Genomic DNA, 138,070 nt, shown 5'->3' with positions numbered 1-138,070 from the left:
GAAAAATCATCCACTGAGCCTACTGTAAAGATTCTTGTCCCAATCCCAGTTTGTCTGGTTCTCCAGGTTTGGTCCTGGTGGCGAAGATAAAATCTCTGATCCTGACTCGTGAGGGTTTGACGAACATGCCAGATCTGGGCTCAAACAAATGACACAGACATGCGAGGAGTCCAGGAGGACACTCGAGGACACGGCTCTTGTGTATGTGTAAACAGGAACTTGACCTTCATCCTACTGAGGATCTGCACCCGAGCGGTGATGTCATCCATAACTTCAAAAACAAAGAAAAAGGAGCGAGGGCGGCGGAGGCGGCGCCATTTATCAACACCGTTCGGAGCCAGATTGGTTCCTCTGGTCCAGGAATGCAGCCCAACCCCGTCTAACTGTTCCCATGCTGCAGGTGGGAGACTCCTTTATAGATGAAATAAGGAGAAAAGGAGTAAAAGGTAAAGAAGGTAAATGAGAACACAGAAAAGTCAGACGGGAACTACAAAAGTCGGTGATTTGATTGTTGTCTTTGGGTGTGAGAACCGAACTAACGGCCTCCTGCCCCTCTACAACGACCCCTTACCCCCAGCTCATGGGCGGCTGGACATCATGGTGTTACAGTCACTGTTGACCGGGGTTTCACTGGCGAGTGACTGAGCATAAAACAATATTTTTGCAAGACTCGAATCACTTTGCGGCTCCAGAAGTCGAGCTAAAGTAGAAAAATCAACAATCAGTCACGCAGAAAGACTTATTAGATACTGAGGGTTGAATATGCAGCGGCTCCTTCGTGTGTATGTGCACGTGTGTCAGACAAGAGGTGTGAAATAAAACCCTGGAAATGTGAATAAAACAATCACAGCATTTTTCACTGTGTTTGAACAGCTGGAAAACTGCAATAACAATGTCAGTGATTTCTCTTTTACACACACACACACACACACACGCACACACACACACCAGAGGGTTAGTCCTGGTATTATCTGCCATTATTTAACTCTACAGAGGCAGTTTTCTCTCCCTCTGATGAGATTCGCTCCCCGTGGGCTGGTAATGACCCGCTTCACCTGGTCAGAACCTTGATTGGGGCTTGACAGCAGGTTGTTGCTAATATGGACCAATCAGGCGTTAGACCACGCCTCCCTGAACGCTTAAATAGAGGCGGCGGCGGGCACCAGCTGAAATCTCTGGTGTGGTTAAACTGGTTTGGGATTTGTTTTTGTTCCTCATGAGCTTGTTGGGTTGGGTGGTGATGTGAAACGTTGCTAAAAAATATCAAAGTAACGCACAAGAACCCAAACTTTGGGCTGGTCGTGGACGTTTGGACCCTCCCTCCAAACCAAATGGCAGATTTGTTCTGGTTTGAATCAGGCTAAACTGCGAATGCCAACCCGCTCCAAATCTGCACTTTCACCCCTCGTTTGGTTCCATCTGATCAGAAACAGATAACTGCCGTTTTAAAAAGCCCCTTGAATCGAATCCTTCCGATTTATATCGAGCTGTATTGATGAAATCCAGCTGGCAAACGTGGAACCACATCATTACTTCTGTCAAAACACGTGCCTGTTCATGAGGTGCCCTTCCTCTTTCCCGGTCAGCTATAAATACTCAGAGACAAAAGTTCTCACAGCCTTTTATGAGGGTCGGACGCACTAAAACCTTTACAGCAGCTCTTCCCTCTCTAATTCTGTTTGCCCGGCTCGTATAACCCAGATTTCATTTGTTGTCGGACCACACGCAGGTGGGAATCGCCTCACAGCCTCTGCTTCAGGTGTCTCTCTTTGCTGATGCTGGTTTATGGTCCCCTTCAGGAAATCTGCAGGTGTTCTGGCCTGAAATGGGAACTAGTAAAAGTTTAAAACATCATATTCCTCCAGTAGCGGCAGGGATTACACACCTTGGGATGGTTTTTCTACAGTTTCACTAAGTTCAATAAACAGTTTCGGGTTGTTTTTTAATCCTAAAGTCCCTTATGAATTCTGTAATCTGGAGGCCCGATTTGATGTTTCTTTGGAATACGGAGAGATTGGAGGCTGATCTGTCTCTGAACTCCTGCTGAACTTTAAAGAATCCTCCACCAGTCCCCTCCAACCATCCACACCAGCTAAATATTTAACAGATGCAGCATTCAGAGGCTTATCTTACGGCACCACGATGGAAGATTTACTTGTGATGTGCATGTCGGGAATATTTTAGGGAACTGAGGGCTGCCATGATGTGCGTGTGAGTGAAACCCCCCGCCAGGCGATCCATCGCACTCCGAAGCGCTAACCACAAACAGATGCCCCCCTTTCCTCCCTCTCCATCCCTCTCTTTCTCTCTGCCCCCCTCCTTTAATCAACCTTCTCACACTTTCACTCATCGCCTCTTCGTCATGGTAACCTGCGAAGTTCGTCTGCAGCCGGGATTTGTTGAGAAGGTGTGTGGAAACACACACATCATGGTGTGGTGGTGCGTAATGAGAGGATTTTGTCAGCCCGTGTGTGTGTGTGTGTGCGTGTGTGTGTGTGTGATGTTTGTGTGTGGTGTTGGAGTGTTTACAGTGGGCACCCACATGATGATCATGACTAATCCAGTTAATTTTCCTTCCATTTCAAAGACTCATTTATGCCCACGTGCCCAACTGACACGATTCTGTGTATTTTCCCTTTTTTTCCATCTTTTCTCACTCCGTCCCACAACACACACTCCGTCACCTGCATAAACCAGACCCAGGCTGCCGTTTGGAGGACATTCACACCCCAACCCTCCCCTTCATGAGGGGAACCGCTTAGCTTTGTTAATCAGCGGCTCAGTAACTAGTTTCCATAGAAATTTTATCGCCACCAATCAGGCTCGATGCGTGTTGAGCTTCCCGAGATTCCAGACAGGGTCAAGTTCTTGTCATAGTTCCTGCATGGCTGCAGGCTGCAGGGTTTAATGAATTTGTACTGGTGTTCACGCTAAAACACATGACGTGCGCGCGTGTGTGTGTGAAGTGGTTTTATAATTGAGGTTAGTTAGGAGGGTTCGGGTTCTGAAGAATACACTAAACATCCAGAAAGACCCGTGTCGGAGAGGAACAAGGGACTGTGCTGGGACTGTGCTGACCTCTGACCCACTGTGTCACCCATTAAAGGTTTATTAAAACACTCTGAGAGTAACGACACGATTGAGATTGGGAATGTTCTCTGGAAAGCTGCATCCTTTTTAGCCTGTTTTCCTGCTCTGTGCAATCATTTTGGTGCAACTCCAGGCTGGATTCTGTGTTTGAGGGTCAGAGACGATCTTGTTCAGGACAGATGTGGCCACAGTGAATCATTGAGGACGTCCAGGCTTCATTTCCCTCCGAGCTGCTAAAAATACCTGTTTGCTTGAGAACGGGCGGGCGGGCGGAGGTGGGTGGTCTGTTGCTGATACCAGAGCAACTTTCTCATCAGTGTTGTCTTTCAGAGCTGCGGAGAAGATCAACAGCTCCGGTTGCTGAGTCAGAAGACTCGCAGAGGACATCCACCTCCATTAAACAGGAAGAACCGATCCACTTCCTGTTGACAGCAGAATGTATCGTTGTTCTGATCACTTTTCCCCACCTGTTCCTTGTCTGCAGCAGAATAATGCAGATCAGGTAGAGAAATCAGTTCAGAAAACCATCTGAAGCAGGCTCACAGTGTCTGGAACTCTTTGTTCCTGGCCTTTTTCTACTCCAACAAAAATAAGACCGAGCTTTGACTTACTGCGTCCAACTTTCTGTTCTCTTCATCTCCACCTTTCGGGACTTTCCCTCGTCCTCGTCTCTGCTTCCAGATTTTGTCCTGGTTTGTGAAAAATCTCCCCTCTGGATTTAAATGCCTCTTTCCACCCACACAACCTTCTCCACCCATTTGCTGGTTTCATTATTTTCCTTTCATGGGTCGTTTCATATCTGCGGGTTTAGGGGAACGGGTGGAAGCCAATGTCTCGATACGTCACATTTCAACGGTTGAGTCAGAGAAGTACAGTAAAGTGTCCATTTCCTCCTTCAGAAGCAGCAGGTTTTAGGAGATTTAGCCATTTTCCAGTGGTTTTGGGCCTCTGCCCTCTTAGTCCCAGTTCAGCTACCGGACAAAAAGAAGCACTGAACCTGTCTGTCTCAGTAAATATTCCAGTGTCTCCTCACTGGACTTTAGAACAACATGGAGCTGGAATATCCTCAAATCTCAATTAGCTTGACAGGAGTGATGGATTGACCTCCAGCGGACACATCTGGATGCAACGACAGAAACATGGGTCAATATCCATTGATTTTTTTAATCCAAATGTTAAAAGTGATAGTTGTGTAAAAGACATATCAATAAAAAGTGTTAATTTATCGTGAAACACTTATTTATCATGTGGCAGCAAATTTAGAACCTTCATTTGTAGAAAGTGTTGGGCGGCCTGTTCACCGGGTAGGCGTTTGAAATGTTTTTCAAGTTGTTCTGTCATTATTCTTCCGTATTTTTTTATAATATGACTCCGAATTCCAGTCAAGACGTCCTTAGTCAGACTGTGGATGCGGTGATGTGGATTTGGAGGACTTGACTCAGAGATGAATGTGTGAAGCCACTGGCTTCCTGTCAGTGTCAGGGGGATTTACAAGCATTGGTCTTTTACTGTTTACTGTGTGCGTGCGTGCGTGTGTGCGTGCGTGTATCTGTGTGTATGTGTGTGTGTGTGTGTGTGTGTGTGTGTGTGTTGGGGGGGTGAAAGGTGATGGGTGACACTTGTGCTCCCTCAATCGTCCTCCTACTGGCTCCATCACAGGGAGATCGTGGGAAGATACCCCCACAAGCAAATCCAAACACATAAATAAAATATGATAGAAGAACAAATAAACTCAAAATTTTGACAATTACAATGTAATCTGAGCGTCTCTAGTCCAATACAAACCCCGCCTCTGCTGATGGAGCCAGGATACGTTACATTAGACAGTGAACATTGTCTGGCGGGCTGTTTAGCAGCTTTAAACCCCCTGGTAGCAGAACAAAGTGGCATCTGAGGGATGAGATCGCTGTTTCCTCATGTCACAGGCCGCATTTACATGGAGCTGGTTTTATTCTCTACTTTATGTACGTGCCAGCAGGTCAGGGTTAGTCCTGGTCCTGGTGGAGGAGCCGGAATCACCTAAAGAGCCGCGTATCAGCAGGATGGCTGGACTGAAGCACAGTTTTAGGGTCATTCAGAGGTCTGACTGCAGCATTGTCCCTGCCTCTGTGTGTGTGTGTGTGTGTGTGTGTGTGTGTGTGTGTGTGTGTGTGTGTGTGTGTGTGTGTGTGTGTGTGCCGCACGAGCAACTAGAGTCCACCTTTAAATAAAGAGAGGTCAGTTTAAAGGACACGGCCTGGGATAGTCCAAGATTGTGGATTTAGGACAAATCCGTTCTCAGGAAAAGGTTCACAAGATGGAGCCGCGATGCCGAAAGCGTCACACTAGCAGTTTTCTGTGAGCGTGCAGCAGGGAAGGCGTGGGCATCCCACCTCGAGGGGAGTGGGATGTTTTCTCTGCAAAGTTTTTACAGGGAGAAGAAAATGAGGGCAAAAGTGAGAGGCTGGGAGGAAGGAATGAAGCTGGGAGAGGGGCCGAGGAGCGAAGGAGAGGGGCCGAGTGTAAACACTGAGGCCCGAACGTGTGCGGGGGTGTCAGGGTGAAGCCTCCGAAAGATAAGAGTGATGGAGGAAAAGAAGAAGACAGTTTTCAACAAATACATCCTCATCCCTAGAGATCCTAACTCTAATTTTGGTTGTTGTGCTGTTATCTTTTCTCCTCCTCGGTGTTCCAGATCCCTCTCATGGTCATAAATTTGAAAGTAGACGACTCGCAACTCTGCATTTGAGCTGCACCTGGCCGCTTGTCAGTTGCTACTTTCGCCTTCGATCTGACATGTAATTAACCTGCTCGGACCGTCGGGCCACAATGAGAGGCTAAAGACAAAAACTGCCATCAGAGATGGGAGAGAATGGAATAAAAGATGGCAAATGCAAAATGGGGGTTGAAGGACTGAGTGCAAAGGGACCTTAAACTGTAAAAAAAGTCACTCACCCACATAAAATGATGACAACCACCGGGAGAAAAGGAGCCACCGGAAGATCTGAAGGTTGGCCGGGGCTTCTGCCGCGCTCGCCAATGATTCCTACCGTTTCACAAAAGCCAGTATTTTCTCTTTATTGACCTGGGAACGTTTGCAGGGGAGGCGCTGAGATGTTTGTGAAGGGCAGGGAGATAAGTGGACGCTGGGATGAAGACTTCCAGCAGCGTCAGATCCAGGTGCTCCGGACATGTGGGAGGAAAAGTTGGAGAGGAGGACTCGGAGCCGCGTCCAGGAACACTTCCACGGTCCAATGTGTTCCGCTCACAGGGAGTAATGCGCTGATGTTCCCAGTCTTACTGACCTGAAGGCATTTCGTCACCATCGCCACCATTCTTCCGGATCTGGATCCGGATCTGCTTCTGATCGTGTGCAGTTTGTTTTTCCAGTTCCTCCTCTTCTTGGTGAGGTCACAGCTCTGTCAGGTTGGCGGCGCGCTGGTTGCCGTCCCGCAGCTGTGGAGCATCAGGCTGGAAATCCCCTGGTCCTCGGCGCAGGGCCTCAGAGAGAGAGAGAGAGAGAGAGAGAGAGAGAGAGTATGTGTGTGTGTGTGTGTGTGTGTGTGTGTGTGTGTGTGTGTGTGTGTGTGTGTGTGTGTGTGTGTGTGTGTGTGTGTGTTGAGCTTGGCCGGCGGTGTGTGTGTTTAGGTGCCGGCTTGTGTGATGGAGATATTTGAGTATCTGCCGTGTTTGTGTGCGTTTTTGTGTGTTTCAGCTCTGGATCCTCTCAGCCCGGCATGCGGTTGCATGTGTGGCCTGCGGCGAGGTGGCGTGTGGCGTGAAATGTGTGCGTTGGCCGGGGAGAGGACACCGAAGACTACAGAGATATCATTCTAGGTGGCGTGTGTCTGAATGCTCTGCGGAGCCAGTGCTCTTGAAAAAGGTTGATAAATTAGCAAAGATACAGTTGTGCAACATCCTGTGAAGACCTGTGTGCGTGTGTGTGTGTGTGTGTGCAATGACATCACGATGTGCCGGTTAGGGTCCAGTCAGAGACGACCCCGAGCCATCAGCAGATGTCAAACACAGGCACTTTTCTCTTCTGTCCCCATTTGAACTGTCAGCATCCTGTTAGCAAACGACCCGCAATTGTGGCCAAATCCTCCGAGATGTGAAAAACAAACCTGGTGTTTTTGCTGCAGCAGAAACCACCAAGAATGTCCTGAACGGAGGTTTTGCCGCGCCGGGAGGAAGCAGGCTGAGCTGATCAGCGTTGGTGGTCCTGTACAAGCACCTGCGCGGGGATGATGAAGCAGAACTTGTCACCCTGGTGGCCTCACGCTGCCACTTATTTCCACTTTTTATCCTTCTTTTAGCTCTGTCTATTGTCCACCAGTTCCATTTTCCAGTATAGTTTTGGGCCGTCTGACTGGTGGCAGCTGTGGTGAGAGCCTTGGAAAAGCCAGAGTGATGCATGAAAAATGAATTTGCAGGATTTTCAGTCATTTTTTGGCTGGCTGATTATTTGCCACCATTTTGTCCAGTAAATGTGTTAAACGTGTTTTCCTGACATACACACACACACACACACACACACACACACACACACACCACACACACACACACACACAGGACGTCCTGGTCGGTTTAGATCTTTTTATCCGACACATGTTTTCCAGGCTGGACTATTGTAATTCTTTATTATCAGGGTGTCCAAACAACTCTTTAAGAAGCCTCCAGCTGATCCAAAATGCTGCAGCCAGAGTTCTGACAGGTACTGACAAAAGAGATCACATAACTCCTGTACTGGCATCTCTTCATTGGCTTTTAAAACCCTTCTTTTGACCTACAAGGTCCTCAGAGGCCTAGCTCCATCCTACCTGGAGGAGCTAGTGACACCTTACCAGCCCAATAGACCGCTATATAAATAAAGATTGATTTTATTTGATCTGATTTTGAGCATTCCAGGACATCTTATCTGGAGTTGATCAACATTTATCACCTTTTTCTGATGTTAACTCAATGCAATGAACAAGATTTCAGTCCTGATCGGGACGACTGCCGGATGGATTCTTCACATTGAAATTCAACTTCCCCCCCGAGAATCGCTTCATCTTCTGCTCATCACTCCCACGGTCTTCTCTTTCATCCTCCCTGTCAGTAAATATGATCACTCGCTTCTTCCAGCACATTAAAAGTCAATAAAACCCTTTGTCATCACATTGATAATCAGTCACACAATGAGCTTCAAACAAACCAGAACAAGAATTATTTTTCTCTCTTGGTTAATTCCATTCTGATTTAACCCCCCTCCCCCATTGAAAGCTCGACCACAGTTCACCACAAAATTTCCTTGATTTTGACTCACATGAGTCGCTGCAGCTGAAGGAAATGCATGAAAACCGACTCCTGTGGGCCAAAATTTGCCCAAAATGACCCTTATTTGGCACCATAACATCCTGGAGACAGTGGATGACTCTTAGTTTTTCACCCTTCATAGCAGGAAACCCTGTTACTGTTTATCAGCGACGCTCTAAAATCTAAAAAATTCAATCATCTTATGTCTAGACCATGATCTCAGAGCTTGACTATTAATGAAAAAAGCCAGATTCCTATTAGCCGGAATCATGTGCTGCTCATGATTGCTGCGGAGAGCATGGAACAATGTCGGCGCCACTTGTGCGTCGTCGGAACGGCTCGTAAAAAAGTCTGCAGGCATTTTTGTGCCGCCTGAATACTTTCTGAAATTAACTTTAGTTTCTGTCAGACAAAAAGACATTTTGATGAAAGATCTGTTGTATGTATGGAAATAGTGGCACTGTGTGTGTGTGTGTGTGTGTGTGTGTGTGGTGTGTGTGTGTGTGTTGTGTGTGTGTGTGTGTGTGTGTGTGTGTGTGTGTGTGTGTGTTATACATTATGGGCTGCATATGAGGCATGACAGGACTGACAGCAGAGGGACTCTTTTGCTCCTAACAACAACCAATAAAAGCAGCGGTTTATTATTTTCCCCCACAGACGTTTTCACTCACCTTCTTCGTCTGATTGATAAGGGGCCTCCGGCTGACCCACGGCGATATCCCCACTTTCGTCAGGAATTCAATCACCATGGCGGCGTCACCAATGTGTCCGCGTAGGAACTGGGCTCCGATTGGCAGGAGACGGCAGTTAGGCAATGGCGAGCGAGTCTTCGGGGAGCGTTAAGACGCTATAAAGATGTTTTCTTAATGTTAATCACAGTCCAGCGAGCTGTTTCCCACCTCCTCCAGACAGCGAGGCTGCTTTTGGAGAGCAGCCTTGAGAGTTCCTGACTTGGGTGAATGCAAAAAGCCAACCTTAATATGATTTACAAAGAATAACACCAAAGAAATTAAATACAGGGGGGAAAAAAACAGGGGAAAGTAGAACTAGAAGGAAAAACAGGCTGCCTACGCTACTTATTTTTCATGCTCATGTTTCAGATGTTCATTCTGTGCGTTTATGTCTGACTCCTAAAGGAAAAGGTGTTGTTTCTGAAGTGGGTGCCCCCCCCCCCCCCCCCCCCCCCCGCAGGGGCCCTCAAAGGAAACGGGCAGGGGTGAAACCAGTTGACTGTTGCTCACATTCTGATCGGGGTTGTCGGGGTCGGGTGACGGTGCGACTTGACTGTCTGGGATTTGCGTTGGGCTCCCAGCTGAAAAAGTGACTTAGAAAACAGGAATAGACGACCCTGACACCCCCGGCCCTGAACTGAAGCCTGTGTTAGCCCCAATGAGCATTCCTTATGTCTAGCACAATTGTCACATTTAGCATAAAGCTAATGTTTTCTTGTAGTAGGTGAAAGTCTGAAATCTAAAGTCTAAATCTGCATTTCTCAGCAGAATTCCTCATTGCTTCATGAAAATCCCCTTCAATTAAGACCTTTCTCAACTCCTGCCACCCACGCATTGACAGCCGACCCTCTCCCGGAGAGCTGGACCAGTCCCCGGGCCCCGGAGCCGCGAAAGAGAAACGGAGAATTACAATTTTCCAAAAGGGAGCTTGATTTCATCCTGCAGGTATTTGGGAAAAGCGAACGCTCTGGGGATCTCTTGTGTAAACTTTCCACCGAAAGAAAAAATATTGGGCAGGAAAGACAACTCTCGGCTCTGTTTGAGAACACTGGAGCTCTGCTGTGGAAACATGGAGGCGAGTGCCAGCTGTGGTTTTTATTAAAGGTTATGAGCTAGCAAAGGAAATGGGCTGCCAGAGCATTTGCACATGCTTAACTCCAGCCATCAGCCAACGCTTCAGCCTGCTGAGAAGCTCCACATTAGAAAACCAGATGGACGGAGAACGTTTACCTCAGTGGTCACTTCAGACTGCCGCCGGAACCCGCATCACCTCTGCTGGTCACAATTAATGGCTAACGCTGGTCCAAAGGGGCATAAAGGCAGAGGCAGCAGCACCAGAGCCAAAGGGTTATTTCAAATTGAACAAATTTCAAACAGCGACCCACCCGCGATATGCTAACATTGACAAAAATGTACTTTAGCAACACGGCTAACAGATATTTATAGACGAGTGTAACGTCCCCAATAGGTGACAGATCCGTTTGTTTCCATGCACATCGTGAGGTTGCGTCCGGAGCGCCGCTGCTGTGGTTTTGATTACGAGTACTTGTGCAACGGCGGCTCATGATCCTTGCTGCTTTTTGATCCCTCCAAATTACAATGTAATATACTTCTTAAAGCGTTATTCAACCCACTGCGCTGCTGTCACGCAGCAGTTTATCATCTGAAGATTTCGGGCTTTGTGTTTTTACGTTATTGTCATCGTGAGACCATTTAACCACTGAAGACTTTTGCGATGGTTCCACGGTTTGAATGTTTGGACCCACAATCTCTCTGCTGCATCTGTTTTGCAGTTCTCTGTCGTGTTCAAACATTTCCTCGCAGATTTTAGGACCAAACACAGCCCTTGGCAGCAGTGGGGGCGGCCAGGCGGGCCCGCTTATCACCCAGCAGGACCACACTCTCATATCGCCTCTCTGTGGGCTCCACACGGCCGCTGCAGAGTTTTAATATCCAAACTCCACCTGGGAGCTTTGCAGCTTTCACATGGGGAACTGCTGATCCCACACAATCCTAATCTGTGTGTGTGTGTGTGTGTGTGTGTGTGTGTGTGTGTGTGTGTGTGTGTGTGGTGTGTGTGTGTGTGTGTGTGTGTGTGTGTGTGTGTGTGTGATGCAAGGTGAATTTTTGTTCAGCTTAATGAGAACAGGCAGGAACAGAAGAAGAACTGAGGGCTTGTTGGTAAAGTTGGAGCACTTCTGGATTGATGGGAAATTGAAAACCTCACCTTGGAGGGTAAATCAATCAATCAATCAATCACTCAATCTTTATTTATATAGCATCCGTTACAATCGAAATGGTCTCTAGGTGCTTTACATAATCCCAGGTTCTGACCTCCAACAAGCAACAGTGGCAAGGAAAAACTCCCCTTTAACAGGAATAAACCTTGAGCAGGACCAGGCTCATGTAAGGGGACCCTCCTGCTGATGGCCGGCTGGGTAGAGAGAGAGGAGAGGAGAGGAGAGGAGAGGAGAGGAGAGGAGAGGAGAGGAGAGGAGAGGAGAGGAGAGGAGAGGAGAGGAGAGGAGAGGAGAGGAGGAGAGGAGAGGAGAGGGAGAGGACAGAATAGGTAGGAGAGGAGAGGAGAGGAGAGGAGAGGAGAGGAGAGGAGAGGAGAGGAGAGGAGAGGAGAGAGAGGAGAGGAGAGGAGAGGAAAGGAGAGGTAGAGCATAGAAATACATACAGAAAGACATTAAAGTAAGCTGCCGGTAGAGTGCCCCATGTGGGCGACAGCGTAGCGGCAAACTCCTCCCCTTGAGCAACACCGAGGTGCAAAACAACCTCAAAACTGCCAAAATAAAATAATGTACTGACTAATTGTGAAACCACTACACAACACCATGTTAGCTCATTAGTAACATCTCCTGAACTCTAAAATCCTGAGGTGGGGGGGACGCCATATTTCCTAGAATATTCATCAGGAGCCACACAAGGGTCTCAGAATACGTGACTTTGTGAGCGTGATTGTGTTTTCGACGATCTGTTGACAATGGCGGCATTGCTGACCTCGTCCGTCTGGTCTCCAGGGTGAAGCCTCCGCCGGCCCGCACCTGCTGGCCGAGCCTGGCCTGTGAGACGCTTCAACGCGCTCAGAGCCTCCAAAAAGACACAATATCTTTTGTTTGAAGAGGGAAAACTCATAACGGAGAGCGGAGGTCGCTCATTCTTTCCGAGGCTCCTGGGTGCTCGTCTCCACCAAAGGAAATGAGCAGCTGTACGTCTGTCAACACACCCTCAAACCAGCCAAGAGAGGAGAAAATACACACGTTAAGATCAAAAGCACACACATACATCATGAAACTGCATTTAGATCTCATTATTGTCCACAATCACTCAGATATTTGAGCTTTTCCCTCCCTGTTGAGTTTAATTTAAAAAACGCAGGGAAAAACCAGCGACGTGGAACCCTGGCATCTCCCACTGAAACAGAGCAACGGGTCGCGTTCTTCCGGTACCTGGAACATTTTTTTAACTCACTGTTAATATCTATGCTAAGCTAATGTAGCGCAACTGCAGAATCAGCACATTTTCTGGTAGAATTCAAAACATCGTGCGTTAACATTCCACACAGCTGCATCTTCGCTGTCCGGCCTCACTGTAAAGAATCACCTAAAAATAAACACGGGCCTGGTTTTCCCTTCTTCGTGTTCCCTTCCTGCCTGGTTGTGTTGAAGCCTGTTCCACATCTGGCCTGACAAACAGGGCCCTTTGTCAGGGGGGCACCTCAATAACTCAATTGGTATCAATTTGATGATTGGAGAGGAAGAGCCCAGAGGGGTGGCAGATGTTTCCTGAAGAGGGAAAAAATACGTAAGTGAGGAGGTGGAGAAGGAATTACAGAAACCTGAGAAGAACGGCAGCTTGAGGTGTAAAAGTCGGGACAAACAGACTGAAACAACAATCGGGAGTCGGAGGACTTTCAGGAAAATGTAGAAAAACAAGGACACAACGCAGCTAATTAAAGCTGACAAGGGGATAGAAGGAGTGACTGGAAATAGCCAAACACTCCAGAAACACTCCTCTTTTGTGCTGCTATAAGTGGCCATAAAGACGCGCCGTGTGAACCTTTCCTTCCAAAGGTTAAGGGTCACGTGTCGGGAGGTGTAAGGTCAAGGGGAACAAGCCCGGCAACAATTCGCTTTGAAGTGCGGAGCTCCTGGCGGGCCTTCGGGGACAGTTCTGACCATCTGAGATGAAGTGGTGGGTTCCAAACCCTAATAATCAGATCAGCCCACATGTGCAGATCACCCTGAACACACCGCTTCTGCCCCGCGTACCCGATGTTCAGACCACCGGGACTGCCGGCTCAGCTGAAATGAAGACGTCCCCCGGATGACTCCCCCAGGTTTACGGTTTACCACAGGTTGGTTATGACTTACAGCTGGAATATCTCTCACTCGCCAAAACCAGAAAATTGTCAACTCTACTACACGCTAATATGTTACCCAGATGCTAATTTCTGCCTGTGGTGAGTGATTGGATAATATCGCTTTCCGCGAAATCCCACAGGGTCCAAAATTATACCGGCTCCATGGCCAAAACCAGGACGGAAAATGAGAGTGTGGGTCTAAAAACTGGACTAGATGTCCATGCGGTGGGTCGGTTTACTTCTTATTACAGATCTGCCCTTGTTTAAACCTTCATTTAACCCTGTTTTATGATTCATCACCACGTTAAAAAGCCACCAAATAACTGGGTTAGCAACACGTTAGCCGCTTCAGCAGCTGCTGAGATCTATTGGGCAGTTTTCCTTTGATGTTGCAGCCACCGCCAAGGCTAATTGATGCTAACGGCACTAGCATGATAAATGATAATGCATTGAGTCACAAGTGTGGGACTGGATACAAACAAATCAGATTTGACTCTTCCCTTCACACCTCCGCCTGATGTTTCATTATTACAGCCTTTTTTTAAAAAATGATTTGTAAACATTTTCAACTGACTAATGAGGAACATCGTTGGTGCACTGTGGAATTTGCAAAGTTAAAAGTAATCTGACATCAGGGGATAATTGTAGCGGAGTATCATGATCATGCTGCCTGCAGCATGAATTAAAAAACGTTAAATCCTCCAACAACATCTCAGCAGAAGCTTCGATCCAGCATCCAGAAGAATGAAAGATGGCAGCCGTAAACCTCTCAAACCACATGTGGATTTCATGTCATAGAGCTCACGTGCTTTGGCAAGACACCGCTGAGGCTGTTAGCAGAGCTGCACACGTGGATCCGCAACCCCCCCGCCCCCCATACGCCCTCATGCATGACTTGTCTGCATGCTTAAAGCATGTGGTTTACAGGCATGTCTGCAGAGTTTAGCCGCGGCTGCTAATCCCTGCTCTCTGCCGCCAAGTCATCTGCTATCACAACACGACCCCGCCTGGTCCCCAGGGTCCGTCGGCGCGCTGCAAATCTAGCAGGGTCCAATAAACCCTCTGATGCTTTTAGGGCAATAAAACAGCTTCCCCCACCTTATACCTGAGATCTCCTCCCAGCTGAGGTCCTAGATTGGTCCGACTTTCCAGCTTCTTTGTTACATTTGATTCCCCGTTAGCTTCAGCAAATGATGAGTTAAAGGTAGAGTTAAAGGTACTTCAGGCCATTAAAGACTCCTTCCTTTCAATTTCCCGGTGAACATGGAAGTCATTAAGGTTCCTGTGTAAAAGGGGACCTTTAGCTTCCACCAGTAAGCAAACAGCAATTAAAGCTAATTAAATTAAAGCTCGTATTACATTTCAGGGAGAAAGCGCGCCATCCACCACCGGGTGTTTTTCTCGTGAGATTGAACAACAGCACTAAAATCCAGACAGTGTGGGAAGTCATTTTGGAGAGAACCACAGAGTAAGCCTGCACTTTGTCTTGATTCAGTTTACCTCACTCCCTAAAAGCAGTGATGTAAACATATGTGGCCAGTCAGCTGCCCCTTCATGCTCAGCTCCTTTAAATTTAAATAAGAAATGCTCAAGAAGGAAAGGGGGGAGGGAACATCAGCTTAAACTGATTAAAAAAAAACATCATTTTTGTGCCTAGGTGATCTCACTCCCACATATATCAAGTGTGCAACCGACCCAGCACCACCGAGGACCAGCTTTTTATGCACAAACGAGAGTTTCATCGTTTTTAGCTGCATATTTGGTTGTTTTATTTGGAGGTTTTAGTGACACAGATGTGAGATAAGAGACATAAAAGTCCAGAATAAAGACCACAAAGTCCAGATGAGAACTAGATCTGCATTCTGAGTTAGCACCAAAGGTTTTAGTGCATCTGTAAATTACTTCAGACGTTCTTCCAGCCGGGATATCTGAGCTCTCGGGGCCAGAATTTGGGTTTTCTCCGTGTAAAAGACATAAACCAGCCTCGGTGGGTCTGAACCTGAACTTTCTCTCAGAGGTTACACATCCATCATGCAGGTATGGCCGTTTACACAGTCCTAAGGGGAGGTGGGGGGGGGGGGGGGGGTTAACAGGCTTGTAAGCTCCATTTCAAACATTATCAGGTCCAACAATCTGTCTGCAGTTGGATTTCACCCCATTCACCCGTCCCTCTCCGCTCACTCTGTCCTTCCACCTCCAACGAGCCCAGGCTGCTTTCATTACAACCAGATTGTTCAAATAAATCACCCCCTTCCCCCCCACCCCCAACTCTCCTGTCTCCTTCTCTCCCCAGCCCCCAACCCCCCTCCCTGCAGACAAAGGCTTTTAAATGAGAACCATATTTTGGGGCTAATGAGGGTGATGGGCTGTGAAGTTGGGCAAATCTGACCAGAAGTTCCAGAACTCTGAGCCCCACCCCACCCAAATCCACCCGCCATGTTTGCTGGTACCAACAGTTCTGTGACATAACTGCTGTAACAAATCAGAGGGGAAAAACTTCATCTTTATGGTTGGATAATTAATGGTGCTAATCAGATAATGAGCGTGAAGGAGGGTGTCATCAAATATGGCGACTATTCCGAATTAGCACAAAGCAACGCGACAAGCGTGGTGAATCAGCGGCGAGCAGTCAAAGCCAGCAGCCAGGATGGGATTTACGAACAAACAGAGGCACTTGAATGCAGCAAATGACTTTATTATCCCGAGAGTGTGCAGGACATCGTCCTCCATCAGCAACCCACTATCTTCTAGTTGTCTTTTGGATGTTTTCATATATATTTACTTCATTTTTATGTTATGTATGTGTCCGCTGCGTTTGTGGTCCCCGCGGGTATGTAATGAGGTATTTACTGATGCATTAACGGAAGCTTCATACTCTGGAACGCTGCCCAGATTCCTAAAATCTACTGTCTACTGAGCGAAGAAGTATTTCTAAAATCAGAAAAGTCGGTGATCAATGAGACACAACCAGGTGTTTTACATCAGTTCTTTATAATACTGTTCCTTTTCTCAGCATCGATCGCCTTTTGGGCGAACAGGAACTCACTGACAAACATACAAAAACATTAGAAAACAGACAAAAATGTCCCTAAAAACAGGGAAAGTTCTACAATAAGCATTTTTTTTAACAAACATTTCATCTGGGGTGATACAGAAAGTGTTCTGACTGTTAGAGAGATGATATACGAGCATCTGTGTCTGTGACTAAACCAGATTAATGGCAGAAAGGAAGGAAAAGAGAGGGGAGGGAAGCGGAAAAAGTGGATCCTAGCATCCACCGGACTGAATTATGAGCTGCGATATGGCAGGAGGAACTGAGACAAATGTGGGGATGAGAACACTTTGGTTCTACTTCACGCTAAATATGACGTCGGGAGGAGTCCACTTGAAAGCACAGCAACTACAGAGTTCTTAATTTTAGTGGTGCGTTCAGTCAGTAAATTTCATACTGGTTCCCCACAATCTAGCAAAACAATCGGCGGCGCGCTAGGCAAAGCACGGAACTGGGTTTTGGGGGGTTCCCTGTATCCCTTTGATATACCGGAGAGAAGTGCAGGTGGAGGTGACAGCCAGCCAACCATTTTCTGTTATTTATTGCTGTTTATGTGCAAGAAGGCGGTGCTGGAGCCCACTGCCGACTGTTGTGGTCCAGGAAGAACCTTCCCTGGAATCAAACCCAGAAACTTGTTGCCAAGCGGCCTTGCGAACGCCAAAGATCCAACCATTCAAGCTGATCTATCAGAATTTCCAGAAAAGTAATTTCTTTGTCCTCGCCGGCTGGTTTTGAGCGTGTAACTGAGTAACGCCGCGGCAGCACTAGCGTAAAGCTTGCGGATCGTATCTGAGAAGCTAACGGCTAAAACTCAATGAACTTCACAGCAAATTCCCTTCACGCTTCCTGAACTGTTCTGGCCACGTGCGCGCGGCTCTACAGGAGCGAGCTTTGTAGTGAAAACACTTTGAAGGCAGTTTCGGGAAGGTTGGCAGTGAAAATAGCCTGTGGCTTATCCTGGCAGACCTGGCACGGAGAATAAAGGCCCTGACAGTCCGCTTCTGCACTGGCTCGGTGAGTTCCTCACATACTTTCCTGAACCTCAAACAAAAGCACTGTGTAATGACAGCCGTCACATTTCACAATCATCCTCTTAGAGCCGATATTTAAAAAGAGAAGCCGGTGTTCACTTCGGATCTACCGGTAAGCAACATTTTGTCAATGCGAAGTTTCAAAGTCGCGGTTTATTTGAGCAATACTGAGCAAACACGGCTGGTATGAAAATATCAAAATGACACGACAGACTTTCAGCTTAACAACAAGAATGTTCCGCTCTAAATGGCTCTCCGTTCAGTCCATTTATCTCTCACAGCAAATTTAGCTACCACCGAGCGAAGAAGCTCCAGGACCTATGAGAAGGATTAGTGACGAACTGTTGACACCGAAGAATTCAAATCCCCCCATGGTGGTGAGAAGTCGGCGTCGCCGCGCCGCCGTCCTTAGTGCAACCATCGGTTCTGTGGTGGCTCGTGACTGAGACGCTGCAAAAGGGTCAGAAATGTTTCTTTTCAGTGCAAAAGATTTCTGTCGATAATCTCCACCGGGAGCGGGCTGGTTTGACGGCCGCTGTCTCTTTCTCCAGTTATGAAGACGCATCTCCACGAGGTTTCTCCAAAATCCAGCAAAAGGATTACAGCTTGGTGAACGTTTCTTTCACGCAGTCATAGAAATTCAAGCGGATGAGCCACTGGGCACATGCGACGATGCAAAAAGGCACTTTCTACCCTTCTAGTTGCACCTGGTTTACTTCAGCGTAGCCAGACTCTGCTACCAAGTTGTGGCCTTCTCGTCGTCCCGCGGAGGCCGGCCATGTTTCGAGTTAATTCTGTTATTAGTCGCGGATGTTTTAGGAATAGGAATGAAACCAGAATGCCAGATGCAAAGCCAGGCGTAGCAGGAGTTCAAGAGTCTGGATGGGGAGGCTCGTGGTTTCCCAAGACGACTGCATTGAATCACATCTCAGAAGTAAGATGGCTTTAGGGAAGCCAGGTTGTTATTCGATGGGCAGTGTCCAGGCATCAGCGGCACTTCGTAATCCAAGCCCCCGTTTTGTTGTAGCGACGGAGGCGTGTGACAGCGGTCGATCTCAGCCTGTTTGTGAGGCAGGGTGCCGTTGCCGCCATTCTCTAGACCGACCTTTATCCCATCCAGCTCCATGGGATCGGAATCAGCGGGACCCATCTCCAGCTCCATTCCCGCCTTGGCCTCTCGCCTCTTACGCACGCAGATGATTGTCCCGGCCAAGAAGGATACTACTAGCACCAGCGCCAGAGCAGCCATGGCCAGGATGAGGTTAAAGGTCATCGGGCTCGGCGTGGGTGCAGTCGTCCCTGACAATGGCATCAAGACCCCTTCAGTGTGAGCCTCTGTGCAGGACCCGGTTTCTACAGAACTGTTGGTCCTTAAACTAAACCGTTCACCCAGGGGGCTGGCGCAGACCGAGTAGGTACAGTTGGGCTTCAAACCCCGTAAAGTGTACTCAGGGTAGGACGCCGGGATGCTGAGGATGATGGGACGGCGGTCGGGACCTGAGAGGTTGCGGTAAATCAGCCTAATGCCACGGATGTGCGGCCGCGCCTCAATGAAGCGGTGGAGGTCAAGGAGGATGGACGTGGACGTCACCTGCCGCGAGCTGATGGCAGCGTTAGCGGCAGGCAGGACGGAGACAGCTACAGCAGCTTCTGTGACTGAATGCTTGGGCTGGTCAGGAACGTTGTCTACATTTTCACAGTAGAGGCCAGAAATCCCTGAAGGACAGAGGCAGCCAAGTTGGCCCATTGGGTCCAAATTACACATGCCACCGTTGAGGCAGATGTTTGCTGGACAAACATTCTCCCCCAGTTCCCCACTGGTGGAACTGGGGGAGAATGTTGGTTCTGGGGGAAGAGGGTAAGGAGTTTTGGAGGGGATAATTTCCTCACTGGGTGGCGGAGGTGGAGGTGGAATGGCGTTGGTGTATGTCATTTCCGGAGGTGTGGTGGAAACCAGGGGAGAGGGGGTACTTCCGATAGGGGATCTGATCAGCACCGTTGTCGTAAGTGGACATCCGAAATCTTTAGCTTCCAAAGCTGAAAGTTTCTTCCCGGCGTTAACTAAAGGAAAGTGACATCTGGTTTCCTCTGGCCTTTTGAAATTGACTTCCTTCTCTTTGAGCCAGGCAGGAAACCAGGCTAGCGGACACAAACAGTTAAAGGGGTTCTCCGCCGCTGTCAGCTGTGACAACCGAGGGAACCTCTGCAAGAAACCCGGTGGAAAGCCCTGGAGATTAAGCCCACTCAGATCAAGTTCTTGGAGTCCGGTCAGCTTCTCGAAGTCCTCCACCCTGAGCTCACCCAGGGGGTTACCAGCCAGACTGAGCTTGATTAGCCCCTTCAGGGAGTCCTGCTTCAAGGCCGGAGGGACCTCGGTTAACTGGTTCATGGAGATATCCAGCTCATGAAGGCTCTGCATGGAAGCTATGAGCTCATCATCCAAAGAAGTAAGCCCCAGAGAAGCTACTTTAAGGGCCTCCAAGTGAGGAGTCTGAAAGTCTGAAGGTCCCAGTGATGGAATGTTGTTGTTACTGAGGTCCAACAACAGAAGGCTGGGGAAACGCAGGGATGGCAGAGAGCTGAGCAGGTTCTCCTGGAGCTTGAGCTCCAGAAGCATCTCCAAACCCTCAAAGGCTTCCGATTGGATGCTCTGAATCCGGTTCCCATGGAGATACAACCTCTCCAGCTGGACCAATCCAGAAAAACTGTCCTTCTGAATGTGGGTAATGAGATTAGAGGATAGATCCAGGTTCTTCAGCTTCGACAGCATCCCAAAAACTCCGTCGGGAATCTCCGTCAGCTTGTTCTGACTCAGATCTAACAGCGCCAAGTCACCGTGGCCTTTAAAGTCGTCCTGCGACAGCGTATCGATGCCATTTTCGAAGATATAGAGATTCTGAGTGGCGGTGGGGACTCGGGGCACGGTGCTGGCACGCCGACTGATGCAGAAGATGGACACTGGGTCATGGCAGGAGCAGTCCGCAGGGCACTCGGAGGCTAACAGCAACTCAGAGGAGAGGAGGAGGAGGAGGAGGCGGTGCAACATCTTGGCGCCGGGATCTGAAAGACAGAAGAGTGACAACGTTTGAGGTCACTGCGGATTCACTTCCCAGTAAACCTAAAACAACAATAAACAAACACGAAATACGAGTCAGGACAGGAAAAAAAAGCCTTGACATCATTTGTAACGTCAATGCTATTTGCTTTTTTTCTTTATCCTTCGCCAACGTGCTAACGCGCATTAGCAACACTGATGTTTCCTGTGACATAAACACGTCAAAATGGTTCTTCAGCATGGCACATTAGCCCAGATATGGTACGGGGGGCGGCTGAGGTGATGGGCTAACACGGCCCACCCAGGACGACCCTTTCTGTGGTCACTTTTCAGGCCCTCCTCCATGTTTACGCCACAGCCTTTAGCCCGTGAAACCCAGTCTGCGGCGCTACGGCTGGGCGGTACCCACTCTGCGCACACGTAACCTGGTAAAACGCGCACGACTCCGTGCGCGCGCTGGTTTTCCTTATGCCAGAAATGTCTCGAAATGAAAGAAAACACTCAGTGCAAACATTCGATGGGAAATAAACGCTCAAAATAAAAATGCTTTCAGGTCAAGACTTGAGATTCGCGTCTAACCGTCTGCAGCTCAACCGCAGGTTTTTGTTTTGGTGTGTTACATCATCGCAGCTCCAATCCTTCTCTTTATCATTAATTTATACGCTTGCACGGGATGATCAGCCCACGGTTTAAACAAAGCACTCTGCAGGAAGACATTTATATCACAACGGCTCCATGAACACCTCCTTTATCCTGGGATAGGCTCAGCTTCTCACAGGAAAGACGGGACGGCTCCTGGAGGAACCAAGTACGGGGAGATGAAGTGAGCAGCTCTGTGTAAACATCCCGTCTCTCCTCTTCCAGGCAGAAAAGTGCCCACGTTATCCCCACCTGTCAAAATATTTCTTCCCGTCTTGTGCTGAGTTCCCAGAAGTTTCGGAACTCGCTGTTGTTCCGTGAATCTCGGCTGAGACCTCGGAACGCTTCAAGTCGGCAAAAAAAAGAGCAACGCCGCCGTCAAACTGATACAGAGCAGGTCGAGCGTGCGCCCAGGGCCCGCAGAGAGGCGCAGCGCGCATGAGCATTCCTGCGCACGCTGACCCACAAACACACCATCCACGACGCAGCTGGATTCTGTTACCCACAATCCAGTGCGGCCATCCCTCACTGTGAGACAGAAAGGCCGCATAAACCTTTGCTGCCCCCCTTAAAAGGGTGATAGAAAGCAGTGAAAAGATGGGTCGGGTAATGATTGAGAGAATAGGACGGGAAACTTGGCATCTTATTAGCTGGTAGCCAACCAGCACCTGAAACATCTGTTTGTATGTCTGAAACATCTGTTCCCAGGAAGGCTGCTGCTGTTAACACTGTTAGCTCGCACCAGTAGCTGGATGCCAGTGCAACACAACAACATGCCGGGTCCCTTTTTACGTCTGTGCCAACAGGGACCATCGTGAAATGTTTCCAAGGAAAACTGGAATCACTGATGACAAAGCAACCATTATAATAGGGGGGGGGGGGTGTTATGATGATGACAATAACAGATGAAGCCCTCACAGATGGAGAAAAACACCTGCGTGCTGACAACTGTCGTCTAGACTAGGCAGCAACAACTGCGTTGGTGCGCTATTTTAGAAGACAGACAAGACACGCATGCACCCTGAACATTAAACGGGTCCTTTAGCCGCCATGCTAACTTCCACTGTAGCTACTAGTAAAAAGCCAAAGGAAGAATTTAACCTCTTGCAGTATCGTGTATGTTTGGATAATATTTTGCTTCTCTCGCAATTCAGAAATGTAATGGATTATTTTCCCGTTAAACAAATATAATCTGTATTTGAAGGGGAAAATAATTAGCCTGGTGCCTGTCTTCCTCAGATCACGGCACATTCCTGACAGCTCCACCCACGGTATTGGCCTGGCTGACACCTGGGTGTTACTAACTCAGGTATGCTACTGCAGCTATAATCGACATGCATACAGGTGCATCGCTGATACTGGTCAAACAGCAATTTTTCGGGCCAAGCATTGCTCCGAGAGGCTACCTCAGCCCGAAATGTAGCGGCTGAATTAGCTTGAAGAAACAGCAGAAAGAAGCTGGCTCGCTGCAGTAAAAAGAATGTGATACTACAGCACAATGTGTGTCGGTAGGTCCTGTTCTGGTACTACATGGAAAAATGACCATGGATCCACGCTGTTTTAGAGTGTTGTTCTGCTTTGGCAGCGTGTCTGCTGGCCTAGCGTCAACCCTAAGTAGACATCGTTAAAGTTATTTGTTGCACATGGGAAGCTACATCGACATTCCTTATAATAAATGACAGAACAAATGAATTAGTGGTGTATAGAAGAAAATTCCTACTCAGCTTGTACGTACTTGCTTTAGCGTTCTCGAACAATTAGGCTATAACCTAAATATTAGCATTCAGCCAACTGTTATTTTGTTGGCTGATTTCATCGCAGCCTCGTTTTCTGCTGCATTTGCAACCGTTTAAATCGCCAATTATGCCATTTAAATGTCTCCGATGTTTCACTGTATCTCATGTGTGTGGAAAAGGGTAAGCATTTGTGTGTGTGGTGGTGGTGGGGGGGGGGTTCTCACCTCTGCAGCTAATGGTTAGCAGCCTGATGGCAGCAAATGAATCATAACTAACGTCTTTATCAAGGGAGGTTTTAGATTTGGAGGCACGTCTGAACACACTCCACCAGTTTCTTGAGTTTGAGCCACAACACTCCATGTGAAAGGACCTTACAATGTTTACTCAAGAGCACGACAACTAAGGTGCACACGTTTGACACGCTAAGGCTCATGCTAAGCTAAGGTCAACTTGAGTATACCAAATCATCGCGTCAGTCTGACGCCTCTTTTTCTGGAGGCACCAGTTCGGCCTTTCCTGGTTTGATATCTGCCTGTGGTGCAGTTGGACTGGACACACACACACACACACACACCCTGTTACTGAAACTGATACCAGTTTTTCCACTAAGAGATGCCAACAATTATGCATCACAAGTGCAATTGCAATTGTGTTAGTGTTTCAAAACACAAACAGAAGAGCGTGTGTGTCCGTGTAACCTGTAATCACGCTGGCACAGGTGTGGCGGCGAGCATTCTTCCCTCCATTCCTGTCTTTTCTCCCCGTTCATCTCTTAATCCTCTCGGGGAAAACCACACATCCTGCAGGTGTTTCAACATCCTTGAGTAAACTTCAAGGTTCCAATGTCCAGACCGAGCCGCTCTTTTACCTCCTGTTATAGAAGACACTCGTCTGTCTCCTCCCAGACTGATTACTTGCTAATGATCCGTGGGACTGTTGACCAGCCGAGGTCCCATCCCACCTGTCAGTCAAGGATCGCCATGGTTACGTCTGTCAGCGAGGGTAGGACGTGCGCCTCAGGTCTGTGCAGATTCAGACTCAGGTCACATGATCTGTTCTAATGGCAAATGTGTGTTTGAGATGTTTTCAGAAAAATAAGATTACACTTCCAGCTCTGCTCCAGGTGAGGCTCGAACTCACAACCTCGGCATCACTCTGCTGGCTACTGTCTTATAAGCACCGCGCGCTGACCGATTACGCCACTGGAGCTTGACAGGCACATAGGCTGCACAGACACACCCAAACACACCCGCCAGGTATGACTGCTGCCCCCTCACACACACTTACACACATCACAAATGAGAATTTATACATTCAATGCATATATGAATTAAAAGCAAATGCAATTAGTGCGTGTGTGTGTGTGTGTGTGTGTGTGTGTGTGTGTGTGTGTGTGTGTGTGTGAGAGAGACAGAGCGTGAGGGAGAGAGGGACTAGAGGGATGGATGTTTACTTTGTCACTTATCTATTTACTTAAACGTCTGCTAATCTTTCAAAGTAAACACACTGGACAGACAAGCAATTAGTGCAAACTAACCAGTGTGTGTGTGTGTGTGTGTGTGTGTGTGTGTGTGTGTGGTGTGTGTGTGTGTGTGTGTGTGTGTGTGTGGTGTGTGTGTGTGTGTGTGTGTGTGTGTGTTTGGCTCTGTTAACATCAGTGGCCTCGGCTGGTTCCTGACCCAGAAACAAAGGCTGCATTTTTACACAAAAACAGGAAAAAATGTCGTATTTTTAACTCCTCGCAGCGACGCTCACAGGCGTCTGCAGCTTCACGTCCAAAAGACCAGAACCTACGAGACCAGTATGTGAGAGCAGTGATGGCTCTTATCAGCCCAATACAGCAGTAATCTCTCTCTCTCTCTCTCTCTCGCTCTCTCACACACACACACCACAGAAGCGCTATTGTGAGTTTAACTTTACAGAAACTTCGGTTACTAACACGTAACTGAAAAAAAAAATAAACGGGCTAAAGGTCATCGACGCCATCTTCATCCCCTGTTTGTTTGTTCTTCAGCGTGTTTCTGGCTCTTGAGTCACAGTTTATTTTCCTCTTGTTTTGCTTTTCCTTTGTTTCAGATCAGAGCCTGAAACAGGACACGATCTGACGCGAGTGCGACAAAACTCAGGTCCTCAAATTCAGCAACAGTGATTCCAGACAAAAGCTAGATGTTCCTGGATGTGGGAAACGTGCACGACGCGGTTTCCAAGGGCGACGGTAGACTGTTGCACCCCTGAGATGGTCGCGTCAGTAATCAGACCAACGTTTCAGAGGGTTCGTTTGGGTGTTCTATCCAATGCAGCTCAACCATCAGAACAACCGGGTGGGGTCAGAACCCCTGAAGCCACCAGTCAAACGTGCCCTCCTCTAAAGTGACGCCTGCTTTGGTTAGCAAACGTCTCCCTGGCTTCATTCCACCTCCCGTTACTCAGCTCTGACGGAGACAAATGCAGGAGCTGCGGCGACACGCTCCGTAGCAGACCCTGAAATGTGCCCCCCACCCCCCCACCCTCTGAGCCTTCTGGGAGACAAACGATGTTGTGTTTTGCGTGGATGGATGGAGACCATATACACACAGATCCACATGCATGTCCAGACTCCCACAGGCCCCCGCTGACCCCGCCGGGGTGCACCGATAAGCATTAACAATAGAAATATCATTGCAAACAGCACGCACCCTTAAAAAGTCAGAAGGCCTCGCGTGCACAAACTTTTCCTTCCCCGAATAAGGTTCAATTTTGACACAAAGTTAGAAACAAATACATTAGCTTAATTTCTCCGTCTGGTGTGTTTTGGCCCCGGCGGAGGAGCAGAGCAGCACCGAGCCAGCGTCTCGCTGCTTTTCTTGGAGTTCTGCTGTGTTTACGGAGAGTCCTTCAGCAATCAGACATGGACGGGTGCGTTACACATAAGGTCAGACAGAAATAAACACCGGCTCCTATTTAGGGAACTTTGGAACCCTCGGTTTGGTTCAAGCTAACCAAATTTTAGTTACATCGGTGGAGATCCTGCCCTTTCTTTCCATCCGTGTTTGGATTTGTCTCCAGGAAGGAAGATTTCCCCTTCAACAGTCCCAGTGAGTGAGGACGCAGTGAGGACGTGCCGTGGCCTCGTAGGGTCGTTCCGATCACGGATCACATTCCGCTAAGCTTCAGAAAATTTCATTTTTTGATGCCTTGCTGTCGTTTGCAGCGTAACGTTTCCATGTTATCGCTCAGGCCTGATTTCAGGTGCCTCTGAACAAAGAGGGATTCGTGCCTTCTTCGTTATCAGCTAAAAGAAGGGGAAAATGATATCAAGGCGAAAACAAATGGGAGAACCTTTTCATCCATCTCTTTAAAGTGGTTTCTGGTTCCCCTCCGTGAGCGTGTTCGCCCACGGCTCGCTCTGTTCTGCAGCCAAAGCGGGTGTCAGCGCCATCGCAAAGCAGTTTAGAAGGCTATAAAAAAAGACACTAAAGAAGTCTGTTCACCTCTTTTTTTAGCTCAGAAAAACAAGCTAGCCCTTTGTAATTAACAGCTACGAGTCAGTTTTAGCAACAAACAACAAAGTGCAAGGTGGATCTTTCACAAATGTCATTTGTAGCCATCCTGACGCTGTTGCCGATCAGACAATAACCTGCTGGAACCCTGATAAACATCCCCAACATGCCAGGACTTGCTGCTTTCATCGGCTTGTCAGGCGGCGCAGGACGCGTGACGATCCACAGGACCGGCTCGCTTGTGTGGCGCAGATTGCTGCTAATTTGCTTAATCTGGACAGTAAAAGCGACTCGTCCTGAACGCCTCTTTCTCTCAGCCTGCGTTTCTTCTGCTCCGTCAGTTCCTTGTGGAGATCTGAGGGTTGACCGGTCCGCCCTCCTTTGACTCCTGACCTCTTAATCCCCCGCCAGCTGCAGAGAGGCCTCCTAGGAAGACTCTACAAGTGTGTGCACATGTGAAGGCGTGTGTGTGAGGCACAGAGGAGAGAGAGCGTGTCCGTGCTGCAGGCACATCCCACCCCAAACATGTCAGAATAGGGATGTGGAGGCAGTTTAAGACCTGAGCTGCAGCCGACCACCAGGGGGCGTCGGTTTTATCCCCCTGTGCAGCTACATCTGGTTGTTACGTGACCTATTTTCGCGGCTTTGCACAAAGACGCTCCGTGCACAGGGAAAAGCAACATGATACGACACGCGCGGCCAAACGCAGGCGCACAAGGACACCAAACACTCCCCTCGACTCGCACCTGTGGCGGGATAATCTTTCGCACGTCCTCGCACACACCGGCGACACGCGAGCGTGGGCTCCGGCGAGCGCTACCCAACACTGGTTGCCTGTGCACGCGGAGCGGCCTCTATCATCGCGGAACATCACGGATCCCAACCTCCGACCCCTGGCTCTTTGAAGTGCTTTGTGGGGCCCTCATGCCCGCCCCCGCCCCAAGCTACTGTCTTCTTTCAGCGTGTGCGTACGTGTCTGCCCAAGGAAGCCGGTGGATGGGGTTCCCTTATCATCAATCCACAACACACACGCACAGCGACACCTCGGCTACCCTCAGGTGATGCTGTCAGTGGACGGAGGCTGAGGGACGTGTTATCTTAAAGACTTCAGACAGATTAGGTGTCAAGTCAGAACATAAAAGCCTCCTTTATTCAGCCCTGCTCACAGCGCCAAGACAAACAGGCCTAAATCGCCGCCTGGCAGTTTTGTTACATTTGCATGTTTCAGGTTATGGATGCTTCAACAACTATAATTAGGAAATGTGACGGGTTTTATGACCTTCAGCTAAGAAACTGAAGAGGTGTTTGCAGATGTTGAGCTCTAAAGTTTGACATGGACACCAAAAACAAGCAAGAAGGCTTTCAGTTAAAAGTCCATCTGGCTTGTCATGAAACAATCTTTTGGCTATTTGGTGTCAACCTTTCAGCATTTTGAGGTTTTCTAATTGGCCACAAGGGGGCGTTTTCACGTTTTACTTTTAAAAAGCCACCAAGTTAGTTCCCAACTGGTTTTCCGGCCCTGTTGGCTCCCTGAAACTGTCGGAAATCCGAGCAAAGCTGTCAATTTTCTGACTGACAAAGAATCCAAACGCAGGATAAACGTTGCCAACTGCATAATAACCTGTGTTTCAACAACCGATGCCACAGTCAACCTGGTTTTGTTCTTTTTCCCTTTTATTATGATGAGAAACCACGGCTGACATTTAAAATTAGGGCGTGCGCCGCGCGTTCTTCGCGGTGCATTTAAGGTGAACAGGCTCAGATAAACAATTCAGAAACCTGTTATTTTACCCTGAAAACGGACGTTAATCTGTGCTGTCGACACCACAGCCTGTGTTTAACCTGCGTATTAAACAGTCTCGTTGTGTAATCTGTGGCAGTTTGATGTCTTTATAAAGGGGCATAAAATGGGGGGGAAGCTGCAGACAGCAGGTTATGAAAGGGTTAATTGTTCTCTTAATCTCAGCCTGGTATTTTCACGCCGGTTAACTGTTACCGCAGACCTGCGGCGGGAGACGTCCTCCTGTCCCGGTGCCTCCTGGTACTGCACAGGAATGTTACGAGTCTGTCCGGGTCTCTACCTTCACGCTGAACCACCATGTTTACACAAGGCTGGGGAAGGGGGGGTGCTTCGAGACACGCTTCACGCAACCCCCTAAATCCCGCCCGAGGGTGGAGGCGCGGTGGCGGGGGCTGGGGTCAGCATAAGGGGGGGTGAGTGTCCCCAGGTTAAGTCTCAGCCTGTTCCAGGTTGGAGTCTAGAATTCCAGAGGTGTCAGGGAACCTTGTAACGATGTAATCCGAGCCTACTTTGGCACTGGAAACGGAAACCCAATTTAGCAAAACCTCAGCGATAAATGCCGTCCCTGACGCCAGCGTAGAGGTTCAGACGTGGACGAACGCGTGCAGTAGAGGGCGGGGCATAGTCAGGAAATGATCGATCGCGGTTGCCTGCCGCTAACACTGGAAAGGTCGAGTCGGAATGAGCAGTTAGCCGGTTAATTCCAGTGTTGCACTCAGGATGTGTGTGGAGTGAAATCAGCGTCTCTTTATGGAAACTGGCAACAGCTTCAAGTCTGATAAGAGATTCTGCTCGTATTTAATCGCATTACTGAGACAGCCAAGCATCTTGGAGAGGTTGGACGGGTGTTTTTAGCTTCTTTCTCATCCGAACATTGAGGTTTGGAGGGAAATTCTGGTCACACAAGGAAATAAACAGTGTCGTGAAATGTGATCCGCACTCCAATGGGAACGTTGTGCATCACAAGGGTTTCAGTATGACGCCGGGAAAGAAAAAAGGCAGGAAAATATTCGGCTAACACAGCAGAACGCTGGAAAACAGATCGGACAAAAACCAGAACCGGAGGGGAGGAGGGACTAGAAACGAGCCTCAGTGTGGTGGTAAAAATGTGACGTCTGTGCACGTCAAACACGGCGGACGAGGTGGCCGCTGTCGCCCGGGACAACGACGGGAGCGCTGCAGAAAAGGGACCGGCGGAGTTTTGAAAGTTTAAAAAAGCATCAGGTAGCAGAAATAAGTGCCGGCCAATCACATCATAGCTTTATGGCCCATAAACACAGAGTGGAGCAGGCAGTGGTACAGTGACCGAAATGTGACCTGAAGGGCCGTGTGTGTGTGTGTGTGTGTGTGTGTGTGTGTGTGTGTGTGTGTGTGTGTGTGTGTGTGTGTGTGTGTGTGTGTGTGTGTGTGTGTGGCACCACAGGGTGCACTTCAACCCCAATAAGAGGAGGGGTTGTAAGATGGTGAAGGTGCTAACAACTGAGATGTCATCCAAACATACACACCCATGCATGCGCACACACACTTCGCCATGTACGGTTTAACTTCCTTCATGGGGTTATTAACTCCTTTATTGTAAACCTTTACCTTTATTTAGTTGTCATGGTGGCATGACCCCAACATTTATTAGCCGACCTCTGGGATTAACGCAAACGGGGTCGGTGGGCGGGGTTTAACCTTCATGGCGCAGCATCTCACCAAAACCTTAATTAAATTGCTGAGACACCAGTCAGGAATGTTTGCTTTGCTCTCCATGCCGTCGCTGCTTCAACCTCTCTTTGCTTTTCCCATACACGTCCCGGGATTGTTTGCTTGATAGCAGATTTGTCCGAAACTCCGCCTGTTCATTGAAGGCAGCACGGGTCAGCGTGCACGCACAGGTCATCTGCAGCTTCCAGTAATTCTGCGTTTGCATGGAATATTCGTAAGCACAGAACCAGCCCACGCCAACATTCCGGAGCGGAATTTTACTATTTTGCGAACCTTAATTAATTCGATTTAATTTAAAATGATAAAAAGACAAATTCCTGAAGCTTAAACGTTCCAAGAAATCAAATTGATTAACTTTTGACTTTTCATTTAATAGATTTTATTCATTTGGATGTAGATTTGGGGCGGAATTAACGGATTATTGGTTTAAAATGAAACCTGAAAGCGCTCCTTTGGTTAAAGGGGACATCAGGAAACTATAATTATGTCAGATTCAACACATAAACACAGAATCTAGAGCACAGTGGGGAAAGTGCGGATCAACAGCCTATCAAACTGATTCAAACAAGCAGCAGACTTGATTGAAAGCATGCAGAGGCGGATAAAAAACCCTAATCCTACACATTAGGCACAAACGCGTTCTGGAGCGTCGACAAAGATAAGAACTGATCCTGTTTCCGCGCATCTCCGCGGGGGGAACACTCCCCTCTGTGTGTCTCCTGGCTCCGCGCGCACCTCCGAGCGCGTCCGGCCGGCTGATCCTGACCCGAGATAGAGACCCGGGCGCCGGGGGAGGAATGCAAGGCAACGCGGGCCAAAAGGAAAAGCTCTCGGGCACGGAGCGCGCTGAGCCTGATCGAGCTGGGTCGATTACTGCGGCTCAAAGTAACCAAATGTGTGTTTTTTTAGCGGAGTTTAAGAGAAGAAAATGGATTTCAGTTATGGACAAACTGCAGGAAGCTCACCTGAGGAGTTATACGGTGCTCGTGTGCTGTATTATTTTTAAAAATAAATAAATAAAAAAAGTCGTGCCGTGCAGGAAAAACTCACCTTGCTATTGAAATCCACAGTCCGACGTTCGACTTTTTATCCACTTTGTCAGTTCGAAACCCTCCACCGAAGTGTCTCCATGCGAGGCAGCAGAGTGAAAGTGGGATCAGTGCAGCGCGCTCGCTCCGCTCCGCCTGTGGAGCTTCGCCAGAGTTCAGGGGCGCACGGCCGCTCCAACAATAGTGCTCATTGAGGAGGAGGACTGACTTTAAAACAAGAAGTGGGAGGGGAGCGCGCAGTGCGGCGCGTTCCCGCTGCACACTGCACCTGCACAACAGCAGATAGGGCGCTTCTGCAGGTAAACCTGAAGCTGGAAGTCAGCTTTTTACATTTTCACTCATATGTTGGTCTTGCTACTCAATCAGAATGAATTATATTGAACATCGCTGTCGTTAAGCAGCATATCGGCATCATAGCGTTCGTCTAATAAATAGTTTTTCTTAGTAACATTGGCTTTAAAGTCTAACAGTTGCGCACAGATGCGCGTATAATGTCTAGAAGTCTAAATAACTGTGGGTTTAATACGTTTATTCACGCTTTAATTATTAACTGATCTGAAAAGGTGAGTTTCCATAGTTACCCAGTTTATGCTGATGGACAACTTTTTAAATTGCAGTGATTTGAGTTCTGGAGGACTTCCAGAAAACGACGTTTTTTGTCCACAAGGGGGTGGTAGTATTGCCATTAGAGCGCTTCTATGAAAACGTGATTCATGTGGATGTAAATGTAACATCTACTGACGTCATTATGCAGGTTAAAATTAGTTTTTAAAAAGGATACAATTAATAATCAAGATCATCCCCTAAGGAGAAAATGTGATTCTACATCTATTTTAAAAAAAACAACAACTCATTTATCAACGATAATAATTACATTTTCAGGAAATTTTGACAAACGGCAGAGGAACAGATGATTAACTTTTGGATCCACCATCTGGATCCAGAAATAATAACAATATGAATCTATTTCATTTGGCGGCACCTTTCTGGTCACCTCACAGCAATAATGAACAATATGTAAAAAAAATAAATAGACACAGTAAAAGCACAAAACTAAAAAATAGATGTTACAAAACAAGCAGTCGTGAATGAGGTGATAAATAAAGTGAAGTGACAAACAAATGTTATAAGCTTGGTTGAAAATTAGTTATTTGGGGCTCTACAAGTGTTTTTCTCGTGAACTCATAAAACAGATTCAGCTTCGTACATGGTCACTATTAATGGTTGCTTCAGTCTGCATGTCTCCGTGTATTTATACCGCCTGATGGCGGATGACGGCCACTAAGCTCACGCTTCCGTCCGACACCTCAGGCTGCAAATGAGCTGTGTACAAACAAATGAGCTTCCCCCCTGCAGAAAGCTGCAACTGTTGTCTCACAGAGATATTAGTGACCCAATAATCCCATCATCACAGCGCCGAAAGCCTAAAATAAGCGTGTCAGGACTGGCGCGCCCTTGTGGTGAAAGGCGGAGGTAAATTCAGACACCTCTCACACAAAAAGATTGTCAATTTGTATTTTAAACGTGTTGCTTTGAAAATCTTTGCCAGGTTTCCGTCATTATTCCATGAGCACCCAGGCACAGAAATGCTTAAAGTGCACGAAATTGGTGCAAGAACAACACAACACAAAAACTAACACTTAAATTGCAGCTTTTTATGACTTGTGTCACCCTAAACTAATCATATTTGCATGTGTGTAGAAGATAACTGACCAGTTGGGGGGGAATTCATCAATATTTGCCCAATAAATCTGGGCTCTACAGTATCTACTGTAGCCATTAAAGAGCTGCTGTGTGTTTGTGCTCATGCGCGCTTGTGTTTGCGAGGCTGAGAAAGAGGAAGCGACTCTGACGGGAGCGCGTGAAAACAAACAGGGCAGCGACGCTCGTGTTTGACCTGCTGCTCCCTGGTGGAAGGCCGAGGTGGGATTTTCTCATGGGAAGAAATCAATACGGCAAACCGACGGTCAGATCAGGTTAGGTTGTTTAATTGATGGAAAAAACAAGAGATGGGGAGAATTCAAGGCACGTTTGCTACTGATGCTTGCATCACCAGAGTATAACAAGCACTCTTTAGGCCTTTCGTCAATTGAGAATCTGCAAATGTCCTCAGTTTTACGCTAGCATGTTAGCTCATTGTTAGCATCCCTTCTGGCTCTCAGTTCAGGTTTTTGAGAGGCAATGTGGCACCAAAGTCAGCAGCAGTTTACCTTTAATTTTTAAACTTTAAACCTAAAGCATCAGAGTCAGCAGGGAGTCTATATTTGGATCTTTGTTGCCTAAAATAATGTCCCCTCCTCTGCCTTCCTACAAGTGCCATTAGCAGTCCTTCACACACTCTTAGCGGGGCTCAAATGGTTGTGCTGGCCTTGACAAGGTCATGTGTGTTATATGAGGTCATGGAAATGATCTGAGGTTTTGGGCTGAGTTTTTACTGCATGTGTCATTTCCCAAGTGTTCATTTCCTTCATTTTCTGGCAGAAATCATGAGGCAATGAAAGCCCTGGTGTAACGTGGACTGGTGTAACGTGAGCAGCAACCGCGGCGGAGTGTTTCGGAGTGTTTATGTGATTTGTGCAGGCAGTGCTGGAGAAGGCTCAACCTCCCCAACACGACGGAAACGACCCTGTGTTTCCTCATCTGTGCCTCTCGGACTTCACAACTCCCCAACAGAAGCGTCCAGAGAGTCGAGGGATGCCATCCCCGCCTGTCCCGACGCACATTTCTGTCTGCGCGCCACCTTTTCCAGCAGTCATCAGGGCCGCGACGCAGAGAAAACATGAAATAACAGAGAGGAATTCGAGCCTGGAGTGGCTCTCCTGGGGGGAGAGGCGGTCTGAATGGCTGTCTGGGCCTGAGCCAGAGACACTAAATTAAGACCAGAACAGACTCCAGCTTTTCATTCTATTATTCCTCTTTTCCTGAATTTCTGTGCTACAGCTACGTTTTAAGGAAAATTCCAGGTCTCGTTGCAAAGACACACTTTAGTTCCCCTCCGTGTGTGTGTGTGTGTGTGTGTGTGTGTGTGTGTGTGTGTGCCTGTTGCTTTCACATAAGCAAGCTCTTGCAAGAATAGACACAAATTTAGACACATGCATAAAGGCATACAATATGTTCTTGTGCACGATACCAGTCCTCCTTAATGGTTTCTGCATGTGTGACACGTGTATTTACATTTACACATGTGGGAAATATGAAACGTTTTGAGTTCCATCCAGATCAGAGAAGCCGTGTTTGATTAATCACACGCGTGGGCGTTGTTGTTTTGTTCCGCGCGGCCTTCGGGATCGCAAACAGACCTTCTCACTATCGGCTCTCACTGTATTTCAAACCAGATACAGATTAATCCCAGGCCACAACCACAGCAGAAACCACATGAGAAGACGCAGAACAGGTGGGGAACACTGACGAAACAACGCAGAGAACACGAATGCGGTTACGTTCCCCCACTCTCAGCTCCGCACCCACATAAACGGATTTTTACACAACAAACCCCAAGAATTCCCGTTTGGTTTGAAAGTAGACGATCGCGATTGTCTCTTAATTAATGACAAAACTATTCTCTCTCATGGCGGTAAAAAGGTTTCTGCGGCACAGTGCGCGGGAAGAGTTCAAGTTCCAGGTTATAAATCAGATAAAGTTCTACAGACCCGAGATTTGGAATAATGCGGGAGTAATTCAAAAACATCCAAATCAAGGTCTAAAAGGATAAAACCGCGCCGTTTCCCTGCACTATCATTAAGATTGCACAAGTGGTACATGCGGTCGCTGCAGCCTCAGCAGCTGTGTTTGTCTTCAGAGGAGGAGTTGCAGCTGGACGCCGTGCACGCCATCGCGTCTGATTATGTGTGTATACAATCTACGGCGACTTGTGACATGTTTATCTTGATTTTTTTTTATGCGTTGAGGGAGAGGGCCGCGGCAGGAGGCCACTGGTGGTTCTCACAGCCCACACCGCGGCTTCATGGCGGGGACCGTGAGAACTGGAGCGGCAGGGGTCCTCCTGGTGGAGCAGGACTCAACAGGATGTAAACAAATGGAGAGGACGCGGGGAAAACATCTGACGAGGCCGCTCAGGATCTTTTATTCACAAACAATTTACACCTGAAACGTGCCTGTTTCCATCTATCACACGGACACATATTTAAAGTTTAGCCCGGGAAGAGTCAACCAAGCTCAAATAGGCCCAAAACACAAAATGAGCTAACAGTAGATAGCGCATGATGCTAAAGAATCAACATGTGGCACTTGATTTTTGGCTTTGACCCCAGACGACCTGCGCTCAAGCCATTCCCACACCCTTCGTCTCGTCCTCATTCCTCACTGATCATCGGATGACACCGTCACCTCTCCCTCATCCGTCCTCCGTCTCTGACTGCACCTTCCCTCATGCCACAGCAGGATTATTTATGTGCTGACGAATGGAGGGAGATAGAACGAGACCCAGCGCTCGACCTCTGCCCTCTCACTGTCTGCGATCCTGAAATAACAGCTGCATCTGGCTTCCATTCGCATCAACCGCGCGTTTTTCCGCTTGTGTGTGTGCGTGTGGGGAGGAAAACTCCATGGAGACGTGTTGAAAGCTGTGCCAATGACAACTTAATACCGCCACCATGATTTGGTTTATACAAATTGTCTTTCTCCCGCAGACTTTCACATAAAAGCTAAACTCGTTTTAGCATCATTTTACTGTAAACAAAGCTCCTGAGCTGCATCTGTGGGGGGGTGGAGTTGCAGGGAACAAGGAAGCCCTCCTTCATGCACATCTTGGATGTAATCAACAACTAATCAACATGTGATCGCGGACTGGAAAAACTAGTTCTTATTGGTCGTTCGAGGCTGCAGTAGATGCTGATTTATTTTTTCTCTCTGACAGATGAGACTGTTTCGTGTTAATGTCAGGCAGCCTTGTGCACCAGATCATTGAGGGGCAAAAAGAGCATAAATCACACACGCAGTATAACAATAAATAATGCAGAAACCAGCTCAATCCCATCTAAGAGCATAAAAGAAGAAGACGTTAAACAATTTCCTCTGTCTGTCCGCATGTGTGCCCCGATTAATTGTGAGCAGAGACAGGAAGTAGAAGAATTCATCTTTGAAAATGAAGCGCAAAGTGCTTTAGGCCATTAAATTGAGCTAATTTAGCCAAAGTCGTACATTTATGAGGCTGACAGAAATTTGCATCAAATGCTGTTAATTCAGTCCTAGTCAAAATGACTAAGTGCTGTCGTACAATAACATTAATTAAAACATTCTTGAGGATAAAAGATAAAGCATTATTAAATTTGTCACAGTTGAGCTTTACAAATAGACTGAAAAAGGCACAAATGACTAAATTCTCATCATTTATGCCCTGTGAGAATATGGTCAGATTGCCCCCTGCTGGTGAAAGAGTGCAAATTTCATCCCTGACGCATTCAGAACCGCAAATTTAGTGTTTTAGTATTCAATGTTTGCCTATAAATAATAAAGTTCAGTCTAATAAAAAGGCCAGAGTGATTGCTCCTCATGGCTGCAGTAGTTCTCAGTAGTTACAGCCTATAAATAACACATGTAGCAAAAGAAAATCTAAAACAATGAACACATAATCTTTAAACATCCTTTAAAATAAATAATTTTTCTCTTAGTTACCCTCTTCGTATAACATAACACACAAGTGTTTTTAAAATCCCTCTCCTGAGCTACAGGGTCACCAGAGGCCTCGCTCCAAAGGGGAGTTCTTCGTTGCCCCTTGGGCTTGTTGCAGCTCAGGAACTCGGATTCTGTAAAGCACCTAGAGAGGATTTTGATTCTACCAGACGCTATATAAATAAAGATTGGATGATCGATGGATCGCGTGATTCAGAGACCCGGGAGCTCCGCAACGGCTCCAGGGCCCCAAGTTGTCTGGGACCAGCACGACACCTAGTGGATCAAAGAGAAACTGCACACACGTTATCAAGTCTTCACCTGCGAGGAACAGAAGTCGGGCAGAGGTCAGAATGCAGTCACCTGCACCACAGGAGATTTCAGACACATATTTCCCGATTTGGTTTGGGCCTCTCTGATCCTCTGCCAGTAATCTACCATCTGCAGGATGCTCTTCGTGGTGGTGGTGATCAGTTTGGACAGGCTGCAGTCGCTCAGAGGATGCCGGGGGTCCACCAGAAATAAGGTGTCCTTGGGAGGGTCCGTGGGGTGGATGCCCAGGCGTTTCAGACACATCCCCAGGTAAACGTCTTCGATGAACACAGCTTTGAGCTGAGGGGACACCCCCAGGATCTTGGCAGGTAGGTCCATGGACATGACGTAAGACATGCCCAGAGGGTAGGGGGGGTACTCGGGCTCGGGTACCACGTGTCTGGGCATGTAGAATTTGTTGAATGGGTCTCTGAGAACTTTGCTGTGCCACCACACCAGCCCTGTCATGTAGTTGTGTTTGGCCGTGCTGGAATCCAGCAGCAGCCTCACCAGATTCTTCACGTGGAGAAACACGTCCGAGTCCGCCTTCATGACATAGGAGGTGCGGGGGCAGTTGGTGGCGAGCCATTCCAGAGTCATCATGGTCTTGATGGTCAGATTGCGGTAGCTGTCCAGGAAGTCGCTCTGGACCAGGTCACGGTACTGCCGGCTCTCCCGTCTCAGCTCCTCCTGCTGCTTTGAGGCATCAGCGCCCCCAGACAGGCCCAGCATGAAAAGGGTCTCCACCAGCTGACCCAGAACCAGCTTTTTGCTTCCCCACGTCTTTCGGATGGCGTCACGAGCCGCCCTGCCGCTGGGCGCGACCGGAACCACCAGGAGCAGGAAAGGAGTTGAGTTTTTGCAGGCTGGTGTGTCGCTGATGACAAAAGTGTAGTTACCTGGGTAGGCCACATAATACGAGCCAGGACTCTGAAGCTCTGGTGCACAGTACAGCAGGAGTAAGGATGCCGCGCCCAGCACGCCAACAACGGCTTTTCTGTGGTTTCTCCTCCAGCGTTTTATTAAAGCTGAAAGCACAAACACCGCAGTAAGGTTGGGTTCTAAACACCATGATAATCCACAACTTTGCATTATCAAACATTGGATGAGATGCAGTTTCGAGGTCCGAGCTGACCAATCACAGGGCAGAATGTTTAGCGATCGCCTCCCCTGTTGGGAGTTGGATTAATATATCCCCTTTGTTGCCTCTGTAGGGTTAATTTATGGCTTAATGGATGATTCTGCTGCAGGCAGGACAGCATGGAATAAATTTGCCACTGTTGCTTGTTGCGGGTGAGGCCCTGGGATTCTGTAAAGCGCCTCAAAACAATCTTGAATGTAATAGACACTATATAAATAAAGATTGATTTGATTTGACCTTTGGCCCTCGTATCTGGCTGCCAGGGTACTGTGGGTCACCCTGCGGAGCAAACATCCATCTCCATCCCTAGATGGGGGGGGGGCAGGAGAGCCATAATTTATGTTCAGTAGTAAGGCTCCTGATGGCCACTAGAGGGCAGCCAATCGTTGTTTTGGACTTTAGCTGCGAGTTGTTACCACAACAACTTGAACAGGTTAGGGCAATAACTACAAATCTACAGTCATTGTTGATTCTCCAGAAAAGAGCAAGATTTTTTTAAAAGAGAAAAATGTTAGAATTCTACCACTAGATAACAATATTAAAAGTAATGACAGCGTTAAACTGTTAATGATACAGTATTTCAACATAGTACACAGGGAATGAAATTTAAACTTCAACTGAAATTAAAATTTAAACTGTGAATTAACATGTGTAAACATCACACAACCCCTTTCAACCACAGCTGTTGATGGAATGTCACAGTTTGTATTCTTTTTTCTTCATCTCTTTTTTCTTTTTAGAATTTGAATTTGTTTATGTCTGAAAGAACCACCGATATAAATTTACATACTGGCACCTTCAACAGCATCAGGTGCTCCACCGAGAGACCTGTGTTTGTTATTTAAATAACAACAAAGGCTTTCCAAAACTGGAAAAACGACATTTTCTGTCCACCACCGGCCACCATAGGATCACTATCACCTCAGAGCAGTGGAGGTTTTTACACGACAGGTGATGATGAAACCTTCACACTCGATTTTTTACTAAAAAATGCAGGTGGAATTCCTCCAAAACAATATTTATTAGAGCCGATCCGTCTGTTTTCATTGACAAATGAAATGACGCACGAAAGAGTTGTGGTCCTGATGGATGGTTGAGCAAAGAGTGAAGAAGAGGAGGCAAACATGTAGAGAACTGTCTGATGGGTGTTAAAACAAGAGGCCAGAACTATTGTTATCTGACACTCTGAAGGCCATAAAATCTCTATTATCCATCATATCCACCCCTACAACATGAATAAGTTCTGCTTGTAGCTTGTGCTGCCTATACATTTTTTAAACATCACTACAGCTTTTGTTTTGTAAAAAATTCACATTTAAACGCAGCAGAGATGTTTTTAAAAATGTATGTCACCTGCCACCTCCTTGGCTCGACTGAAACTAATTTATGGTGGAGAAAGATGGAACTGAACACAGGGGAAAACCTGCTCTAACGGCTCAACAACCCCCATTTCAACCCCGTCCTCCTCCGCTCAACTCCTACCCTGTGCGCAATGCAGGACACCATTGGATCTTGGGTTTTGAAGATCAAATTTAAATCCCCCTGTGGCGATGTCTTGCGGGTTTGTTCGCTGCTGCGTAACCATTTAAAACACTCACCTTGAAACATCCCCGACCCCATGGAGGCGGCGCACCCAGTCCCAGGTGCACCAAACAAGTTTGAAGTGCCTTAATCCAGTGGAAAAATCGTTTCCTTCTTTCCCACCCGCTGGACTCTGGCCCCTGAAAATAAAGACACGCGTACTGCTTTTAAAAGAGCTGCTCGACGACCCGGAGACAAGCTGCCGGATATTTTTGGGAGGGGACCCATTAGCGCTGCACACCTCCACCACTGAGGGGCGCTTCATTTTTTTGTTTTTCCTTTTTGCCATTCGTTAACAGTTTGATGGTCTCACAAAACAAACACTATTAATTATTCTATTTTTTACTGTCAGCACACGTAGCAAGAAAAACGAGTTCTCCTTCCATGTTTTAATAAACTTGAAGGCGATTGAAATTTAATAAATGTACATTTTATAACTATATTAAATACCCCATCATCATTGTATAATGCTTTACCGTCGAAGGAGAATTACAGGGCCAGATCACCAGCCAGTCACAAACTAGGAGGCCTAAGGAAAATGTGCTAAAACATGTAAATAAAAATGATTACGTTAAAAATGAAGGACATTAATTTCCTCTGGTGTCAATTCTACTTGCAGGATCAGTTCAACGGCAGTAGACGACGACAATGATGATGATGATGATGATGATGATGATGATGATGATGATGATGATGATGATGACAATAATAATAATAATATACGATTATATACTAACAAAGTACTGGTCATACGAATAAAACAAAACAATTATATTAAAACAACAATAATAACAATAGGTTTTATTCTGATTATTATTATTATAACAACATTATCTTTATGAATAATAATAACAATAAGAAGAAGAAGAATGTTATTGTTTTTAACCATAACATTGTTATCATTGTTGTTGTTATTGTTGTATTAATTATTATTGTTATTATAGTCATAAAGTCTTGGATGACCTCACATTTCCTTCTTCAGACAAAAGTGACGTCATTACGTGCGTTTACATGCGCGCAGCACCACGAAGGTCGTGCGCGATCCGCGCCACTCTCGTTCACGCCACACGCGTATTGCTCCGCGCCGGTCGACAAGCGATCTGCTGCTCAGCTGTTGTCTACTCATGCCAGTGTTGTGTAGTTGTGGTCTGTAGATATTGAACTGAATTACTGAAATCTTAAACAAAGTTTTATCTAATCTTCATTTTTATTATTTAATTAATTTATCTTTCCGTTTCCCAATGCAGTCCCGCGTTCGTGTGTGTGCGTGTGTGTGTGTGTGTGGGGGGGGGGGGGGCATTCATAGGACATGAAAGGTCACCTTCTAGTTATGTAGTGCTACTGAATTATCAATGCATGATGTTTGGTAACGCTATGGTAACCTTTGTTTCTCTTTCTTTGTCTCTCTGAGTCCAAGTGGAGTGTGTGCACTGAAGCCCTGCGAGCACACAGCCTCCAGTGCACAAGCCTTCTATCAGGTTACAATAGAGAGACCAACACCACTAACCTTTCATCTGGCTGTGCCTTATTGTATATTTATTATAATAGCATTATATGTATGTTAAAGTGGAACCTGCCAGTCAAGATCCGCAGTTGCCTATTCTGAATACAGCAGGAAGATACGTTGGTTAAGGGGAAAATGACAAAATTTTCACAGATATAGCAACACATCGGTGTTTGATCCAGAACACTTTACAGCTAATAAGAGCCGCTTATGGACAACTTTAGGAGCAATGTATCCGACTGTGTAAATTCTCAGTCATCCAGGTCATTGTATCCAAGGTAGTTTTCTCTGTCAACTGGACTGGGTTTCTTCTCTTGAAGACGTTTCGCCTTCTATCCAGAAGGCTTCTTCAGTTCTGAAATCGCTGGGGAGAGAGCTTGAAAATATATAGCCCCTATACAGCATGCAGATAGTCCACAGAGGCTATATATTTTCAAGCTCTCTCCCCAGCGATTTCAGAACTGAAGAAGCCTTCTGGATAGAAGGCGAAACGTCTTCAAGAGAAGAAACCCAGTCCAGTTGACAGAGAAAACTACCTTGGATACAATGTATCCGACATTCCAACAGTCATCCTGATGGTAAAATAACTGAACCACATGGAAAGAAAGAAAATGCGAAAGCTTGTGTAGAGCTCGACAGCAAGGGAGAAATGTCACCAGAAGGAACCCAGGAATGAGCGAGCTGGATTGATCTATTTTGCAACGGAAGATCCAGGAGCATTACCCTCAGAGGTGCGGCGCAAGCTAGCAGAGATGGCTGCACTTAAGAGCATGCCTAAGAAGGTTTATACTGACAACACTGCCTATCAGGTAGAGTTGTAACAACAAAAAAGGAATCTGCTGTGAAGGAGCAGGATCACGAAATGTTGCATAAACATAATCAGGACCAAATACCAGAAGGTTTAAGGTGGCAGATAAACACAAGGCATTCTAACCATTTGGAATATTAGTTTTGGGTGTAAGACACAAAAAGTGGGTGCATGAGCAGCTTGGCAGACATCTTTGTTTCTAGTTCATAATTATTTATTGTTATTCTGTGAGTGGGGAAAACAATATAAAATCCGATTTTTAATCACTTAAAAAAACCATTTCAGGTCATAGCCACAATCCACCACTAGAGGGCGAAATGCCATCAACCCAGATTTGAGGATAGAACGTAATAGAAAGGTCAGAATAAAAATAGGTATTCATTCAGACTTTATCAGATTTTATTTAAACATTTTCACAATCCAGTGTCTGATGTAAATGTGGCAGGGCGTGGCCTGCCCTCCGAACAGGTGCCATATGGAGGTAGTGCCTTAATTGGTGGTGGGGAGAAAAAGGTTCATATAAGGCACTGCCTCCAGCTGGCTTTAGTTGACTTCCCCCTTCGACGAAGGTGTAGCGTGGTTGCAGCTTATCTGGGCTGTTTGACCAACTGAACCTGTCCCAGAATGAGCATGCTGTCTGGCAGCGCCAAGTAAAAGCACGGCATGCTAACGCATATTTTATCTGGTTACGACGTAAAGTGCAACAGTGCTGGAACGTGTGCTTGCTACTTGTTGCAGAAGGTTGGTGCTTCCTCCCGCCATCCTTCCGTCCAGAGCGCTTTGCCGTAAGGGCGTGCGCGCTAGTTGGCACTGGGCAGGTAAGGCGCAGCAATGCGCGTCACTGACTCCACCACTCATTTAGTTGATAAATGGTAATGGGGCTGTTCTCGCTGCAGTTGGCTGCCGGCTGGTGTCAGTGGGTCGCGATGCCTCAGCGGGAACCCCTCATGGAGTAGACTACCTCGCGTACTGGACCCACTGCTGCTTTGGCTCCGTCCCGCTTTCGGGACTCTCCTGTTCGCTCTCGCGCTCTCTCTCTCGCCCCCCTTCGCTCGGGGGACGGCGCTGAGACGTAGTGGTGCCGCCGAGGCGACCACGGAGCTATTGCTTTCATTTTTAGACTCTGTTGGATCGCAATACCTCCCGTATGTAGCTGCCGATCCGCGTGTTCGTTGAATGAAGACTCCGAGAAGAAAAGTACCAATTTCGAAATGTATTTGACAATAGAACCAATTCCAGATACAAATATTACAGAGCTCCGGGCCAGTTCATAACCCTAGCAACAACAGTGTCAATTGCCAGGGCACGAAGTCTGACCACCTAACTATCCCTTGGCCCAGTCCTTTATAGTCACACACATGCAAATTCACAATGTCCATGCAATCCAATCCAGTTCCTCTGCTGGGGACCTCGTCCTCTTCTTCCAGCCTCCTTTGGTGTTGATACAGTCCTTCTTTTCCATTGCTTTCCCAGGTGGCCAGATCCCATTCTTCATGCAAATGTGATCATCATCAACCCCCCTGATATCCTGTTTACAATGAGTGTTTGGCACCCCCTGCCTGACTGGCTCCTGCCTGACTGGCTTCTAAGATAACAGTAGAACAAACAACAATCCTGCAAATGTCTCTGTTCTTTATTTCATTTGCTAATGAGTCTACCTTGCCTAACTTCTAAGAGAAGACAGAAACATATGGTGAAACACATAACAAGATAAAGACAATTCTCAACAATCCCCCTTTTGGCCTAGCCTAAGCTAGGCCAATACAAACAATTCATTGACAACTCCTCTTGATGTAATGAAGAATAATAGACGTTTAATCATGGTGCCATCGTCTTTAGATGTTCCTCGATCCGTCCAAGCGTTCTCTGTGAATTGCCTGCTGGGGTACATTGATTCCAGTAATACCAATGTTAGGGTTAAGGTGTTAGGGTGTTAGTAGGTTAGGGTTAACAAGTAATGTTCGCTCTGCAACTTCAAAGTGGCCCGTCCACCTGTGCTCTGACCACTTTTACTTGATGACTCTCAGAAGAACCCACTCAGCTGTGTGTGGAATTCCTGGATCCTTACTGACTGGTTACAGAGGTTGCCTGTTGGGAGAGAACTTAGAGATTCGTTTTTAGTTGAACAAAATAAAATCTACATTTCATAAAAGTGCTGGGCTGGCCTATGGATTGTAAATCTCTATTCTTAAAATGAGTTCCATTGTCAAATCTAATTTGTTTGGGGAAACCATGTGTCGGATTAATCAAAAATGTAATAACGCTTTTTGCCTCTTCTACTTTTACGGGAACCGCCTCTGGCCAGCCAGTGTATGCATCCACTGCGACCAAGAGGTATCGGAACCTATTGACCCTATCTAACATATCAGTGAAATCTATAATTTTCTTGCCCTGCCATGGGGCAACTGGAAACTTTCCCTCATGTGGTCGAATTGTTAATTTTACGTTAAAGCGTGTACATATTTAACCTTCTCTGATATAATTCATGGTTTCCCGCCGTGTGTCAGGCCGTGGGCCTCTTCCAGAACGGCATCTAACAGACCGGGCGGGAGAACAGGTCTGCCGTCTGGGATCCGCCAAATTCCTTCAACTTTCACAGCCCCCCTTTTCCTTCCAAACTGTGTTTTTTCATGTGGAGAAGCTTCTTCTTGATCACAACCTATTCTTTCCCTGTCGTATTGGAAGAATTTCCTGAACCGTTTTCTCTGCCATCAACAAACTGAAACTTGGTTTATAACCTGCTGCCTTCCTTGCTGCCTGATCTGCCGCCTCATTACCTTTTCCCTCTAAAGAGTTCTCCTTGCCGTGACCTTTGCATTTTATGACTGTGACCTCCGCTGGTTCCACGAGTGCCTGTGTCAGTTGCCTCATCTCTGCTTCATGTTTTATAGGTGTGTGTGTGTTATGTGTGGTGCAGTTAAAATCCTGTCCATCCTGGTCTGTCTAAGTGAGGTCATGGTGAATGCTGCTGAGCTGACCAGTGATACCACACTATGTGTTGTAAGTACCGTCAGAGCGTGACCCATCACTAAATGTGCTGTTTCTTGTAAAAAAATTTCTACCCCTGCCACATGCCTTACACATGGTGGCTGCCTGTTTTCAATGGGGTCCAGTATTATACTTGCATCCATTAATACTTTCCTGTCACCCCCTTTTTTCTGAAAGAGAACACCATTTGCTGTATGTTCTCCTTCAGAAACATCCAAAAAGAAAGTATCTTTATAATCTGGAACTGCCAAATGTGCAGCTGTGCTGAATGCCTGTTTAAGTACAATGAATGCTTTCTCTCCCTCAGTTGTCCATGTTAACCGGGCCGTCAAATTACGCATTCCCTGTTCATTCACCATTGCACGTAGGGGTGTAGACTTTTCTGAAAATGCAGGAATAAAATGTCTATTATAGCTTGCGAGACCCAGAAATGACAACATTTCCTTTACAGTCTCTTATACCAATCATTCTGTTCAGCAGTAAGGTCAACCTGTGCAGCCACACCTTCAGGCCCAACACACAAACACGTTGATGTAATCAACCAGAAATTTCCCTGTAACTTTTCTCTAAACGCATCCTGATAGACCTCATTATTTTCACGGTCGTAAAATAGGGTGACATGATAGGGATCAACTGGGGGGGCAAAAGGACTTAGCATCGACAACCAGGTGAGGTCTCTGCTCAAGTTCTCCCCCATAAATGTCGGCCCACACCCCCTGTTCTGGAGAGGGTGTCGGACTCATCAGCATTTGTCCCTTCACACCTTGGTGTGAAATACAGCAGTTCAGTTTCCGTCCATTAGGAAATTGCACCACAAGACCTTTGTCTCCACACAGAATTGCTGCTCCTGTCCTCACAAGGAGATCTCGTCCCAACAGGTTGATATGGCAATGCGGTGAAATCAAAAAAGGGTGCAACACAGTCTGTCGCAAAAGAGTCACTAATGGCACAGAAAACGGCAGTCTCTCCGGTCTCCCTGAGAACCCCACAAGCTCGATGGTGTCAGATGAGATCGGCTCCGGTGATAAATTCCATGAGATGGTGGAACACTGCCTGGTACCTCCGGGTAGTTGTGATATGGACAGTCCCTTTGCCAATGACCATACCCTTTGCAGGCATGACACTGATCTCGGCCTAAGTACCGCCTATCAAGCCGTATCCCTGCCCGCCGTGTCCACACATGCCTCCCCTTGGACTGACCCAATACGGGTTTATCGGAGCAAAATCTTGTTGCGGACATAACTGATCTGGCTGCACCTGCCGAGGAAACCGCTGAACCATCTGTTTCTCTTCCTTTTGTTTATCATTAAGCTTTTTCAGTGCTTCATCTAACTGTATTTTTAGGAGCTGTTCCTGCGCTGTCATCACCCCCTCTTTCTTTCCCTGTTGTTTAGCTTTATATATGTTAATGTGGTGAGAGAAATGTCTCTCCCAGACTTCCGCTGTGCTACCTGGGAGGTCAGGATTTCCTTCCATAGCTTATTTTACTGATATGGAAGTCCTAAAGTTATGGCCTGACGGAATAAAGTGGTGTGCAAATTATCTGAGCCAGGATGGCACCTTGTGGCACACATCCATTCCTCTAAAGTCTCCTAATGCCAGCTGCATGCACAATGCTCTGTGTTAAACTAAAAAGGCTGGACATCCACTTGCCGCCTCCCTCTGCGGGTGGGGGCATCTTATCCACTAAACAATTGATGTCTGTAATTGCAAATGGAACATATACCGGTTCCTGTCCTCCTCTTTTCTGTATCAGAGGGGCCTGGAACTGAAACGGGCCCCTTACTCCGCGTGTGTATTCGTATTTGACCCGCCTCCTGTCAATGGTTCACCTCTATACTCACACTCACTCTCTTCTTTATCACTGCCATAAATCAATTTTACCTTCTCCTCCCTGCAGTCAGCCCTGGCAAATCCTCCTGAGGGATCAACTCTTTTTACTTGTTTTATTTGATTGCTAGAAGTTTTAAAAATATCTAATGTAGATTTTTGACTATCCTGTTTTTTAAATGTAGTTTGTTGGGAGAGTTTAGAGCGAACCACCTGAGCTTCCTCTCTAAATTCATTGTTTCCTAACTTATCTCCAACCTCTTTCTGTCTCTGTTTGATCCTTCTAACCTGTCTCCAAAGTTCACACACTGTCTCACGTAAGTCCTGCAGTTCTTCATCTCTGTCCACATCTAACTGACCACTATTAATAGTCAAAACTGGCAATTGATATGGGGGTGGGGAAGAGGTAGTAGATAATGATGGGTAAAGAGTGGTGTTAAGCGTCAGTGCCTGGTTTGGATCTTTTAATAAAGGCTTCTCTACATTGGGCACTCGTGTGACCCCCCCAGATCTGCAATAGTGCACCGCTGCACATGCCACAGCCACAACATGTATCCTTCGACGCCTATCTTCTAACTCCTTACCCTGTTTTTGCCATGATTTTCCTGCTATAAACCCTAATTTTGGATTATCCAAATGATCTTGTAATCTAGTGTGAATTTCTGACTCCCACTTACACAATGCTTCAGCTAAATTAACCTTCACCTCTGGAGGGGGAAGTATCTTTTGCTTCTGAGCTTCCTTCCACAACTTTTTTATTGCATTCAATTCTCTTTTCCTGTCCTGTTCTTTCATGCCACTCACCACCTGATCAAGAGTCCACTTCCACTGTTCTTCCACAGACCGAGGATAGGGAGAACATTCTCCCTGATCCCAACACGCTTTACCACATTCCAGTTCCATCTTTAACTATGCTCCCAAGTGAGATTGAATGTGAATGACTCCAACGGTCAACTCAATGCCTCAGTGAAACAAGCTTCTAGATCAAACGTCTTTGATCCGGTTCCACTCTGGGGTTAATTCCCAAGGACAAAGAGCCTTTTAATTCACGTTCACTCTGTCACTTTTCCACCCACACAAAACACAAATCTCGGGGGTCGGGAGTGTCCGTCCCGTCGACTGCGCTCCGAGTCCCAACCCAAATCTTTTTAATATACAGTGCACTGTATACAGCAATACAGCACTGTACTAGCTCCGGTTTACTCTAACCGTCTATTCCCTGTTTTTCAACAGTACTTCCCTGTGTTTTACAACAACAGTACTTCCCTGCTTTTTCAACAGTACTTCCCTGTGTATTTCAACAGTACTTCCCTGTGTTTTTCAACAGTACTTCCCTGTATATTTCAACAGTACTTCCCTGTGTATTTCAACAGTACTTCCGGACTCTAACCGTAATTCCTGCAGTCAATATTTTTATATTTGTATCTGGAATTTATAACTAGGACACTTCAATTGACAGTGACGACAAATTTTTGGAATTGCCAATATGCAGAGCTTGATTAAACGGTGTCTGCTTACCTTTTTATAAGGGATCCCTTTGTCGTCAGTTGTCCTCCGAAGTGACCGTTGTTGAATTCTTTGCCTCAGATGACTTCTCTCTTCATCACGTCGGGGTCACCAAATTGTTGGATCGCAATACCTCCCGTATGTAGCTGCCGATCCGCGTGTTCGTTGAATGAAGACTTCGAGAAGAAAAGTACCAATTTCGAAATGTATTTGACAATAGAACCAATTCCAGATACAAATATTACAGAGCTCCGGGTTTTAATTGTTCTCTTTTCTTTGTGGACAGGTGCTGCGGGCCACGGCGGGGACCCAACCCCTGGTGGAGGGCGTTTTCCTCACCGCTCGTGTGTAGTTTTGCTTGCAGTAGCACGGGTGTTTTTAGTTTGGTTATCTCCCCTAATTGCGTTTTACCTGCCGGTGGGGCCCCAGCCCTGTCCACCCCCCTTTTGTTTGACTTTTGTACAGCCGAGTTATTTTGGTGTTGAGTTGGATTTAATAAAATTGTACTGCCTGACCCTCAATCCTGTCTCTGCCTCTGGAACCGAACCGTATCGGCGCGTGCCTGTTTCCGGTTAATTCCTGGGGTGAAATTCCCCAGGTGGCGTTGTCGTTGACCGTTCCACCTCTCTCCACCCCGCCACATAAAGTTATATCATCAGAATCATCCTTTGAGGTTCACAAGTGTCAGATGGTGAGTGGTCCACTCCCTGATCCTTGTGTCCTGTGTGTTGAAGTGCTCTTGAGCAAGAGCATGTTAGCACAATTCTACTTAGATGTTCCAAGAGCACCTTGTTTTATTTGTGTTTAATTCTCAATTATCCAGAATTGTTCTACTGTCCTAACCAAACCAGATTAAGACTTCTAATGTCCTAAAGTCCTTGCAGGCAACCTGATATCATGTCAGCGGTCGCCTCAGGCAAATCAAACATGAACAAAAGGCAAAGATGTTAACTCAAAGTAAATAAAGGCAAAACTTTTTAATTGTCTGCTCAGTGTGAAGATGTTCTATTGCTGCCTTTATGTTTGATCTTCACTCTTGTCGCCCTTTTGGTGATGACGACTGTCCGTGGAGACCTTGTAGATGTTCCAGACTGTTCTGACGCAAGAAACTGATTATACGTGATAAGAAAAAAAATCCAAATGCAACAGTGATTCCATGGAAAGAACACTTCCCAGTGAAGTGCAACACTTCAGATGAGGCAGAAAGTGTTAGTGCTAGTCTGCTAGTTCGCTTCAGGTTGGAAGTGATTTTGTTTAGATTTGTTGTTCACGTGCAGGTGCTCCACCCATCTACTTCCTGTTTTTGCTTTTTCCCTCCATTTTGTTGACGCATGAGACTCATTGGGTCTTGATTAGTTTGGTATTTAAACCAGTCTGCCTTTCTGCCTGATTGTGCCAGTAACTTACATGTGGGTCACCTAAGTCTTTGTAAGTGTGCAACCTCTGTTTTTTCCCTTGGGATTTTTGAGCGCTGTTTTTTGGAAAGTTATAATTGGAAAGATTTGTCTGCACATGTGTTTTTCTTCTACACCTGGTGTTTGCTGATTGATTGATGTCGATGACTTGTTGAAACCTTTAAGTTCTCGAGCTTTACTGCGTTGCCTGCTTATGGTAGCATCTAGTAGCATCCTGGGCCTCCAGGTTGTGCGGCACCACCGGAACCATCACAGCCAGGAAAGGAGTCCTGGTGCTGCACGTCTCCATGATGTTGTAGGCAGAACACCAGAGTCTTCTGTAGTTTCAGTGGTTTTATTTGGTGCTGAATTCTGGTTTTGAAGATCAAGTGACAGATGTTTGTTTTGATAGACAATTTTGTGATCGTACCCAGGAAAAAGGAACGTTGTTCTGTAAAAACATGACCAGCAGCAGCAAGAAATGGAGTAGCCTCTTCTTGCTACAACCCAGGTTATTGGTAGATATTCTGAAAGGAATCGAAGAGGCCAGATTTGTTGGGATTTCTGGTTTGTGTCTGTCTTTGGCCTGCAGGGTGTGGTGTTGAGCACAATTGGGTGCAGCTGGCACTGCAGGCAGGCGCACCTGTAGGCAATTTACATCTTGCTGCCTATTTAAGCAAGTTGTGCCTGCCTGTCAGTGCCGGGGTGTCTGTTTGTGTAGGGAGTGTGTTTGTTGGTCTAGTGTGGGAGCTTGGTTGGGCTCCTGTGCTCCCAGTTTTCCTGGAGGGCCGCTCCTGTTCTGTGTCTCCTGGAGGGCCGCTCCTGCTCCCCTTGCAGTCTAGGAGGACTGCCTCTGCCCTCAGTGTCTCGGGGCACTTTCGTGAGGCGAGCGTGTTGCGCCGGACTCCCGAGTCCTCGCCGGTCCAGGAGGACTGCAGCGTGTTGAGGACTCACCGGTGTTCCGAGTTCCTGGCAGTCCAGGGGGACTGCGTCTGGTTTGGGAACTCGCCGATGGACCTGGGACAGGCGGACGCTGCCTCCCGATCCCCCTGCGGTCCAGGAGGACTGTTTCTGTTAATGTGTGCTCCCCTTCCCTGTAAATAAAGCCTTTGACCTCCTCACCACTGTGTCCTGGTCTGCGTTCAGGTCCGCTACCACCATGTATCGTAACAAGATTAGACCCGGTGCTGAACCTGTATAAACAATCCCTTCATCTGATTTGGTAGCTCAAATCCAACCCATTTGTTGCTTCCATTCTGATCTTTAAAGCAACTTTCCACCCCCTGGTCCATGTGGATATGGGTTTTATTGAGAGAAACCAGTGGCTTCTACCTGATGTGGCTGCAAAGGAAACTATGTAAATGATTATTCAAATCCTCAACAGAAACTCTGGAGGATCTACAGACAAGCTGCAGGCATGTTGACATGAAGAAAGATGTGCATTGATCACAACTTTATCCCCTTTCAATAACTGTAATCTCAAAACTTTTACATTGGAACAGGCAGAAATCTTTAAATAAGATAACCTCCCATCCCCAGAACCCAGAATGGACTCCCTAACAGGCCTATTAATGAAACCACACACAGATTTTAAAATGACAATGTCTTAAAAATCAATAAAAATATAAATAAAGTGAAGATGTTCAAAGGTCAGTATTGTGCGCATGAAAGAACCTTTGCGCTTGTGGAGAATAAACTAGCGGGCAGTGAAGATGGTGAGTGGAGTGCAATTTTCTACCCCAAAAACATGGCAAAAAGAAGACAGTAAATTTATCATTTTCAAAGTGAATGGGAGGAAGAGTAATTTTTTACTACTGTGAAAGGAAGGTGCGTATGTTGCATTTGTGGGGCGACTGTGATGACAGCGAAGCAGCACAATGTGGAGCGACGCTTCACTACGCGTCATGAAAGCTACAATGCTACAATGCTAACTACCCACAGGCTCGTTTGGTACAGTTAGCATGCACAGGAGAAGCTGGTGTTGGTGACGTTTTGTGTTAATGGGCAAGATGTCCTTTAGTTTGACATATTTGATGCACAATTCTTTAATTAATTGAACTATGAAACAGTATGAGGGACAAAGGATTATGTTTGGACTACATTTCTTGCATGAAATCCATTTTTTTTTAATGCAAAAATTACTCGTTGGTTCACCATCGGACACTTTTATTGGCCAAAAAAAAAAGCATGTAGGTGTGCACGTGCAGTAATGGCACACTTACAGGCGTATTAATGAAACCCCACACATACACTTCTGTCAAAAATGTGAAGTCATATATTCAGAAGATAACTCACCATTTCTACAAGGCAGTTTTATCACTTATGAGAAAAACAATCCCAGGTTTATTTATTCATGAACATTTACCGGAACATCAGAAAAGCGTGAATACCCTCCACCCCCAAATTAATGATTTTGGCATTGTGCTAATACAACAGCTGAGGCTTCTTTATTTCCCATCCAGTGATGCCCATCACTACACTGTGGAGCAGCCAGTCCAGGATCACCATGGTTTTGATGGTCAGTAAGAGTAGGAAGTCCAGGTTGCTGTGCTTCACATCCTCCCGTTTAATCTCCTTCTGGACCTGTTCAACTTCATTCTCTCTGGTGATGCCTAGCATAAAGAAAGGAGGCACCTCCTCCCTTTATGCTTGTTTTAGTTGCGCTATGTCTAAGCCTCTAAGATTTGCAGAGCAACTTGAACAATGAAACCCGGAAAAGGAGTCCTAGACTTGGATACCTCCGCATAATCCATGATAAAACAGTAGTTGTTTGGTTTTCTCATCCAGTTCACAGTAAACTGGGTGATGCTGCAGGCCAAACACCAGAGTCTTCTGTAGTTTCACTGGTTTTATTTGGTGCTGAATTCTGGTTGTAACAATCAGGCGACAGATGTTTGTTTTGGTGGACCATTTTGTGATTAGACCCAGAAAAAATGTTCTGCAGTGACCACAGGGAGACTGCGATCCCAAACGTGATCAGCAGCACAAAAAGAAACAGCCTCTTCTTGTTCAAACTCAGGATACTGTCACATATTTTGAAAGGAATCAGAGAGGTCAGATTAGACCCGGTGCTGAACCTGCAAAAATTTTTTTTTTAATTTTTTACATGAAATGATGTTTATTTTATGGTGAATTCATCAATTCCAGTAAAAAAAAAAAAAAAAAAAAAAGAGAGGAGAGGAGAGGCAGCACACTTACAGGCCTCTTTGTTAAACTCTGTGTCTACAGTATAGTGCAGTTTTAGAATTTCTGAACAATCCCAGATTTCATTGATCTCTTCTATAAATTAAATAAATAATTTCCTGATGATGCTAACAAGGTGGTTCAGGCTTCTTTAGGTCCGTCCAGTATTTGATCAACTCCTCTGAAGTCCCAAGAATGTAGGTGATGATTCTGGAGTATTCACAGCGGTCATAGCGGGTGTTGTAGGCCCGGAACTGGGAGGGATCCGGAGGCGATGTGAGCGCAATTCCCAGCTTTCTCATGCACATTCCAATGTAAGCATCTTCGATGTTAAAGGGCTTGATTGATTTAGATGTTTCCACCAATCTTCCTGGAAGATCATTCGAGAAGACGTATCCCATTCCCAGAGTGTAGGGCGGGTATGTGGACTCAGGGAACAGCTCCTCTGGGACGTACCATTTAGAACCATGGGAACGCACAACTGGCCTGTCTATCATAAGCATCCCCGTCAGGTAGTCCCCCTTCGGGATGTCTGGCTTTTTCAGCATGATCACTAAATTGTCAATGTTCAGAAACATGTCTGAGTCAATCTTCATGCTGTAGGCTGCTGTGGAGCAGTATGTGGCCAGCCAGTCCATGATCACCATGGTTTTGATGGTCAGGTTGAGGTAAGAGTCCAGGAAGTTACTCTGGATCAAATCGCCGTGCTTGAGATTCTCCTGCTTGATCCTGTCCTGGACCTGTTCAGCGTCGTCTCCTGCGGTAATTCCCAGCATGAAGAGAGTCAGCACCTCCTCCCCCTGAACCACGCTCTGATTACCCCACGTCTGCCTGATGGCATCCCGGGCCTCAAGGTTGTGCGGCGCCACTGGAACCATCAGAACCAGGAAAGGAGTCCTGGTCTTGCACGCCTCTGCGTTATCCATGATAAAGCGGTGGTTGCGTGGGTAAGCCAGATGGTATTCTGTTGAATTGGGAGGAGCAGTCAGTGGCTCAGAAGATGGTGCTGTTGACCTCTCAATCAGTGTGAGGTTTGTTGGCTGAGCAGCAGCCTGTTGGTGCTGTGCAGTGTCACTCCTGTTGAAAAACCTCTGGTAGTGTTTATGAAGTAAGAGTAGACTGTTTGGCCCCTGAGGCCCTCTGGACACCACATAGCAGAAGATGGTAAGCAACAGACACAGCAGGAGCAGGATCGTGAAGCAGTGTTTAAAAATAGGCTTCGACCTTTGAAAAGCCATCTTCATCTGAAAAAAACAAGACAAAACTGGTAAGAACCCGTGGTAGCAGCTGATGGAATCTTTCTGCTATAACAAGTTTGTCATGCTCCTGCTTTGGAGAAAAAACACTGATTAAACAAAAAAAAAGGTGTGTGAAGGTCACACCTTCACGGGCATTTGAAGAGAAATTATGAATAATTACCATGCAAAGGTAACAAGACGGGATATTTTAGACGTAGAAAGACTTGCGACTTCTCTGGAATGGTTTTATTAGAAACCAGGCATCTACATGCATTTTGCCATCGAACTAATGCAGGAATTCAGTTTTCTTGCACACTGTAAAAAATGTCCGTGAAATAAACAACGATTTTCTGTAAAATCATGACAGAAATGATCCGTAAATAGAAAAACAATCAAAAGGTGTATATTTTATCTTATTATTTAGTAAAGCTCCAAACTATTTGAAACTGTTAATTTAACATATAAAATGTGTTGAAATAATCATATATTCTTGATGTTTATACATATGTATGACGTAGCATAAAAAACATTGTGATACAGTTGAAATAACTTCATTTCAGTGTTAAAATAAAGTCTTTGTTAAAAAAAAATACCTATTTTAAACCATAGAAATTTCCATTAATAAAAATGGTGCAAAGCCTTTAAATGGCATCATTGCTGAGGCAGAAATTATGCAATATGCAATGTATTTTAAAACCTTTAAAAAGTAAGACAAAAGACAGTATAAAAATATTGCTAAACTTATTTGGCATCTTTATGTGGCCAGAATGTCTACCAAAAATAGGGAAGCTAGTCTGATATATCACATTCTCTGATGATCCCAATGGTCCACAGGGCCATTTCAATATCATCAATAACCATTGTCACCATTGTCCAAGCACTGAAGGTCTGGCATCCACCTCTGTATGTTAGCTCACAATATCCTAGTTAATTTAGTATTTAATTGGTTATAATATCATTATAAATGTCTGACTGCATTGAGACCAGTGTGCAGATTTACAATAGTTAACTATTCAGCCTCAGAAAAATTTCAAAGGTGACCAGATCATTTCCAGTCCACGCGCTGCCCAGCACTTTATTTCTGTTCTTTAATTGGATCACGGACGACCAATCAACTGCGTGCACGCGATTCCCCGTTGACCGCCATCTGAAGCCAGGTACGGATGAGCACCACCAGCAGTCAAGTTGACCAGAGCAGGCAAGATTTACAGATCAGGTAAGCTTTCTAATTCTAATTTTCTCTATGGTACGCTATAACTATCCCCCAGTTTTTAGTTGGTCAGTTTTGGCTACCTTGTTGGTCGCTGTTTGGAGCTAGCGCGTTAGCTTCGTGTTAGCATTAGCTAGCGCTGAAGTAATTCGTTGCAAGTACGTTATTGAAAATTTCGCTTGTTTAAAACTTGTTTTAAGCGATTTCTGACGAAAATGTTAACATGTTAATTTTGCAGTAAAATGTTACAGAGTTTGAGGGGTTATGTGCTGCACTGTAAAATCCACAGGAATGAACCGCGCCCATTTCTCAAATGTGTTGGCGCCGACTGCAAGCGGACATTTTGTACTTATGTTTTATGTTTATTATGTTCAAAGGTCACTACTATCGTGCTCATAACGTCCCGTCATCCCGTTACTGCAGGGGCTGTACTTACAAATTTTAAGTGTGGTATTTCGATGTGTGGATGCAAATATTACACAGTCAAAGAACTTAGTGTCCACTTAAAATCACATATTGCAGAGGGGCGACCTGTGGCATGCCCAGTAATAGGTTGCAGTAATCACTTTACTGTGAAGTCATCCTTTAATGCTCACATGTCCAGGAAACACCAAGCATGTTCAGCGTGTAATATAAGTGTGTGTGTGTATAAGCTGTGTATTTTGTAATGGATACACAGAAAGCTAACTGTCATCCTGAATGTCACCTGTACTCAGTGGCAAAAAGGACTACATGGTTGGAATGTCTGGAAATCTGTGACCTTGTAGATTTTTATCCCTTATCTTCATACATTGTTGTTAATTTTGTAGTCTTGTTACTTTGTGTGTTCACAGGTGAGACTCCTGAAACAAGTAGCTCGTCTGCTGTTGCTTCTCCAGAACCTCCATTATTCCCAGAGTCTATTTCACCCAGAAGTTCATCTTTAACTTCTTCCAACTATGGCCAAAGCCCCGATATAGATTGGGTGGACAGCTTTGAGATACCATGGCATAAGCTTCCAGAACAACTAACACAATCACTGGAGCGAGGAAAACGTCCAACCCCGGGTATGAGAAGAGAGATGATCCGAATTGTGGTTGCGGAGATGATGCAAAAACACTCTTTGATAACTAAAAGGTCTACTACAGAAGTTGCCAAGAAGATGTTGGCAAAATATCCAAAGTCTTTGCAAGACATAATAGAGGGAGATGTGATCGGGCCAGGGTACCATTCTCTCGTCAAACAGCTTCAAAATAGAGTTGAAAATGTGAGGCGAGCTACAGCTCCAAAAATAAGAAAACAGAAGCATTTCACTGATGAGTCTGACACAGATGAAGTTTCTCCAGAAAAAAGGGCAGCAATCCAAGACACCTATGGCTGTATTAAATGGGATTTAAAATTTCTGCCCCTTGGAGGGACCACAGAGAGCCAGCTTCAACAAAAGAAAAAACTGAAGATGATGTCCCTGCAAACTGATGCAAATCCAGAGGAGGTGAAACTTCTAATGAAACAGACTTTCTACACTCAACGGAAACAAGTCAATCGGGGGGAAAATATCAAGCACCTCCTTGGAGAGTGGCCATATTTGTTTGATGAGCTTGGTATGGCAGTCCATTTTGAGGAGCTTACCGGAGTTCAGCTAAAAGCAGTTTTCTTACGGAATCATGACGTAAAGGGAAACCGACTCCTGGACTACATGAAAACAGTTTGTGTAAATAAGAGTGGCAAGTTCCTTCAGGCTGTAACCAAGTATCAAATAATGAGAGGAGACCAAAGTGGTTGCTCTCAAGACCTTGTGGACATGGTGTTGCTGCTGTTAGCTTACTTCAATGAGAAGGAAGACGCCATCTTCTGCTATGTGGAGGACACATGCCTCGCAGGGGAAATTCACATGGACCAAGTGCCTTTGACTCCTACCATTATTGTGTGCGGTAAGTAAACTCACCTTTTCTGTATCATTTCCTTTGTCTTTTCTATTTTGATAGATTGCTCTTTTACTATGATGTTACTGTAATTTTCATAGGATCGTCCTGCTATTCTGCAAAACGATACATGCTTAGTGTGGATCGAAACATCGTGAAGGACAACATCCCCTCCTTTGCTTCTGCCCTATGCCTGATGTTTGGGAGCTTTTATTGTTTCAATATTCACTACCCATCAGAGCTGGCATCAACCCTGGAGTTTCTGCAGAGGTGCGTGTTTTTGGCTCTGATGAGGCTTATTTGATATTTGAACTTACAGGGATAACAATTCACAGAAACAATAAGTTTCACATATTTTGTTTGTAGTGTAGTCAACTATCTTTCCTCTGTTCCACAGGTGTTTTTTCTCCATCAACCCTGAGAAGGGGACAAAGGTTGAGAAGTCAAAAAAAATCCAGGCTTCATGTGAACCCCAGAGTCCTGACGTTGATTCAGGACCTATCAGATCATGAGTGGCGTGAGGCGTGACTGTTGACCAAGTAATCAGTATCAATATAATGGGAATTGTTTTGTTTTTTTCTGTGCAGATTTTAGACCAGTTCTATGTAGTTTTTCTAAAGCCTAGATTTTGTTAAGATAAGTAATTTGTTTTGTGTTTCAATATAGTTTAGTTGAAGCATATGTTGCTATTTGATTGAAAATGCTGAAACTGTTAAATACACCCATTTCTGGTAAAAGTATAAAAATTTTGAGTTCATTATAACCAATGTATAAAAATCTGAATAAATTGTAAAAACGTACATAATGTCCTGTCATTTTAACAGAAAAAATAACAGCTGTTTACCAGAATAATTTTGTAAAATATACAATACAAAACTAAATATAATAAAAAATACTGTAAATGTAAGAGCAAAATACAATTAATACACACGAATATTACAGCTAAAATGTGTACATTATATTTACTTTTTCTGCAATTTTAACAGAATGATCCAGTTTATATATTAATCATTTCAGTACAATTCACGTGTAGTTAATGTTGATTCTAAATTGAATCCCTGTAAAATTAACAGAATTCAGCATCATTGTACTTAAAAAAAAATCATTAAAATTTACACCTACCATAATTATACATTGAATATTGGTATGATTTACCAGTTGATCTGTAAAGTGGTTTACATTAGTACTGTATTTTTACAGAACATTTCTGGTAACCACAGCTGCCAGCGTTTTACCGTAAAAACAACGGGATTTTTTTTACACTGCATGCATGAAACACACTTCCTGCTTTTGTGGAATGTTTTCCCAGATTGCTCCCAGAACACACGCACAAGCAACAGGAGACAGGAATAAAGGCAGTGTTAAGACACTGTCAAAGATGAAACACCTTCAAAACGAAACCACGCTGGGGGACCACCCTCCAAGTGAAGGGATGAATCTTTTTTCTAAGTAGTATTTTTACAAATTTGCTCTTAAATGTCGGTTTTACCCACTTTGTGTGTGTGCCTGCATCCAGTATGAATTATATCAACCACATTTCCACCATGTGAATGTCCACAGTGAATTTCCACGAAGGGCGTAATAGCCTAATGTATACGGTTGCCATGGCAAATGAATAAAAATTGTATTTGCTATACTCTTCCTTTTGAAGCTTATACAATTGTCAGTGGTTCAGTCACTTTATCTGTAAAGCTGTTTGAGGCGGAGATTAAACGGTTACTGTGGAATTGTAGTCATTGTCTGGCTGTTGATTAGAATTCTTATTCTATAGGCAGGGAAACGTGTCACATCAACCCCAACAAGAATCCTGTTGAAGTCAGAAAGTGCAGTCTGGCACTGCATTTCAAGGTCTCGGTGTGTTCCAACAAACTGCTGAGAAAACGGCCTGAACTAGATCACCCCAGAAAAACAACAAGTGTGTCTCTGCTGTTAAGATCCCTCCAGAATCACTATAAGGATCAACTGTACCGTTACTTTAAATATTTGGGTATAGAATAATTAAATCTTCTAATATATAACTCGTATTTTTATTTGCTGTAGGCATATTTTATCAGTGTTTAATGTAATAAAATAGAAGGAAATGGACAAAAGTTAATAATTAAGAGGTTTGTTCATTTACCTAGGAGGAAGTGCTTCCATTGATTCTATTTGTGCCGAACATATTTGAAAAATCCAATTCATATCTGGCTTTTACAGCCGGATGACTAAGGTTTGCGAGAAGTTTGGGAAAAGAAGTAATATTTTTGGTAACCTAAGATGGTAACCTGATCATCGTGACCGCACACGTCATGCCAAAAAAGATGTATGCCCAGATTAAAAAAATTAAACCTTTTTAGTAATATTTTCCTGTCATTGAATCTATGTATGATCTGACTAAACTCTAAACTATTTCTTGTCGTTGTTTTAGTCATTCTATCGGGTCAACGCGCCTCTGTGGGTAATGAGACCACGTCCTGGCTTTTTTACTTCCGAGTTGCCGCAATCTTGTAAAACTATGTCATTACTCTAACCTGCTTTGAAATAAATATATTTCTCATGTCCTACAAGTGAAATAATTCCTATTAGGTTTGCCGTTATATCTTTTAATCTATCCTCATGTTGTTTTGATCTTCAACGAGTTGGAAAATCCGCGGTCACGTGAACATTTCGGACTTTAATTTCAACGAAATTTAGTTTCAATTATGTTTAATAACGGAGTCTTACCATCCGATTGACATGCCCGAACCGTTACTCTTCGTCTCCGGCTCCTTATCTTCACGCCGCAAAGATCAGATGGATCAGAATTGATCAGATGGAGGATCTGATCAAATAGGGATTCCAACTCATGGACTTTCGCGCAAACTGAGTCACACTGAGATCCGCTTTACTGATATCCTGGAGCATATAGGGAGGAGAGAGATTGCCCCACACCCTACGACAAAAGAAGTCCTTCCAAATTAAAGCCACGTATCTTCTTCGCCTCCCACCACAATTTAAGCATAATCTGAGAATTTACCGCCCGCCTGCCTGGCTGGCACCACAGAGGGGCGCGGATTTTTTGCTCATTCTCAGGCAAAAATGTGTCACTGAACTTGTGGAAGCCATTATTATACTTTAAAAAGTGTGATTTTGTCGCGTGAAATTTTCCAACTTTGTGAGGCCCCAGGCCCTGCGAGACCCGTTTGTCCAATATACTGTTACGGGCGGCCATGCGCGCTGTCTCACTTTTAAAGTAACTAATTACATTGGGGTGTAATAACTAGGAAGACTGGACGAACTGGTCCAGTCTGGTCTGAAATCAAACACCATGAAACTCGAGTTTGAAACATCATCACGTCCTGCAAACCTCTTAAACAAAGGCTTTCGGCTGCTCAGATACTGGGAGAACATATGTCTAGGAGCGGTTTACCTGCGCTCTTCTGTGTTCTGGTTCCTCCCACTCCTCGGGCGCCGATCCCTGGTGGTCGGTTGTCATGGCGTCCATCCTGACATCAAACCACCTCTCCAAAAGCACCAGCAGCTCTCCATTGTGACGCAGCATAATTGTCCCACCTTGCAATTCCTTTGAGTTTTAGCATGAGCAGAAATTAGCACCTTCGGAAACCTTACAACAAAATTCAGCTCTCCACTCCTTGAATTTTGTTGCGCATAACATCTGTACAGTGGTCTTTAAATGTAACTTAAACTTGCATTGTTTGTGGAAAGAGTGTCCTGCTGACAAGGCTGTGTTTTTACCCTGAGGACACCCGGTGCACAAAACAAATAGACTGCAAACCTGCAGGGAAACATTAGTCCAGCTGTTCCATTTCTCAAAGTATATTATTAACATTTATAACCTTTGTCAGAGCTCCCTCCAACGTTTACCTCCTGCCCTCACTCTATCTGTCAGCCACTCCCACCTCATCAGGACAACTCCACTCACCTGTCAGCTCAGCTGCAGCTCATCCCAATTATGTCAACATATAAGCCTCTCCTGTGCTCTGCTCCTAGACAGATTGTTCTTCAGCTTCAATGCGAGACTTTCCAGTATTTTTGTGACCGGTGTATGTCTGCATTGTGTTATTTTTGTGGTTGTGGTGTGTAGAGTAGCCACGGGACACAGCTGAACTTTTGGAGGCACTCTCCGTTTAATCTGGTCAAAATAAAACAGCAAAATTAACATGTGCCGCTATTTGCTGATCCAGCCCAAACTACAGAGAAGACAACATGGAGTTAGCACCATCGCACCTGTTCACATCAATAAAACACGACATCGGAGCAACATCAGAGCTCAATATAAACTTGAATAGAACTGTAGTGTTATAAGAGTGACAAATTAAGACAAAATAATAACAAAAAGACACTTAAAACAAAGGATTACAAAAGATGACTGACCTCTTCCCAACACGAGAATTGCAAAAGGGCAGAGGAAGTCATGACCCTCGAATTTATACAGGTGCACCAAGGGGGACACACGAAGAAGAAATAAAATACAGAAGAAGTGACTGGAGGACCGAGACAGCACAGTAAAACAAACACCAGGTATGTTCAACAATAATAAACAAAAGAACAATTTTGTGTAATTATAATACAATATTATATGTACCTGTTACATTTTTTCCTGCCAGATTTCCTGTTACCGACCCTGCCTCACCTCGCCTCGCCTCTTCCCCGGAAAACCTACCTGCTTTCTGTCTCCAGCTATAATCTGCTTCCCTGGCTTCGGCTCCTCTGCCTGGCCTTGACTCGTCTGCCGCTCGCCCCTCATCAGTACCTCTTCCTTGCTGCCTGACTCTGGACCCTTCCCCTTGGCCGTTCCCTTCCCCTAATCCTAAACCCAGAGACTCATTTTGGGGCCACTGATCTGAAGAAAAGACTGTTTCCTGAAATCGCCGATCACATCAGAGTTTGCTACTGTTTTTGCTGTTATCAAATAAAGACTTTGCCAATTGATCCTGAGCTCAAGTGTACTGCTATTGGGTCCATATCTTGATGTCTGTGAAAACCCGCAAACCTGTTAAATCTGGATTAATAACCCCGACGACTCTCTAACCATGTGTGTTTGACAACTTTGATTTCGGTGTCATTCTTTATCCATTATTTTCCTGGTCTCACTCAGGTGCATGTTTCAACTGGACATTTGTACTTTAAGGTCCATATTCTTTGACAAGATCCTTACTCGGGTCACCCTACAGTTAAGAATCAAAGCAAACTACAAATCGAAGGTTTGTTCTTCCCTCCCTGTATGCTTGCATGTTGACAGGCTGAGAGGAGGTAGAGCGCCTGACCACATGGTGCGCTAACAATAACTTGGTCCTCAACACCAGCAAGACCAAGGAGCGGTGTCCCTGTTGAACTCCTGCTGACCCTTACACACTCCACACCTCACTACACTACAGCAGTTTACACAACAACTCACTAGCTTAGTAACCAATTTGCACATCTCCTTTATCTTATGTAAATAGCTAAATAGCTCCTGCACTTATAGTCCAAGGCATTTAATGTAAACACCATCTGTAAAATAAACGATTGTAAAATAACCGCCATACTGTATTTATTAAGTTATTATCCTCACTTGCTGCTTCTTTTGCACTTCTGGTTAGATGCTAAACTGCATTTTGTTGCTCTGTACCTGTACATGTGCAATAACAATAAAGTTGAATCTAATCTAATCTTTAGTCTTTGCGTGAAAAAGAAGGTCCTAATCTTTCTCCACACACCTCAAACACCTTGCAATAAAGCTTGTCAGTCTTCCATCAGGTCATTATGGCTCTGCAGAGTTTGGTGAACCAGCATTCCTCACATGCTTTTACCAGTTTTTCAGAAGTGCTGACCTTTGTCCCCCTGCAAAAACACACCGGGAACAGGTCCTGTTTGACAACAGCTGTTGGAGGAGGGCCCTGGAAGGAATAGCCATTGTTGAGAATTGTCTATCTTGTTATGTGTTTCACCATATGTTTCTGTCTTCTCTTAGAAGTTAGGCAAGGTAGACTCATTGGTAAATGTAATAAAAACAGAGACATTCCATTTGCAGGATTGTTGTTTGTTCTATTGTTATCTCAGGAGCCAGTCAGGCAGGAGGTGTCAAACACTCATTGTAAATGCGACATCAGGGGGGTTGATGATGATCACATTTGCATGAAGAATGGGATCTGGCCACCTGGGAAAACAATGGAAGAGAAGAACTCTACCAACACCAAGTGGGACTGGAGGAAGAGGACGGGGACATCTCAGCGGGGGATCTGGATTGGATTGCATGGACATTGTGAATTTGCATGTGTGTGACTATAAAGGACTGGGCCAAGGGATAGTTAGGGGGTCAGACTTCGTGCCCTGACGATTAACTCTGTTGTTGTTAGGGTTATGAACTGGCCCGGAGCTCTGTAATATTTGTATCTGGAATTGGTTCTATTGTCAAATACATTTCGAAATTGGTACTTTTCTTCTCGGAGTCTTCATTCAACGAACACGCGGATCGGCAGCTACATACGGGAGGTATTGCGATCCAACAATTTGGTGACCCCGACGTGATGAAGAGAGAAGTCATCTGAGGCAGAGAATTCAACAACGGTCACTTCGGAGGACAACTGACGACAAAGGGATCCCTAATAAAGGTAAGCAGACACCTGTTTAATCAAGCTCTGCATATTGGCAATTTCCAAAAATTTGTCGTCACTGTCAATTGAAGTGTCCTAGTTATAAATTCCAGATACAAATATTGAAACGACTGAAATAAGTACGGTTAGAGTCCGTAAATAAGTACGGTTAGAGTCCGTTAAGAATTACGGTTAGAGTCCGGAAAATAGACGGTTAGAGTCCGGAAGTACTGTTGAGAAAACAGGGAATAGACGGTTAGAGTAAACCGTAACTAGTACAGTGCTGTATTGCTGTATGCAGTGCACTGTATATCAAAAAGAATTGGGTTTGGACTCGGAGTGCAGTTGACGGGACGGACACTCCCGACGCCCGAGATTTGTGTTTTTGTGTGGGTTGGAAAAGTGCCAGAGTGAACGTGAATTAAAAGGCTCTTTGTCCTTGGGAATTAACCCCCAGAGTGGAACCGGATCAAAGACGTTTGATCTAGAAGCTTGTTTCACTGAGGCATTGAGTTGACCGTTGGAGTCATTCACATTCAATCTCACTTGGGAGCATAGTTAAAGATGGAACTGGAATGTGGTAAATTGTGCTGGGATAAGGGAGAATGTTCTCCCTATCCTCGGTCTGTGGAAGAACAGTGGAAGTGGACTCTTGATCAGGTGGTGAGTGGCATCAAAGAAGAGGACAGGGAGAGAGAATTGGATGCAATAAAAAAGTTGTGGAAGGAAGCTCAGAAGCAGAAGATACTTCCCCCTCCAGAGGTGAAGGTTAATTTAGCTGAAGCATTGTGTAAGTGGGAGTCAGAAATTCACACTAGATTACAAGATCATTTGGATAATCCAAAATTAGGGTTTATAGCAGGAAAATCATGGAAAAAACAGGGTAAGGAGTTAGAAGATAAGCGTCGAAGGATACATGTTGTGGCTGTGGCATGTGCAGCGGTGCACTATTTCAGATCTGGGAGGGTCACACGAGTGCCCAATGTAGAGAAGCCTTTATTAAAAGATCTAAACCAGACACTGACACTTAACACCACTCTTTACCCATCATTACCTACTACCTCTTCCCCACCCCCATATCAATTGCCAATTTTGACTATTAACAGTGGTCAGTTAGATGTGGACAGAGATGAAGAACTGCAGGAGTTACGTGAGACAGTGTGTGAACTTTGGAGACAGGTTAGAAGGATCAAACAGAGACAGAAAGAGGTTGGAGATAAGTTAGGAAAAAATGAATTTAGAGAGGAAGTTCAGGTGGGTTGCCCTAAAATCTCCCAACAAACTATATTTAAAAAACAGGACAGTCAAAAATCTACATTAAATATCTTTAAAACACTTAGCAATCATATAAAACAAGCGAAAAGAGTTGATCCCTCAGGAGGATTTGCCAGGGCTGAGCGCAGGGAGGAGAAGGCAAGATTGATTTATGGCAGTGATAAAGAGGAGAGTGAGAATAAGACAGACACCTTCAAACTTCCGGCTACATTTATTGGGGAATTGGAGCATCAGGAGCATGTTCATCCTCAGACAGAATTATATGAAAAGGATCAGGGTTCAAGTATGGGGAATTGTGAATTAGAATTATGGGAAGAGAGTGAGTGTGAGTATAGAGGTGAACCGTTGACAGGGGCCATAAATAATGAGGAGGTGGGTCAAATACACACGCAGAGTAAGGGGCCCGTTTCAGGAATGCCGCAGCTACAGGCCCCTCTGATACAGAAAAGAGGAGGACAGGAACCGGTATATATTCCATTTGCAATTACAGACATCAATTGTTTAGTGGATAAGATGCCCCCACCCGCAGAGGGAGGCGGCAAGTGGATGTCCAGACTTTTTAGCTTAACACAGAGCATGCAGCTGGCGATGGGAGACTTTAGAGGAATTCTAGGGAGACAAGTCTCTCTCTGGGATTTGGATAAAGTTGAGGTAGCAGCAGGCATTAAAGATAGACCTAATGCTGCACGTTTTGGGCCTTGTGCAACCAGGGTTGGTGAAGCTATGAGACAGGTATTTCCAATATCTCCAGGAGCAATGCAGAATTTAAGATTTAAGTGGGAGGAAAGTGAGTCGGCACATGGATTCCTTACGAGGTGTAAAGAGGAATGGATGTGTGCCACAGGGTGCCATCCTGGTTCAGATAATCTACACACCACTTTGTTCCATCAGGCCATAATTTTAGGACTTCCACAGTTAGTGAAAGAAGCCATGGAAGGAAATCCTGACCTTCCAGGCAGCACGGCAGATGTCTGGGAGAGACATCTTTCACACCACATCAACACATTTAAAGCTAAACAACAGGGAAAGAAAGAGGAGGTGATGACAGCCCAGGAACAGCTCCTAAAAATGCAGTTAGATGAAGCACTGAAAAAGCTTAATGATAAACAAAAGGAAGAGAAACAGATGGTTCAGCAGTTTCCTCGGCAGGTGCAGCCAGATCAGTTATGTCCGCAACAAGATTTTGCTCCGATAAACCCGTATTGGGTCAGTCCAAGGGGAGGCATGTGTGGGAGACGCGGCAGGCAGGGATACGGCTTGATAGGCGGGTACTTAGGCCGAGATCAGTGTCACGCCTGCAAAGGGTATGGTCATTGGCAAAGGGACTGTCCATATCGCAACTACCCGGAGGTACCAGGCAGTGTTCCACCATCCAATGGAATTTATCACTGGAACCGATCTCATCTGACACCGTCGACCTTGTGGGGTTCTCAGGAAGCCCGGAGAGACTGCCATTTTCTGTGCCATTAGTGACTCATTTTGCTGGACAGACTGTATTGCACCCCTTTGTCATTTCACCACATTGCCCTATCAACCTGTTGGGACGAGATCTCCTGGTGAGGACAGGAGCAGCAATTCTGTGTGGAGACAAAGGTTTGGTGGTGCAATTTCCTAATGGACTAAAACTAAACTGCTGTATTCCACACCAAGGTGTGAGGGGACAAATGCTGATGAGCCCGACACCCTCTCCAGAACAGGGGGTGTGGGCCGACATTTATTGGGGAGAACTTGAGCCGGAGACCTCACCCGGTGTCGGTGTTGTGGCATTGTTTCAGAGCTGGAGGCCCTGGTTGTCGATGCTAAGTCCTTTTGCCCGCCAGTTGATCCCTATCATGTCACCCTATTTTACGACCGTGGGAATAATGAGGTCTATCAGGATGCGTTTAGAGAAAAGTTAGAAGGAAATTTTTGGATGATTACATCACCGTGTTTGTGTGTTGGGCCTGAAGGTGTGGCTGCGCAGGTTGACTTTACTGCTGAACAGAATGAGTGGTATGAGAGACTGTAAAGGAAATGTTGTCATTTCTGGGTCTCGCAAGATATAATAGACATTTTATTCCTGCATTTTCAGAAAAGTCTACGCCCCTACGTACAATGGTGAATGAACAGGGAATGCGTGATTTGACAGCCCGGTTAACATGGACAACTGAGGGAGAGAAAGCATTCATTGTACTTAAACAGGCATTCAGCACAGCTGCACATTTGGCAGTTCCAGATTATAAAGATACTTTCTTTTTGGATGTTTCTGAAGGAGAACATACAGCAAATGGTGTTCTCTTTCAGAAAAAAGGGGGTGACAGGAAAGTATTAATGGATGCAAGTATAATACTGGACCCCATTGAAAACAGGCAGCCACCATGTGTAAGGCATGTGGCAGGGGTAGAAATTTTTTTACAAGAAACAGCACATTTAGTGATGGGTCACGCTCTGACAGTACTTACAACACATAGTGTGGTATCACTGGTCAGCTCAGCAGCATTCACCATGACCTCACTTAGACAGACCAGGATGGACAGGATTTTAACTGCACCACACATAACACACACACACACCTATAAAACATGAAGCAGAGATGAGGCAACTGACACAGGCACTCGTGGAACCAGCGGAGGTCACAGTCATAAAATGCAAAGGTCACGGCAAGGAGAACTCTTTAGAGGGAAAAGGTAATGAGGCGGCAGATCAGGCAGCAAGGAAGGCAGCAGGTTATAAACCAAGTTTCAGTTTGTTGATGGCAGAGAAAACGGTTCAGGAAATTCTTCGGTTTGGAAGGAAAAGGGGGGCTGTGGAAGTTGAAGGAATTTGGCGGGTCCCAGACGGCAGACCTGTTCTCCCGCCCAGTCTGTTAGATGCCGCGCTGGAAGAGGCCCACGGCCTGACACACTGCGGGAAACCACGAATGATGCAGAGAATAAAGTTTCCAGTTGCCCCAATGGGCAAGAAAATTATAGATTTCACTGATATGTTAGATAGGGTCAATAGGTTCCGATACCTCTTGGTCGCAGTGGATGCATACACTGGCTGGCCAGAGGCGGTTCCCGTAAAAGTAGAAGAGGCAAAAAGCGTTATTAAATTTTTGATTAATCCGGCACATGGTTTCCCAAACAAATTAGATCTGACAATGGAACTCATTTTAAGAATAGAGATTTACAATCCATAGGCCAGCCCAGCACTTTTATGAAATGTAGATTTTATTTTGGTCAACTAAAAACGACTCTCTCAGTTTTCTCCCAACAGGCAACCTCTGTAACCAGTCAGTAAGGATCCAGGAATTCCACACACAGCTGAGTGGGTTCTTCTGAGAGTCATCAAGCAAAGTGGTCAGGGCACAGGTGGACGGGCCACTTTGAAGTTGCAGAGCGAACATTACTTGTTAACCCTAACATACTAACACCCTAACACATTAACCCTAACACTGGTATTATTGGAATCAATGTACCCCAGCAGGTAATTCACAGAGAACGCTTGGACGGATTGAGGAACATCTAAAGACGATGGCATCATGATTAAACGTCTATTATTCTTCATTACATCAAGAGGAGTTGTCAATGAATTGTTTGTATTGGCCTAGCTTAGGCTAGGCCAAAAGGGGGATTGTTGAGAATTGTCTATCTTGTTATGTGTTTCACCATATGTTTCTGTCTTCTCTTAGAAGTTAGGCAAGGTAGACTCATTGGTAAATGTAATAAAAACAGAGACATTCCATTTGCAGGATTGTTGTTTGTTCTATTGTTATCTCAGGAGCCAGTCAGGCAGGAGGTGTCAAACACTCATTGTAAATGCGACATCAGGGGGGTTGATGATGATCACATTTGCATGAAGAATGGGATCTGGCCACCTGGGAAAACAATGGAAGAGAAGAACTCTACCAACACCAAGTGGGACTGGAGGAAGAGGACGGGGACATCTCAGCGGGGGATCTGGATTGGATTGCATGGACATTGTGAATTTGCATGTGTGTGACTATAAAGGACTGGGCCAAGGGATAGTTAGGGGGTCAGACTTCGTGCCCTGACGATTAACTCTGTTGTTGTTAGGGTTATGAACTGGCCCGGAGCTCTGTAATATTTGTATCTGGAATTGGTTCTATTGTCAAATACATTTCGAAATTGGTACTTTTCTTCTCGGAGTCTTCATTCAACGAACACGCGGATCGGCAGCTACATACGGGAGGTATTGCGATCCAACACCATCCAGGACCTGAAAGTGTTGAGTTGCCTAAATAAACCCATTGTTCCATTCCAACTTGTCCTCCAGCCAGTGTGACCACAACAACTTGGTGGTTTGCTCTAGGAGGGGAGAGGGTTGGAGTGTGATTGGGTGTGCGACCTTAACCAACTAAGCACCGACACCAGCGAGGACGAGTTGAACACCAGTAACAAACTTCAGTTCCTCTTGTTGGAGCTGTTGCAACAAGCAAACTTAAAGATCTTTAGACAGCTTCTGCCTGTGTAGCACTCAGCAAATCTCCCCAATCAGTCCAGGGAGGGCCTGATGGGGCTCTTTTACTTAGGTCATTCGTTGAATCACATTTGAATCACAGAATCACCAATAAATTAAATACGGATATCATTTCCCTTTTTTCACCATTTTTTTTATTACATTTTTCTAAGGGGTAAAAATAAGGGATTAACACAAAAATGAGAGAGAAGACCTTTGGCCAAGCCAACAAATCAGCTTTCAGATCTGTTTGCTGCGGGTGGGGGCGGCAGGTTAGAATGGGAAATTAAATTGCATCAGGCCAACATTTTCGTTCGAAAAATACAGACTTTTACAGTCAAAGAGACTTAAAACAGAATTAAATATTCAAAACGATCAAGCGGCAAAGACAAATAATATCTTGCTCTATTTGTATTGACATCAAACCGGCACCTGCAAACCCATTCGGTAAAAAAGTGAGTTATCACTTCTAACCGCTAGAGGGAAGCAAAGTACCTATATCGGTGTAACGGGAATTTATCACCATCATCTGACTCTAGGGCAGCTGTCGGCAACCCGTGGCTCTGGAGCCACATGCGGCTCTTTGGCGCCGCCCTAGTGGCTCCCTGGAGCTTTTTCAAAAATATGAAAATGGAAATTGTTTTAATATAATTTCTGCAGGAGGAAAAACGTGACAAACATTCTTAAAGTTCTCCAATGCTGTATAAATGTGTATAATAAATATTTAATTTCAACATCTCATTATAATGGAAGTTAAACTTAAAGCTCCATCGCACAGCAGAGTGGCCACGTGGTGCCTCATTCTCTCCAGGATGCGCTGCAGGGAAAATAAACATTTAATCATGAACGCTCATTATGTATTTGTAGCCTTATTATCATTTGGAAAGTAGGCTAATACAGCTAATATAGACACTTACAGCATGTGTTGCCTTTATTATAAGCCCTATATAAGGCTTTAATTTTTTGCGGCTCCAGACAGATTTGTTTCTTGTTTTTTTGGTCCAATATGGCTCTTCCAATATTTTGGGTTGCCGACCTCTGCTCTAGGGTGTACGTCTCTGATGATGATGATGATGATGATGATGATGATGATATAAATGATGGTAATACATGATGGTGAAGTACCTATATCGGAGTAACGGGAATTTATCACCATCATCTTCATCATTATCATCATCTGAGACGTACGCCCTGGACTCGTTTCCAGCTCATCGCAAGGATATTATAAGTATAGATTCAAATTATTATTCCACCCTTTCACCACCCTTTAACCTTACAATTTAAATGTTATAAACTGATGTTTAAACTAGCCAGAACGCTTCAAAATCAAACACAGTGCTAAGAGGAATTAACTGTTCCCTGCGGCTCTGGAACACGTGTCAGTATTTATATAAAAATATTGCTGCTTCAAGCATGTCAGTACTGGCAATCAAACACCGATATGTGACGCCCCCCTCTCTCTCTCTCTCCCTCTCTCCCTCCCTCCTCTTCCTCCTCCTCTTCCTCCTCCTCCCCCCAGTATCTTCCCTCCTCTCCGCTGCTGGAGTTTCAGTTGACCAGCGTCGCAACTGGGCGACGCGCCTCCCGGAGAGCGTATCCTCCTCTGCGCGGCGAACCTGACATTCCTCCACCGGTGACCGTTACTTTAGAATCCTGCTTGACTTTTCCCAAAGTAAACCTTTGGTAGACACGAGTTTTCAGTCTCCTCTCTGAGAACTGCCTCCACACTCCCCAGCGCAACTGAACGACCCCCGTCCGGGAGGATATTTGCTTTCGAAACAGAATCAACAACTGATCAATATTCGAAGATGGTTCGGAAAACGACAGAAGTCTGATTCTGCTGGTTAGTGCTGTTTTCTGGAGGCATCGGCAGCGAGCAGAGGTAAAGGTTATTTATCTATCTATCTATCTATCTATCTATCTATCTATCTATCTATCTATCTATCTATCTATCTATCTATCTATCTATCTATCTATCTATCTATCTATCTATCAGAACTCTTAAATGGAACAGGTCCAGTTTGTTTGGTGGCATCTGGTTATTTTTCTCCTTCTCATTGACCTCCACCTTTTTTTTTCTTTTTTTCAAATTTTTTTTTTGATGTGTGGCTGTAATGAGACTTTTTTCCGTCTTCTCCACTTTCGCCACATTAAATCCATTTAATTTTGACTGGTTGTCCCTCCCATCTCTCCCAGTAAGAAAGCCCAGTTAGACGCTGCACATCAGAAACTGTAGTCGCCTGCTTGATTTGGTGGCAACCTGTTGCTCTTCTTCGTGGAGGCCTGCTTTAACCTCCCTCCACCCTCGGGACACCAGCGATGGGACGCCTCCCACCCCAGAGAACGTCCAGCTGTTCCCAGTCCAGACTGGATCTCTGCGGGGTCCCAGGAGGCAGGTTCTGAGGGTGACCCAAGCAGGAGCCTTCCGTGAGATTATACACCCCCACCCACCCACCCACCCACCCCCAAATCTCTATGATTGGAGGTGAAAAGGTCGTGGTGTGTGAAGGTTGCACTCTGGTTGCATCATGTTTTTCTCTGGAGGTTGGATGGACGCGCTGGGGTGAATTTTTCTGTTGTTGTTGGGTGCGTCAGTATTACAGCCCACTCCAACTACACAGGCTCCCGAAGGGTGGGAGTATGGCTCGCAGACTGTGTGTTTGTTCTGAAACATGTTACATAGCGGGGACCGGAATCCACGTTTCACTGGCAAATGGGGGACATTTTTGGGAAATGAGACATTTCGGCGTTCTGAAATATCTGAATTGGGTTTAGGTCAAAGGTCAGGTATTTATTTGCGTAGGTTGGGGTAAGGGGAATGCAGGAAAGTCCTCTCAAATATAGAAGCGCAAATTTGTGTGTTTTAAACTGGAGGAAGGATGGAAAGAATGAAAATTAGCAGAAAGAAATAGAAAATAGGATACAAGTAAAAAGGAAAGTCGGTGGAAGGAAGAGTAGATCAAATATAACCTTAAAAAGTGTTTTAAGTGTGTTAAAATGATTTCATGATTTAATGATAGCGAGGCTGTAGGTTAAGATCAATTCAGAGCCATCTTTATTTTTTAAAAATGTAAGTCAACAAGCAGAAACTGACACTTTTAGAATAAAAATGAAAGCAGCCCAGATGGTAATAATTTAGTGACGCAGAGAGAAAACCAAATGTAAAGGCCAACGTAAATAACGACCTCTTCAGACGTCCGCACCTGCCTGTTCTGCTCACTAAATATCACATTTAAGCAGTTGTAGTTGTGCATCACTGCATTTTCAGCCTTTCTTCCGCCCCGAGACCCCCACTGAAGCCCCTCCATGTCACCGAGGCCCCTGGACCTCTGCTGTCTCTGCTCTCTGTTAGACTCGGTTGGGTTCAGCAGGTTCAACCCAGAGAACAGCACTTTCCTCCCCTGCGGCGGAGGCAGCCCTCATAAGGGAAGAGGGTGAGATGTGGAGGCCCGGGTCTCCTCTTTGACATTTCCTTTTTTTCTGGCGCTCTCCTCTCCCCTTGGCTCTTAGACTGTTTGTGGTGGGGTTTTTGGACCCAGCCCTGGACCAGACCTTCATTTTTCTCCTCTTAGTTTCAAACCACTAACTAACCACTGGCTCCCTGCGTCTCCCCCTTCCTTTTTCTTCTCCTCCTCCTCCTCTTCCTCCAGGAATGTCGTTTTTACCTCCTACTCTGAATCCTAACATGCTAAAAGCGCGCGAGCCTCCGTGCCAACATCTGCAAATAAACACAGAAATGTCCACGCATGCTCAGTGCACTAAACAAACAGTAGTGCACACACGGCCTCCCGTCAGCGTGCCGACCACCTGTGAGGGTGCACACACATCCATAAACCTCCCTTTCTACTCCCTCTCTTTTCCATTATTCTCCTGAGAGTCCAGCACTGGGCCTTTACTTCCAAACCAAACATAGAGTGAATTCCACAAACCCCACCCCAGCACCCCCCCAACATCACTCCCCGGCCTCCGTCTCTCTCTCTCTCTCTCCCTCCTTCTCCCCTCCCTCAGACTCGTTCTGCTCTGTGTTTAAGGAAGGAACAAATTGCTGGCCCTCTTAAAAATAACAAAAAAAGTCTGACAAACAGCAAAGAAAAGAATCATGAGCAGAGAAGAAAAGGAAACGGACTTAAAGTAAAAACGTGTTGCAGGCGTAAATGATGATTATGGAATAAAGATGAGACTGGAGACCAGGCGATAGTGGGAATATTCTTTTTTCTTTCTTGTCGTTTGATGTCACCTTTGATCTCGGGTCAACGCAGGTTCTGTGATGGCAGTACAAACACATTCGCCGGTACTCAGGAGGTGTATTCCTGCTTCTGGCCCAATGACCTCTGGTTGAAGGTCGTAAAAACAGACGATACCCCAACAAGTAGCACCGTTTGGGGGCGCATGTACACCCGCAGAGCTGAACAGACCGCCTGCATTATATAAAATAGACTTTTAACGGTTTATTTAATTGATTTATAAGTTTCCTTCTCAGGATAAATAATAGATAATTGTTTGGAAAGAACGATTCTACTCCTTCACTGTCCTGTTTTTATTCCAGTCTTCCATCTGCAGAACGTTTTCTTAAGGATCAGCCTCAATTAGTTTCAGCTTTTTTCAAGCAAATTAAGGGAGTCAGGCTAAAACGTTAGCTTGTTTTCTCCTGCGTCCAGAAGCCACAATAACCATTAGGCCTAATTGTTTAAGGAAAACTGGCTTACTTACCTGTGTGGCATCTATTCCCTCCATGTTTGTTGTATTAACCTTTTATGAGGGCTCAAATCACTGACTTTTAGACCTGCAGGGCTCATAATGTCCATAATTTTGAGCTCATTGCCCTCACATTTCATAGCCTTTTTCCTTTCACCCCCTCTTTGTTTCTCCAGTAAGAATGAGAAGAACGGCCTACAGTGCAGCTGGAATGTGTTATTATTTACTGGCTTGGCACACACACACACACACACACACACACACACACACACATACGCAGTGTAAACAAATTGGGTGAATCTGCTCTGCACATAGGAATGCAAGGCACATGTGTTTGTGTGTTTTAGATCTGGATGACAGAGCTGAAGGAATGAAAGAGGGATGAGAGAAAGGAAAAAGGGAGAAATTAAAAACATGAAAGAAAAAAAATGAAAAGGGGCGACGGAGGCGGAGAACCGGAGAGCTTTTTGGGGCTGTCTCAAAGGTTAACAACACGTCTCTCTCTCTCTCTCTCCCCCTCTCCGTCCGCCTCTCTCCACCTCCTCCCTTTCTCTGTCTTTCATTTCCTTTCTTTTCATTCCCCCTGCTTTCCTACGTTCAACACCACCCACGACAACAGCGCCCCCCCCCCCTTCCCCCATCCTTGACATTCTTTCTCCGTGGGTCTCTTTCCACTGCCCCTCAGATGGAGGGAGAAACAACAAGAAGAGGTTTGTGTGGTGGCTGGTGTCATGGTCCCAGATCACGATGGGGGGGTGTAGTTTCCACAGAGCGATGGTGCCAGCAGGGGTGGGTGGGAGGTGATGTGAAACCGCACTGGCGTGGTGCTCAATGGCCTCACAGTCAGAAGGTCCTGGGATCAAACCCCAACTCGGGCCTTGCTTTTCATGGATGTGTGGGTTTGTCCCAGAAACCAAAAGGTTAATCAGGGTGTTTTCCATCCGGTACCGTTGACCGGGAGGTCATGTGGATCCGGCCCGTTGGCACTGCTTCCCACCGCTCCTGGAGGATGGGGGATGAACGCCCTTTACAACCTTCTGTGCTGAAACATCTGAATGAATGAACTTAGATGTTCTGGACCCTTGTGCCTGAACACCAGGGTCCGGGTTCACGTCTCGCCTTTCAGCTCCTGCGCTTCTTCCCAACGCATGACTTTCACCACCCAATAACTCATCAGCCTTGTGTCATCTCTGGCCAAGGGCTCATGGATTCCTCACGCTAATGATAACCATCTTTTTGTCGCTTCAAAAATATAAACTACAAATTCATTAAATTCCCTCTCTAATTGGAATCACATTTGGATTTTTAGAATGTGCCAATTGTGTGTTCCTAAGCAGTTAAGGGAAAGTCTTACTGCGTGACAGGAGGGAATGCTCCCGATGCAAAAGCCAGGCAGAATGAAGCCACGCTGCTGTGTTTTAATTACGCCATGTCGATTGATTTCCACCCACAGAACCAGTCACCAGGAAGGCTCGTTCAGAACTTCAGAATACGAAACACTGTTTTCTCTATTGTGCCTCAGTGGGGCCCCACCCTCCACTTAATAACTATGCTAACTTTTTTTTTAATGCAGTCCCCATCTGGGCAAGCGGTTCGATGGATCAGATCACAATCTGCACAACCCGCAAAGTAGGTTCATCCTCCCAAATGAAATTTTGCCCCTTTCATCTTTTTTCTCAGCTCTGTTTTATGAGCGGGTTTGGTTGGTCGTTGGGGTCGCTCGGCCTTTGCGCGTCACGTGTGAACATTCAGCCAACCGAATCAACAGAAAACACGCTTAATCTGGGCAAAACACGTGCATGTAATGAGCTGCCACAAGGTTTTTAAAGGCCTGGACAGTGTCAGGGAAGTGCGTTTTTAGTCGAGAACCAATTAATCCCTATCCTGAGAGATGACTCCCCCGCTTCGGAGGGCCGCCGCCGCCCACCTCCTAAATGGTAAAGACGCCAGTGTCGACACGAGAGACACTGCAGGCTCGCCTGACAGTTATTGCAGACTTGCTCTGCAACGTTGCATCACTTGGCGCTGCTGGGAGGGGGCGGGGGGGGGATACTGGATAATGGGAAACGTGTGAGGAGAAGCAAAGGGAGGCAGATCACAGCTGACTCCCACAGTTCTCTGCCTCCATCTTTCTCCGTCGGGGGGCCTGTTTTCATTGCTCGCTCTCGTCCTCTCCTGAACTAGAGCTGACATCATAGAAAAGCTGCAGCACATTCACGAGTTGCAAACACCCGGCGGCAAACTTCCGTTTCACCGCCATGGATGCAGTTTGTCTGCATCGGCTGCATTCGGCCCTTGAGATTCTGGGCTCTGCGTTGTGTGTTTCCCTTGTTGTCCGCAGTCCTTTCTTCCTTTGTTCTCTTTCATCTTCCCTGATATTTGCCCTGCAAACAGGGTGTCCAGTTTCAGCCAATTCGATTAAATTCGTGCTAGAATCCCCTCCCGATTCTCTCCTGCAGTCTGTGGCTGAAAGTAACGAAAACAAGCCCCCTCCCCGTCATCCTCCTTGCTTTTACACTGGCATTGCGTAATACCTTATAAGGACGTGGGATGGAGGGATCAAAGGATGTATCCGCTAAAAAATGAGGGCTGATGTTGTTTCAGTGTATTCAGCCCCCCACCCCCAATTCAGCGAAATCCATTCTGGCACTTCAAAAGAAAAATGACATTCGATTTATTCTTAGTTTTACACCCGAGAGAGGAAAAATGGGGCCGAGGCACGTTCAAGACGTGAAGTTCAAACCGGAGGAAATAAAAGCAAAGGGAAACTCAGAGGCGGCAGAGTAAAAATGGAAGAGAAGAAAAAGAGTGGGCCAGAGGAGAGGGGAGGAGAACGGGAGAGGTATGCTCTGCTGGAGGACTGGGAGAGGAAAACCACAGGAAGGAGGGAGAAAGAGAGAAAGAGAGAGGGGGGGGTAAAAATGAGAAGGGAGAGGCCACATCAGGGCGTCGTGCAAGCAGAGGCTTCCTGTGAGAGGAGTGCAGACTCTCGTGTGGATACTGTGTTACAGATGTGGAGGCAGCTACATCCACATGCACATTTTTATATGTCTAGATTTCTCTCCAGTGCTGCTCGACCACGTGATACCATGTAAAATGCATTAAAACGCTCGGCGGCCATGTTATTGTCTTTGGCAACTTCGGGCCAAAACTTTTTGCTGATTGAAGTTGACTTTAGGAAATACGCCGAAACTCTGGCAAGAGTGGGGAAAGGTTACTCCCTGCATGTGCACGGCACCTTGTCTGCGTGTGTGTTTGTGTGCGTATGTGAATGGTTGCGTGTGTGTTTTGCAAGGCACTGGGGGATCCATAAGAGGGTCTGGGCATGTTGCCCAAACGCAGGTCATTGAGGGAAAAGGGGGGAGGACCTGTTTGTGTGTGCGCGCACATGTGTGTGTGTGTGTGTCTGTGTGTGTGTGTGTGTGTGTGTGTGTGTGTGTATGTGTGTGTGTGTGTGTTGTGTGTGTGTGTGTGTGTGTGTGTGTGTGTGTGTGGTGGGGGAACCTCACGTGTGGTTACAAGTTTTGTGCATGTCTCCTGGTAAGACTAAAGTCTGAATGCGTGCCTGGATGCATATGGTTTCGTATATGCGCATGCCATCACAAATAACAGTATGTGTGCGTGAATGTGCGTGTGAGGTTGCTGTGGAATGTGAAACCAGTGTGGTGAGGTAGCTGGCACACTGGCAGATGAACCTAAACACTGACTTCATTGTGGTTTAGCCTCTGCCTCATATTATGTCGTGGGATCCTGTTGGTGATTGTGGTGGAAGAATCTGTGGCGACGGCGAGTTTAGAAGTTGAAGAGGTGCACAGGCGGCTGGAAAGATGCCTGGGAGAATACCAGACTCTGCTTGGAAATCCAACCGCTGAATGTAAATTAATAATATTCCGCTGCCAGCTAGCATTGCATGGCCAATAAAGATTAAGCAGTTGTGCGATAAAGATGCAACTCGTGTCTGACGCCTTTAAGGTTATCTGGGGAGGGAAAATACTGGAAAAATACTGAACGAGCAAATTTTGTTTAGTTTTTGTCCATGAATGTAATGTTTCTTTCTTTTTAAACTTAAACATTAAAGCCGACTCTCTCTCTCCCCCTTCTGGCAGCGAGAATAACTACACCAAAAACTCCGGTTGCAAGGGAACAGCTACCTACTTTTACTGTTCTTGCTGTAGCTAACAAAAAATTTTAAAAAGCTAACAACTCCTGCGCCACAGCTGGACGTCTTGAGAAAGTCTGCAGGTTTTAGCATAGCCGCTTAGCTAGAATGTTCCAAATTCGATTCCAGTTCAGAGCTTTTATATGTGAGTTTGATGTATTCCACTTGACAGTTTGGGTTTACTCTTTCCTCCCTCCGAGCGAGTTCCACTGTGGGTTTTATCTGTGATCTTTACACTCATCGACCTGCAGGGGGCAGTGCAGTAAACCCCCCTAAAATCTAGGTATAATAGAAGACTGACAAAAAGTTGTAAAGTAATATTTGTCAAATACAGACTAAAGTTATTGACTCAAGGTTGATCTGAATTTGTGGCTGTCTCTCCACTTAGGTACGCAGAAGAACCACCAGCAGCTATGTTGTCCCTGGACGAGCCTCTTGACTTAAAGTTACCCTCTAGACGACGAGATGGTCCACTCAGACTTGGGAAGAGGCCTTGTTCTTCCTCCGTCTGTCCTCCTCTCGCTGCCACACGACCACGACTGCTATGCTCCACCTTTCCTTCTCCACCTTCCTCCCCAGGTACAAATGAAGCCCTTCAGTGGGGACCTCTTCTCAGGATTATTATTATAAAAGTTCACACTGTTCAAAATCCAAAAGTTCACACTGTTTCATGAGACGACTCTCAGATGACCACCCAGATCATCAGCATGCTAATGGTTGACAAGGGCTATTTTCAAGTTCTGCCCTCAATGAGTTTAGAAGTGAAGAAGCCTCCTGGAGAGAAGGCGAAATATCTTCAAGAAAAACCTTAACAATTCCAGTCGACACAGAGATCTTACTTGAATAACTATGATCTGGATGATTGAGAATCTACACACACATCTCCTCAGCATTCTCACCATGATAATGCGATAAGCAGATCCTGTCTGTCTTCTCGCTTATGTTTAACCTAATTTTGTAAATCTAATGAAGGGCAACCCGTTTGGCCTCTAACACACATTGTCTGCAGCTTCATCATTGAAGCTTATAATAAGAAGGGTGTGATGTTAACCTGAAGCCCTCCACGATAACTTCATTACGGCTCCTGAGACAGTCTGAATAGACGATTTATCATTGGCGTTTTCCAAAAATGCAAATAATATGTGTTTGAAAATGTCCCTTTGCCCTTTCGGTTCTTTTCTAAAAATGGATTCAGAATGAAGTTAAAGCCAATTTGGTTCACCATCATCTTTCTTATGGGGCAGGCAGCCCGCTAAGAAAGACCTTTGGAAGTAATACTGGTCCAAATGTATTCTAGAGTAGAGGGAGAATTTATGTTTATGAAAGGTTTGGAGCAAGGCCACGTCCTCCATTTCCCTCAAGGTTCATTTAATCCAATAGAACTTTGATGCTTGATAATTTGAGCCCTAGAACATTAGCCTGTCCTTAGTCTATCCTACAAAATCATCCATTATTGAGAATCTTCAGTCCAGCTGTTGTCACTCAACCTTCATCCTCACACATTGTTAATGTCCTGTGCTGTAAAGTGCGAGGCCAGTGTGGTGGCTCAAAGGAGCTGCCATTGTTGTGAAAAGGAGCTGTGTGGTGCACATGTCAAAACACCGCCAAGCTAGATGCGCCGCACCTTTTGTGTAATAATATTTTCCATTTAACATTTGAAAAAAGTGCAATTTTAGTGGAAATGTGGTTTCCAAATGGGTCCTGTGATTCAAGGATGACTGTACTGAAAGGATGGAGCAGTCAATGAAGGTCAGCTGACACAGGAAATTACTCATCAGTGAATCATCACGCTTTCGTAACTCGAGTCTTTATAAAATATACAACAAATAGCCACATTTATTGTAATATCTTTAACTCTTCTGAATAGATTCTCAGTCTCCCTCTCAAGATCGACCAGGACTGTGCTTCAGTCCAGCTCCTGCCTTGGACCTCAGCCTGTCACCTTCCTCCCGTCACACCTCCTCGTTCTCCCCGTCTCCTTCCTCCCCTTCCTCACTCTCCCCGTCCTCCCCTCTGGACTCCCCTGGCAGCAGCAGCAGCCCTCAGCCACACCTCTTCTCACGGGTGAGTCCAGGAGTTCTCACATGGAGACTGCAGGAACGTTGTTGCGTGCTTAGACTCTACCAAGAATAAAGAGTCCTCTGATCCAAACATCTGGTTTATAGATTTGACAGGAAATAGACGAGTTTTGTGAATGAGTTTTTTTCCCCCACTGGCTCCGGTCTCAAGTTTGTTCTCTTTTCAGGAACTAGCTCCTTCTCGAGGTGTGGAGGGCAGAGCTTCACCACAGGGTTACCAGTTCTATCTGCCCGTCGGAAGTCCGCCCAGGGCCTATTTTCCCTCCTCCCCGTTTGTTGGCCAGAACCGAGAGAAGCCGGTTTCTCCAGAGTCGTCTTTATCCTGTCGCTGGATGAAGGTAAAGTTAAGGTCAACCCTCGTAACCCACATAAACCATCAAATCTGAGTTACAATATCTACCTCATCTCTCCTCTTCAGTGCCATCAGCTCTTCACCTCGCTGCAGGACTTGGTGGACCACATCAATGACTTTCATGTCAAGCCCGAAAAGGATTCTGGGTATTGTTGCCAGTGGGAGGGGTGTGCACGGAATGGGAGGGGCTTTAACGCCAGGTAAGTCTAAATCTGAGCTCTCTGCGTGCAGATAATGTCGATATTTTTCATTTAAATAAGCTGGAATCTTTGAAGAATAACTAAGAGATCTTTGGTGTTACAGGTACAAAATGCTGATTCATATCCGCACACACACCAACGAGAAGCCGCACAACTGTCCGACCTGCAACAAGAGTTTCTCACGTCTGGAGAATCTGAAGATCCACACCCGCTCACACACAGGTGAGGACCCCAACAATAACCTGATCCGGGTGCATGATCGTCGGGCACAAATGCTAAAAGTTTGCTTGTTTTACCGGCAGGAGAGAAACCCTACATCTGCCCTTATGAGGGATGCAGCAAACGATACTCAAACTCCAGCGACCGATTCAAACACACCCGCACCCACTACATAGACAAGCCCTACTACTGCAAGATGGCTGGCTGCCTGAAGCGCTACACGGATCCAAGCTCCCTACGCAAGCACATCAAGGCACATGGGCATTTTGTTGCCCAGGAGCAGGGCCCTTCAAATAGACTGGGATCCGGTTTGGGCCAGCCGGGCCACCAGAGCCCCACAGAACTGCCGTCAGCAGGCAGGGCCAGCGTCATCCTCCCCGGAGCTTCTGCAACTCTCCTCGGAGGCCTGGGAACATCTTTGCCACTTTCAGCTTTCTGCCACACCGGAGCTCTGGGCCACCCAGGATTGCCGCTCTTCCCCATGGGAGGAGGAAGAGTTGGCTTGGGACCACTGGGACTCTCAGACTCACTGGTACATTTTGGCCCCACATCCATGTTGGGGCTGGGAGCTCTAAGAGGTATTCGACACATGGGTGGGAGGGAAAGAGAAGAGGAAGAGGAGATGGAGGAGGAGGGGGAAGTCCTGAATCTGTCTGCAGGAGAGCGGTCCAGACCACATGACCGCTTGTCCTGGGTGGTAGTTCCTCCAAGTGCGCTCCTCCTTAAACCAGCTGTTGTCAGCTAGGGAGTGTTTGACATCATGTCTGAAGATCTGTCTGAGTGCACAAGCTTACACACCCTGCTGAACAATTGTGTTCTCGCAAGAGCCCAAAGGTCAACATCATCTGTAAAGCTAACCAGGAACCACTGTAGACAGCCCGGCTGACTGAAATCCACAAAGGTCTCTGTTGATTGTACAAAACCTAAACTACTTTTGGGTCGCAAAATGTGTTAGCACTATGCATGTTTCAGCTATCGTATACTCTCTGATATAAATCACTGTCTTGTGACATGTTAAAATGCCTATAAGCCATTCCATAGCTATGACACTCAGTTACCTTTGTGACCGAGGTCTTCTTTCTGCCATTTATTAATCATAGACCAATGAAAAGCTGACTCAGATCGAACAGCAAAGCACTCAAGGAACAAAGTATTTTGTCTAGATATTTTGTCTATGAGAGTGAATTTTCTGGAACTGGGTCGAGGTGTTGACAGGGAAACAGTGTTTTTTGCAGTTTACGCCAGATTCTTCTCTGTAACATCACAGTGACCAGTATGAGTGGACTGGTGTGTACAACACGGAAGCTAAACTTGACATTTCGATGTAGGCTGGTCTAAAATATGTGCCAAAGATCTGACAAAGGACGTAAGCTCCAGCTGCAGGTGAAGGGCAGAGCAAAAACCAGAGAAGGACAAATATATAAAAGTTTTAATGTGTGAAACCAGTGGAGCTGCTCCACTTCTCAGTCAGAAGCACTGACAAATGTGTGTAGTCCAAACATCCCATTCATCTTCATTCACCAGCAGCGCAACAATAACGTCGTCCTCAGGGAGATTATATCAAGGTTTTTTTTTTACAACCGCAAGAGTAAACAACCCTTGGAAAGTTGTGTTCTGTCCAATCTTCAACAGAGACAAAAGACAAAATAGATGAAAACTCACAGGTACATCTATAGCTTGGTTAAAATTACTTTCTCATTTCTTCTCAAAGTCAAATCAGAGGCTACTTTATCTCATTTTCCTGTTTTCAGTCAACACCACGAGGCATCATCCCTGACTCCTTGTCTCCTTTGTGACGTTATGAGCAAAATACGAGTTTAGTGCATCGGTTCGTCGCCTCAAAGCAAAGGAAACAATGTGTTTGATTTCTATCCTCAATCATCTCCACTCGTAAATATTGTTGCTCCATGATGGAGCCCACTTTGGTTTTGATCATAAACCTTTTTCTGAAGAACTCACATCAGATTAGAGGAACGTCAACCGTCGTTTCTTAATTCTCACTTTTCCTGGTTCAGTTCCAGTTGGAGCCTTTATGCATGTTGCTCCCGTACCTGCAGGGCTTTTCCCAGTTAGTTGGAATGTTTGACTGAAGACTTAAAATTGCTCATAGGTGTGTGTATGTGTGTGTTCCTTGCAATTAACTGGTGACCTGTCTTGTTTGCATATCCACCTCTCTCGGAAAAAGCACATAAATCTGTGTTGACAAAAACTGGATGAGGATTTTAGATTAACTGTCTCGCATGCAGTTTAGCTTTTTGCTTCATCATATCAAGACAATGATCTCTGTGGGATCAGCAGCCACTCAGAAACAAGAACAGTAAAGAAACAGATGGCCGAGACATATTTTCTAAACTGTTGCTCTAGTATTTTTTTTTTAAAAAGTGAATGTTTGACAATGGCCAAACTGTGGCCAGTATCAGTGTTGATGTATTACATATTCTTTCTTTGCACATTTATTTATCCCAGTCAGTATTTCAAAATGTGTCTAAGTGCCTTGTGTTTCAACTGACATTATATTACATTATATATGAGAGTATGTACACAAATGTAAAGTTTTGTTATTTTTAGACAACTGAAACTCAATAACATGACAACGGATGTGTTTTTGCATCAGGGCCACTGCAACACTTTAGAAACTTTATCGTGACTTCATGGCAGTAAGTAAATAAATGATATATAAAACAAATCTGTTTGTGACTATTTGTGAAATACATCCACAAAGGATTTAATTTCCTGCTATCTATTTATGGCGCCATGTATAAAGGGATGGTCACCAGGATCTGTCAGTGTTGATATCCATAAACAACAATTACAAATGATGGGAGTTGGGGCACTTACTGAAGTAAAAAGATGTAAGTTTTTATATATATGATGAAATTCAATAATAATAATAATGCGAAATTTGGGGAAAACGGGCTTTTCGTTAGCTGTGAAATATGTATTAAAGCTGCGAGTCAATAATGGGAGGAAATTGTTGTTGTACCTAGTCTTGGACAACAGGTGGCGTGACGCGCTCATTGCTGTTTACCACACTCCAAATTAACCAACGAAGAAGACGATTGCGGTGGGAGCTGTTGTTGCGTGTTTGATCGTCATTACAGTCTGTGAAAAATAAAAATATGGATAGTAGAGGTTTCGGTTCTGGTAGGTATTCATTTTATGTTACAGATACAAAAAAGCATATCGACATTTCATCATATATTCTGTATTAATTACGTTTTCTGTTAGCATCCGAGACGGGCCTGATGTGTTAGCATTTAGCTTGCACTCAGTAGATCGCCGAATGTACCGTGAAACAAAGATAGATTAGCTAATTGCTAAGAAGCTATTTTTGAAAGCTGGCGACATCAGTTTATCAAAACTACTCTGGCGTATATTTTGTTTTACTTGGCTGCTAATTTTCATATGTTTCACATGTGTTAAAATGGTCTCGTAAATGGGCCTATCCCTGTCTTTAAAATGGAGTCAGTTTAGACTAACCGACACTAATAGATCCACCCAAGCTATTACAACTACTATTATTGCGATTTTTTTTTCATTTAAACTAAAAAGAATAGTCAGCCTAATGGCAAATTAGACTAATTGTCACCAAGTAGTGGTCTTATCGCGCTTTTATTTGTCAAACGTATGTTCCAGGTGACATACACACCCCAACCAATAAAGACGGAGACTGGGGTTGAATATTGGTATTTTTGGGGCGTCAGTCTGCGTGTCTCTGTGTAGTATATAATTTTTGTTTTATTGTTATATTTTCCCAACAGGATACTCCAGCTGGGGAGGTGGTGGAGGAGGAGGCGGCAGTGGCAACGGAGGCAACGGGAACAGAGGTACGTTTGCACAGCACGTTGTCTTTATATTTATGGCACAATTGACGTTTCTTTTTAATATGTAGAGAATTTAAGTTTAATTAGGTAAGGATCTCTTGAACATAAATATATACTTTTACTTAGGAAGTTACCTTTGCATGTAAAATTCAGTTAATTTAGTCGGATTAAACCAGTGGAAACTCGCTGAACCTGCCTCATTAAACAGATTACAGTGTTGCTGTTAAAGGCCTTCAATCCAGTATGTCAACATAATACAAATATCTGGGTGTGTTGTAGACAGAGGAACTACTCTTGTCTAGTTAACAACCTTATTTTGCAATAAATGATGTTCAAAACAGCATCAATTACCAAATACAGGTGTGTAACAGGAATCCTCTCATATTTTCAGGTTCTGGTGGCTATGACTCAATGTCTGGCCTTGGGGGCTATGGAAGTGGCGGCCACATGAAGAGGTGTCTCACTGGGGCCGATGCTGTCATTGCCAAAATTAACCAACGCCTTGACATGCTCACTCAGTTGGAGGGGGGATTTAAAGGGTCTCGATGTGACAGGTAATCATTTCGTCTTCTCCTCTCTGCCTTCTTTCATGAGCAGGTACTGGTTAGATATGCAAACCAGGGATATAGCTACTTTGATAGTAGTCATTTTACATGGTAACCTTTCATCGAATGATTTGGGCTGTCAACCTGCCTGGACGGATAACTCTCACCCTCGTCTCTGATGGAAATGGGTACACTCCAGGTTGGTTGTTTGGTGGCATGTGGATGTGATCATACATGGATGTTGGGGGAAAATATGACAACTCCACATTTGATAGTGGGGAAACCCACTAGCTGCACATTTAGAACACAATTTGGTTGGCAACAGTGGGACAGTTCATCCTTTTCCAAAACCCTTTGACATTTGTATTTGTTCAAAACTCCGTTTGATTGTATTCCGTTAAACTCATCCTCGATATGGCCTAACCCCGTGTTCTGGTTTTAGGTTATAAAAGAGAGATGAGTTCATGGGCGGTAGTATTATCGCTTCCTTATCAATAACTGTGGTATATACATAAACTTGGCCCACTTTTTCTCATCCTGTGCATAAGAATTTACCATAATCGTGACTGCCCAGGATATTTTTTTTGTCCAGCGAGTTTCAAGACCCCAGTTCTTTTGACAGACTTTTATCACGAAACTGCAGAGTACCGTGTAATGTCCATCAAAGAGCATGGTTGGATGACGTTACGTAACCATAATCATTACCTTGATCAGATTGTTAGGTTGATAAGTATCACCCTTTTCTGATCAAACATGGTTTCTGAAATTGGAAGAAAACAAAAGAGAAAGCGAGGCCATGGAGGAGAAGGAAAAGCAGGTGGAAAATTCCAAACCTGACTGTAGTCCCTGCCTCCCCTGCTCTCTGCTGTTCTCTGTCAACCCTCTTCCTCCCTCCTGCAGGTTTGACCAGTATGAGTCATTTGACTCACGCCCCTCCGGTTTCACCTCCTCCCGCGATCTCTACAGATCTGGCGGAAGTAGCTATGGTTTTGGTGATGCTCGTGAGGACAACATGCCGGTGGGCCAGCGAGGCGGCTCAGGCTTCGGAGAGGGATTTGGGCTAGGTGGGGGAGGAGGCTTTGGCAGCCCCTCCTCCTCCTATGGAGTCGCAAAAATGCGACAGAATATGAGAGAGTCCTTCACCAGTGGCCAGGGAGGAGGCTCTGGAGGTGGAGGTGGAGGATGGGCTGGAGCAGGCCGACGTTCCCCCAGAAGGGGTGGAAGTGGCGGAGTTCGAGGAGTTGGAGGAGGTTATGGAAGCCGCAGGCCCGACCCCACTCCAATTGGTGGAGGCGGGCGGGGAGGTGGTGGTAGAGGAAAGCTCCCATCCCTCCTGTCCAACCGCATGTACCCTGAAAGTGGGGGCTTCCACCAGGGTTCCATTCAAGGGCCTCAAGACTTTCCAGGGAGGCATTTTGGCGGGGGCCCACGGGCTGGCCGTCAGCGAGGCCGCAAGAGACCCCTCAACAAAGTAAGTACCTCCAACCAAATCTGAGCTCCTCAGATATTGGGAAACATTTAAGCTGTTTCTGATACCATCTGGCAACTCAACATCATGTGCTGTAGTGCCTGTATATGTGTAGGTTTGTCAATAACAAGTCCAAACTTATTTGATGCTTCATTCAACCACCAGCCTTTATCTCACGTGGTCAGAAAAGCCTCGTGGACCTGCCAGTTTCTTTTAAGTATCGGCAAGCGATAACTGTCCCTTCCCTTTGGTTTTTGGGGACATTAAATGACCTTCTTCCTCCTTCTTTTCCCCTTTGTCGCTTGTCCTTGTCAGGTTTTAGATTTGATAGCACTAGGAGAAGAAATTACATCTTCTAATTGGCCCTGACATTCCAGTGTAGAGAACTGGTTCCAGGTTCTGTTAATGGCCCTGGAAAGCCTCTTTGTGGATTAATTTGTGTTGAATTTAGCAGGTAAAGCCTCAGCATGATATGCAGAAGAAGAGAAAGCAAAGCCTCACCGCTGCTGATGAGCCAGAGTCAAAGATAAATAGGATGGAGGGCGATGCTGCAGACGCTCCACAAGGTACTTTATCATCAAAATCCATCATTTATTCAACTCGGTTTTTCTGGGGGTTTTGGTAGATTTTTAAATTCCAGTCTTTTTCAATGTATAATTGGAACAAAAGCGACCAAAGAGTTGGGCATCAGTAACATTTATCCCCAGGTGGTGATATCGGTCTGCTGTAAAAGTAAGAAGCACATCAGAAATGCTTACTTTTTACATGAGTGTGTTCTATTTCCTTAGAGCAAACTGAGAAAAATGGTGATGACAGTGAAACAAACGCTGAACCAAAGGTCAGTCGGTTACATTCACATCTACATGACAACTTGAGCAAGAGATTCCAGTTGTCATTAATGCATCAAAGTCAACCCCTAAACTGCATTTTTTTTAAAAATAAATAATCAACAAAGACTTATTTTCTCTTCTCAGGAAGCAAATCCTGCTGTGGATGCAGAGAAAGGTAACTTCCCTGAAGCTCCTTCTCACCGTTTTACATTATCCTGGAAATACAGTGCACCTAATAACTGCTCTTGTGACTAGCTTCACCTAAAGCAGAGGAGAAAAAAGTTCAGCATGGTAAACAGTCTCCAGGCCAAAACGTGGACAAGCACCCAAAAATGAGGAAGAGGAGGGGTTTCCTGGAAAGGTGAGCTGATGTTTACCTCTCTGTGATGGTGTTCAGGACCTGTTTGGCTGTCCATGAACCTGAATGATGCATTCAGTTTACTGTAACTTATTTTTGGATAACCCTTCATTTTCCCGAACAGGGTGATGTTTGCATGCTCTGTGTGCAAGTTTCGTTCCTTCTACAAGGAGGAGATGGAAGCGCACCTGGACAGTCGCTTTCATAAGGACCACTTCAAGTTCCTTTCAGGGCAGCTGTCCAAGCCAACCACAGACTTCCTGCAGGTGAAACTCATAAAATATTGGACTTATTTTGAAAGGACAAGAAAGTTGCATCTGATCTTAGACTAATCCTTTAAACCCTTTGATCTTTTTGTAGGAATATTTGCAGAATAAGTTCAAGAAGACAGAGCAGAGGGTTAGCCAGATGGAGAACCACAGCGCTGCCATTTGCCAGATGTACAGAGAACAGGACCTCACTAAAGGTGCGCAGCAACAGCCACAGGCAACCGCAGGTACAGATACAAGCTTCTAATGGCTAATGACGCTAATGTCTGTAGAGCTCAGCATGGAGCACTTCATGAGGAAGGTGGAGGCAGCCCACTGTGCAGCGTGTGACCTTTTCATCCCCATGCAGCCCCACCTGATTCAAAAACACATCAAGTCACCTGATCACAACTACAACCGTAAGGTAAATTGGCATGCCGTAGGAAAAAAATCGAGAAAGAACATAGTTGTTTCACATTAGCGACAGGATTCTTTAGTCCTTAAGTAATGAAGTGTGGGAATTATTGGTCATGCAGAACCAGGGTATCATTAATGTATGAATTTCGGCTGGGTTTTTTTCCCATCTCTAGGGCATGATGGAGCAGTCAAAGAGGGCCAGTCTGTCGGTCGCTCGTAGCATCCTCAACCACAAGCTCATTGGCAAGAAGTTGGAGAGCTACTTAAAGGTCTGTTTTATAGCATGGCATTGGCCCAATTTCTTAGAACCAGCATCAGTTAAAATGGAAATTTTATTTATGTCTTTATGGCTGCTGTTGGGTGAAACATTTTTCAGTGCTGTACTCTCTGCTAACAGGGTGAGAATCCGTTCTCTGGTAACCAAGATGACCAGGATCCTGAGGACTCCATGGTGATCGAGGGGTCTGAACAGGAGTTAATCTCCGAGGCCGCAGGTGGCGAGACGGTCGAGGGCCCAGTCCAACCTGAAGGGGAAGCGGGTCAAGAAGAGTTTGAAGGCGAAGCACCAGCAGCAACAGGAGCGGATGAAGAAAAAATAGAGGAGGAGCAAGGAACGCAGGGGGAAGGGGAGGAGGTGGCAGTGGAGGAGGAAGAGCAGCAGGACAACCAGGAAGAGGATGAAGGTTTTGAAATTGGAGGGGAAGAAGAGGGGTACGTCGTACAGGACGAGATTGGCGAGGAAGGGTTACACATTGAGCTGGAGGATGAAGGATTAGAGGTGGCGGAAGAAGAAGAAAAGAATGATGAGTGACTGTTGCACCCTGAGAACTATTTTTCTAGTGATTTGTTCCCTACAATCCCAAACTCTTTTTTTACCACCTAATCCCACCACTTCCAGTGTTGGATTAACATGTTTATATTATTTAGATGTGGAGGGAAGAATATTGAGCTCATTTTTCATGTACTTGTGCCTTTTGTTTTTCTTTGTTTTGATTGGTTTTGTCCAGAACTAAGTTTTTATTGTGTATATCTGATTCAAATAATGCCATAGCAGTCTGTCCTTTTTGTTGATGATTTTTCAACCATTCATGTAAAACAGGTTTTACATCTTATCATACAGTTGTGGGTGTGACCGAGGTTATCAGACATTTATGTAAAATATTCAGAATTTATATCATATGGTAATCAATGTGGACTCTAACAGAAATAAAACTGGTGAATAAATCACACTTTTGTATTGAGATCAAACTAGCGTATTATAGAACACAAATGTGTAGGCCTTGGCATTGAATAGCAGGAATGTTTTGTCTAAAGGAATAAACATTGCTTCACCTTATATCTGGCAGTAATTTCTGTGACATTTTAAAAGCGTTCATCTGTATGTCGACGTTTTAAAGTCTAGTACCATCTTTGACCACAAGATGGGGACATGTACGTGAACATGAAAGGGAAAAAGACGAACGCGCGGTCATGGTCAAATGCTCCATCACTCTTACACTGACGAGTACTTTTGGCTGAGAGAGGTGTTAACACTACATTGCATATGCACGATTATATAAGTAAATGTAACTTAAAAGCCCTACGTATGTTATTGAGAAAAAACAGTTCAGGGTCTTGCACCAGTCTTGCGTGTTACTGCGGGGTGGGCGGAGAAACGGCGCGTGATTGACGCTCCGCTAATGACCCGCCCACCATGCGTCTGACGTCACCGACGTCAAAACGGGACTGTTTGTTCTGGATTTGGGGCGAGGAAGCTCCGCCACTGCTGACAACCAACTGAATAAGGTAAAAATACCATTTTAATCTATCTGAGTAGACGTGCTGGGAATTTTACGCGAAAGAACTCATATCGTGTTACCTGGTAAGAGTCCTAAGACCTGAAACAGCGGCATAATTCGTGCGCTGTCAGTGGGCGCCTCGGCCAGAGCAGCATGAGCTGTCCTGACAGGCCTTGCGCCGGTGTAAAGCACACAAGAGACGTGTTTTTTGTGCATTTTGTGTGTTATTTTGTATTGTGGTGTATACTCCATGCGCTATTATGTCTCTCTCAGTACTCATCTTTTGGTGTTTTCCGTGGCATTTGTCAGTCCTGTCAGTGTACTCGGTAGCTGTAGGTCGGTAACATGCTAGCCATTTAGCTGCTAGGCTGTTTGTTTGTAGCCCTGAAGGCCGTATTCGTGACACAATTTACGTCCTATCGGCTGCGCAATTTACGCATAGTAACGCGGGGGCTCCTGTGAGTGTGACGTACGTCATTTCGAGAATATCCATTTAGCTTAAGTTGTATTCTGAAAGGTCGGTTACGCGCGGAACTGTCACCGCTGCTCTTAGCGACCGTCGACTGATGAAATATTAGCACAATTCATCTGTAGAACGAGGTTCTAATAGAATAATTGCGCCTCTATTCCTTGATAAGACACGTACCTTGGTTATTACATTCATTTTTAGCATTCAAATCATCTATTTTAAGGCACTGTTACATCATTAATGTTGAGACCTGTAAAAACGTAAAACAATGGATAACATAGAAAAGAAGGAAAATTGCTGTCGATGCACGTGTTGTATGTTTGCTTTCACCCTTAGAGTAATTTTATAAAATGCCACATCTGTGTATAAGTGTGTCTATTTAATGTTTCAAAAACAAGTTTTAAAGAGATTGGAATCAGGTCTTTATAACTTTAATAGCATTGTTTTACAATACAAATGTGTTTTTCCATTTGAAGGTGTAGACACTTGCTGCAAGAAGGTTAAGAGTGTTCAAGGCTTGCAAATATGAAATCACAAATATTATCTTTTCAGCACAGGCAGACTGTTCACAAAGAATTCACAAAAGACCTTTGAACACCACAACATAGATTTTCAAATGTCACCAAGAGTCCATTAAGGCTTAAGGATCCAATGGTGCTTGTATCCTTCGCACGACTCTGGGAATTCCATAACTTTCACGCTATCAATCTGCCGCGTGTGCACCAGTCAGACCTCTGGCCCTGTTGTAGCTTCTTTGCCCTAACACTGTAGCTGACAAATCTCACCTGTTATCTCAGGAAATCGCCACCTTGTCAGCTGAAATATGGTCACACAGATGGATTAGACTACACCTGCACAGCAACAACCAAGTGAGTCAAAAATGTGCATCTTTTGGTATCAAAGTGTGTCACTATTAAGAAATGACCTCCTCCTGCCCGACCTGGAAACATTGGAGAATCTGGCTGTTTGTTAGAAATGGCAGAAAGATGTGGATAGAATAATAATGCAATATTTTACTGTAGCCTGTTTAATTTCCCACTTGTTACTTTAATTCTCGTGCAGGTCAGCAGTGTAAGGAAACACAAACCCTCTCATTTTGACACTATTGGAGTCACGAATGCAGGTTTTGTTTAACATTTATTCCTGCTATGCTCATGCTCTCGTGGTGCACGTTCTAGAATGACTCATCCTAAAATGACGGCGCCAAACTGTATTTACCAACAACTCCACCTCAGATTTGAGCTAAGTTTAAATGATTCCATTAAGTTGTAAATATCCTTTTAAACTCACTCAACTGCATCACCCCACTTTCTCATTCTTCTGTGTTTAACTCATGATCTCATTAAAGCCAGTTTACTGCAAAGATTAACCAGTGATTTACAGTCTAGCCTGGGAAATCTAAAGTAAAGCAGATATGCAGTTCTCCAACTCCCTCAAGAAAACACAAAAGCTGCAGACTAACGGCTCTAAAACTTTGTGCCAATATTTGTTTCACAACCCCGGATCCCAAATGTTTGGTAAAGACATTTCTTCTCTGCTACCTTATTTGTATTATTTAAGAGTTCAGAGTCTTTCATGACGATATTCAGACTGCACTTTATACGAAAGTCACTTCAATCTGAAAAATATCTTGCTTCAGATTGTTTTATCAACCTTTCAGCGTGGTTTCCTTTACAGATGAGCCTCCCTGGGGTCGCTGACACCCACAGTCAAGCTCTTGTTCAAATTCATTGGTGCTAGGTTTCTTAAATGATCTTTGCTGGGTTGGGTAGTCTTTAGTCATCTATTCTGAGATATTTGATTTTTCCAGTCCAGTATAACACGAGCAGCGGGGACACACCGAGAAACAAACACATTACACAAGTCTTTAAACAGTCAATTGCTTCACTCTCCAGGTTCTGGAATATGGAGCAGTCTGACTCATAATCTCAACTGTTAACTGCAAGTTTAAGCTATTAATAAAATGGTGATAAAAATAGGGAGATGCTGTTGACCTTTGTTTGCGATAAACATCAGTTTAAATATATGGACGACCATAAAAGCTTGAGTAAAATATTCAATTGCGTGATGAAAGTCAGAATATCTTATGCAAACAGGTTCAAAAGTAAACAAACTAGTGTGTTAAATGATCAAGGGTCCGATGCAAAGTGGGGGCTCCTCCACAGCGTGCGGCCTGCTGCTGGAGAAGTTCTATCTTCTATTTTTGAACCTGGATCTACAAATGTACACCAACAATTGACACAAGTGCCTTTGGAATACTTAGCATCTCCTCGTGTCCTCCTTGTCCCTGAGCCCGTACATTTGTCCAGCCATTGTAGGTCACAGGGAATAAACAGTCCTTTGTTGTTTGACTTTCTAGCCAGTCGAGTGAGGAGTGTAATGGCCTGAGGGGACCCCCCCCCCCCGGTTCCACCTGCCCCTGCCAGGTCCAATCTGCACACATTGTCTGGTTCTATTACCCACCACCACAATGGGAGACGGTCTGGAGGCAAGCAGCAGCCAGAACCCTCCCTCTGCCCCACCACCTCTCATCGGAAACCCGCCACCCCCTGAAATATGGAACCCCTGCAAACCCAAACGACAGACCAACCAGCTGCAGGTAGGTAGATATCTGTGGGCTTGCGTTTTTAAACGGTACGACTGCTGACCTGGTTCATTTTATCTTTCAGTACCTGCTTAAAGAGGTGCTGAAGTCATTATGGAAACACCACTTTGCATGGCCCTTTCAGGCTCCTGTGGATGCTGTCAAACTCAATTTGCCTGTGAGTTGATGGCTTTTACAGTGTTTTTGTAAAGCACCTCATTACCATTTTAGCTATGTCCATCAGTACAAAGTCAAAGTGAATTTATATTCTCTCTAATTCACTCATTTCCTTATATTTTTAAATAGACCAGCCTTGATCATGATGAAAATCAGTCTGTCTGAAAGGACATTAATCTAGGACACTTCTTTCTCTTGCAATGATTTAAGGACTACTATAAGATCATCAAGACACCTATGGACATGGGCACCATAAAGAGACGTCTGGAGAATAATTACTACTGGAACGCTCAGGAGTGTATACAAGACTTCAACACCATGTTCACAAACTGCTACATTTACAACAAGGTGAGAGACTCACAGGCTTGAGTCAGAGTAAACGTTAATGTCTTCTAAAACCTTTTTTTGCGTGTCTGTTCAGCCTGGAGATGATATCGTCCTCATGGCAGAGGCCTTGGAGAAGGTCTTTCTTCAGAAGATCACAGAGATGCCACAGGAAGAGAAGGAGATTGCTGTGGTCCCGAAGGGCCGTCGAGGAGTCAGACGGGAGTCAGGTATATGTATAAATAATGACAATGTCAGCAAATGTGCGTAATATTGCCTTAAACACTTCTCTTTTACAGAAGTCACATGATTTGTTTGTGTGTTTTTGAAGAAAGATGGATGACAGGTGCCAGAACTTAAGTAATAAACTCCACTGACCAAACAAGTTAAACTTGTGTAATGTTCTTGTCGTCTGTACTGGTTTTCCCACTTCTTCATCTACACCTTCCATAAAATGTTTTTGTTGTTTCATAATCAGACAAATAATGTTCAAGTAGGTGTGAACAGCATTTTTGTCTGCCTTTCTTTCAGCCGTGATTAAATCAGATCCAGGCGAAGACTCTTCGTCCCCCTCCACCACCCCTCACACCCATTCTGCACCTGGTTTTCCAGGGCCCCCTACCCTGGCTCTGGCCCAGCCTCAGCCCCCACGCGTGCCTCCTACACCCACCTCCCATGCACCTCATTTAGGACCCCCGTACCCACTGTCAACACCTGATGTTCTGGCCCAGGGTATGACATCAGTTCCTCCCTCGGCCCCGATGCATCCGGGTCTCCACCCAGCAGGGATGCTGCAGAGCTCACCTGCTCTCATTAAGGTGAAGAGAACCCAGCACCTTTCCCCATTCGGTGCCGATGTTTTTCTGTTCTTACGTTGGATTTCTAACAGCAAAGGAAAAGCCAGAAGAGGAAAGCAGACACCACGACTCCGACGGCCAACGATCAGCTCAGCGAATCGTCTCCCGTCTCTGCCGAGGCTCAGCCGCAACGAGAGACCACTCGCACTTCCAAGCAGCCCAAAAGAGAGGCGCTGCAGCCAGATTCCCAGCATTTCCTGGAAGGCAGTTTGGAATCCGGAGGGACTCTTCCGCCGAAGCGCCAAGAGCAGCTGAGGTTCTGTGCACGTCTCGTGAGAGAGATGCTGTCCAGGAAACACGCCTCGTACGCCTGGCCCTTCTACAAACCTGTCGATGTCACTTCCCTGGGACTTCATGACTACTATGACATTATCAAGCACCCCATGGATCTCAGCACTATCAAGGTGATTCCATTAGCATCGATAAGTCTTCAAATACGCTTGACTGTACAAATAGTTTGGTTTATTTTTTGGACACCTTTTGAGGTCTAGTGATTTTATCATGAAGAAAGCTCTCGGACATCAACACGTATGAACAGTCGTTGTCTCTAACAGAAAAAAATGGACAGCCGACAGTACAGAGATGCTCAAGAATTTGCTGCAGACGTGCGGTTGATGTTCTCCAATTGTTACAAGTACAATCCCCCGGACCATGACGTGGTTAGCATGGCGCGCAATCTGCAGGTAATTCACTCTTCAGACAACCACAATAAACACTAATAAAATGTAAATAGGACTAGAAACTCTTTTCCCCACATTCTGTGTATTAAGCAATGCCAGTTCCTGTTTTATTAAAATGTAAGTAAATAATGGATTGATTCTGTCTACATTTCCTCTGACAGGATGTTTTTGAGATGCGATTTGCAAAAAGGCCCGATGACCCGGAGGAGGTGGTCCCTGTTCCCACGCCATCATCGGCCCTCCTCCCTGCTCCCTCAACTCGGCAAGTTCCCCCTCCTGCCGTGTCGGATGATAGCTCCAGCTCCTCTGAATCCGAGTGCTCCAGTGCAGACTCGGAAAAAGAAAGGCAGCAGCGTTTGGTGCAGTTACAGGAGCAGGTAAGGTGATACAACGTGAAGGAGGATCTACATCTACAGGGAACACGAGTGAGAAACTACCACAAAGCCTGTTGGGTGTGTGTGTTAACACAACTTTTTCTGTGCTTAAGCTCAAAGCTGTTCATGAGCAGCTGGCAGCGCTGTCCCAGCCACAAGTCATCAAGCCCAAGAAAAAAGATAGGGAGAAGAAGGAGAAGAAGAAAGAAAAGTACAAGAAGAAGCTGGAAGAGCCTGTGGAGACGCCCCCTTCCATGGGTTTTCAGACTGTTAAGAAACCCAAGAGCAAGGACCTAATCATGGGGAAAAAAGAGAGGAAAAAGCCCAGGTAGGGTTAATATCAGTCTATAGCAGTATAAATTTGTAAAAAAAAAAATATATATATATTGTGTTGCCATGGTTACTTGAGCAAACTGTGTCCCTTGCAGTAAGAAAGAAGGAGTTAAAACAATCCACCCAGCTGCTCCACCCGGGCCAACTCCTCTTGTCCCATCGGCCTCTCTTGAAGCAGAGAATGACATTGGTATGCGAGCGAGGGTTACATTCAGGAGAAGAACCATCTTGTTTTTTAGAAATCCTCAGCACCAGACCTCTGTTGTGTCGTCCCCAGATGCTTTTGGGAGCGTGTCCACGGAGAGGTGCAGGCCGATGTCTTACGAGGAGAAGCGCCAACTGAGCCTGGACATCAACAAGTTGCCCGGAGACAAACTGGGCCGGGTGGTGCACATCATCCAGACCCGCGAGCCTTCGCTGAAGAGCTCCAACCCCGACGAGATCGAGATCGACTTCGAGACCCTGAAGCCCTCGACGCTAAGGGAGCTGGAGAAATACGTGTCCAGCTGCCTCAAGAAGAAGAAGAAGCCATCAGGTCTGAAACGTCACAGCATGTATTTGTTTATTTTCGCAAAACATGATGTTTACAGAAGCTGTGAGTTATAACATGTTCTTGTTTGTTTGCTTCAGAGAAATCTGTTGAAACGACAGACACGACAAAGATGAAGACGGGCTCCTCATCTTCAGACAGCAGTGACTCCTCTGACAGTGAAGACTCTGACAATGGTGGGATGGACTTTTACCTGCACTTTTTATTCATTGTTTTCTCAGTGGTTTCTGAACTTTGTTACACCTCCACATCTACCAGGGCTGGTTCCCAAGCAGCAGCAGCAGCAGCAGCAGCAGCAGCAGCAGCAGAAGAAGACGACTTCTAACAAGGACACAAAGAGACCACAGCAGCCCCTCATCAGCACGCTGGGTCCGCCGCAGCCCCAGATCGAGCCTCAGCCAGTCCAGTCCAAGCCGTCGTTTGTCCCCGTTCCCTCCGTCTCTGTCCCGTCTCTGGACTCGTCCCACCTGTTAAACTCTGGATTTGACCCTTTGGTGCAGTTCATGAACCCTCACCTGACCCAGTCGAACACGGAGCCCAATCCCGCCATCGTCACCGCCGCTGCCCCTGTTGCCCCCGGCCTCCTCGGTGTGAATGAACCCACTGGCCACATGCCCTCTGACACTCACCCTTTCCTGAACCAACACCCCATCATCCCCTCCCCAGGTAAGATGCCTGTCACCACCACCTGTTTCTAATAATATAGAGAGACAGATTGGTTGTCTAACCGTTTGTCTTCTTCCTGTTCTGTGGTTGACAGCGATACACAGCGCTCTTCCCCAGCAACCACCAAGACCAAGTAACCGGGCAGCACTGCTTCCCCTAAAGCCCGCGCAGCCTCCCCCGTCGTCTCTCCCCCCCATGCCCACACCCCCATCGCCCCAGCTTCAGCCCTCGCTTTCACTCACTCACCCCCAGCCCATGCCCCACCCCCGCGGCCCTTCGTCCCCGTCACATGCCATCCTGGGCACCCTGTCGGCACAGCCGCCACAAGCCCTGCTGGAGGACGACGAGGAACCGCTGCCCAACAGCGCTGAGATCCAACCCTTCAGCCAGGTCCACACCCTGTTGCAGTCCCTCCAACCCCGGCCCAGCGTGCAGCCGCCACAGCTGCAGCCGCTCCACATGCACGCCCATTCTCCCCCGCAGATGCCCTCCCAGCTGCTGTCCTCGGTTCACATGCAGGCTGTTACAATGCCGACCCCTCCCCCCGCACAGAGGCACAGCTCGGACCACAGCAACATGCGACAGCCATTCCCACACGGTCACGCGGTGGCGCCGCCGCAGCAGCAGCAGCAGAAGAGCATGGCCCTGCAGCCGAAGGCACAGCAGCAGCCGCCGCCGCCGCCATCGCCGCGCAGCAAGCCAGAGGCCATAGCAACAGGTAGATGTGCCAAAACCTCAGCCCTCTTATTTTACACCAAAAAATTAAGTTCGGTGGTGATATTTTGCGTTCTGTACGTAGGCTGCTTGCGTGAGAGCCCCTCTCCCCTGCTGATGCCCTCCACTCACATGCCTCAGTTCCACGCTATGGGACACCAGTCGCCATCGCACAAGAAACATGTAAGTGACCCGCTAAAATAACGGCACAGCACTTCCAACATGGAGAAACGCTGGTGTTTGATTGTTAACGGAGTCATCTCGGAGTAATCTGCGTGTTCCTGTAGGAGCAGAGGTCAAATGTGGGCGGGGTCAAAGAAGAGAAGCCCTCCCATTCGCCAGTTTTGCCCCCATCCCCCTTCAGCCCTGCCCTGCGCCAAGACTTACACAAACCTGACAACAAACACCTGAAGACGGTGGACGGTTCTCGGCCAGGCCCCCGCCTCTCAGACCTGGCAGTGCCTCCCCAACAAGACAACAAAATCAAACAAGAACCTAAAACTCCCATCGCTCCCAAGAAGACCCAGGTGTGTCCTAGCCCAGGGACAGATGATGGGAACCACAGCCATGTTGCAGCGACATCACTCTTTTATGGTTCTGTATCTTCATCCAGGACGTGAAGTTAAAGAACATGGGTTCCTGGGCCAGCCTGGCTCAGAGGTCCCAGTCCACGCCGGCCTCCTTGGTGCGCTCCTCTAGCGACAGCTTTGAACAGTTCCGACGTGCCGCCCGAGAGAAAGAAGAGAGGGAGAGACAGCTAAAGGCCCAGAACCAGCTGGCTCGGAAGGAGCAGGAAAAGCTGCGGTAGGTCGGGCGTGAACAGGGGGGATTATTCCAGATGGTTGTGACTCTCTTTAATGTTTCCGTTTCGCTTTTTGTAGCCGTGATGACGAAGACACAATGGAGCAGGCGCGCCGCGCTCAAGAAGATGCTCGCCGGCGCCAGGAGCAGCAGGCGCCGTTCGCTCCAACACCCCCGGCTTCAACGCCGCCCACTAATTCCCCGCCGGCCCCGCCCACACCGCAACAGGCCCCACCCCCTCCCACCTCTGCCGCACAGAGCACTCCCGACCAGCAGAGGGAGATGGCGCGCCGCCGCGAGCAGGAGAGGCGCAGGAGGGAGGCGGTACGCACATATTAAAAAGAATGAAAGACGGGTCGGTTCAGAGCGTGTTTCTTAATATCCTGTCATTTCCTCGTTTCAGACCGACACCATTGACATTAACTTCCAGAGTGACCTGATGGCCATCTTTGAGGAGAATCTGTTCTGAGAAGGACCTACGACGCTCAGATCTACACCTGCATATAGACACAGCCGCACGGTCGCCGCTCACACACCTAAACATATGACTCTGTGGTTAACGTCCCGTCTCTCAGTAGTTGAAACAGCTGGTTTGTGTCAAGTGAACGAGGAAATGTAGACAAAGACGGACCTGACGTGGGCAGAAATATTCACACAAAAAAAGAGGTTTTTGCCCTCAGAAGAGTTTTAAATGAACCAGTGAACAAATGATAAAAACAGACAAATCATTTTCTTTTATTTTGCTTCTCTCCTGTCTTTATTATTTATATTTGGCTTTTAACTGGGAGGAGTGGGCTGGAGTTTGTGGGTCAGTTGTTTTCTCAGGACGCTCAGCATCCCAGTCAGTTTTATTCCTCCCTTTTCCTCTTGTTCCCTCTCTTCTGTCACTCGAAGGGTTTTGTTTATTTGACCCCCCCCCCCCCCCACGAGGAGGAAGGGATGATCAGAAGGTCTCGGAGTGACCTTTGCCTTAGAGCTCTGGCCTGTAATCTAACAATCAAACCCTAAAAATTATACATAATATATAAATAGATACATGGATATATATATTATATACGACAAATGTCATTGAAAATGAGTGTGAGTTGAAATCTCTGAGGTCTGGTTTGGTTTTGTAGAATTTACTGTAAAGATGAAGTTTTTTTGTTTTTTTTAATTTTATGATTCTGTCCACGGGATTGTTTCCCCTGATTATCGCTCTTCGCTGTTTTATTCAACTCCTAAAATGCCAAAACTAATCGATGGATTGCTGAAAGCTCACCCACTTTAAAAACACGTTTCACTTTATATTAAAGGCTGTTTTAACTGCTATTTAATTTCCCTCTTTCGATTAAAGTTATGCAGCAGTTTCCAACTAGCAGTTCCAAAAATAGAATCACTTTATGTTCTTTTGTCACTGTTCAATATCTGCACTTAAATAATTTAATTGCGTAAGATTTTAATATTTTTCCTCGATGCCATGTTCATGTTTTTGGTCTCCGCGCTCATCCTTAGCTCCCGTAATCGGTGTCGTAGCTTCTTGTCAGTCATCTTCTCTCGTTTTATTTTTAAAAAAGTTTTAACTCGTTCAGCTGTTGTGTGCCATTGTGCTTTGTTTTATTTTTCCATTGGAAGCTGGAGGAATTTCTAGTTTCCAAATAGGTTGGCCCAGAGATCTTGGAGTGTTTTTGATTATTAAAAAAAAAGACTTTTTTAATGTTACTTTTTTTTCCCTTTTTCATATTTGTTCGAGTTTTCTTCCCTTTGCTAGTTTTCTCTGATTTGTTAAACCCAGAACAACCTGTCGGTATGTTGGAGGCATCCAGTACAATAGATTAATCTTGTTCAGATTACGGAAGACGTTTTTTTTTAAAGAAAAGTATTAAAATAATATTTTAAAAAATAATTTGAAATCTTGCATTTTTTCTGAACTGCTGTATTACATGTTTTCGGCCACTAGAGGGCCACATACGCTACAGCAAAATTAGGATTCATAAATAAGATTTTATTACAGTGGCATCATATGTTGTTTAAAATAGCTAATATTGCTGCCACTTTAGTTGCATTTGCACTCCCAGATGTGCATGATATTTTCATTCTTGTATATCAAACCCAGGTCTGTCGAGGTACGTTAACACCATTAAATGTCTAAAAAAGTCTTTTCTATTAAAGGATTGTCCTTTTAAAACTTGTATATCCAATCAAAAACAGTGCAAGGACAATACGTTTATGCTAATTCACTTGCATTCGTTTGTGGATGCTGCTCGTTTACCTGTTGGTTGGGTAACAAGTCAAAGAATTCAGCGTTTACAATTAATTAATCGTCTTACTTAATGATGTTTCACTCCCCAGACGGTGAAGAGAGCGCAGTCTTTACTGATACAATTTGCATCAATTCTCTTTCTCTATACCAACCCACAGAAACTGCAGGAAGTTACTCTATAGGAAACCCCCCAGACACCAGTGAGGGTGCAGGATGTGTCAACAGGAAGCTGTGGTTCCCAGTTCAACCCAGCACCTGGAACATGTGATTTAGCACATCTGTCTGAACCATGGCAGAGAAAATGGAAGCAAAAAGGAAAACTATGCATCCATCCATCGATCCATCCACTTGTCTCCAGAGTTTGACTGGCAAATAACTTCCTTTGTGGTTTCCAGTGAACGCCGGAGCTTAAAATCCCAGCACTGTTTCAGGTTATCAGATGAGGGAAATGGGCCCACGCGTTGGTGTGACTTCACTCTAACCTACAGATATATGTAATGGAGAAAGTACCCAAACGCTCCTGGAGCGTGAGAGGGAATGCCAAGTGCGATCTGGAACCCTAAACCTGTCGTCTGCTTCTCACTGAATGACAGACGATGCAAATATTGGGCAGCGACGGCAATGACAGCGGGGACACAGAGAAACAGACATGACCGTATGTGGAAGCGTGTAGGAGGCAGATGCTGCACGTGATCTTTTTACTGTATATGGAGGGAGAGGCTTTACATTCTTGGCCTCTCGTGTTCTGGTTACGTCACCACGACAGGCAAACGAACCCCAGAACAGCCTGTATCTAAACACTCCCCCTCCTGGCGTTGAGGTTCTGCCTCGAAACATCAGATTGTCCCTCTGATGCCTCAATCCCTGCAGCGAGGTTTCTCTTCCCGTCCTTCTCGGCTAGCCGGTTTCAGTTCTGCTTCCCGTGTCGAGGAAGGTTAGAGGTTTTCAAGGATGCTCAATCCCGCATGAATGTGGTAAACACATACGAGTGTCCTTACAAGAGCAGCAAGATCAGTCGATCCAATTTAAAGACCTCCAGGTTAGAAGCTGCCGATTCCAGACCAAGAGGGAGTGGATCAATACCCATAATGGTTCCTCAGAAGGTTGCAGGCTCGTTTATTTCCAGGAAGACACATTTTCATGTTTGTACCAGTAATCAAAGAACTGCAGACAAAGTCATGCTGCTTTTAGCAAAAATGCACTTATGCCGTTTTTATCGGTTGCTAAGTAACTCGGGACAGGGCCGACGCGAGAGATGCGCTAATGTAAAATAATGGACAGGAAAGCAAAATAAGAAGGTGAATGGGGTCACTTGGGGGTCGCACGCTGGCACGCAAAGGAAAGGTTTTCTAACTTTGTAAATGAGTTTGTTTTTCCTGACTCATCATCCCGTGAGCGTCCAGCAGCAGCCGGGACAATCGGGAGGACATCAAGGTCCTGCGCAAACCAAACCCAGATGAGGATAAACTGCTCCGTATGGAGCACTTGAAGGCGTTGTGTAAGACCCCCACACGCCACCACAGCCGATCTCATGCAACCTCCCATCATGCTCGGCGTGCTCGCGTGGTTGCTCTCGCCAGTCTGTCGCTCCGATGCCGATGGGACTTCTCCTGCCGGGACTGTCGTTCTGTCACAAACGCAGATTAGAATTGAGACACCGGGAGTAACACTCCTGCTCCCCTTCTGTTTTCTACTTCCTCTTCTAAAATCAAAGGTTTAAGGTTCTGCTGCTTCTCTCAAAGTTGCACCTCCTCTCCTCCCCATCAGTCTCCTCCTGCTCTTCTCCCTCCTCCTCCTCCTTCTCTCCCCTCCTCTCCTGTCTCCTCCTTTCTCCTATTCAGGAACTTGCAGCTTGTGTCAGTGGAGCAGAGCAACACAATAATCGCTCACTTTTTGCTGAGCGGCTGTATGTGACAACACAAAAGGAAACGTGATGAAATGTTGCGTGTCTACAACTTTTATCGCCGTTGCTCTAGTCTGAGCTTGACTGGAGTCGCGTGTCCGATGATTCAGGCTCTGGTGGATCACTGTGATCAATAAATCAGCTGAATTTCATCACTGGATCACGTCACTGCCAGATTTCCAAACTCTAACTCAATTGCCGATGTCTCCAGCCTGCCGTCAACCCCGGCTCACCGACTGTGCACGGCTGTGGAGGGCAGGAGGGCAATTGCCACCTCTGTTGCCACAGCGACGGCATACATGGCCTCCAGGCACTCAGTGGAAACAAGGGAAGTGGAGAAGCTGGAAAGTCTACTGGAAAGACTACTAAAACCAACATTAATTAATGCACACACACACACACATTACTTTATTTCTATCTTCATGGGATCATAATATGTTACCCAGCTCCATGTTCTAATCCTGTTAAGCCCCTAACCTTCACCTAAACCCCGTTATCACCTCAACCTCAAACCTCAAACAGTCCCGGGGAGTTGTAAGAACCAAGAACACACACAAACCTAATGAGGGAGGCAGACTGTATACACGGTGAACAAACAAGCCTGTCACATCTGTCTCATCTCACACTCACACACACACACACACACACACACACACACACACACACTCACGATCACCATCAATGTAAACAGGAAAGAGCGGAGAGGCTCTTCTCGACCTGTTCCTTCACTCTGGTTCCGTCTCACCCCTGCATCCTCCTCCTCCTCCTCCTCTTCCTCTCCCCGGATTTTGATCCTACTTTTCCCTGAAGCTCCAGAAATCTTATTGCAGCCACGTGAAGCGCAAACATCTTATCAGGCTCATCCTCGCCCGTTTCTCATGGTGCTGGTGGAACCGAAATAGAGCACCACACAATAAATCTGAGGAGCGTATAAATATGCAGTTTAACGATCTGTGGGTCTGTAGAACGAGTCGGGTTTTTTTTAGTTTCTCACTAAGAGAAGCGCAACGTTCCAAATACATGCCCGGGGGGGTGGGGGCTAAACGAGGGCGTGAAACTCTAACCTTTCCACTGTAGGGGGTCTATCATTGTTAATACTAACGTTTTCATCATCTTAAGCTGTCTTTGAGTCGTTTAATATCCGGGGGTTGGTAGTTCCAACACTTCTTTGTTTGCCCACCAGCACTTCAACAGCTTGAAAAACCAGTTCTAGTCTCTCTGCAGGGAAGCGTCCTTATCTCCCACCTCGGTCTACTTCGAAAACCCGCCCGGGTAACCTCCCCGCGCGCGCACCGGCCCGTGCTCCGCCCTCATTGGGAGGTAGCTGGAAGCGGACGCGGCGCGCACATATTGGCACAAAGAGCATACCAGAGATCTCCGGGCCAATCCTTTGTCAGAGAGCAGCCGCAGCACGCCGCACCCTCCTGCGCTCCCTGCACGGATCAGTGCGCGCAGGTGACAACAGGAAGCGAGGAAGCCGCGCGAGCGCCAGGTAGCCCAGGGAAGGTCACCTGGTCTTTGCGGGGCGGACCAGTTTCAAAAATGGACTTTCGATAGAAGCAAAGATGTTGTTCGACTTTATCGTGTTTTTTTTCTCTCCTCCTTCTCAAGTTACGGTTGAACGTGTCCGTGGCGACCTCAGGCACGAAGGGGAAGACTCGGACCTGGATTTACCTGATAAGCGAGTTCATAGTCACGGCAGAAAAGGTGAGTCTTTGCTCCTGCTCATCTGTCCGCTGCTAGATCCTCAGTTTTGTCTTGGAGAACTTTCTCTCGGTGTCTTTGCGTCCTTGGAGTTTATCCGCAGCGGCGTCTGCTCGAAAACGGACCTTTAACGCCACAAACCCGCGCCTTTTGCCCTGAAAACTTGCCAACGCTGCGCCCTGATTTAACTGTGAGCTGGAGGCGGAACGATGCCTGGTCGTGATAAACTGGGGGTTTATGGCCCGCAGTTTTATTTTTCAGACATCAGTTCGAATGAGAACAGGAAATCAGGCGGTTTGAAGGCTGTGCGCTTTCTGTTGACCCAAGCCGGCAGCAGGCAGTAAATGCTTGATTGGGAGTCATTATTTAAACAAAAACGGGCATATCGACACTGGATCCTGGAAAACCAAGTAGGAAAATGAGGGAAGACCTTGAGAAACACAAATAAACCCATAAGGAGAGCAACCGGACACGGACAACGTCATTGAGGAGCTCAAGGGGTGAAGGTAGCTTTAATCTGCGACCCCGCCCCAGCAGAACGGGACCACAGAAGCCAGAAATGAAAGAATAATGAGAAAATAAGGCAAAAAAGGGTTCAAATGAGCACAGTGAGGATGCAGAACACCTGAAATCCAATCTAATCAAAGGGGAACCATCATGTGACTCCTTAAACTGGGTGGTTTTTGGAGGTTGCCCAGGTGCACGTGATGATCCTCTCTCGTGCGCCTGATTTAGTGATTACTGATATGAGTCCTCTAAAATTTGTATGCAAACTGGTTTTCCTAAAAGAGTCAAAGCCCCCCTCCTGTGGATAAACCACCTAGGTGTCCCTGTGAAAGCCGACACCGGACCAATTAACGATAATCACTACTCAGCCCCCCCCCCCGCTAGGACCCACCGGTTGCTTTACCATCGTGTGTGTGTGTGTGTGGGTGTGTGTGTGGGTGTGTGTGTGGGTGTTCGCTCGCTCGCTCATCTTTTTCCTCCGAGGCTGCTCGGCCGGCCTGACGGTGGAGGAGAGAATGGGAATTGGGTGTGGCTGCTCCAGTAATGACCGGTTTGCTTTCAAACTGGTGTTTTTAAGGATGCAGCCCAGCCCCTTCACGCACAAACGTGGATGAGGGAAAAGGCGGCAGCCACACAGGGAGAACCCAACCCGGTGAACTTTTCTGTCCAGAACCAATGAGGCAACGATTCAATTCATCCAAAATGGACTTTGAGAGGCCGAGCCCCTGTAAATCGAACCTGAATTTTTCTGATCTTGAACACCAGCAAGCCCGCATATTACATTGACGTTATTTAACCCAAAGCAATGATGTGAAACCTCGTGCTTGATAAGGACGGCTGAGGTCTCAGTTTCAAACCTGCACAACAGCAGATTTAACCACAGAGAACAAACTGAGACAAAGGTTCTGCAGACCTGATTTCCTGTCCCCGATGAGGGGAACCGCTAAAGCGACCTGCTGCCGGCTCAGGCGTCGCATTAATGCTACAAACTTAGACAAAGGTTCTGCAGACCTGATTTCCTGTCCCCGATGAGGGGAACCGCTAAAGCGACCTGCTGCCAGCTCAGGTGTCGCATTAATGCTACAATCGGTGTGTTTTTGCTTTGAATGCTGACTAGATCCAGCCAGGTACCAGCTTCTAAACGGGATAAACCCTCATTTTTGCCCGTAAGACCATGAAGATCCGCACATCTTGGACTGTTGTGTTCTTCTCTAATGGGCCATTTAAGACTCGAGGTCACCCCTCCATCGCCCCACCTATGATAAAATCATAGAAATGACATCATGCCTGATCTCCGTGCCCTCCCCAGCTCGCTGTATCGGCGTGGGCCGTGTTGTTGCATGACCTCTGACACAGAAGTGGCCCTTGTCCTCTGCGGTCTGCAGCAGCTGCGGCGGTGGTGTTTACAGAGCTGCGCTTTAGCTTTTAGGTACGCACGCGCATAGATTAAAGCTCACACCCCTCCCCTCAGGGTCAGATTTGTTGAACCACGGATGTGGATATTTTTTTTTTCTCCGTGTCCTTGGGGAGTCTTGAGCGGCTAAGGTAGCATCCCACAGTAGGCCCCGAGCAAGGAGGGAGCATGTATATACACTATCAGATGCAACATGCCAGGAATACCAGGGTTACAGCCAGTTTTATATTTTTTCTGGAACTTTCTTCCGGATCTCTTCAGGCGTGGTGAAAATATAAATTTTAAAGGCTTAAGCAGGTGGTTGTTGTGGAATCCAGCTTTATGATAAGTGGCATTTATCAGCACATTTTTGCTGCATTCAGAGTCCTGATAGAAGAGTCGGCAGTTTTCAGCTCCAGCTGATAACGCGCAGATTTGGATTTATTAAATCGGTGACGGGACCAAAAACCTCATTATTTGGACATTGTTCCATTTTCTGTTGAGTTTAGCGGTGTGTTTGGTAGATTTAAAGCTGTAATCCTGTCATAAAGTCCCAGGTGACCAGATGAGGGAGTAAATGGAGCAACACACCAAAGGTCAAAAGTCGGCAGTTTCAGGTGTGTTTTTAGCGTTTAGAGTAAGAGTCCGACTTCCTTTAAAGCTCGAGTGCGTCATTCAAACAGACTGTAAATCTGCCAAGAGTCCGGAACTGTTCTGTGTTTTTTTTGTCAAGTCATTTCACTCTCTCTTTCTCGTTCATCGTTCCTCTGCCTCCGTTTCGGCGGCGTCCTCTGTAGGCGAGTGGGTCGCAGAGGTTCCCTCCGTGTGTGTTTGGATTGAGCTTGGGTTACATAGCTGTATTGTGTAATTGTGAGGCGTGTCCCTGCTGTTGGGAGCTGCTCCACTCTTTCATTTGTTCAGTTGAACTTCGAGCCGACGGTCTGGTGCACGTCGCCGTGCACGTCTGCCCCCGCGGAGAAAACGTGACTGGGAATGCACCGTGTGGCCCTGCTAAAGTTGATCAAAATAGAGGATTGGAGCGCTACGCCGTTAGCTAAGCTGCGAGCTTCTTCCCTGTTTGTGTCAGCCCGACAGTCTAGAGTCTGCAGAGCTCCTGTCCTGACTTGTCAACTTGACAGCTTTGACACGGCGGTTTTGTGATATTTGTGTCCAGGTTTTCAGCTTTATGCCGCCAAAATAATTCAAAGAAATTAGCATCTCGGGGGAAAAAAAGAGTACAAGTCGGGTTGGGCATGGGGTTCTTTTTTTTCTTTCTTGTAAACGTGTTGGTGTTGTTTGTTTCACATGGGAGTTGTTTACATTCCAGCGCAGTGGCCGGCCGTGATTAGGAATCGCAGCAACGGCTCAGGTGGCATGCGCACACAAGAACCTTGCTGAGCTTCACAAATACGTCGACGTGGCGGTTGACACTCCAAGACTGTAAAATCCCTCTTTATGTTGCGCTCTATTCCCTGAAGGTGGCGTTAGAGAGCAGAATTCGCGAGCATTAGCTCACCGGTGTTTGATGTTTCCTGCAGGCTGAAACCAGTGGAGTCACACCTGTCCAGTGGATGGCATGCAAATCCCAGACTTACCTGAGAGGGCGTGTCTGAATGGCGCCCTAGACCTTCTCCTCCACCTCTTCTCTGCAGCCCGTCGAGACTAAAACAACCCGACATGGACACGCTGACGGACGACACGGAGGGATGCTACTTCAACCGCTCCGTCAAGTTCTTCTATGAATCCAGCGGGAAGAACATCAGCGACCACTGGCGTAAACGGGACTACACCATCGTCTCTCTGGGCATGGCCGTCTGCTTTGTTGTCATCTTCTCCAACATTTTGGTCATAGCTGCCATCATCAAAAACAGACGCTTTCATTTCCCGATCTACTACCTGTTGGGTAACCTGGCTCTGGCGGACCTCTTCTCAGGTACCACATTATGAGGGATCTGCACCATGTGACCTTCTCAACCTCGCTAATGTACGATGTAAACTCCCTTTTCTCCTACCCAGGCGTCTCCTACCTCAACTTGATGTTTCACACGGGTCCTTGGACCATTAAGCTCTCCAAGCACCAGTGGTTTGTGCGGCAGGCTCTGATCGACACCAGCCTGACGGCCTCGGTGCTGAACCTCCTGGCCGTGGCCGTGGAGCGCCACCAGACCATCTTCAACATGCAGCTGCACAGCGAGATGAGCACCCGGCGCATCTTTGTGGTCATAGTCTTCATCTGGCTGGTGGCCTTCATCATGGGCCTGGTTCCCACCATGGGCTGGCACTGCCTGTGTGACCTGGAAAACTGCTCCACAATGGCGCCCATGTACAGCCGCAAGTACCTGGTCTTCTGGGCTCTGCTCAACCTGCTCACCTTCTCTATCATGGTAGCCATCTACACCCACATTTTTGTCTACGTGAGGCGCAAAAGTAAGCAGATGGCGCCGCACACCAGCCAGATGAGACACAGGGAGACGGTGATGAGCCTGATGAAGACGGTGTCGCTCATTCTGGGTGAGGAAGAACACAAACTGGACTGATATGATTCTGATCTGATTCTTACTGCCCTTAAAAGATGTCATCACATCACCCAACATTCCCGCCCCCATACTCCATTTTGAAGTGACTTTATTGGGCCGTGTTTTTTGTCAGAGACGAGCCGGGACATTTTAATTGCTGGTTTTGTCAATAACTAAAGACTAATAAACTTCTAAGTGTGGAAAACACCACAGGAATGATCAGTAATCATCTTTAAAAGGTCTAATTGGCTATTTCCAGTCAGATGCAGCTGTTGGTCTGAATGACATCATCTTTTTCAAGCTCCACCAGTAACAAGCATGTTGAGCTCGCCTGTCAGATACACACACACACACACACTCACACACGGGCTGACACGCTTTTCCTCTCTACTTGTCTGTGCTCGTCAAACCATTCTTCGCACACACGTGCACATGCTTTTGCAGTTTCCCGCTTGTTTTCTGGTGAGCTGGCTGCTCTCCGCCCTCCCTGCTTTCCTCTCCTGTTCCCGCTTTCAACTTTTTGAACTCTTGATTAAATTCCTCGAGGTTGGGGGAAGAAAAAAAAAAGCTTCTCATCCTGTCGCTCAGCAGCCGGGCCCTCTGCACCACGACCGCCTCTGTCACCCGAGGAGGCTGAGGGGCGACCACGCACCCACCCCAACCCAAAGTGGAACTTCTCTGCAACTCCGCTGTCTGACACTTTTGAATGTCGCTTTTTCATTTTTAAATCCTGAACCCTTCTTTTCAGGCTGCTGTTGAGAGATATGTTGTTCTAAATGTAGGGTGGAGTGTGTAGTTAAGACAGCTATGGTCTGGGGCCCAGGAATGCACTTGAACTTTGTGCAGTGTGACCACACGGATTTCACATTTCCGTGTGTCTGCTCTTGCTACATATTGAGCACCCAAGTCTGCTTTCTACTGGCAAAGTGGGGGACATTTTGACTGGTCCCCAGACCCTAGAAGGACACGGTTGGGGCTGGTGTTAGTGTTAGTTTGTTGTGGTGGTTCGGTTAAGGGGCTGGGCAATATGCTGTCTATGAAAGTCCTCACAAAGAGAAGTCTGTGTGTGTGTGCTTGCGTGAACATGGTGGATTCCTGAGATGCGTCATCAGGTGTTATTGTAATGAAATTTGATCATAAAGACTAAACCTGGTCCTTGTGCTGACATGTTAGGCTGTGTGTGTGTGTGTGCGTGTGTTTTCTCTACAGAGGAATTTACAGTACATTCCCGTTCTTCCTTCTACCCCCTGCTAGACATTCTTTAAATCGCTGTTCCTTCTCTTAGCAACTCCCCCTTTTTTTTAATCTACCACCCTTTTTGATGAAATCCTAATGCATCTGATGACCCCCCCCCCCGCCCTCCTTCTTTTTGGACAGGCTGTTTCGTGCTCTGCTGGACGCCGGGTCTGGTGGTCCTGCTCCTGGACGGCCTGGGCTGTGACAAGTGTCAGGTGCTGCGCATTGAGAAGTACTGCCTGGTGCTGGCCGAGTGCAATTCCTTCGTCAACCCCATCATCTACTCGCTCAGAGACAAAGACATGAGGACCACCTTTCTGGAAATCCTGTGCTGTGGCTCCCGGCAGAACAGGAACCATTCCAACTCTGCCGTCCACTTCAACACCATGGACCAAGAGGTACTGGCTGAGATAATCGGAGAAAAACCTTGCCAGCTTATTCCCGTTAGCTCCATTTATCTTGCATTTTGAGTGCTTGTTGGATAATCTCAAAATGTCCCATTATAAATTCCAGTCTGATCCCACACACACACACACACACACACACACACACGTGCGCCGGAAACATGGCGGCAGCGGCGGCCATAATCAGCCTCCTCACATCCCATGAATAAGACTTTATTAACCTCCTTTCCTGCCACCATAAACAGGCTCTGGTGATGAATCAGCCCAGCACCTCAGTCTGGCTGCGGTTAGTTTAATTCCAGCTCCGTGTTAATGTGTGAACTGTGGTTTTACTGGTCTGAGCTGTTTACGTTTCCTGGACATGCTGTCACCCACACACACACATACACCCCTGAATATGTGTTTTAACATCATTGTAGGGACGGCTCTTTGGTTTACTTTTGACAAATTACCATGAATATTTGCATGAACCTGTAGTTTGATCTAAGCAAACGGTTTTTATTAACCCTTCCGTTTCCCTCCCTTCCCCGGTCTCTTAGAATTCTCAGAAGTCTCAATCTGCCGAGCTGATGCCTCGGAGCAACGGGACGCCTCTCGCCAGCGATTCCACCGTCTCTTAGGCGACGCCTTTGAATGCACGCATGACCAACTTGCTATACTTTTGGCTCTCACGTGTTTAGACCTGAATCTAAGGTACATCAGCCAGCAAATCAGCCTGTAAATCAACATTAAGAGACACTGGAGGACTGACTTCCTGTTGGGACATTAATGAAGCTGTAGTCGGCCTATTTGAGCTGTAGCGCTCACAGCTGGAGACAACTGGAACCCGCTGACTGTTCCTGGAAAAACCGACTGACTCCGACCAGTGCGCTGTTGACCCCCTGTCGAGTCCTTCCTGCCTGGGTCACGTCCTCAGGATACTCACGTTTGTTGTTTAGGTACCAGGACTGAACGCCAAAGTGGTCAACGCGTGACATTTTGATTCTTGTCCTGACTGCTTTAGCTCCTGCTGCAGGAAACTGGAGAATCTGATAAAAACCAGGAGCGTCAACAAGAACGCCGTAGTCAAGGCTATGGACCAATTCTCATCTATTTGGACTAATTGTTTTTTGTTTCTGTTTGTAACTCAGAAACTGAGATGTAGCATTTTTTAAGCCAAATTTCAAACCAGTAATTTTAAATCATTTTTTAAATTGGTGAAAGGTTTGTGGACAGTGAGCTTCAGGCTGTCTCTGCCTTTTATTTTGAGAACAAACAGTTTTAAACCCCTGGTGCTGCTGACACGAAATCCTGTTCATAACATGACGTAAAGTAGCTTTATTTATAATCACATTATCGTGTACAGTCAAGGTGGCGCACAATTTGCCGCCAAAGACAAATTTTAAAATGTTAGAATTTTTTTTAACACAGCTTTATAAATGTTTTCTGCTTAAATGAAGCTTCTGATCTGACAGCTAAGAGGGCAGCAGTAAAACTGATCTTAAAATTGTTTTAGGAACAAAGTTTGGTCGGCTTGGTTCCCGTGTGTTGCTTTCAGCCATTGTCTGACTTTAGAAACTGACAGCGACGTCATTAAAGGCTCTGAACGTCTCTCCGACTCTCATTCACACACTTACAGAACTGCCTTATTTGGACATCCAGATGAGTTGTGGTCTTTTACTTTTAGATTTATCTTTTTTACATCCTGTTGACGCGACACCTTCTGATTGAAAGGCGCTCCTCCATTTTTCAGAGTTTTCTTTGCACTTACTTTGCCTCCGAGACCCTTTGCTCTCCTCCTCTTTCCCTCCACTCCCTCTCACATCCTTTTTCATGTTTCCCAGAGAGAATCTTTTGAATAGTTTTGGCTCCTTTTTGTCTGTCAGGGAGAACCTCTTCTTGAACTTGTTCTCCTCCGAGTTTCCCGGCTTCAGTTTCTCCAGGAGTCTTTTCCTCTTAATTTTCTTGTTGGGTAGCGCCCCCTTCAGGCGACCCCAGGCTCTCTCTACAGGCGACTTCTTCTTCTGCCAGAAAAAGGTTCTTTTGGAGGAGGAGGCGCCCATGTCCAGTCAGCCTGCAAGAGGAAGACCCGGACATTGACTTGAGCAAGATTTTAATGATTTAAAGAATACTGACAAAGAAATACACACTGGTTTGCAATGGTTCTAATTTTCAGTAAAAATCACAAATATTCAAATAGCATTGATATTACATGACTATTTATTATAATGGCTTAAATATCCTCCCATTTTCTGCTCAAATCTCCACTCCTCATACGTAGACCTTCCAGAAGCAACCGTACATGTGTCCCAACTCACATGTTTATGCTATCTATTCTGCAAGGGAGATGTTTAATAGCACATTTGCGATTGAAAGTTTGCATCTAATATTAAAAGAACAGCAAGTTTGTCTGTTATTGCAGCGGGTCCGCAATTGTCCGTCAATCACGTTTGACCTGAGTTTAGAAGACTTCTCACCTTTATCATCGTGTAGGTAATTATCCAGATGTCTAACCTCGGACCGACTGTTCGTTAAATCGGGTCAGTTTTCCTCGTTTTTGGAAGCTTTTTTTTTTTTTTTGAAGCCATACCTGTACTCACTGAACAGGAAGAAAACGAACTTGTTTGACTAGATTTTCTGTCGGTGTCTCACGCGCACGCGCGCACACACACGCAACCCTACAGTGTTTGACTCGCACATTTAAGAGTATATTAATTTTGCAACCACCATCTTTAATGCAGTGCAAAGTTGACAACATTATCTGCATTTATGCAAAAATATGGAGTAAAAAAGTAGCTCAACAGCGTCGCCGCCTGGAACAGTTGAGGAACTACTGCTGGAAATGTTCTCGGCATTTTCTGGGTTCCTGCTGTTAAACTATAAATGCCATAATTGCTGCCTTCACGTGTGTCGGAAATATGAAAGATTGTGGCGGTGTGGACTTAGCTTCATCCACTTTGAACGAGGTGTGACGTTCACGGGGGAGGGGAGCACGTGGGCCAGCCATAATGTAAATGACGCATATTTGGTTTATCGAACGATTTGGATCTATCTCATCCGCTGATGTTGACCAGATATTAATATTTCCGTCCTCCACATGCCGTATTTTTTTTATTTTTAAGTGTCAGTCTGTATTTCAGGGTCCACCTCTCTCATCCCCCTCCTCTTCTGTCTCCTCTCTTCCATCCATCCCTCCTCCTCCTCCTCCTCACATTTCCTCGGTGCTGCCGCCACCGCCTCCGTGTCCTCCGTGCGGCCCAGCGCGGCCATGGTGGACTCTCCCGGCGCGATGAACAAGGTCTCCACGGTGGCGGAGATCAAACCGCTGGACCAGTACGACTTCAGCCGGGCCAAGATCTGCGCCAGCGTCCGGTGGCTGCTGTCGAAGTCGTACGGCTCTGCAGGTACATCTGTCCGAGCGGCGGCTTGGGTGGGGCGCGTAATAATTAAACTCGTTAAAGTGAAAATCCGAGGTTTCATTGAAGCAGCTTAAAATCCTGATGCAGAAATGCGGCGACCCCCCTCTCTGCACCGTCAATGTAGCGTCTAGATTATTGCTGATGAGGAGCCAATTATTTTGACAATGCTGTTCGGGGCGGGGGGGATTTCTAGGCTGCGGGATGCGTGATGCGTGGCGGATTCTGTCATCGCCGCAGCGCAACAAAGCCTATTGTCAGAGGATCAGGCCCGGAGATGGTTCAAGGTGTAACCCAGAGGGGGGCGAACACATATCTGGAGGCTGCTGAGAAGGTGGCTGTAAATTGGGACAAAGCCTCACCATCATATTTGTGTCAGTGTTACGCACGCACGCTCCGCTGGAGTGCGGGGCAACGAGCTGAAGGTGACATATTAGACAATGGTGAAAACGCAGCTCAAGGATTTTCAGATAAGAAAGTGCCTGAAATCATAGTTTTGTCTGTGGCATGAACGCGGCAGTTGCAGCAGTGCACGTTTCTAAAGGCTGAAACGTAACAGATCCGTGATCGGAACATCGGACAGAATTTATTACCATTAAATCCTGAGCCAAATGAATGAATAAATCCTGCATGTTCAGCTGACATAAACAAATCCCAGTCAGCTATCGTTTTAAAACATGCAAATGTATGAAATGGTTCCTGGTTTTATTCTATTGCTGATAAAATCGATGTTAAGTGGAGATAGAAACGGTTTGTCCCAGCTTGTCTAACGCTCTGCTGACTAACAGTGATGTCACACCATCGCAGCCATAAAGTGATCCATCGTTTCTGGTCCTAAAGGCTTCACACTGACCTTCACCTTACATTTGTGTCCCATGAGTTAGGTCAGGATGGAGAGAGGAGCTGAAAACCTCGCAGTGGGGGGGCTCATTGTTATCTGTCAATTGGAAAATGCCCAGTGGGTGTCTCATTGAATTTTAATGGGAGTTGAGGAGAAAATAGAACCCATAAAAATCCACAACTGGGACCAGAATTTAAAGAGATTTATGTTCCAGATGCTGTCGGGGGATAAAATTAAAGAGAAACAAATGCTGCAGTTTAAGTTTGGTGTTTCCTGGTTTGATGTTCTTTTATTTTTGATAACTTGATGCTTATATATTTTAAATACTTTGGCTTATAATTAGCTGGGATATGGGAGTCACCCTCCCCATGACCTCCACATGGTGGTCAAGGAAAAATAAAAATAGTATTCCTTTTAAATTCATCAAACCTACAAGGTCCCTTTAACAGGGAGAAACCTTGAGCAGGACCAGGCCATCCTGCTGTCATTTCTCCTAAATGGTACAAAAAGGTTACTCCTGTTTAACTTACACCCTCGTAAAATAATAGTCTTTACAAAATTAAATAGGATTTGAAATCAAGTGTTAAAGTTACATAAAAGCAGGCTCAGAGTCTTTGTGGTTCAAGCCTCACTGGGCTGTTCCCTCTGTCCTGATTGAATTTCCCTAACTGGGTTAACTGGTCGCTACTCTGCAGTCGACTCTCATCTCTTCCTCTTTGATGGGGACGAAGTGGCCGCTCTCCAGCTCTGACATCCCCATGGCGACCGCAGTCCCATTTCCTCCCTGGGCTGCAGAGTGTGAGAAGGTTTAAGCCCGGAGAGTGTGTGTGTTTGGAGTGTGAGCGTGGGTCTGCAGCTGAGTGTGTGTCTCTGCCAACAGTCATGGTCTTAGTTAATGAGGAGGAAGGTGAGTCGTGGCCTTCATCCTGAGAGACGGAAGAGAGATGAAGGAGCAGATGATGATGATGATGATGATGATGGTGAGTGAAGGCTCAGAGGAAGAGAGGACTGTCTGCTGTGGCAAATAGAGGATCCTCAGTGGTTCCCGTTAAGAGGTCCAGTCCGATCTTCAGGATTATCCCGAGTATCTGAACAGCGTTCCAGGAATGTGGGTCAGTGCTTTAACTGAGTGGTTTTTTTTGGTGTGTGTGTGAGTGTGTGTGTGTGTGACCCACTTGCAGTAGTCGGACCGTCTCGTCATGGATGACAAACCTGTCTGAGATGCCGTTTTACTGCAGCTGCAGTGTTCAGCGAGGCTTCTGCGTATCGAAGCGGCAGTTTTCTGGTTTCGTCTGACCCCCCTTCAGTCTATCTGCAGAGACGCAAATGTAAACAGCACACATTTGTTCCTCCTGCAGCCTTTTGGTAGACAAATCTGTAACAATGCGTCAAAAGCTGCAGCCTGTTGTTAAATATGAATGAAGCAGCAATGATTCAGTATCAGATCTTTCACATGATGCTACATCTGGTGTTGCCTTCGCTGTCATCTGGAATTATGATTGTCATACATTCTCTGTCTTGGTTTCCTTTACGAATTATGTTTGTATTTCGACCAGCTGGGGGCGCTAGTTCGAGCGCCCAACTTTTCCCATTTCCTTTGATTCCAACTCAAAGCTTCAACGGTATCTCCATGTCTGCACAGAAAATGTCCCAGTGGAGATGCGGGAGCCGCTCTACAAGGACCAGTATGACCAAGAGCACCTTAAACCGTCCATCAACAAGCTGCTCGTTTCCCCGGAGATCTACTGCCAAGCTCACGTGCTGCTGGCGCAGGTACACGGGGTCTCGGCGTCGCCGTCCCAGGCCTCTCCGGCCGACGCCGAAGCTCTGCTGCAGCTCCTGGAGAAGAAGGGTTTGGCTCCAAAGGTCCAGGATGCTGATGTCACCCAGGAGGACCTCAGATGTGTCCCCATCAGGATGGTGGGTGGACAGATTTCTGGTCTGTCCTGTTCAGGGGTCCATGTTTACAGGCAGATGGTTGTATTGACCCTCTTGTCACCAATGCAGAAAGCCCATCTGGCCATGATCGACGCTCTGATGACGCTGGCCGCTAAAGAGATTGTGGACCAGGTCAAGATGGCGGCGGAGGCGGAGCAGATAGGCGCCGGGGCGCCGTGGGAGAACGCTTTGCTCTTCTGGGTCAACAGGGTGGGAAGATATGTCTTCAATAAATCTAATTGCGGGTCTTCTTTCTGGTGTTTCATATGTTGCTGTTTATTTAAGAAAAAGGCACTGAAACCTCTTAAACATGTTTAAATGTTTTATTTTAATTGTTTCTAATGTCGTGCAGCTGAACCAGAAACTGAGAGAGCTCACGGAAGAAGAAGAAGAACCGCCCAGGCCGCAGACATGTTCAGATGTACAACCTGCTCAGGACGCGGTAAACACACACACACACACACACACACGCACACGCTAATACTGACAGTAGCACTGACTTCCTTCTTCTTGTCTTTTTCCACCTCCTCCAGCAGTGTCCATCCAGCCGTTGGTACTGGAAACTAGTCCCCGTAAGTGTCCATCTCTCCACCCCTCCTCCTCCTCCTCCCTTTCTCTCTTTTTGTCCTGCTTTACATCATCAATATCTGACCGATTAGATGCCGCTCAAAAATGTCCCCGTAGCTGCTAAAACCGATCGTGACAATGATTTTGACTCTGCGCGTGTGTTTGGCCCATCTGGATGTCAGTTTCATCTCAAACTGATAGTGTGAGCCACGGAGGGGAAGGGGAGATGTTGGAGAAGAGGGACGGAGGTGAAAGCGAGGGCGGGGGACAACTCCTCACACCTGGGACCAAAACAGTAGACAGCCACACAGCTTTTAAGCACCTTTCACGTTAACAATTGGCTAATTTTTAAGTGTTTGAGTGTGGTTTTGCTGTGATTACACTTGCAGAATTTCACGTTAGTGTCATAAAATGCTTTAAAATGTCAGAATTTCATATTTTCTTTAAGTCCTCCTCTTCCTCCTCCCCCTCTTCCTCCTCCTCCTGCTCCTCCCCCGCAGTGCTGTGTGACCTTTTTGGTGTGGCGGTTCCCGTGATGACCGGCCCCCTTGTCATTTATGCTTGTCTCCCTCTCTCTGCCACCCTCCCTCCCATCCAGCATGCTATCGCTTTTTGTTTGAAGGAGTCGGGGAATAAACCGCCAGTGGTAACGTATACCTCGCTCTTTTCTCACCCGCATCCTCGTCTCCCACGGCAACCCACCCGACTGACCGATCTTAGCAATCGCCACACCTTTACAACACTGCCGGCTATTTACCGACCGACCGACTGACTAATCACTGTTCCAACCCCGAGGCTGGACGGCTCCGTCTTTAGTTTTCACCCATGTTTACTTTGTTTTCACACGTGCGTGTTCGTGTGTCATTTTAAGAGGTCCGCAGTTGCTCCCTCAGGTTGACTCCATGCCAATAAGTCACATTCGGACTTCTTGTGTGGAAGTGTTTTATTTCAAGTGTTGTGGCTCTTTTTTTGGTGAATTTCCCCCTTTTCCCCCTCTGAACCTGCACTGTTATCTTTTCTGAATTCTAGGCTCACTGTTCTGTCTGCTGCATGGACACCAGAGGACCGATCTCATTATTGTTTTACGAGTTAATTTTTGTATAGTATATTTTGGTATTTCTGCAGCTAAACCCGACTCTGCACTTGGTGGTTGTTGTGTGTGTGTGTGTGTGTGTGTGTGTGTGTGTTCTGAATGAAGCATCATCTGTCTTGCGCTTTGCTTCTGTATGTTGTTTTATTTATTTTCTTCACTGGCATCATAGTTGGTCTTCTAACTTGAACCTCTTCTTATTTTCATATTTGACCCTTTTTTGATTCCTGTCAAACTTCTGAGCCTCGTCTCCTCTCCTGTCTTTTCTTCCATAGATTCGCTATAGAAAGGACAAAGTCCAGTCCAAGCTAACTCCCACATTTCCTCTGATTCATGGTGTCAAAGATCTGTCTAATGGCTGCGCTATTGCTTCTGTGCTGCACTACTACTGCCCTGTGTTACTGCCCCTCGAGGGTAAACACACACAAAGTGATGATTAAATATTTATAATTAAACATGCTTCCTAACAGGAAGTGCTTTAAATTGTGTCTTGTGGTAGCACAAAATGCGAATACTAAAAGTGTTTTTTCTTTGATCCAGATGTGTGTCTGAAGGACACCATGTCCGTCGCCGACAGTGTCTACAACCTGCAGCTGATCAGAGAGTTTTGCGAGAGCAGTTTACAGAGCTGCTGCCCCCTGGCTGTGGAGGACCTGCTCTACGCACCTCCACCGCTACACGTAAGCGTGGGCAGTTCTCACGTCAGTTGTTGCAGATTTGCAACCTAACCTGTTTTTTTGCTCCCCTCAGCTCAACATCATGAGCTTCATCTCCGAGCTGCTGCACTGGTTTGAAGTGAAAAAGCCGGATTTTGTCCAACCCGTACAAGCCACCGACCTCACAGGTGTGTGAGGGACACCTGGGACACCAAACGGACTTCAGTTCTCTCACGTTGTAGAGTGTTAACATCTTTTTCTACATCTCAGATGTCTCAGGGTTACTCGACTGTACAAGTCCCATCAACGGGAGTGGCAACAGGTAGGACAGTCCATCAGACTGTCGCCTTCATAAAGTGACAGTTGTATAACCAGCTCTGTCCCTCTGTCTGTGTGTCTTTTAGCGGATCGCCTTCCTTCATCCTGAAACAGCCCTTCATGCCCATCACCTCTCCTGTATCACCAGGTATCAAACCCTTTCCAATGCCCAGTGCCTCTAGTCCACACAGGTTGTAACTGATTCTTCTATCTGTCGTCCCAGAAAATAAATGCTGGACAAAGAAACAAATCAGGTACTTGTACTTCATTGCTGGATGTTCTTCAATGGTAAATGTTCAGCTGTGTTCATACTTTTTAAATTTCCTTTTGTTGGCTTCTGTGGTCTCTGCTTTTCCATCCTCATTCTGCCGCTCTCCATCCATTCACCCGTGTTTCCACCCTCCTCCACCTCTCTGCAGTCGTCCTCTGTCCGCAGTGACTTTCAGCATCCCATTTGGGCTGGACAGTGATGTTGACATTGTCATGGGAAACCCAATAGATTCTGTCTTTCGCTCCGCCAGCACTGACACTGGAATTCCTGCTATGACTACACCTGTGTCATCAGGAGGGGCCAATCATGTCCCGTACAGCCCTCCGGAGGACATCAGTCACCTGGTCAGCAGCTCTGTGCCGCTGCAGTGCTCATCCTGGGGGCCCTATGCCCACACGACCCCTCTGGGAGAGCTGCCGACCATCGAGGAGGCTCTAAAAGTGGCCCACGGGCCTGGTAGCAAAGAGCGGAGAAAAGGAAATGCAGCAGGAAAAGGAGGAAGACCGGAAGCCCGGTTACGTCCTGAAGGAGCCCCTGCTGGATTCTTCCTTCACTCTCCAGAGGAGGAGAATCCTCAGCTTAGTAGCTCGGCTCCTTGCCGCTCTGGAGTTCTCCATCGGCCTGTTGGAGGAGAGGGAGTTGATGGTAAACGACAGGGAAGGGGAGAGAGGAGGGAGAGGTCAGGGTGCGCCCCTGATATGTCACGTGATGATGATTCTGTTCTGAGAGATGGCAGCGTGGACTCCTCCGAAGCATCAGATGATGGGCCGAGGAACGCCCCTGGTAACATGCGACCCAGTAAAGGCCACCATGGAAACCAAAGTGCCGGCAACAGCCCGCGGATGACGAGCTTTGCTGAACGACGAGACAACAGAAGGAGGCATCCTGCTGCTTCTGGGGAGGAGGTGGCCTCTGCTCCGACTCCAACCACGCCGGGCACGCCACACACACCCTCCACACCAGCAGGGGCACCTGGCCGCCAGGACAGCCCAGGTCCCAGAGGCCCCGAACCGGGCTCAGAAGCCTGGGAGCTGGGGGTCCGCCTGGAGGAAAAACGCAAAAGCATCGAGGCCCAAAAGAGACGGATTGAAGCAATCTTTGCCAAGCACAGACAAAGGCTTGGAAAAACTGCTTTCCTTCAGCTAAAAAGACAGCAAGGAGAGGGAGGAGGGGGCGGAGGAGCCGAGGACAATCTTACCCTGGAGGAGCGTCTCACACGCATGGAGGAGCAGCTGAAACAGGAGGAGGAGAAGGAAGAGAAGGATAAAGAAAAGGATGGAGCGCAGGAGAAAGACAAGCCATCTGCTTTGACTCCCCCTCGATTAGAGAAACAGGTAACATTCTCTATTGAGAGTAAAAAAGAGGCAGAAACTAAAAAAGCAGCAGAGAAAGGAGGTGAAGTCATGCTGGTGGAGTACAACGAAGTGGTGCAGAAGCTGAGTGAAGCTCTGCAGTCGCTGCAGAAAGACATGCAGAAACTCACGGAGCAACAGCAGCAGCTCATGAGCAACCAAAGACCCCGAAATACACCCAAAAATGCACCCAGGACTTCTGCCAAAAAGCCCGGAACCCCTCCCCAGACCCCTACACGGACGCCACCGAGAACCCCAACAAAGACCCCTACAAGGAACACCAGTAAGGCCTGGATGATTCCTCCAGGGTCCAACCCAAAATCGACTTCCCCGTCTCAGCATTCTCAAGTTCTCACCTCTCCGAAAACGGCCATCTCTTCCTCCTGCCCGGCTCCTCGTACTAAGATCCAGTCCACCACCCCCCGGAGCCCCAAGCATCACCCTCGTCCCCAACACCAGCCTCACCCTCGTCCCTCTGAGCTCAAGTTCCCGCCACTAAACCGCATGTTGACACCGACCCACAATGTGGACACCCTCCCCCACTTACGGCGAGTTTCCCCAAGCAAGTGTCAGGTCCAGACCTCTTCATCTTTCCGTATAGGGGGTCCGCAGACTCCTAAAGAATCTCCCCAGCCTGTACAGCCCATCCAGCCCCCACAGGCCGATGAATGCCCCTCAGAAACCGGCTCCAGTGACACGCCGACCCAGTTCAGCATGGAGCTTGAGCAGGATGAAGCTGTGGGGGGGCTGCCCGTCCTGCTGCACCCCAGGCAGGATCGTCCACGGGCTGCAGACGGGAGCAGCTCTGGAGCTCCATCTGAATGCTCGTTTGAGAGCGAAACCTTTTCCATCTCCGCTGCATACAGCAGAGGAGGTGATGCTGGGAGAGGCGTGAGTGCAGGGACGCACCGGTATGAGGTCAGTGATGAACAGACGGATGAAGGACGTGAATTCTCCTCCGATTCCATGAGCGACCACACAGAATCTGCCGTGGAACCTGCCAGGAGACCTGCCGCAGCAGCCCTGGATCCCACAGAGCAGCTGGATCTGGCCATGGAAGCCATCAATACCCCAGAACAACCGGCTGAACCCAAAGAAGAACAAATGGGACTGACCGCAGGACCGAGTGCAGAACAGAATGAATCGGGGGCAAAAGGAAGAATTCACTTCTTCTTTACCGTGAGTACTTTATTTAAATGCAAGGTGTTTAAGTTAAGATTGCAGTTATTTTCACAAGATTTGCAGTGCATCTTGGGTACGAACCAGTGGATTCACCTCTACCGCGAGGTGGTTGTGTTTGACAACCTTCTCCTGTGGTCGCAGGAAGACGTGCAGAACGAAGAGGAGATGGCCCAGCGTAAAGCTCTCTTGCTGGAGAAGCAGCAAAGGAGATCCGAGGAGCTGAAGAAAAGGAAGCAGTGGCATGAACGAGAAAGAGAAAACAGGTGACAGGCAAATAAATTAACTGGAAGGAGGTATTAAGGACAATGATGTCATCAATGATCGGGTAAAAAGCTGATATTGCTCAGAAGGTCCTGCTCAAGGTTTCTTCCTGTTAATAGGAACTAACATAAACTGCTTGCTCTCCCTCTAGCACACCTCCTGTAGGGACGACCTCGCCGTCCGCCACGCCTCCTGCCACACCAGCGCGCCGCGGAGGTTTCACAAGAGCGGAGTATGCCCGCCGCCAGCAGCTCAGGATCATGGACGACTTGGACAAAATGCTCCAGCAGAAATCGGCGAGCCAAGTGCGGAACCCTGCCAAGAAAGCACGTTCAAGGCCTCGCAGCATGACGAGGGAGGAGACGAGGCTGTCCCTGAGCCCCGCCAAAACAACAACAGGTGTGGTCAGGAGACGAAACGCTGTTGATGACCACGCGGGAGATTTTAACATGAAAAAAATCTTGTCTCGACTATCTCCCCAGGGTCCAAATTAGCTAAAGTCCACTCTCACTCATCTGTCAACCTGGCAGCCACAGAGGAGCCCAGAAATAAAAGTGATGGCCCCTCAAAGAAAGCCAATAGGTACCCCAGATTTAAGATTTCCACTTTTGCAGCACCTCAGTTCATAACCGACCTGGAATTATTATAAATTATGAGCCAATATGGCAAATGTTAGCATGTTGCCTGTATCCAGGCCTTTGCTAAGATGTCAACACCAGCTTGAACCTGAGATAAAAATCCAGGTAACATGTCTCCTGAGGACATAATTCAGGCTTATGATGATGTCATCATACCCATCATTCAGAACATTTTGCCTCCTGTGTTAATTGTTTTTTCCTGCCGTAGTCGCCCGAATTCACCCGCTTGCATGACACCGAGTAAACTGACAAATCCGAACGGAGATAAGGAATGGGATACTGGTTCCAATGGAACCTCGCCAGCTCCAGAATACACAGGTGAGTTTTTTCCCCCTCTCACATGCAGAAAAGTGCTACGGTTTGTGCGGTGCACACAGGCGAACTCTGGTTTCTCTGTGCAGGTCCCAAACTTTTCAAAGAGCCCAGCTTCAAATCCAACAAATTCATCATCCACAACGCTCTCTCTCGCTGCTGCCTCGCCGGGAAAGTCAACGAAACTCAGAAAAACAAGATCGTTGAGGTATTTCGCCGTTATCCCCTTCGTCCGCTGATCCTAATCACGTAAATCAATGTGTTGTCTTACTTCCTGTTTTCACCAAATGTAGGAGATGGAGAAGAGTGACGCCAACCATTTCCTCATCCTGTTCCGGGATGCCAGCTGCCAGTTCAGGGGCGTTTACACTATGAACTCCGACTCCCAGGAACTGGTGCGCCTGGCTGGCGTGGGCCCGCGGACAATCGGCTCCACTCAGGTGGAGTCCATGTTCAAATACAGCTCAGACAGGAAGCAGTTCAGCACCATCCCCTCCAAAACCATGGGCATGAGCGTAGACGCCTTCACCATCCCCAGCCACCTTTGGCAGGGAGGAGGAGGAGTAGCTGGAGCTGGAGGAGGAAGCAGGAGAGCCAGCATTAACAAGAAGGCCGTCGCTTCAAAATGACAGAACTCTGACCTGTCCTGACCTGGAACCTTCTGATAAACGTATATAAAAGTGTCGTTGGTGTGCATGAGAGCACGGTTTGTTATCCCGGGCAGACGACACAGCTCCAGCTGGAGCGTTCAGTTAACTGCACACAAGAGTAGCTTTGAAGAAGACTCTTCCTTTATACGTCATTTGTTTGAAACCCAAACAAAATAAAATGCCTAATTTTTCTTTCAGGAGAAAAAGAAAAGATTTTTAAAGTCATTTTTGTTTTGAAACCTTTCGCAGGAGAAACGGTACTGTTGGTTCGCTCTCCGGTTCTGCTGAACTCCACTTTTTTACACAGTGAAAATGCCTTTTTCCTCTTTCTCTGAATACAGTCTGAAGCTCCAACAGGCGGACTGAAGCACATTGGTTTTGTAACTGACGGCTAGCCATAACGAAGCGGCGAAGGTCATGGGTCAGTCAGAGACGATGAACAACGATGTGGATGGATGTGTACCGGATATGAAATAAGCTAACATAAATGATATCACAGTGAAAAGTGAATGTTTGATCAATCTGTAGATTGATACACACGTGTCAAATGATGAATAAACAATGTACTGGTTTACTGACCAGGTCATGCCAAACCTACGCAGGAGCTGCTCAGATGAGTTTCAGTGTCTGGTTTTATTTAAAAAGATACAGTTCAAATGTGAATTTAGTCAGTTTAGTTTCATTTTTCTTGTCTTGTCAAAGAGTTATTTATGATAAACTCTAACAACATCTAGTTTTGAGCCATCAGACGTCACCGTAGCCTCACTTTTGACAGCACAGGCATTACATTTTCTATTTGGGACAGTTTGGTCCATCCAGGCTACTGTAGAACCACTTATTAATAAAATGCTTTTTTTAAAAGCCCCCTTTAGAAATCGTAGAGGGTGCGTTTTAAAAATGGATGCGGAAATCCAGTCCTCCAGGGGTGATTCCAACCAGGTTTTCTGACCTACCAGGTGGAAATCGCTTTCAATTTGCCTTCTTAAGATTTGCCAATTTGCCTCCACCTAGGAGGACAGAAAACCCGGCTGGATTCCAACACTCTGGTCCTAATTACGCCTTATGCAGCTTTACATGTCACCCTAATCACTAAGCACCATGCACTATGCATCAGGTTTGGTCATCAGTTGACAATCATCAATCAATCTGTATTTTCTATTGCATCTGTTACAATCAAGATTGTCTCTAGGCGCTTTACAGAATCCCAGGGCCTGACCCCCAACAAGCAACAGTGGCAGGAAAAACTCCCCTTTAACAGGAAGAACCCTTGAGCAGGACCAGGCTCATATAGGGGGACCCTCCTGCTGATGACGGCTGGGTAGAGAGGAGAAGGGGGAGGACAGGTAGAAGAGAGATTGGGCAGAGATCAGGGAAATACATTAATAGTACAAGCTGCTGGTATAAGAGTAGAGTGGGTCAGTAGGGTCGGAGGTCCGCAGGTCAACGTACAGCTATGCAGTCATGTGACTAGGACAGGAAGTGAGCTTACTAATAATGTATACCAGGGACGTCGAAACCCAGTCCTTGGGGACCGTAATCCAACTGGACTTTCTGACCTACCAGGTGCAAATCTTGTTCCATTTTCCTTCTTAAGAGCCGTTTTCCACCCCGGAGGACAGAAAATCCAGCAGAATTGTGATCCTCCAGGACTGGGGTCTGCCCATCATTGACTGGATTTACTGGTCTGTTGTATGTATTTACTTTGGGACAAAAATGTGAAACCTTGAAGACTCTCCTCATTCTTTACTTTTCTTATACTTGTTTTTTAAGAAAGCAACGCTTAATTTGAAGATAAAATATAACAGCATTCTGGGAGGGGGGCTAATCACTTATAACAAATACTGGAGGGTCTTGGAAGAGACCTCATGTGTGGATGTCCGGAATATTTAACATAAATATATTTAACATTAAAGAAGTATAACAAGCTTTTTGGTTTTCTTATATTTTAATGCACCTTCCTCTCAGGATATGGACAGACGACGTCATTTAAATGGAATCAAACTTTTATTACGTCTGTTGATCAGATGTGTTGGGATCTCTGAGGTGGAGACACCAAACCATTCAGATTACATGACTCAAACCGACTTTTCTCAGCAAGATTAACAAAAATGTAGTAGGCCTATTGATAAACAAAAACTCTGTGTGTGTGCGTGTGTGTGTGTGTGTGTGTGTGTGTATCCTCCACAGAACTATCTGACAGGTGAATTCAGGTAAAATGAAGACAAACTGTCCTGTTTCTAACGATTATTCTTTAAATGCACTGACAAAACTGTAGTTTAGAGGATTAATACTCAGGTCTAATGTTGCAGCATATAGCCCAGTGACAGTTCCGTCTGAATATATATGAAGCCGTAATGTACATAAATGAATTAACAGTGATGTAGCCAGAGATGATTACAGAAGCTAAACACGGCATCAACAACACAACATGATTAACGTGTTCTGATAAGTTAGACAAGCTCGCGTTTGTTGGTGCAGGAAGCTGCCAAAGCTGTGATCATATGTGCCATAAAGGAGAACCAGTGCCAGACTGGGAGAAGGAGGCTCCTCTTCACCACCATCAGCCTCCTCCACTGCCTGGCTTCAGGTCTCCTGGAGCTGCTGCTTATGTCATAACTGACTACTGAGAATCTTCTGTCTCCACCGCCAGGCTGCCGTTGCTTCCTGTGCGGTTCCAGGTGGTGGCGTCAGTCTCCAGAGACAGGCTGACGGAGGTGGTCTCTGAGGAGTTGGTGGACACATCCAGCAGGATCTGGGGGGCCGTGGGAGGGTGGCCGAAGGGGGCACTGGAGGGAGCTGCGCTGGATGGAGGCGTGTCAGAGGTGTTAAAGGCTGGGCTGGAGGAGAGGTTGGAGGGGTTGAGGGAGGGGGAGTCGGACAGCTCGAGGGAGAGGGACTCAGATTCAGAACTAATAGGGGGACCGCCCGTGGTGGTGGGTTTGGGAGGGTGCGGGGGGGTCGGTTCCTGAGGATCCGTGCAAACGACCTGCCCTTCTGCTATGTACCACACCTCATTGTGCCTGTTCAACAGCTTCAGAGGACTACACACACACACACACACACACACACACACACACACACACACACACACACACACACACACACACACACACAAAATCAAATTGATTGAAAACAACATTTGGTTTTGACTTCAGGTTAGATGTGAGAAAATTGCAAAAATAATCCCTTCAAATGTGCATCGTGGGTACTTTTTTTTTATACCCGAAGCTGTTTCCAGGGGACATTTAAAAATGATGCACATGTTCAAAGGCAGCTGCATTAAGATGGGATTTTCTAAGGAAGTCCAACTAAAACCAGTTGGAAAGCATAAAAATACATTTACAGACTTTAGTGTCTGTTCCACTCATAAACCTCTGGACCCCTGGAAACCTTTGTGTTCACATAAAACGCTGAACTTAATTTTGAAATGTTGTAAAACACACAGATGGGGGTGAATTAGGACCATCGTGGTGATTTTGCGCCACCTAAAGGTGGAATTCAGCATTTCATTTCAAATCTAAAACAACTTCTCATGTACTTGTGAACTTATAAGAGGTTAAGAGTTACTGACACTGGTACCATGTCATACCTGTCATACCCGACTCCATAGTGGTAGCTGTGGTTGTAGGAAGCGCCAACTCTCTCCAGCTCTTTCGTCAGCAGGTGAGCCTGAAGCCTGGAGGTCACAGACAGCATCCAGCCTCCGTAACCCCTCACGTACACGTCCATCTCCGGCATCTCGGTGAAATACAGCTGAGCAGGAAATCAAAACATTTAGAATGATGATGAGACTTCATGACAGCTCGTATTTCTGCTGAGTCAGCAGCTGCAGCACAGTCACCATGAAGAGGATGAACTCGGCTCACCTTGTCATTGGTAGGTACCGGCGGTTTCTCCTGATAGGCTGCTGGCACCAGGAAACTGAGGGTGTAGATGGCAGGCTCCCACATCTTTGTCTCCTCGGGTATTTTGACCAGCACGGGGGCGGTCATCTCCATCTGGATGCCTAAACACGTCATAAAAAAACCTGACCTACATACCTCCTCCTTATGAGTTCCACAATAGAATGTAAATAGTTTTGGAGATACTTGGAAGCCAAAAAGGTAAGAAAGTCCATGCTTGATTTAGTTACATGGAGTTCCTGCCTCTGATTGGTCCTCACCTCCTTCATTGGCTCCCGAGATGTACTGGAAAAGTCTTCTGAAAGCCATGGCAGCGCCCACGCCCATGAAATAAGCTTCGGCGTCCGTGGACACCCAGCGAGTGGGGCTGTAGTGTCGCACCTGCACACGCAAACGCACATGAACTCCGAGCCGGACCGGGTGTGAGGCTGCCTGAGACCTTCAACTGACCTCATATTCATCTGTTTTGCAGACCAGCTCATATTCCAGACACTCCTTTGACTCGGTACAGAAGCTGGTGTTGGTGCTCGGTCTGTAAGAGTCGAGAATTACTTCACCACAGGTAAAAGCAAAGTCGAATTAATGAGATATCCGAGTTCTAAAATCGGACGATTTGAACCTTTGATTGTCCGGAATACCCAGATACATGCAGCCAATCAACGTTGAGGATTAAATAAATGCGCAAGAAAGAGAAATTCACAAATCAGATATTGTGGGTTTGCTTACACAGCACCCTCCGTTAGCGGATGCGGGGCTGCGGTCAGACTCACCCGACGCTTCCCTCCACAGAGCTCAGCACGATCAGTGCGACTAAAACCGGGAAGAAGTCCCTGAGGAAGGACAGACAGGTGCTCAGAACACATTGGGATGTGGACTAATCAGCGGTAGGAGCGGCGAGGAGCCGCGTCAGACGCGCGTCAGCGGCTTTTGCAGTGCGCAGATGAAACGGGACACGTTCCACTGAAGCAAAGGCGTTTTGAGGTCGGGAAGGGGGGTGGGGGGATCAGTACTCTGCGCAGTATTTTTAAATGCTCAATTTGACACAATTTCTGCGGAAAATGTTTCAGATACGCGCACGAGGGAATGATCGCAAAATGATGCAAAATATAAAAATACATTTAAAAAAAATCCACCAAAACTTGGGGATGACGCTGCAGAAAAGTCCCCAAAGCCTCCAGATATTCACAAATGAACCGATTATCATCATGCGGGAGGGAATGAGCGCAGATTAGATACTCACATTGTCCCGGCCCCGCGCTTGTGCGTGTCCGTGCGTGTCTCTTCCACCTGCCGGCGGTGCGCAGAGGAGCGGAGGATGGAGAGACCGCAGTCTGCTGCACTCTGACGGACTGCAGTGAGGACCACACCACCCCCTCCCGCACACCCAAAGCTCACGCCAGGGAGGGGTGGAGCTAAACCATCAAGCGCACCGACAGGGCGTGCACGCGCGCTGCAGTGACGAAGTGGTCCGAGGGGCCTTCAGAGCAGCGCTGATCATTCACCCCCCTAAATAATTGACATGGAAAAACCCAAGCTGTTCTTGATGGAGACTACTTTAAGAGTGTTTTTATGTTGAAATGCAGTTTAATATCACTCAGCAAAAACATTTGTGCCTTTTGACATCCACCAGTACCAGTGACACACTTTTGTTATGGGTGATGTTGAAGGTTCTTCTCAGAACCACTTTATTAGAACAATTCAGACAGACATCAAACAGCTCAACACCAAAGTTTCACACGCCCGTCCGTGCGTCTGGCTTCTGTCTCGCATCTGTCCATTTAAAAATGTGGCATTAGAGTCTTTACACGCACTTCTCCTGGCTGGCATGTTTTGAACCAACACGTGTCTTTAAATTATTTACAACGGCCCTCTCGGCTCCGCCTGGCTGCACGCACGTTTAAGCTTTCACCAATAACCTCCCCCCCCGTAATTGATAAAGATCGCAACAAAAGCAAAAAGGTAAAAAAGAAAAAAAAAAAACATTGGTGAACTCTGCTCAGACGGGACTGTGTGGCCATAAAACGAGGACAAAGAGCGCGGCTGCTGCTGATGGAGCAGAATTCTGGTTTATTCATGGCCCACGTGGCGCCGTAACCTTAAACTCAACCGCCAGAGTGCTACACTGACGACCAACGAAATGATAACACTGAAATACCACTTTTCTAATTGCGGTGAAGCAATTTTCTGAAATACACTCCCTCTTAAACCCACACGTTTAAATCTAAAAGAAAAGCAGAAGGTGGCCTGTACAATGTGGCGATGTTACGTAATGACCCCCCGGACATTACAGAGCCCTGAACAGTGTCAATGATATCACTGATGAGCCTTTTACCTGAGTCAGGCTGGAGGGGGTCCAAGGCTGTGTGTTGTCTCTAATCCCTCTCTCTCACACACACACACACACACTCACAAACACTCCTAACAAGCAGAAAGTAACATTTTAAATAGCAGATATTATAACAGAGAAAACAGCAAATGTTTCTCTAAAATAATAATAATCTTTGGAAAAGAGAGAGAATGAGAGAGGGAGGGAGAGCGAGCATCAAAAGAATGTCAGGCCATTTCCAGGTGCTCTGGAGAACCCACAAACATCCAATAATAGTTCTGTTGTAGTTCTATTTTTTGTTTGTATTTTTGATTTTTTTGCATAGCCAGTCAGCGGGCGGGGCCACTGCAACCAGGTCAGGAGTATAAAAAGAAAAACTGTCACTGGGGGCGGAGTGCCTTGGTCCAAGTGTGCCCCCACGCCAAGTCAGCCGGGCTGGGGACGATCAGTGGACACCCTTCCCAAACAAAGGCGCAGCTTCCCGCTCACAAATTGGACTCTTTCTGACGATCGCGTCCGTTGCACGTCTTCTTGACTTTGGAAATCCCCTCCAGTACTCCGGACTCCGTGACTCTGGAGAAACAAGGCAGTCATAAAAATCCGGAATTCTGCAGAGGAGAGTTTTCAGGGATAACCGCCAGCAGCTAAGAGCTACAAAACTCGACTCACACTTCATCCATCTCTACGTCCTCCTCATCCTGAGGAAGTTGCAGGTAGGGGTTATTGGACGCTGGTCTGAACTTGTAGCCCGTCAACACAAAGAAGATGAGAGTGGACAACTCCACGAGAAACTGAAGAGAATGGGAAAGGGTGAGGATGACTGGAAAAGACAGCAAAAATGACGGGATGGAGAAACGCAAGGTTGCCTCACCTCGAAGCACCACTGCCACTGGAAAGGCAGAGTGACTTTGAGCAGAATGGCGATGATCCGTGTAAAGTAGATGTAGCAAACGATCTTGAAAAGAAAGAAAAGCTTGCGTCAGGTATTTAAGTGGCGATCGGAGGAGATGAGCGGATGAAAACGTCCTCACCATGACGTAATAGTGCCGGAAGAGTTTGAGCTTCTCCAAATTGACCGCGGCTGAAAAACACGAGGCCCAAAGGTCACGACCACAGAAGAGAAAGGGAGGTTTTGCTGGGAAACACGTGTTTGCTCACCTTTGCCATCTGTAGTGGAAGCTTCTTGGAGGTGACGGATGGACCTGCAGAGAGGCGTGTTAGAGAACTACAAACACACCTTTTACAGGAGCAACCCCGGTAACACACACACACACACACACACACACACCACTGACCAGACAACAGGGAACAGGATGGCTCCACAGCAGATGAGGTCGACCAGGAAGAGGATATTCTTCCACAGGTAATACTCGGTGGAACCTTCCTCTGTGGACTCGATGATGATGTAGGCAACGTTAGCAAGGACCTGGAGGACGACAGGCGAGTGGATCAACAATAGAAATCATCCATGAAAAGGTGCGTCGCGTCCACGCACCTGCAGAGGGATGACGATCATAAATATCTTCTTTTCCTTGTCAGACAGGATGTATTTGACAAAAGCCCAGCCGGTGCCAATCAGAGCCAGCGTGATGAAGAGGAGCGCCCCCTTGAGTCTACAGGGAACATGTCATCAATATGTTTAGGCAGAAATATGCTGCTTTAAAACTCCAAATGCTGATGGAAGTCCACTTACAAGTGTGTGATATAATACATGACGGCCCAGCCTTCGATCGGGTGACCCTTCGAGTTGATGAAGTGAAAATTGATCTGAAAACCAAGACGCACAAAAGTAATAGAATAAAATCAGAATTAACATCAGGTTGGAGCAAATCATAGCAGTAAATGACCATTAACTTACACTATGGAAAACCAAAGATGCCGATTTGGTGAAAGCCAGCGCTGCCATTAGCCAGTGGATCTTGAATACACTGTACCTGCAAGGACAAGGATGCAGTCTAAGCCAAAAGCTGACAAATCCATCAGCAATAGCTCGTAATGTCAATCTGCGTCGGCAAATTAATATTTATCAAATAGTACAAGGCATCAGCCTTTCATAGAACACAGAAACCTTAACACCTGTATGTTTGCACGACCTTTTTAACATGTTTGTATCCTCCCGTTAGCATTTAGCTCAAGGCAACGTTGCTTGATTGGGTGTCGGTAGGAAAAGGCCAACGCCACGAGGGACCAGTGGATCCCTAAATGTTACATGATGTAGCTGTACCTGTGCTTCATGAGCGTGTACACCCAGATCATAGCCGCGGTGAAGAAGACCCCCGCCATGCCGATATACAGGCGCGACAGCGGGATTTCTGCTGCTGACAGGTAGCCCCCCGGATTCTTCTCCGTCACCTCCACCTGCAGAGAAGTTAAAGTTCTAACGCACGAATCTATTACACACACGTGCACCAACACATGCTCAACTCACAGTGAGGGAGTACGGCAATGCCTCTCTGTTCAGAATGTTTTGACAGTAGTGGAACTTGAGGCTGTACAGACCCTGAGCTTCCACGCCGAATGTCATGTGAAACTGTGGGAGAGACAACAGGAAATGACCTCACTGAGCACAGTAATATTCTTATTAGCAACATATTATGTATGCGTGTGTTAACACTCCCACAGCAGCGTTACTTACACTGAAGTTGTAGGAGCCTTTGTGTTTGCCCAAATCTAAAGTCAGCTTGTTGAGCTCCTTCAGCTAGAATATAGAAAAAGCAATAAAAGTATATTAAATTCTGCTTCCATCAATTCATCACATGAAAAGACAAACATTTCTTACATTGAACTCAGTTTCTTCTGTTTTCTTTGCTTCAACTGCAGGAGGCATCTTTTCCTGCTGATCTTGAGGCTTCTCCCCCTTTTCGCCAGCTTGCTGTGATGCATTTTTGTCGCCACTGTCTGATTGTTTATTCTTTTCAGTTTTAACAGAAGCAGGCGCCTCCCTGGTCTTCCTCTCACCTACAATAAACAGTCAGACAGTGAGGAGATGTTCACATTTATCAACATAAGTGAAAGAAGAACTGAAAATCTTACCTTTAGGTGCTTCAGGCTTCTGTTTTGAGATTAAAATGTTGTCTGGCTGACCCAAAACTTTCACATTGACGCTACATAAAAGAAAAAAACACAGTGTTCAAAGCTATTGAAACCACAGTGAAAGACAATTTTACAGAAAGACGGTAAAGCACTAACCTGGGAGTGTTGATATCGATGATGAAGAGAATGAGAGGCTCAGTGTTGCTCAGCTGTGTGTCACTGAGCAGACATGTCTCCACGTCTTTTGCCTGGAAGAAACAAACAGTCAAATAGACTATATACACCCCCCTTTTCACCATAAAACCATCTGAATCTGGAACATTTTACAGCGTATTTGGAAAGTTGACTAGCATAGATTATTGAAAACCACATACCGTAATTTCTGGACTATAAGCTGCTACTTTTTTTCTACACTTTAAACACCGCGCCTATTCTACGGTGCGGCTTATTTTTTTATTTTTTTCGTGGCGCACTATCACAACTATTGTGAATCAGTCATTTTTACTAACCCACATCAGCATGGAAAATACTAGAAGAAAAGCATATGATCCGACTTTTAAGTTAAACGCGATCACTCTGGCGGTTGAAGAAGGAAATTGAGCTGGCGCGCGTAATCTTGGCATTACGGTAATCAACGGCGAGAAGGTGGAGACGGCAGCATGAAAAACTGATCCAAAGCAAAGACGACAAAAGCTTTTAGACGTAAACATCGCAGGTGGCCTGAGCTTGAAAACGTTCTGGAAGACTGGGTCAACACACAGAGAGCAGGCGGCCGCGGTGTTTCCGCTGTAGAAATCAGATGGAAGGCAAAATAAATCACCACTGCCATGAAAACAGAAGATTTTAGACGTGGGCCATCGGGGAGTTTTAGATTGTTCATTGTTTGAGTAAAAAAGCATAAACAACGTCATTTGTGTGTAGCTGATACAAACGTATATTTCACGGTAGCTGCATTACAGACACCGTTAGAAAAAAAAAAAAGCATTTACCGGTAGAATATATTTGTTTATGTTGCTAAACGGATTAAATTAAAAGAAAAGTTAAAAAATCTTGACGTGATAAAAATTGGATTTAAGGTCTCTGTATAAACATACAAGTGAAAAGAGTGTCTGATGTTCCTTACCTGTCTGTCACTCGTTAGTGACTCGTCTCTTATAGTAATAAAAACATATACCGGTACTAAATGTTGTCGATCTAATTTTTCATATTACTACGTGGGACCTGCGGCTTAAAATCCGGTGCGGCTTGTATAAGTACAAAATTGATTTTCTTTCTAAAATTAGATTAATGAGGTGCGCTCTGTAGTCCAGAAATTACGGTACATCTGATCTGAATCTCGTGTTTTTTATATTCTAAAGAAATAAAGATGCACTCACTGCGTAGGACATGACTCCATTTACACGGGACCTCGACAGGCTGAAACCAATCTGAAGAGAGGGTACAAGATGAGCTCAGACGTTGGTGCCAAGGCATGTAGCATCAATTGATTTAGCAATATTCATAAAGATGAAAGTGGGCTGCAGTTAGTGGTCTTTCAAAGTGACTCACAAACTAACCAAACTGCACTTTCAGTACCAATGGTAATTTTGTCTTTTTCTCCAGTGAATAAAGAAACAACACCACATAATGCCTATCTTTCATTGTCATAAAACGCTGCCATATCTATTAAGAAAGTCAATAATACAGTACCAGCAAAACCTGTTCAATATTGTGCAAACAATGTCTTGAACGCGCTAAGTCACAGAACTTTGTTGGGACCAAATTGAACACAGTAACAGACATTGTTTTTTATCTCCTAACAGAAAGCTGTTTTATTTCTCTATAGGTCATTTTAACATTGCACAATTTCCTCCATCACCAAGGAAAACGTTTATCTTCCTATTCCTGCCCCCCCCCCCCACACTTCTTTGTCTAAATCACCCAAACTTACATCACAAACCAGCCAAAATATGCAACGTGTCACAAGATTGTGATACATAAAGCAAGATTATAACTCCTCCAAAAATACCATTTGTACAGAAATATGGTTATAGCAGCCTGTCCTCTGACTATACGTTATCAAATCAATCAATCATGTACAAATAACCCTCCCTAAAAAGCCCACGTCATTTAACACGTTTATAAATACGTGGAACACACGCACGCACTTACAGGATATGCGCTGCCGTTGACCAGCTTTTCTGGAAGACGCAAAGAAGTCAAGTTGACATCCAGAGTCCCGTTGGGAAAGAAACCAAAGTTGTTGAGATCCACATAAGATCGAGTTTCGTTCTGCAAAGACAGCGACAATCAAAAGTCATACTTGACACATCACTATTGGACAACTAACAGTCACACGTTAACTTAAAGAGATAAATCCTGTCGTGAGTTATATCACCATCACAACAATCATGCTATTCTAAGTCACAGCGTGACCGCTATTCCACATCACAATTCATGTAAGCTAAATAAACGACTAGCTAACAATATCAAAATAGGATTGGAGGACTCCAATCGGTACATTGCTTAGCGTTAGCTCGGTAACGCCGACTGAAATTCCTAAGAGAGCGGTCTTACATTTAAAGTGAGCTTGTGTATCCTAGCTTTGCACGCCGACAGCAGTGTTAGGAGTAAATATGCAGCCACGACACAACCCTTGTGTGCCACAGCCATCACTAGTCACTTCTCGACCTGCTAGCGACAACCGCTAATGTTAGCTAACGAAAGTCTTAGCCAGATGGTTAAATAGCGAGGAATCAAGTAGTCCTAGTATGAAACGAGGCAATGTGAAGCGCTACTATTATTTAAATCCACACTGTTACTTATTTAACGGAATGTTTCTCAGTTAACTGTGAGCTTTCCAAATTCCCAAAGGTGAGTACATCGTGAAAGGTACCAGTTAGCCTTCAATTAACAAACTCGGACTTCCTGGTTTGACTCCAGGACAAGACGTCACGCCAACATTGGCGCACACTTCCGGGTCACGTGGTCTTAAGCTCGCGCTGCGCATTTTCAATAGCATAAATTAGCAGGTATAAATGTTTTTGTGATTAAATATTGAGTATCCACAATGCCATTGGGTGCTTTGCTTATAATATATCAAACGGACCGAATTATCTGGGGTTTTTTTTATGCGTGTGCGAGTTTCCGGTTAAACTGCTGATGAGTGCCATAAATTCCACGTTGGATTGGATCAGCTCTGTAGACAGATAAACTCACACTTAGAATAAATTATTCCCTGTCGACATTTGAACGGCGCTACAGGATAAATGTGAGCACTGAAAAACTTTAAAAGCCTTTAAACAGCAGCTCCAAATTATTACAGAACAAACCCTCTTGTAAGACTTCAAGAAAGAAGCACAACTAAATATTTACAGTAAAATTCAAGGACAGGCTACATGGCTTGTTTTACAGCTGTTTACTTAGAAATAAAGTTCCAACATGTATATACATGTTCAAACAGCTTGAAGAAAGAGCAAACTATAATAGTGGTGTTGTTTTGTTATTATTATTGTAAATAGTTTAACATGCTCCCAGATTCTTGGCCAAAAAGAGATAAACCACAATGGCAAACTCTGAAACTACATTACTCACATTACATTAATCACATTATACTTGTTACTTTCATTCATATTGTCATACTTTTGTCAAGTATTGTGATTTTTATATATTTAAAAAAACATTTAAAAAAAATCAGTTATCTGTTTAAATATAATTTTAAAACTGATGATCGGCTCTGGTTGCAGCTGGTTAGTTTATTTGCTGATGGTTATATTGCACGCATTGCCGGCAACTGAGATGGTTGGAGCGATGATCGTGCCCCCCCCCTCCGCTGTCATCATGGGACGGGGTGCTCCAGCAGAGGAGGAAGATAGAGCACTCCTCTCTGTGAATGGAAGGATGCAACAGAGATATTCAGAACACTGAGTCTGATACAGACCTGTGAGTTGTGTTTCTGTCAGTCTCACCTGGAGCGTATGCGCTCATTAACTCCTCTGAGGCCTTGGTCATATTCATCCTCCTCAGGGCCTCGTTGGTGATCTTCACTGCCGTCTCTTCGCTGTAGCTCCTCAGTAGTTTATCCACAGTTTCAATGCGGGACGCATCCTCCAGGTGGGCTCTGGGGATGGGATTACAGTTTTCCAACAAATTATGTGTGAGGTACCACTTAAAGGTTTTAAAGTCGTCCTTCAGCAGGTCATCCAGGATCTTGAGTAGCAGCTCCTGAATCAGCATCTT

The 138,070-nt window shown here is 46.1% G+C and overlaps 10 protein-coding genes, 3 long non-coding RNA genes and 1 other non-coding gene across 30 annotated transcripts; 6 read left to right on the top strand and 8 right to left on the bottom strand.

The window, feature by feature from the left end:
- Positions 1-1,609: 1,609 nt before the first annotated feature.
- LOC130526931 (uncharacterized) lies at positions 1,610-6,616 on the bottom strand. Its single transcript, XR_008950896.1, has 2 exons — positions 6,025-6,616; positions 1,610-4,209 (listed from the first exon to the last, which is right to left on the bottom strand). It is a non-coding gene; the product is annotated as an uncharacterized LOC130526931 (long non-coding RNA).
- Positions 6,617-16,439: 9,823 nt separating this feature from the next.
- LOC130526825 (vasorin-like) lies at positions 16,440-31,207 on the bottom strand. Its single transcript, XM_057034789.1, has 2 exons — positions 31,021-31,207; positions 16,440-20,610 (listed from the first exon to the last, which is right to left on the bottom strand). The coding sequence occupies exon 2, from the start codon at positions 20,594-20,596 to the stop codon at positions 18,479-18,481; it is 2,118 nt and encodes a 705-aa protein (XP_056890769.1). The 5' UTR covers positions 20,597-20,610; positions 31,021-31,207; the 3' UTR covers positions 16,440-18,478.
- trnai-uau (transfer RNA isoleucine (anticodon UAU)) lies at positions 24,096-24,189 on the bottom strand. Its single transcript has 2 exons — positions 24,152-24,189; positions 24,096-24,131 (listed from the first exon to the last, which is right to left on the bottom strand). It is a non-coding gene; the product is annotated as a tRNA-Ile (tRNA).
- Positions 31,208-31,860: 653 nt separating the features above from the next.
- On the bottom strand, positions 31,861-39,929 carry LOC130526882 (beta-1,3-galactosyltransferase 2-like). The gene is made up of 2 exons (XM_057034881.1): positions 39,702-39,929; positions 31,861-37,990 (listed from the first exon to the last, which is right to left on the bottom strand). Exons 1-2 carry the CDS (start codon positions 39,721-39,723, stop codon positions 36,999-37,001), a joined length of 1,014 nt encoding a protein of 337 aa, XP_056890861.1. The 5' UTR covers positions 39,724-39,929; the 3' UTR covers positions 31,861-36,998.
- Positions 39,930-52,847: 12,918 nt separating this feature from the next.
- Positions 52,848-61,130, bottom strand: LOC130526865 (beta-1,3-galactosyltransferase 1-like). 4 transcript variants are annotated; one of them, XM_057034856.1, is made up of 4 exons: positions 61,062-61,130; positions 60,916-61,000; positions 60,635-60,787; positions 52,849-54,141 (listed from the first exon to the last, which is right to left on the bottom strand). In XM_057034856.1, the coding sequence occupies exons 3-4, from the start codon at positions 60,764-60,766 to the stop codon at positions 53,026-53,028; spliced, it is 1,248 nt and encodes a 415-aa protein (XP_056890836.1). In that variant the 5' UTR covers positions 60,767-60,787; positions 60,916-61,000; positions 61,062-61,130; the 3' UTR covers positions 52,849-53,025. The 4 variants fall into 4 exon arrangements, with proteins under 4 accessions (XP_056890837.1, XP_056890836.1, XP_056890839.1 ...); XM_057034857.1 differs by having other exon boundaries at positions 52,848-54,141; positions 60,635-61,000; positions 61,062-61,097; XM_057034859.1 differs by lacking the exons at positions 60,916-61,000; positions 61,062-61,130 and adding an exon at positions 59,950-60,046 and having other exon boundaries at positions 52,850-54,141; positions 60,635-60,650.
- Positions 61,131-62,876, top strand: LOC130526935 (uncharacterized). Its single transcript, XR_008950900.1, has 2 exons — positions 61,131-61,746; positions 61,833-62,876. It is a non-coding gene; the product is annotated as an uncharacterized LOC130526935 (long non-coding RNA).
- An 8,180-nt stretch (positions 62,877-71,056) lies between these two features.
- Positions 71,057-83,904, top strand: LOC130526857 (zinc finger protein GLIS2-like). 2 transcript variants are annotated; one of them, XM_057034838.1, is made up of 8 exons: positions 71,057-71,397; positions 75,784-75,839; positions 78,758-78,948; positions 80,237-80,433; positions 80,615-80,785; positions 80,866-80,999; positions 81,103-81,221; positions 81,302-83,904. In XM_057034838.1, exons 3-8 carry the CDS (start codon positions 78,783-78,785, stop codon positions 81,961-81,963), a joined length of 1,449 nt encoding a protein of 482 aa, XP_056890818.1. In that variant the 5' UTR covers positions 71,057-71,397; positions 75,784-75,839; positions 78,758-78,782; the 3' UTR covers positions 81,964-83,904. The 2 variants fall into 2 exon arrangements, with proteins under 2 accessions (XP_056890818.1, XP_056890817.1); XM_057034837.1 differs by lacking the exon at positions 75,784-75,839.
- Positions 83,905-84,244: 340 nt separating this feature from the next.
- On the top strand, positions 84,245-90,244 carry akap8l (A kinase (PRKA) anchor protein 8-like). Of its 2 annotated transcripts, none has more exons than XM_057034794.1 (13): positions 84,245-84,362; positions 84,980-85,045; positions 85,434-85,596; positions 86,488-87,058; positions 87,507-87,621; positions 87,844-87,893; positions 88,030-88,060; positions 88,141-88,246; positions 88,368-88,509; positions 88,604-88,709; positions 88,785-88,915; positions 89,082-89,177; positions 89,306-90,244. In XM_057034794.1, the coding sequence occupies exons 1-13, from the start codon at positions 84,338-84,340 to the stop codon at positions 89,717-89,719; spliced, it is 2,016 nt and encodes a 671-aa protein (XP_056890774.1). In that variant the 5' UTR covers positions 84,245-84,337; the 3' UTR covers positions 89,720-90,244. The 2 variants fall into 2 exon arrangements, with proteins under 2 accessions (XP_056890774.1, XP_056890775.1); XM_057034795.1 differs by having other exon boundaries at positions 84,264-84,362; positions 87,510-87,621.
- A 309-nt stretch (positions 90,245-90,553) lies between these two features.
- brd4 (bromodomain containing 4) lies at positions 90,554-101,100 on the top strand. 3 transcript variants are annotated; one of them, XM_057034739.1, is made up of 21 exons: positions 90,554-90,693; positions 91,953-92,024; positions 93,515-93,754; positions 93,825-93,917; positions 94,127-94,264; positions 94,338-94,470; positions 94,772-95,058; positions 95,130-95,501; positions 95,652-95,780; positions 95,939-96,154; positions 96,265-96,479; positions 96,580-96,674; positions 96,762-97,019; positions 97,115-97,210; positions 97,293-97,700; positions 97,795-98,418; positions 98,500-98,597; positions 98,702-98,941; positions 99,028-99,218; positions 99,296-99,539; positions 99,619-101,100. In XM_057034739.1, the coding sequence occupies exons 3-21, from the start codon at positions 93,626-93,628 to the stop codon at positions 99,682-99,684; spliced, it is 4,032 nt and encodes a 1,343-aa protein (XP_056890719.1). In that variant the 5' UTR covers positions 90,554-90,693; positions 91,953-92,024; positions 93,515-93,625; the 3' UTR covers positions 99,685-101,100. The 3 variants fall into 3 exon arrangements, with proteins under 3 accessions (XP_056890719.1, XP_056890721.1, XP_056890720.1); XM_057034741.1 differs by lacking the exons at positions 90,554-90,693; positions 91,953-92,024; positions 93,515-93,754; positions 93,825-93,917; positions 94,127-94,264 and adding an exon at positions 94,540-94,600; XM_057034740.1 differs by lacking the exons at positions 90,554-90,693; positions 91,953-92,024; positions 93,515-93,754; ... (1 more) ...; positions 94,127-94,264; positions 94,338-94,470 and adding an exon at positions 94,546-94,586.
- Positions 101,101-104,586: 3,486 nt separating this feature from the next.
- LOC130526874 (lysophosphatidic acid receptor 2-like) lies at positions 104,587-112,710 on the top strand. 2 transcript variants are annotated; one of them, XM_057034872.1, is made up of 6 exons: positions 104,587-104,852; positions 104,972-105,067; positions 108,503-108,897; positions 108,981-109,475; positions 110,858-111,114; positions 111,669-112,710. In XM_057034872.1, exons 3-6 carry the CDS (start codon positions 108,642-108,644, stop codon positions 111,738-111,740), a joined length of 1,080 nt encoding a protein of 359 aa, XP_056890852.1. In that variant the 5' UTR covers positions 104,587-104,852; positions 104,972-105,067; positions 108,503-108,641; the 3' UTR covers positions 111,741-112,710. The 2 variants fall into 2 exon arrangements, with proteins under 2 accessions (XP_056890852.1, XP_056890851.1); XM_057034871.1 differs by having other exon boundaries at positions 104,594-104,852; positions 111,660-112,710.
- On the bottom strand, positions 112,423-113,945 carry LOC130526913 (uncharacterized). The gene is made up of 2 exons (XR_008950875.1): positions 113,577-113,945; positions 112,423-113,173 (listed from the first exon to the last, which is right to left on the bottom strand). It is a non-coding gene; the product is annotated as an uncharacterized LOC130526913 (long non-coding RNA).
- A 264-nt stretch (positions 113,946-114,209) lies between these two features.
- On the top strand, positions 114,210-125,188 carry LOC130526801 (calmodulin-regulated spectrin-associated protein 3-like). 9 transcript variants are annotated; one of them, XM_057034730.1, is made up of 19 exons: positions 114,210-114,503; positions 116,999-117,276; positions 117,364-117,504; positions 117,647-117,736; positions 117,831-117,866; positions 118,460-118,507; positions 119,227-119,365; positions 119,492-119,631; positions 119,702-119,795; positions 119,878-119,929; positions 120,012-120,073; positions 120,149-120,179; positions 120,345-122,727; positions 122,872-122,993; positions 123,143-123,390; positions 123,474-123,573; positions 123,838-123,947; positions 124,031-124,149; positions 124,235-125,188. In XM_057034730.1, exons 1-19 carry the CDS (start codon positions 114,368-114,370, stop codon positions 124,568-124,570), a joined length of 4,665 nt encoding a protein of 1,554 aa, XP_056890710.1. In that variant the 5' UTR covers positions 114,210-114,367; the 3' UTR covers positions 124,571-125,188. The 9 variants fall into 9 exon arrangements, with proteins under 9 accessions (XP_056890710.1, XP_056890713.1, XP_056890709.1 ...); XM_057034733.1 differs by having other exon boundaries at positions 117,828-117,866; positions 120,447-122,727; XM_057034729.1 differs by having other exon boundaries at positions 117,828-117,866.
- Positions 125,189-126,576: 1,388 nt separating this feature from the next.
- Positions 126,577-129,972, bottom strand: LOC130526902 (uncharacterized). Its single transcript, XM_057034908.1, has 7 exons — positions 129,734-129,972; positions 129,264-129,323; positions 128,944-129,025; positions 128,754-128,874; positions 128,458-128,597; positions 128,181-128,344; positions 126,577-127,632 (listed from the first exon to the last, which is right to left on the bottom strand). Coding segments are annotated over exons 1-7 (990 nt in total). The 5' UTR covers positions 129,736-129,972; the 3' UTR covers positions 126,577-127,211.
- A 165-nt stretch (positions 129,973-130,137) lies between these two features.
- On the bottom strand, positions 130,138-136,776 carry LOC130526840 (protein GPR108-like). The gene is made up of 18 exons (XM_057034812.1): positions 136,409-136,776; positions 136,004-136,123; positions 135,229-135,279; positions 134,009-134,100; positions 133,853-133,923; positions 133,599-133,777; positions 133,455-133,517; positions 133,248-133,349; positions 133,044-133,177; positions 132,678-132,753; positions 132,513-132,586; positions 132,315-132,432; positions 132,115-132,245; positions 131,978-132,021; positions 131,851-131,900; positions 131,691-131,774; positions 131,489-131,610; positions 130,138-131,392 (listed from the first exon to the last, which is right to left on the bottom strand). The coding sequence occupies exons 1-18, from the start codon at positions 136,502-136,504 to the stop codon at positions 131,305-131,307; spliced, it is 1,695 nt and encodes a 564-aa protein (XP_056890792.1). The 5' UTR covers positions 136,505-136,776; the 3' UTR covers positions 130,138-131,304.
- Positions 136,777-138,070: the final 1,294 nt, after the last annotated feature.

This window comes from Takifugu flavidus, chromosome 6 (genome assembly GCF_003711565.1).
Source record: "Takifugu flavidus isolate HTHZ2018 chromosome 6, ASM371156v2, whole genome shotgun sequence".
Classification (NCBI taxonomy): Eukaryota; Metazoa; Chordata; class Actinopteri; order Tetraodontiformes; family Tetraodontidae; genus Takifugu; species Takifugu flavidus.
Note: the sequence above shows the minus strand (reverse complement) of the source record. Positions and strands in the feature narration are given on the sequence as shown.

Coding starts and splice junctions, on each gene's coding strand:
- LOC130526874 (XM_057034871.1), top strand. CDS start 108,642: ATGGACACGCTGACGGACGACACGGAGGGATGCTACTTCAACCGCTCC. Junction 108,898..108,980: donor TCTGGCGGACCTCTTCTCAG/GTACCACATTAT, acceptor TCTCCTACCCAG/GCGTCTCCTACCTCAACTTG. Junction 111,115..111,659: donor TCAACACCATGGACCAAGAG/GTACTGGCTGAG, acceptor CCGGTCTCTTAG/AATTCTCAGAAGTCTCAATC.
- akap8l (XM_057034794.1), top strand. CDS start 84,338: ATGGATAGTAGAGGTTTCGGTTCTG. Junction 87,059..87,506: donor GCAAGAGACCCCTCAACAAA/GTAAGTACCTCC, acceptor TGTTGAATTTAG/CAGGTAAAGCCTCAGCATGA. Junction 89,178..89,305: donor AGTTGGAGAGCTACTTAAAG/GTCTGTTTTATA, acceptor CTCTGCTAACAG/GGTGAGAATCCGTTCTCTGG.
- brd4 (XM_057034739.1), top strand. CDS start 93,626: ATGGGAGACGGTCTGGAGGCAAGCAGCAGCCAGAACCCTCCCTCTGCC. Junction 97,020..97,114: donor GAAGAAGAAGAAGCCATCAG/GTCTGAAACGTC, acceptor TGTTTGCTTCAG/AGAAATCTGTTGAAACGACA. Junction 97,211..97,292: donor CAGTGAAGACTCTGACAATG/GTGGGATGGACT, acceptor CACATCTACCAG/GGCTGGTTCCCAAGCAGCAG.
- LOC130526825 (XM_057034789.1), bottom strand. CDS start 20,596: ATGTTGCACCGCCTCCTCCTCCTCCTCCTCTCCTCTGAGTTGCTGTTA.
- LOC130526882 (XM_057034881.1), bottom strand. CDS start 39,723: ATGGGGTCGGGGATGTTTCAAG. Junction 37,991..39,701: donor GGGGTCGGGGATGTTTCAAG/GTGAGTGTTTTA, acceptor TTGTGCTTTCAG/CTTTAATAAAACGCTGGAGG.
- LOC130526865 (XM_057034856.1), bottom strand. CDS start 60,766: ATGCTGCGTCACAATGGAGAGCTGCTGGTGCTTTTGGAGAGGTGGTTT. Junction 54,142..60,634: donor CAGAACACAGAAGAGCGCAG/GTAAACCGCTCC, acceptor TGTTTTTTTCAG/ATGAAGATGGCTTTTCAAAG.
- LOC130526902 (XM_057034908.1), bottom strand. Junction 128,598..128,753: donor CTCGGGAGCCAATGAAGGAG/GTGAGGACCAAT, acceptor TGACGTGTTTAG/GCATCCAGATGGAGATGACC. Junction 128,345..128,457: donor CGGTACCTACCAATGACAAG/GTGAGCCGAGTT, acceptor TTTCCTGCTCAG/CTGTATTTCACCGAGATGCC.
- LOC130526801 (XM_057034729.1), top strand. CDS start 114,368: ATGGTGGACTCTCCCGGCGCGATGAACAAGGTCTCCACGGTGGCGGAG. Junction 117,277..117,363: donor GATGTGTCCCCATCAGGATG/GTGGGTGGACAG, acceptor TCACCAATGCAG/AAAGCCCATCTGGCCATGAT. Junction 117,505..117,646: donor TGCTCTTCTGGGTCAACAGG/GTGGGAAGATAT, acceptor AATGTCGTGCAG/CTGAACCAGAAACTGAGAGA.
- LOC130526840 (XM_057034812.1), bottom strand. CDS start 136,504: ATGGCTGTGGCACACAAGGGTTGTGTCGTGGCTGCATATTTACTCCTA. Junction 133,350..133,454: donor AAGGCTCCTACAACTTCAGT/GTAAGTAACGCT, acceptor TCTCTCCCACAG/TTTCACATGACATTCGGCGT. Junction 131,775..131,850: donor TCCGGCACTATTACGTCATG/GTGAGGACGTTT, acceptor TTTCTTTTCAAG/ATCGTTTGCTACATCTACTT.
- LOC130526857 (XM_057034837.1), top strand. CDS start 78,783: ATGTTGTCCCTGGACGAGCCTCTTGACTTAAAGTTACCCTCTAGACGA. Junction 80,434..80,614: donor AGCCACACCTCTTCTCACGG/GTGAGTCCAGGA, acceptor TTCTCTTTTCAG/GAACTAGCTCCTTCTCGAGG. Junction 80,786..80,865: donor TATCCTGTCGCTGGATGAAG/GTAAAGTTAAGG, acceptor TCTCCTCTTCAG/TGCCATCAGCTCTTCACCTC.